Source organism: Neoarius graeffei, chromosome 3 (genome assembly GCF_027579695.1).
Source record: "Neoarius graeffei isolate fNeoGra1 chromosome 3, fNeoGra1.pri, whole genome shotgun sequence".
NCBI lineage: Eukaryota > Metazoa > Chordata > Actinopteri > Siluriformes > Ariidae > Neoarius > Neoarius graeffei.
This window is the reverse complement of record NC_083571.1, coordinates 32,036,378-32,180,556: the sequence shown is the minus strand read 5'-3', so window position 1 is coordinate 32,180,556 and position 144,179 is coordinate 32,036,378. Positions and strand designations below refer to the sequence as shown.

The window sequence follows — 144,179 nt, the reverse complement described above, 5'->3', positions numbered from 1 at the left end:
CGAACCCACCGTAGTCCGAGCCTTTCAAACGACAAGGGGTGGGGGGAACAGAAAGGGGGGGAGAGAGAAAGATGAATAAGGATGATAAAGAAAAATAACAGGAGTGAGTAAAATGAGGAAGAAAGGAGAGGGAGAGTGAAGGCGGCATAGCGACAGAAGAATGAGAAATTGTAAAATAGAAAAGAAGAAGAAGGGTTCGGGGTAAAACGAGGGAGAAAGAAAGAAAATGGAGAACAGCGAACGAGATGGAACGTGTGTGAGAAGTCCAAACGTGGCTATAAAATAAAAATTGCAATTTTTATAAAAAATAAAAATTGCAAAATCAAATCAGCAGATCAAATGAAATCCAAATCAAATGTTACGAGGATTTCCAGGTGTTGATTTGATATGCTCTTCAAGCAGCTCAATGCAATTATATTCACGCTGAACATCGAGCCATTGCCACTGGCTAGTGGATTCGACATACTGAAGTGACACACGAATTTAAGACAGCGACCCAATTAAAAATATTCAAATTCAGAAAAATGTTAAAATTCACAAACATAATGAAGTGTGAAATAAAAAAAAAAGGAACAATGAGACTGTAGGGTTCGCAGGTTCCACTGATTAGCTCATTGTGAAGTCAGGTTACCCTTCAGTAGCTTATTAATTTTGCTAAATTATTTTATTTAGCTTGACAGTAAGCTGAAGAGAGACGAGCACTGGTTTATTAAAATTTCCAAAACAATAATTGTGCCACACTTCAACCTTAAATCGGAAATTACACCAGCTAGCTGCAAAGTTGTTAGCAATTTATCTGTTGGTCATGAATTTAATGTTTAATAATAAATTTACAGTATACTTTTCGCTCTAAATGAGTCTTTGCTTAACAATTTACCAACACATCTGGGGTAAATTTTATTATTCTTGATGATTGTGTTTTTACAGTTTTTCTACCATGAGAAAAAACACTTCACATGTATAAGCTAGCTAGCTAAACTGTTAGCCTCAACTGTAGCAACAGTGAGGGGTTTTCGCTTAGCAATTTACCAACACATCTGAGGTAAATTTTATTATTCCTGATGATTTTGTGGGGTTTTTTTAATTATTTAGCAACATGTTTGAGTTACATTTTATTATTCCTGATGATTTTGTAGGGTTTTTAAAATAATTTAACAAAAACAGAGGTAAATTTTATTATTCCTGATCATTGTGTTTTTGTAATCATTTAACAACACGTATGAGGTCAAATTTATTATTCCTGATGATTGTGGGGGTTTTCTTGTTAATAATTTAACACATCTGAGGTAAAATTTATTATTCCTGAGGATTGTGGGTGGTTTTTTTTTAAATAATTTAAAACGTTTGACATAAATTTTATTATTCCTGATGATCGTGGGGTTTTTTTTTAATAATTTAACACGTCTGAGGTAAATTTTATTATTCCTGATGATTGTGTTTTGTTTTTAATAATTTAACAACACATCTGAGGTAAATTTTATCATACCTGAGGATTGTGGGTTTAATAATTTAACACGTTTGACAAATTTTATTATTCCTGATGATTTTGTGGGTTTTTTTAAATAATTTTTCACATCTGAGGTAAAATTTTATTATTCCTGATGATTTTGTGGGTTTTTTTTTTTTTTTATAATTTAACACATCTGAGGTAAATTTTATCATTCCTGATTATTGTGGGTTTTTTTTTAAACTTAACACGTTTGAGGTAAATTGTATTATTCCTGACGGTTTTGTGGGTTTTTTTAAATAATTAAACATGTCTGAGGTAAATTTTCATCATTCCTGAGGATTGTGGGTTTTTTAATAATTTAACACATTTGACGTAAATTTTATTATTCCTGATGATTTTGTGGGGGGGGTTTTAAATAAATTTCACATCTGAGGTAAAATTGTATTATTCCTGAGGATTGTGGTTTTTTTAATAATTTAACACGTTTGATGTAAATTTTATCATTCCTGATGATTGTGGGGGTTTTTTTTTTAAACTTAACAACACGTTTGAGGTAAATTGTATTATTCCTGACGGTTTTGTGGGTTTTTTTAAATAAATTAAACATGTCTGAGGTAAATTTTATCATTCCTGAGGATTGTGGGTTTTTTAATAATTTAACACATTTGACGTAAATTTTATTATTCCTGATGATTTTGTGGGGGGTTTTTTAAATAAATTTCACATCTGAGGTAAAATTGTATTATTCCTGAGGATTGTGGGTTTAATAATTTAACACGTTTGATGTAAATTTTATTATTCCTGATGATTTTGTGGTGTTTATTTATAATTTAACACCACATCTGAGGTAAATTTTGTACATCAGTGTTTTAACTCCCAACAGGTTTTTGTGGCTACTGCCTCACAGAGGCGAAGCGAGGCAGTAACCACCATGTCACAGTGTTGTAAGAATCTAAGAACAGCGCACGCGCATGTAGGTGTTCCTATTAAAATGACCGGTGAGCATATACAATTCGGTTCACCATTCGAAATAAATGGACTAGACTAAAGAAATCGCTTTCAGACATGTTCATGCTAATTACCAAGGGAAAGTGTGTTCATATTTTAAAATATACTCCAGGTTGTCTCTTTTTCCTCGCCTTCTTCGGCCAGTGGTCCCACGTGTGATGTAGATGCGACGCACTTCCAAGTTGTTACGGGAAGTTGTTGAAAAGAGTATTGAGACCACTGAGCTCTAGCGCCGGGCCTTTTCCGGGAAATAAGAGTTTTGGTCATGGCGACAGTGTGTACACAGTTGTGGTCAGAAGTTTACATACAGTGACATGATTGTTATCTTGGATATGAATGTCATGGCAGTATTTGGACTTTCAGTAATTTCTCTGAACTGTTCTTTTTCTGTGGTAAAATGTACAGCATACATCTTTTTAAAAAAACCACTAGAATTTGGTGCACAAGTTTTAATTTTCTTTGAGTTTTCTGAAATCAACACAGGGTCAAAAATATACATACAGCGTGAAAAAATATAAAATACAGCACACCTAATATTTGGGTAAAATGTCTCTTCGCAAGATTCACCTTGACTACACATTTTGTTTACCATGAACAAGCTACTGGCAGAATTCTGGTTGGATATTTCACGACTCTTCATGGTAGAATTGGTACTGTTCAATTAAAAATTTTTTTTTTAATTTTCTTGGCATAAACTCGCCTTATCAGCACGGTCCATATATTTTCAATAGGGTTGAAGTCAGGACTTGTTTTAAGCTTAATGTTGGCCTGCTTTATCCTCCACAACCAGCTCTGATGCGTGTTTGGGTTCTCTGTCCTGTTGTAACTCCCAAACCGTGTTCAAGTTTCTGATGGTTTATGCTGAAGAATTCTGAGGTAGTCCTCCTTCTTCATTATTCCATCCACTTTGCGCAATGAACCAGTTCCACTGGCTGCAAAACAGCCCCAGAGCATGATGATCCTACCACCACCACCAGCTGGTACAGTGTCCCTCTGTACATGGTGGTCATTGTGGCCAAACAACTCAATCTTTGTCTCATCTGACCATGCAGCTTTCCTCCAGAAGACTTTTTCTTTGTCCGTGTGGTCAGCTTCAAACTTTAAGCTTGAAGGGGTCAATTTTGGAGCAGGGGGTTATTTCTTGGATAGCAGCCTCTTAGTCCATGGTGATCTGAACTGTAGACAGTGATCCATCAGCTTCCAGGGCAGGGCTGTGCCATGGTGGTTCCCAGGTTGTTCCTGACCATCCAAACCAATTTCCTTTCAGCTGAGGGTGACAGATTGGGTTTTCATGAAGCAAAGAGGCTTGGCAAAGTGACGACACCTCACAATAACTTGGATACAATTGTTTGAACTGATCTTGGAATTTGCAGTTGTTTAGAAATGGCTCCAAGAGACATTCCGGAATTGTGTATATCTGCGATCCTCTTTCTCAGATCTGCACCGAGCTCCTTGGACTTTCCCATTTTACTGTGTGTCGGTCAGTCCAATCAATGCTGTAAACAAACCCTTTTTTTGAAGGCACAGAGAAGCTACCAGCTGTAGTCAATCATGATCACTAACAGGAAGTTAAGAGACCTCGGCCTTAGCAAGATAAGAGACATTTTGGAAGTTTTCGTGACTCTGAATTAATAATCTAATTGAGCGTATGTAAATGTTTGACCCTCTATGTATAATTTTGACCCTGTGATGATTTCAGAAAACCCAAAGAAGATTAAAACTTGTGCAGCAAATTCTAGTGGGTTTTTTTTTTAATTAAAGCTGTTTGCTGTACAATCATTCTGCCACAGAAAAAGAACAGTTCAAAGAAATTACTGAAAGCCCAAATATTGCTATGACATTCATGTCACTGTATGTAAACTTCTGACCACAACTGTGTGTCAGCCTCGGTTCGGAGGTTTCAGTTTCAAAAACTGTAAGAGGTAAGAATAGAATAATATAAAGTACAACCCCGATTCCAAAAAAAAGTTGGGACAAAGTACAAATTGTAAATAAAAATGGAATGCAATAATTTACAAATCTCAAAAACTGATATTGTATTCACAATAGAACATAGACAACATATCAAATGTTGAAAGTGAGACATTTTGAAATTTCATGCCAAATATTGGCTCATTTGAAATTTCATGACAGCAACACATCTCAAAAAAGTTGGGACAGGGTCAATAATGCCGCTTTTCCACTACAAACGCGGCTGAGTTGGGCTGAGCCGTGCCGTGCTGAGTTGGGCTGAGTCGAGCTGAGCGGGGCTATTGAAGTTGCATTTCGACTACAACCGCGCTGAACCGTGCTGGCTGGAAGTGGGTGGACACATTGGGTGGAGTTAGCGAAAGTGGGTGGACGTCACGTGATGTCGTTAAGCAGCGCAAACAGTGACATCAGTGATCTTTTCAGCGGTAGTCTCACGACCCGAATAGTAAACAATAAACATGGAGGACATGGTGTTAGTGTTGCTGGTCTTGGTGCTGTGGCTTGTTGTCACCGACAACGCCAACAGATACTGGCAAGAGCGTATAGATGAGGCGAGGCGCATAAGGCTTCAGAAATTCTCGTAATTCGTAATTATTATTCTTCCGGGTTTACGGTGTTTACAGATCCCAGCGTGCTCGCGGGGCGTGTGGGCATGTGAGGACACTCCTCCTCACCAATCAGTGCACAGGGGAGTGTCTGCTCACGCCCCCAGCCTCACTCGGCTCGCTTTGGCTCGCTTCAGCCCCACTCCAAAACCGTGCGAGTTTTAGGGGCTAAGCACGGCTGAAGCGAGCCGAGTCGTGCTGTTCTTTGGTAGTCGAAACGCGAGGCGTGTCGGGCTGAAGTGAGCTGAAGCGAGCTGAAAAAGGGTAGTGGAAAAGGGCCATAAGAGGCTGGAAAAGTTAAAGGTACAAAAAAGGAACAGCTGGAGGACCAAATTGCAACTCATTAGGTCAACTGGCAATAGGTCATTAACATGACTGGGTATAAAAAGAGCATCTTGGAGTGGCAGCGGCTCTCAGAAGTAAAGATGGGAAGAGGATCACCAATCCCCCTAATTCTGCGCCGACAAATAGTGGAGCAATATCAGAAAGGAGTTCGACAGTGTAAAATTGCAAAGAGTTTGAACATATCATCATCTACAGTGCATAATATCAAAAGATTCAGAGAAGGGTGGCACGGTGGTGTAGTGGTTAGCGCTGTCGCCTCACAGTAAGAAGGTCCGGGTTCGAGCCCCGTGGCCGGCGAGGGCCTTTCTGTGCGGAGTTTGCATGTTCTCCCCGTGTTCGCGTGGGTTTCCTCCGGGTGCTCCGGTTTCCCCCACAGTCCAAAGACATGCAGGTTAGGTTAACTGGTGACTCTAAATTGAGCGTAGGTGTGAATGTGAGTGTGAATGGTTGTCTGTGTCTATGCGTCAGCCCTGTGATGACCTGGTGACTTGTCCAGGGTGTACCCCACCTTTCGCCCGTGGTCAGCTGGGATAGGCTCCAGCTTGCCTGCGACCCTGTAGAACAGGATAAAGTGGCTAGAGATAACGAGATGAGATTCAGAGAATCTGGAAGAATCTCTGTGCATAAGCGTCAAGGCTGGAAAACCATACCGGGTGCCCATGATCTTCGGGCCCTTAGACGGCACTGCATCACATACAGGCATGCTTCTGTATTGGAAATCACAAAATGGGCTCAGGAATATTTCCAGAGAACATTATCTGTGAACACAATTCACCGTGCCATCCGCTGTTGCCAGCTAAAACTCTATAGTTCAAAGAAGAAGCCGTATCTAAACATGATCCAGAAGCGCAGACGTCTTCTCTGGGCCAAGGCTCATTTAAAATGGACTGTGGCAAAGTGGAAAACTGTTCTGTGGTCAGACGAATCAAAATTTGAAGTTCTTTATGGAAATCAGGGACGCCGTGTCATTCGGACTAAAGAGGAGAAGGACGACCCGAGTTGTTATCAGCGCTCAGTTCAGAAGCCTGCATCTCTGATGGTATGGGGTTGCATTAGTGCGTGTGGCATGGGCAGCTTACACATCTGGAAAGACACCATCAATGCTGAAAGGTATATCCAGGTTCTAGAGCAACATATGCTCCCATCCAGACGACGCCTCTTTCAGGGAAGACCCTGCATTTTCCAACATGACAATGCCAAACCACATACTGCATCAATTACAGCATCATGGCTGCGTAGAAGAAGGGTCCGGGTACTGAACTGGCCAGCCTGCAGTCCAGATCTTTCACCCATAGAAAACATTTGGCGCATCATAAAACGGAAGATACGACAAAAAAGACCTAAGACAGTTGAGCAACTAGAATCCTACATTAGACAAGAATGGGTTAACATTCCTATCCCTAAACTTGAGCAACTTGTCTCCTCAGTCCCCAGACGTTTACAGACTGTTGTAAAGAGAAAAGGGGATGTCTCACAGTGGTAAACATGGCCTTGTCCCAACTTTGAGATGTGTTGTTGTCATGAAATTTAAAATCACCTAATTTTTCTCTCTAAATGATACATTTTCTCAGTTTAAACATTTGATATGTCATCTATGTTCTATTCTGAATAAAATATGGAATTTTGAAACTTCCACATCATTGCATTCCGTTTTTATTTACAATTTGTACTTTGTCCCAACTTTTTTGGAATTGGGGTTGTACAGACACCTGGTATATTTTACTTCTGTGATTTTTAAATTGCTCATATTTGGATTACGCTTTATGTTTGTGGCTACTGCCTCACTGAGCAAATACATTATATGCTATATTTACTGTATGGACATGGGATCAGAAAACTCATCTCATTATCTCTAGCTGCTTTATCCTGTTCTACAGGGTCGCAGGCAAGCTGGAGCCCATCCCAGCTGACTACGGGCGAAAGGCGGGGTACACCCTGGACAAGTCGCCAGGTCATCACAGGGCTGACACAGAGACTTTTCCACTACCAACGCGGCTGAGTTGAGCTGAGCCGTGCCGTGCTGAGTTGGGCTGAGCGGGGCTGTTGGAGTTGCATTTCGACTACAACCGCGCTGAACCGTGCTGGCTGGAAGTGGGTGGACACATTGGGTGGAGTTAGCGAAAGTGGGTGGACGTCACGTGATGTTGTTAGGCGGCGCAAACAGTGACATCAGTGACCTTTTAAGCGGTAGTCTCACAACCCGGATAGTAAACAATAAACATGGAGGACATGGAGTCGTTAGTGTTGCTGGTCTTGGTGCTGTAGCTTGTTTTCACCGACAACGCCAACAGATACTGGCAAGAGCGTATAGATGAGGCGAGGCGCATAAGGCTTCAGAAATTCTCGTAATTTGTAATTCTTCTTCTTCCGGGTTTACGGTGTTTACAGATCCCAACGTGCTCGCGGGGCGTGTGTGGGCATGTGAGGACACTCCTCCTCACCAATCAGTGCACAGGGGAGTGTCTGCTCACGCCCCTAGCCCCGCTCAGCTCGGTTTGGCTCGCTTCAGCCCTACTCCAAAACCGTGCGAGTTTTGGGTGCTAAGCAGGGCTGAAGCGAGCCGAGTCGTGCTGCTCTGAGGTAGTCGAAACGCGAGCCGTGTCGGGCTGAAGCGAGCTGAAGAAGGGTAGTGGAAAAGGGCCAAAACAACCATTCACACTCACATTCACACCTACGGTCAATTTAGAGTCACTAGTTAACCTAACCTGCATGTCTTTGGACTGTGGGGGAAACCGGAGCACCCGGAGGAAACCCACGCGGACACGGGGAGAACATGCAAACCCCACACAGAAAGGCCCTCGCCGGCCACGGGGCTCGAACCCAGGACCTTCTTGCTGTGAGGCGACAGCGCTAACCACTACACCACTGTGCCGCCCCGGATCAGAAAACTATTTTATTTATAAGTAGTAGCCACATGGACCCATAGGGTACAACAGTATAACTGGTCAAACTCCTGCTCTTCGCTTCAGAGTCTTTACACTACACTTGTGAAACAAAATATGCTCATTAGTACTAAATAATGCTTCTAAGACAATTCATGAACAAGTGCTTTCTTACTATTTTGAAAACAGATCGAGTTCACAGCGCTGCATTTTGAACAAAGCACAGTAAACAAAATTGGTAACCAAAATACTCCAAGCCCTGATGCTGCTCACAGCTTGGTGATGCTTGCAAGAGATGAGGAGAGTAATAATTGATAACATGTATATATGCTATATTTACCGTATGGACATGGGATCAGAAAAAAAATTTATAAGCAGTAGCCACACGTACCCATAGGGCACCTTCCCCCCCCAGTCACTATGGCGTCCTACTGTGAAAATAAAAGACTTGGCTAGCTAAATTGACATCTTTAGTCATTAGCTAGAATCCATACTGACTAGTTGCTTAGCAACAGCAGTCGATCAGTGTGGCGGTCTAACTGTAAATCTGTTACTGTATTGATTATTTTTTTAATCAGGACCACTGACGTACAATCAAGAGGAGGGGGAAAACAAAAAGAGACAAATGATAATGAGAAAAGGGGTGGAAAAGAAGGAAGGTGTGAGGAAAATACAGAAGCAGATTGAGAGAGAGAGATTTACAACCATGTTTTTATTCATCTGTGATTAAAGTCTGGCTTTCTGACATGAGAGTTGCTTTGTTTGTTTGTTTGTTTGTTTCCTCCAGCACACACAGGAAGATTCCCCTCATTGACTCTTTCACGTGCATGTAAATTGGCTCGACACGACACGCAGACAGAAACATTCTCCTTCTGTAATATCTGCCAACATTTTACATGCAGACGTGTCTTCCGGCGCAGTGTTTCAGAGACAGGTGGTTTCGGAAAAACACATGCTCGCATCTTTCAGCTTCTAACTACACGCATGCTGGGGATATTTAATAAACACACACACACTCACCTGGCTGGTCCCTGGTGCGGACCGTAAAGACGTTAAGCTGTATGTCCAGGTCTCCTTCCTCCTTTTCCCGACCCAGAATCATCCAGCTCTCCAATCCATCCGAGTCCGAATCCAAACACGGATCCGCCACGTACGGCGGAATCGATTCCGAGTCTGAACTCTGGTCCGACTCTGAATCCAGGACTACCACATGTTCATTTACGGCTTCGCTTGCACGACGATGCTGCGAACCAGGAGCCACTCCCTTCCCTTTTGACCTTTGACCTTTCCTGGCACACACACTGTCATCCTCCTCAGTGTTATCCGAAACCGTGATGACATCCGGGCCCGAATCGATCTGAATTATTTCATCGGGAGGAGCAGCAGGAGGTTGGACTCTCTTGCCAGGTTGAGGTTCCGGAGATGTCTCTTGACCGGAGCTCTCCTTTTGGTTCTCTGGATGGTTTTCCAGGTCATTGGTGTCGTAATGGAGCTGGGAATAGAGCTGGAACTCGAGATCGCTATCAGGCTCAGAGTCATCATCGTGTTCTTCCTCGGCGTACAGCTCATCTTCATACTCTTCCCATTCCTGGTAGCCTGAGAACATCTCGAACAACAGCTTTAATGGAGGGGGAAGGAAAAAAAAAAAAAAGTCATTAATCGTTAACACTCACCCCCTACCACCACGGTATCGCTGATGCTAAAAACCATTTAATTATTTTGTAACTACATGAAACGCATTTGACGTAAACTTTAAAGTTTAGCACTGATCTACAAAACTGAAATCCTACCAAAAAATGGTAGCCAACTTAATTTTTTTATATATTGATCTTTTTTTCTGAGGGCGGGAACTACAGTCTGATTGGCCACGTTGTTTTTTTTTTTTAAGGGCATGCCAAATTTTGACAGCTGTCAATAAAGAAAAAACAAGCTGCTTTTCAAAATACAACCTTCCTACCTGATCAACCTTCCTACAGACAGATCATATGATTTTCACTTTACTTCATCTCACAGTGTTTTGGCACACAGGGATCCAATTACTCTATCTTGTATAAACTTAGGACAAACAGCAAGGTGAGCACAATAACCAGCCCGTTTCGTATCGAGTTCCTATCTCAGGACAGCCAAAAGGACATGAGCTCAACAGCTCAATGATGGATAGATTATAAACACCAAGGCTGCCATAATGTTCTCATTTTACACCACTGATGATCACCAGTTTATGGAACTCTGTGAAAAGATGTGTGAGGAGAACAGAGGGTTCTCCAGGACTAGAGTTAGGAACATCTGGGTTACAGGATGATCTTCTTTTGGCTGCTCCCGATTTGGGGTCGCCACAGCGGATCTTTCGTCTCCATTGCTCCGTCTTCCGCATCCTTCTCTACCACTTTCATGTCCTCTCTCACCACATCCACGCATCTCCTCTTCGGCCTTCCTCGTTTTCGTGTGCCTGGCAGCTCCATCCTCAACATTCTCCTTCCCACATGCTCTGCATCTCTTCTCAGGATGTGCTCATACCATCTCAGTCTCATCTCTCTTAGCTTAATTCCCAAGCTCTCCACATGTGCTGTCCCTCCGATGTGCTCGTTCCTTATCCTGTCCAACCTCAACTCCGCCACCTCCAACTTTGCCTCCTGTTTCTTCGTTAAGGGTACGGTCTCTAATCCGTACATCACAGCTGGTCTCGCTACTGTCTTATACATCTTACCTTTCACTTTTGCTGGGACTTTCCTATCACAAATGACTCCTTCTCCAACTGCTCCACCCTGCCTGCACTCTCTTTCTCACCTCACTATCGCAGCCCCCATTTTCCTGCACAGTTGACCCCGGGTACTTGAGTTCACCGATTTTCTTTACGTCTACTCCTTGCATCTTCACTCCACTCTCATCCCCATTCTCACTGATGCACATGTATTCTGTTTTGCTCCTGCTCACCTTCATTCCAATGCATACCTCCATCTCTCCAAACCCAGCTCAACCTCTTTTCTACTTTCAGCACGTATCACAATATCACCCACAAACATCATGTTCCATGGTGACTCTTGCCTCGCTTCATCCGTCAAGCTATCCATCACTATGGCAAACAAGAAAGGGCTCGAAGCCGATCCTTGATGGAGTCCCACCTTCACCTTGAACCATTCAGTCGCTCCAACTGCACACCTCACTGCTGTTTCACTGTTCTCATACATGTCTTGCACCACTCTGATATACTTCTCATTCACTCCACACTCTCTCATACAATACCACAAGGATGCATAGTCTAATTCTGTCTTCTTTTTTTAATTCAGTATAATTCAGCTTTAATATCCTCAAATACAAACAGAAAACCTTCATGATAAACACATCTGCTAACTGATTAGCATTAATACAGTCGATAAACTGCACTCTAGATACATTTTAACGCCTATTTAAACATACAGGAGCATATATTTATGAACTTTGATGAATTATGGAGTTAAAAAAAAATCAGAAAATTTATCCTAAAATTCGAGATAACGCTCTAGCTCTACCTATAGCCAGACTAACCGGCTGTATCCTAAATCTCTTATTAGTGCCTACATTGCTGCACTAAAGAGAGTGTGGTGTACATGACGTCACACCCTAAGTAGTGCACGTGTCAAGTGAAAAGGAAGCGATTGAAGACTCCGCCTCCAAACTCGAGCTTGTTTTGATTCCAATGGCAGCCTTTAGTTTAACAACACAAATACGTAACAAACCGTTGTTTTGGATATTATATATTATTTTCGAAACAGCGTCTGTGATTATTAAATTAAAAAAAAAGCGATTAAAAAGCTAATTCCTACATAGCTAATGTAAACACTAGCAAGTTTATCCCGCACGCGCGGCACTCTGAATGATATCCACGTGTGTGACCTGCACGAGGAACCGGATGTCTTTATAAACCGGTTAACACCTTAAATTCAGGATCATTACAGCTTTCCAAACACACACACACACACTGCATCGGTTTCGAGAACTAGACTCTGACCTGCTTGTTTAGTTTTCCAGCTTTGAAACGACACACCGCAGAAGACAGACGAACTTCCGGTCTGTGAGAAAGACGGGGAAATGGTTGGCCAACTGATAACTATCACGGAAATCAGTGGTACAAGCATGACTATCCCGGAGTTTGAGGGGAAACAGACACACGTTCATGAGTTCCTAGCCCAAGAGCATGAGCTCAAAATTGAGTCCAGCCCGGAACAAATTACTAACAAGCTGAATTTTTCAGAATATGTTCAGAATACCCTTAGGAATAACATACTAAAAGTCCCCGGGAATCCACCTTGTGCTCTCTGAGAAATTCAAGATGGCGTCCAAAATGGCTGCCGATTGGAGATTTTTCAATATCTCAGGGATAAAACATAATATAAATGCAATTAAAATGTTAAATTATATGTTCTCTCATACAAGCAATGCAAATTCACCATTGTCACATTGTTAAAATTAAAATTAACCAAGATTACAAGGTCATTAATGTGGAAATTACATGGAATTTAATGGTTGACGTGATTGACAGATTAGCTCAGTAGGTTACCTACATACATGAACATATGGTGCGTTCATGTGCTATGGGAATTATGGTAAATACCAAACACCGACATGGAAAGCACACATGAACGCCCCCTCTTGTGGTATTTTCCACTGGGCAACTCGTAGAAAATTTTGATACACGAGTTGCCGAGAGGGCGGCATGGTGGTGTAGTGGTTAGCGCTGTCGCCTCACAGCAAGAAGGTCCTGGGTTCGAGCCCCGGGGCTGGCGAGGGCCTTTCTGTGTGGAGTTTGCATGTTCTCCCCGTGTCCGCGTGGGTTTCCTCCGGGTGCTCCGGTTTCCCCCACAGTCCAAAGACATGCAGGTTAGGTTAACTGGTGACTCTAAATTGACCGTAGGTGTGAGTGTGAATGGTTGTCTGTGTCTATGTGTCAGCCCTGTGATGACCTGGCGACTTGTCCAGGGTGTACCCCGCCTTTCGCCCATAGTCAGCTGGGATAGGCTCCAGCTTGCCTGCGACCCTGTAGAAGGATAAAGCGGCTAGAGATAATGAGAATGAGAAGTGGTATTTACCAGTGTGTTGTGTTCACATGCTTTTGTTGTTGTTGACAAATTAAAGATGGTGGATTCAGAATCAGGCCAGATTCAGAATCAGGCCTGTTATTTGGCTAAAACAATTATAGATTGCCTTGTTCATCAGCTGCAGCAGGAATATGAGTTATCAAAAGTCAAAAAATGCTGAATATTTCCTGATCATGACAAGTAGAGATTTTCTTAACACATTGAATGCCACGCAGTTTTTGGAAATTTGGCTGTAGCCACAATGAGAGTAGCCAGTATCTAGATCATTGTTGGCGTTCTTTGGACAGCCACAGAATATTTTGTATTAGGCTATAATATACATATTATAATAATATAATATACATAACATGACTCGTTTAAAAGGTGAGAGTCAGCTTTCCGTAGGTGAAAACCACTTCTTTCTTGGTTCATAAGCTAGTCTTGTACCGCTCACCGCCATGTTGAAAAGGTTAAAGTTCATCTCATCTCGGCAACTCGTGTATCAAAATTTTCTACAAGTTGCCCAGTGGAAAATACCACAAGAGGGGGCGTTCATGTGTGCTTTCCATGTCGGCGTTTGGTATTTACCATAATTCCCATAGCACATGAACACACCAGAACTTTAACCTTTTCAACATGGCAGCGAGCGGTACAAGACTAGCTTATGAACCAAGAAAGAAGTGGTTTTCACCTACGGAAAGCTGACTCTCACCTTTTAAACGAGTCATGTTATGGATATTATATTATTATAATATGTATATTATAGCCTAATACAAAATATTCTGTGGCTGTCCAAAGAACGCCAACAATGATCTAGATACTAGCTACACTCATTGTGGCTACAGCCAAATTTCCAAAAACTGCATGGCATTCAATGTGTTAAGAAAATCTCTACTTGTCATGATCAGGAAATATTCAGCATTTTTTTTACTTTTGATAACTCATATTCCTGCTGCAGCTGATGAACAAGGCAATCTATAATTGTTTTAGCCAAATAACAGGCCTGATTCTGAATCTGGTCCACCATCTTTAATTTGTCAACAACAACAAAAGCATGTGAACACAACACACTGGTAAATACCACTTCCCAACTGGAAAATATCATCTTCCCATAGCACATGAACGCAGCAATAATGTAAGACAACAATTATACATCAATTTCCTTAATATTTAGTGCATCTTTAAAGGAACAGTCCACCATACTTCCATAATGAAATATGCTCTTATCTGAATTGAGACTAGCTGCTCCGTACCTCTCCGAGCTTTGCGCGACCTCCCAGTCAGTCAGATGCAGTCAGATGCGCTGTCACTCCTGTTAGCAATGTAGCTAGGCTCAGCATGGCCAATGGTATTTTTTGGGGCTGTAGTTAGATGTGACCAAACTCTTCCGTGTTTTTCCTGTTTACACAGGTTTATATGACCAGTGACATGAAACAAGTTCAGTTACACAAATTGAAACGTAGCGATTTTCTATGCTATGGAAAGTCCGCACTATAATGACAGGCGTACTAACACCTTCTGCGCGCTTCGACAGCGCACTGATACGGAGCTCAGATATCAATGCCCTGTTAGTACGCCTGTCATTATAGTGCGGACTTTCCATAGCATAGAAAATCGCTACGTTTCAATTTGTGTAACTGAACTTTGTTTCATGTCACTGGTCATATAAACCTATGTAAACAGGAAAAACGCGGAAGAGTTTGGTCGCATCTAACTACAGCCCCAAAAAATACCATTGGCCATGCTGAGCCTAGCTACATTGCTAACAGGAGTGACAGCGCGTCTGACTGACTGGGAGGTCGCGCAAAGCTCGGAGAGGTACGGAGCAGCTCGTCTCAATTCAGATAAGAGCATATTTCATTATGGAAGTACGGTGGACTGTTCCTTTAAGCTTTGATAAAATATTAAAGGGAAATTAAATTTGAGAACTCTATCTTCTAAAACTACAATGGCAAGCTGTTTCAGTACACTTCTTCAACATTCCGGCGACTTTCATGACAAAAAGGTCTGCCTCAATAAAAGCTCTTGCTTATAAACAATGAGTAGACTTAAACACTTCTCAGTGCCTCAGTTGTAATGCTTGGACCTTTGTTCTACCATCAATGAAGTAGGGAATTTATTCAAGCTTGTTTAAGGGTGGAAAAAAATTAATCTTTGAGTTTCTAGAGCCAGTCTTTACTACTAGCAATGCCAGTGTGTTCGGACAAAAAATGACTAAACTCAGCATGACCTTTTAAAAATGACTGAACTCAGCATGACCTTTTAACATGCCATTTTTCATTTTACACCACCAATTTACTTTAATTGATATTAATGAAAATAAGTGCTCCAACCCCTAGTAATTGTGTTTGTTGTTTTGTGAACAGAATAGGATGATACGGAGTGAACGAGTAACCAATGGATCCACACTATACACAAATATACTGTTATAATAATGTGTACATTGTTATTATATAATGTTAATACACAATGTAATTAATACACACATGTTGGGATTTACTCTCCTACCCTACAAAACATATATTCTGACCTTTTAATTGCATTAATATTTTGTTTTGGGCCTGAGATATGGGCAGATCTCCATTTGGCGGCCATTTTGGACGCCATCTTGAATTTCTCAGAGAGCACAAGGGGGATTTCAGGGGACTTTTAGAATGTTATTCCTAAAGGTATTCTGAACATATTCTGAAATTTTCAGCTTGTTACTAATTTGTTCCAGGTTTAACCCTATTACTCATGGGCTACCCAAGTACCTTGTTCAATTTAGGACCAAGTACACTTATATAGGAAATTAGACAGATATTATTAGTGTTTTGATTTATTAAAGTATGAATGTACTCATAAACTATTCCAATATGCACTATTACATTTATTTGTGGGCGGCAGGGTGGTGTAGTATGGAATCAATTTTGTGCCAAAATGTTCATACAATACTTTTGAAATATCAAACAAAAACGACAAATCAAAATACAAAAAAAGAAAAAAAAAGTCAATTTTTTTTAGACTGGCAAACAAATTATTCGTGTAATCGTGCAAAATATCAGTCTATTACTCTTCAGAAACCTTTTATTTTTGTTCCGCGTCTTTCTCAGTTTTGCTTGACGTAATTTATTTTGGTTGCGATTCCAGCTTTCTAGTTTGTGCTCCCTGACTTTTTGCTTGCAGTTTTGGCACAAACTTCCCGTGTGGGTGGGCTGTCCAGGAACGCATTCCCATTGGCTAACTTGTGTTTGACTGACAGCTACGCTCAGCCATTCCCTACTCGGATTCTGGCGGACTGTTTGATGAGTGACCGATCCATTGACGGTAAACAAGGACCGAGTGGACTTCATTGGCGACTGTGATATTGAATTAATTCAACAAAGTGTAAATGCAATATCATAGTCGCCACTGAAGTCCACTCGATCCTTGTTTACCATCAATGGATCGGTCACTCGTCAAACAGTCCGCCAGAATCCGAGTAGGAAATGGCCGCAACAGCCTCCGGGGGAATCGCTGAGCGTAGCTGTCAGTCAAACACAAGTTAGCCAATGGGAATGCATTCCTGGACAGCCCACCCACACGTGAAGTTTGCGCCAAAACTGCAAGCAAAAAGTCAGGGAGCGCAAACGAGAAAGCTGGAATCGCAACCAAAATAAATTACGTCAAGCAAAACTGAGAAAGACGCGGAACAAAAATAAAAGTTTTCTGAAGAGTAATAGACTGATATTTTGCACGATTACACGAATAATTTGTTTGCCAGTCTAAAAAAATTGACTTTTTTTTCTTTTTTTGTATTTTGATTTGTCGTTTTTGTTTGATATTTCAAAAGTATTGTATGAACATTTTGGCACAAAATTGATTCCATAGTGTAGTGGTTAGTGCTGTCGCCTCACAGCAAGAAGGTCTGGGTTCGAGCCCCGTGGCCGGCGAGGGCCTTTCTGTGTAGAGTTTGCATGTTCTCCCCGTGTCCGCGTGGGTTTCCTCCGGGTGCTCCGGTTTCCCCCACAGTCCAAAGATATGCAGGTTAGGTTAACTGGTGACTCTAAATTGAGCGTAAGTGTGAATGTGAGTGTGAATGGTTGTCTGTGTCTATGTGTCAGCCCTGCGATGACCTGGCGACTTGTCCAGGGTGTACCCCGCCTTTCGCCCGTAGTCAGCTGGGATAGGCTCCAGCTTGCCTGCGACCCTGTAGAACAGGATAAAGTGGCTAGAGATAATGAGATGAGATGAGATGAATCCTTATACATTGTAGTGATACAATCACAAGTCACCTTGTGGCAGCAGGGGTGTGGTCAAGGTCCGCGAAGGGGGAGGACTCCATGGGGCTGTTCTTTTTCCTGTGCTTCATCCCGGGTTTCGGCACCACTGTAGCAGTTCGTGTGAGTGGAGCACAGAAAGACAGCAGGCCAGAATTAAGTTTCCCAAACTCTTTATTTTAGTCTTTTCAGACGTTGTCAACTCTCTAGTCGTCTGGTTGGGGAGAGAGCTCCCTTCCTCTGCTCTCTCTCTCCTCATATAGGGCGCGGTCACTGGGGAAGACACACAAACCCAGATTAACCAACATCAGGTGCAGTGATTCTGCCACTTACCTTCCCTGACTCTGCCCTCCGGTCACAGACCGACGCTTGACTACGCCCCTGCTGCCACACACCTGAACGGCATTTTAAGAAACACAAGTCCATATACAGGGGTGGCACGGTGGTGTAGTGGTTAGCACTGTCGCCTCACAGCAAGAAGGTCCTGGGTTCGAGCCCCGTGGCCGACAAGGGCCTTTCTGTGTGGAGTTTGCATGTTCTCCACGTATCTGCATGGGTTTCCTCCGGGTGCTCCGGTTTCCCCCACAGTCCAAAGGCATGCAGGTTAGGATAACTGGTGACTCTAAATTGGCCGTAGGTGTGAATGTGAAGATGTGTGAATGTTTGGCTGTGTCTATGTGTCAGCCCTGTGATGATCTGGCGACTTGTCCAGGGTGTACCCCGCCTTTCGCCCATAGTCAGCTGGGATAGGCTCCAGCTTGCCTGCGACCCTGTAGAACAGGATAAAGCGGCTAGAGATAATGGATGGACGGGCCTTTCTGTGCGGAGTTTGCATGTTCTCCCTATGTCCACATGGGTTTCCTCCGGGTGCTCCAGTTTCCCCCACAGTCCAATGACATGCAGGTTAGGCTAATTGGTGGCTCTAAATTGACCGTAAGTGTGAATGTGAGTGTGAATGGTTGTTTGTCTCTACCGTATATGTGTCAGCCCTGTGATGACCTGGCAACTTGTCCAGGGTGTACCCCGCCTCTCTCCCAGAGTCAGCTGGGATAGGCTCCAGCTCACCTATGACCCTGTAGAACAGGATAACCGGCTACAGATAATGGGTAGATGGATGGAAGTCAATATACAGAGGCTGCAAAAGTAGGTATACAGTAATGAAAAACAAAACGTTCACACAAAATGAAATTTGATGTTGAAAAATGAAACCAAGCATCACTATTATAATACCGGTAATACTGGAATAATCCTTACTGTATACCTACTTTTGCAACCCCCTGTACAGGGCAGTATGGTGGTGCAAGAGTTATCAAGAAGGTTCTGGGTTTGAACCTCATGTTCCATTGAGGCCTTTCTGTCTGGAGTTTGCATTTTCTCCTTCCTGTGCATGTGTGGGTTTCCTCCTACTGTCCAAAGACATGCAGATCTGGTATTCTACTCTCAATCCCCATAATTGTGAATGTGAGTGTGAATGTCTCTGTCTGTGTTAGCCCTGCGATAGACTGGCGCCCAAATGGGATTGGCTCCAGGTCACCCATGACCAGCGATGGATAAGTACCGTAGATAACGGATGGATGGATGGATGGATGGACAGCTAAAGAACACGTACTGAATTCAACACAGTATTTAATTTAGTACGTTATTAAAATATGAGAGTGAGTCAACAGAGAAAACAATACAAATGAAGCTTTTCAAAGGATTAAAAAGATGATGTTACATCATATCAAAGGTCAAGGGTGAACATATATGTTATTTTGATTGTATTTGCAATAAACAAACAAACATCAATTTTTTTTCTTAATTTGTCTGCTGGGCGGCACGGTGGTGTAGTGGTTAGCACTGTCGCCTCACAGCAAGAAGGTCCTGGGTTCGAGCCCCGGGGCCGGCGAGGGCCTTTCTGTGTGGAGTTTGCATGTTCTCCCCGTGTCCGCGTGGGTTTCCTCCGGGTGCTCCGGTTTCCCCCACAGTCCAAAGACATGCAGGTTAGGTTAACTGGTGACTCTAAATTGACCGTAGGTGTGAATGTGAGTGTGAATGGTTGTCTGTGTCTATGTGTCAGCCCTGTGATGACCTGGCGACTTGTCCAGGGTGTACCCCGCCTTTCGCCCGTAGTCAGCTGGGATAGGCTCCAGCTTGCCTGCGACCCTGTAGAAGGATAAAGCGGCTAGAGATAATGAGATGAGATGAGATGAATTTGTCTGCTTTAATTAGCTCCAAGACGTGTGACATAGTTTAAAGATAGAGATATTTCTTATATATTATACTTCATGCAGACGTAATGAATCACATCATTATAGGATTGTATGTGTTTTCACCAAATCATTAAATATAAGGAATTACAGTTAATACTGATTTTATGTATCTAGGACAAATCCAATCTGAAATATTTCCCCTCACTTGCTAATTAAGTTTTTCTCACCTGTTCTTTGTAGGATCAGAGGAAGAAAGGCCTAGAAAAACATATTGGCATATATCTATAATATTATATTTTATAAGCAATAAATAGGCTCCCTTAGGAAGATTTATTTCTAAATGGTCTCTTGTGTAGCATACGATACTCTCTTCCAAAATTTTCCATCTGAGAAATACTACGAAAGACGACACAAATTCCACAATGTAAGTCTAAACCTTTAAAATGTGCATTTTGACAGTGCATTTTGTCATTTCCAAAAGGTGTGTTAGTGAAATTAGAAAGCTAAAGGTCCCTTGATCTTGTCTTTTCTTTTGGAGAGAATAAATATTTTTTGACATCTATATCAAAACAGGACTCAAAATGTGCTGTGTGTGTGTGCGAGTGATTTTTTTCTTCTTCTACAATTCTTGTACAATAAGTATATCTGATACCGAACACAAGGCAGGGGATGAAACAGTCATGGTTTGAATGCCATCTGATTCTCCACGCATGAAAAGGCCATCAAAGCGCCACATCGTTTCCATTCCCAAAGGTTACATTTCCTCTGAAAAATAAGGAAGACCAAAGACCCTCTAACTTTCCTCATTTCATCTTTTTTTAATAGCTAGCAGATGGCACATTTAAATCTGTGGTAGAAAAGAAAACACCCACTGATGAATATGGAGAAGATCTTATTCTTATTCTTTTTATACATCCCACTCCATCAGGATGCTTCCTGAGGAGCATTTTTTATTTGGTAAAGGAAGGCAAAATGGCCGCCTTATTGCTTTCCTTGTTGCTGGCTTACGTAAATACGGTGTGCTTACTGATGTAAAAATTTTAAATAGAAATCCAAAGACCACTGACGCACCTTTAAAGCTTCTGTCGAAAACCCATGTATGGAAAAAGATACGAAATGTTGAACATAGTGTGACATTCAGGAATAGTTCAGTCATAATTAATTGCTATTAAAATGGCATGAAAAATGTTCAGGGTATAAAAAAAACCACCTCCTCGAAAACAACTCTTGAAATACAGACTGAAAAAGCAAGCGTGGGGGGAGCCACTCACTGAACAGTTTCAAATGCAATATTTTCTCCATATATTTTACAAATAAAGTTATAATTTATATTTCTGAAACAGTTTAATGAATGGAACAAGAGAAAAAGAGTAATTTTGCGAGTAACCATGGAACAAGTTAGTGTGTTATTAGAGAAGTGTTTTCAGACATTGATCATTGTAACATTAATAGATTTAAACATAAACAGTCTATTGGTTCTGTCTATACGATCTCGACTCGTCCAGACTCCACACTGCATGGCTATTCGTCACCGAAAGCTTCTTTTGCAATGAGAGGTATTGTTAGTGGAGTGTTTGGGTCTGTCATGGGTTGTGGAGGCCCGGTTTGACCCCTGTGTGTCACTACACGTCACATGGGGTTCGGGAACAAAAAGCCTCGTGGTGAAACCTCATGTCTTCTTTTGTTTGGCCTGGTGCTGGGCCAAATGTGTACAAGGCCAAGCCGAGCTCCGGGCTCTTATCCACACACACACTAATGCAGCTTATTGCTTACAAAGGATATACATATATATATATATATATATATATATATATATATATATATATATATATATATATATATATATATATATATACTGTACAGTATATATCAGCAGCAGCTTTGCACACTATTGGCATTATCTTAACCAGTTTTATGAGGTGGTCACCTGGAATGCTTTTCAATTAATAGATATGTCTCGGCAAAAGTTAATTAATGGACGAGTTTCTTGCCTTCTTAATGAGTTTGAGATCAAACAGTAAAGAGTAAACAATAAAAATACAGTAAATAGCCCTATTCCACACCACAACTGTAGTAATCCATATAACATCAAGAACCGCTCAACTAATAAAGAGAAATTACATCCATCATTACTTTAAGACATGAAGTGACTTTTTATTAATAAAAATAATGAAAAAAAACTCTGAATTAGACCATGAGTCAAAACAGCCAATACTACAAAGGATGCCTGATCCTGGACCATTATCATGGGAAAGCTGTAAAACTCTGTAAAAATTTTTTTTTATCAATATACACTCACCGGCCACTTTAATAAGAACTTGTTCTTGATTCTAAGATTCCTGTTCTTGGCTGCAGGAGTGGAACCCAATGTGTTCTTCTGCTGTTGCATACTGAGATGCTTTTCTGCTCACCACGGTTGTAAAGAGTGATTAAATGAGTTACTATATTAAGTAATCTGTCCTGGCAGCTCAAACCAATCTGTCCATTTTCCTCTGACCTCTCTTATCAACAAGGCGTTTGTTTCAACCCACAGAACTCAATGTTTTTTGTTTTTCGCACCATTCTGTGTAAACTCTAGAGACTGTTGTGTGTGAAAACCCCAGGAGATCAGCAGTTTCGGAAATACTCAAACCAGTCCATCTGACTCAAACCAACACCCACACCACAGTGCAAGTCACACTTTGAGATCACAATTTTTCTCATTCTGATGTTTGAACATTGTGAATATTAACTGAAGCTCTTGATTTGTATCTGCATTATTTTATTTTATGCATCATGCTGTTGTCAAGGACTGGCTGATAAGAGAACTGCATCAAACAGCAAGTGGATGTTAGGGTGTAACTTTGTTTGTTTTTAACTATCTACAGACAGTGCATCATTTGCTGATGTGAAAATAAGGAAAACTGACAACCTTTTTTTCCCTACAGTCTTTTTGAAAACATGGAAAAAAAAGGAAGTTAATGTTTAGCCTATTATTAAATTAAAAAGAAAATACTGGCATTATAGTTATAGTGTAGAATTATTATATCAGGAATTATAATTAGCCTGTATTCCTGAATAATAGCACAGTGTTTGTTTAAAGTAGTCTGGGGGAAGAATTTAGTGTAAGAGGAAAGGAAATGCTAAAAACAACAACAAAATTATTTGACCTGAGAAAGAGAAGCATTAATTCTTCCTTTGGTGTAAGGGATAGATAGATAGATAGATAGATAGATAGATAGATAGATAGATAGATAGATAGATAGATAGATAGATAGATAGATAGATAGATAGATAGATAGATAGATAGAGTGGTGCTTGAAGGTTTGTGAACCCTTTAGAATTTTCTATATTTCTGCATAAGTATAACCTAAAACATCATCAGATTTTCACCCAAGTCCTAAAATTTGATAAAGAGAACCCAGTTAAACAAATAAGACAAAAATATTATACTGGGTCATTTATTGATTGAGGAAAATGATACAATATTACATATCTGTGAGTGGCAAAAGTATGTGAACCTCTAGGATCAGCAGTTAATTTGAAGGTGAAATTAGAATCAGGTGTTTTCAATCAATGGAATGACAATCAGGTGTGAGTGGGCACCCTGTTTTATTTAAAGAACAGGGATCTATCAAAGTCTGATCTTCACAACACATGTTTGTGGAAGTGTATCATGGCACGAACAAAGGAGATTTCTGAGGAACTCAGAAAAAGCATTGTTGACGCTCATCAGGCTGGAAAAGGTTACAAAACCATCTCTAAAGAGTTTGGACTCCACCAATCCACAGTCAGACAGATTGTGTACAAATGGAGGAAAGTCAAGACCATTGTTACCCTCCCCAGGAGTGGTCGACCAACGAAGATCACTCCAAGAGCAAGGTGTGTAATAGTCGGCGAGGTCACAAAGGACCCCAGGGTAACTTCTAAGCAACTGAAGGCCTCTCTCACATTGGCTATTGTTAATGTTCATGAGTCCACCATCAGGAAAACACTGAACAACAATGGTGTGCATGGCAGGGTTGCAAGGAGAAAGCCACTGCTCTCCAAAAAGAACATTGCTGCTCGTCTGCAGTTTGCTAAAGATCACGTGGACAAGCCAGAAGACTATTGGAAAAATGTTTTGTGGACGGATGAGACCAAAATAGAACTTTTTGGTTTAAATGAGAAGCATTATGTTTGAAGAAAGGAAAACCCTGCATTCCAGCATAAGAACCTTATCCCATCTGTGAAACATGGTGGTGGTAGTATCATGGTTTGGGCCTGTTTTGCTGCATCTCGGCCAGGACGGCTTGTCATCATTAATGGAATAATGAATTCTGAATTATACCAGTGAATTCTAAAGGAAAATGTCAGGACATCTGTCCATGAACTGAATCTCAAGAGAAGGTGGGTCATGCAGCAAGACAACGACCCTAAGCACACAAGTCGTTCTACCAAAGAATGGTTAAAGAAGAATAAAGTTAATGTTCTGGAATGGCCAAGTCAAAGTCCTGACCTTAATCCAATGGAAATGTTGTGGAAGGACCTGAAGCGAGCAGTTCATGTGAGGAAACCCACCAACATCCCAGAGTTGAAGCTGTTCTGTACGGAGGAATGGGCTAAAATTCCTCCAAGCCGGTGTGCAGGACTGATCAACAGTTACCGGAAACGTTTAGTTGCAGTTATTGCTGCACAAGGGGGTCACACCAGATACTGAAAGCAAAGGTTCACATACTTTTGCCACTCACAGATATGTAATATTGGATCATTTTCCTCAATAAATAAATGACCAAGTATAATATTTTTGTCTCATTTGTTTAACTGGGTTCTCTTTATCTACTTTTAGGACTTGTGTGAAAATCTGATGCTGTTTTAGGTCATATTTATGCAGAAATATAGAAAATTCTAAAGGGTTCACAAACTTTCAAGCACCACTGTAGATCGATCAGTCCTTGAAAGTTTGTGAACCCTTTAGAATTTTCTATATTTCTGCATAAATATGACCGAAAACATCATCAAATTTTCACACAAGTCCTAAAAGTAGATAAAGAGAACCCAGTTAAACAAATGAGATAAAAATATTATACTTGGTCATTTATTTATTAACTGAGGAAAATGATCCAATATTACATATCTGTGAGTGGCAAAAGTATGTGAACCTCTAGGATTAGCAGTTAGTTTGAAGGTGAAATTAGAGTCAGGTGTTTTCAATCAATGGGATGACAATCAGGTGTGAGTGGGCACCCTGTTTTATTTAAAGAACAGGGATCTATCAAAGTCTGATCTTCACAACACATGTTTGTGGAAGTGTATCATGGCACGAACAAAGGAGATTTCTGAGGACCTCAGAAAAAGCGTTGTTGATGCTCATCAGGCTGGAAAAGGTTATAAAACCATCTCTAAAGAGTTTGGACTCCACCAATCCACAGTCAGACAGATTGTGTACAAATGGAGGAAATTCAAGACCATTATTACTCTTCCCAGGAGTGGTCGACCAACAAAGATCACTCCAAGAGCAAGGTGTGTAATGGTTGGCGAGGTCACAAAGGACCCCAGGGTAACTTCTAAGCAACTGAAGGCCTTGCTCACATTGGCTAATCTTAATGTTCATGAGTCCACCATCAGGAGAACACTGAACAACAATGGTGTGCAGGGCAGGGTTGCAAGGAGAAAGCCACTGCTCTCCAAAAAGAACATTGCTGCTCGTCTGCAGTTTGCTAAAGATCATGTGGACAAGCCAGAAGGTTATTGGAAAAATGTTTTGTGGACGGATGAGACCAAAATAGAACTTTTTGGTTTAAATGAGAAGCGTCATGTTTGGAGAAAGGAAAACACTGCATTCCAGCATAAGAACCTTATCCCATCTGTGAAACATGGTGGTGGTAGTATCATGGTTTGGGCCTGTTTTACTGCATCTGGGCCAGGACGGCTTGCCATCATTGACAGAATAATCAGTTCTGAATTATACCAGCAAATTCTAAAGGAAAATGTCAGGAAACGAATCTCAAGAGAAGGCGGGTCAGGCAGCAAGATAACGACCCTAAGCACTCAAGTCGTTCTACCAAAGAATGGTTAAAGAAGAATAAAGTTAATGTTTTGGAATGGCCAAGTCAAAGTCCTGACCTTAATCCAATGGAAATGTTGTGGAAGGACCTGAAGCGAGCAGTTCATGTGAGGAAACCCACCAACATCCCAGAGTTGAAGCTGTTCTGTACGGAGGAACGGGCTAAAATTCCTCCAAGCCGGTGTGCAGGACTGATCAACAGTTACCGCAAACGTTTAGTTGCAGTTATTGCTGCACAAGGGGGTCACACCACATACTGAAAGCAAAGATTCACATACTTTTGCCACTCACAGATATGTAATATTGGATCATTTTCCTCAATAAATAAATGACCAAGTATAATATTTTTGTCTCATTTGTTTAACTGGGTTCTCTTTATCTACTTTTAGGCCTTGTGTGAAAATCTGATGATGTTTTAGGTCATATTTATGGAGAAATATAGAAAATTCTAAAGGATTCACAAACTTTCAAGCACCACTGTAGATAGAAATAAAGACAGGGTTTTTTTTGTCTTCATGTGCCTTTAATTTTAATTTGAAAAAGCACGATATAAAGTACCATCATTTCTGGGGGGGAGAAAATGGCCTCAGTATGCTTCATTGCTTTCTATGTTTTCACAACTCCAGTAGTGTCGAAAATATCAAAACAAACTCTTTATCACTTTTGAAAAAACTTTTTTCTTTTGTTAACTGGCCAACATCCTAATGAAAACCCACCACAGAAGCTTCATTAATGTTGTTGATATTTCCCTACTATTTATTTGTTTACTTATTGTTTTAATTGTCCGCTTTGGTTCCTGCGTCTCGGTCTAACGCGATTATTTCCGGTTCCGCCCGGGCAGCGCACGCCTTGCACAGCCAATCAGCGGCGCTCCCCAAAATAATTACACTATTAATGGAATTAATGAGGAGATGGGAAGCGGGAGCAGGTTTTTTTTTTTTTGGCAAATTATATTGGAATGCCACAAGAAAATAAATAAATTTATCAATAAATAAATAACAAACAGGAGGGGAAAAATGAATCATGAGACTTTAGGCAAAACAGTGGAACTGCTCTGAATTGCTTAGATCATAATTTCTGTTTTGCGTCCCGAGTGTCTCTCTGCATCAGTTCATTTCGATTTTGGAGGAAATGTTTAATTATTTTTACAGTTCTGACGAAAACTTGTTGTAAATAATCCCTACGTAGGTTGCATTAATATTGCATTGACTATAAGCTACACAGTAACCTATATGTACATACACATGGCCTGTTTACACACACACACAGCAAACATGTGACACACTAAAGGGAAGTGGGTTAGTCAGATGTTGGACCACCAGGAGCTACTGGCTGAATAAACACCTTGATGATAAATGTTTAACTGGGCTGAAATCTGGGATCAGACCACATACTTTTGCATTTTCATCTTTATTAATCCATTCAGTGAGCCCTCATGCCCTGTGGATGGGGGCGGGGTCATCCTGGAAGCGACCACGCCCACCACCACCATTATCATCATCATCATAGGATAAAGTTGATCAGTCAGAACAGGGACAAGTGGAAACAAAGCATAACATCAATCAATCAATCGCATAATACAGCTGCTGGGGTTTGTGGACCACTAAGGACAAGTAATATTTCCTATTTTTTAGAAGCAGTTGTATTCTTACCATATGTATACACCCACTGTCCACTTTAATAGGAACTTGTTCTTGATTCTAAGATTCCTGTTCTTGGCTGCAGGACTGGAACCCAATGTGCCCTTCTGCTGTTGCATGCTGAGATGCTTTTCTGCTCACAACGGTTGTAAAGAGTCTCATCTCATTATCTCTAGCCACTTTATCCTGTTCTACAGGGTCGCAGGCAAGCTGGAGCCTATCCCAGCTGACTACGGGCGAAAGCCAGGGTACACCCTGGACAAGTCGCTAGGTCATCACAGGGCTGACTTCCATTCACCATTCACACCTACGGTCAATTTAGAGTCACCAGTTAACCTAACCTGCATGTCTTTGGACTGTGGGGGAAACCGGAGCACCCGGAAGAAAACCACGCGGACACGGGGAGAACATGCAAACTCTGCACAGAAAGGCCCTCGCTGACCATGGGGCTCGAACCCAGACCTTCTTGTTGTGAGGCGACAGCGCTAACCACTACACCACCGTGCCGCCCGGTTGTAAAGAGTGATTATATCTCATCTCATCTCATTATCTCTAGCCGCTTTATCCTTCTACAGGGTCGCAGGCAAGCCGGAGCCTATCCCAGCTGACTACGGGCGAAAGGCGGGGTACACCCTGGACAAGTCGCCAGGTCATCACAGGGCTGACACATAGACACAGACAACCATTCACACTCACACCTACGGTCAATTTAGAGTCACCAGTTAACCTAACCTGCATGTCTTTGGACTGTGGGGGAAACCGGAGCACCCGGAGGAAACCCACACGGACAACATGCAAACTCCACACAGAAAGGCCCTCGCTGACCACGGGGCTCGAACCCAGACCTTCTTGCTGTGAGGCGACAGCGCTAACCACTACACCACCGTGCCGCCCGGTTGTAAAGAGTGATTATATGAATTACTATATCCTTCCTGGCAGTTCGACCCAATCTGGCCATTTTCTTCTGACCTCTCTTATCAACAAGGCATTTGTTTCCACCCACAGGACAGTCACTCACTTGATTTTTTTTGTTTTTCGCACCATTCTGTGTAAACTCGAGAGTGTTTTGTGTGAAAACCCCAGGAGATCAGCAGTTTCTGAAATACTCAAACCAGTCCATCTGGCTCAAACCAACAGCCATGCCACAGTGAAAGAAAGTCACACTTTGAGATCACAGTTTTTCCCATTCTGATGTTTGAACATTGTGAACATGAACTCTTGATTTGTATCTGCATGATTTGATGCATTGTGCTGCTGTGAAGAGATTGGCTGGTTAGAGAACTGCAGAAAACCGCTGCAGTGTTCCTGATAAAGTGGCCGGTGAGTGTATTATTATTATTATTATTATTATTATTAATACATGATAATATCCTAAAACTTATAAATGTACAGAACAGTTTATGGATTTTTAAGATCATTGTGAATCAAGTCATTAAGTGGATTCATGCATGTTGGTTAACTGTCTTATGAGCTTTTGTGTGTTTTTAGGTGAATTCATCAGGGGAGGGAGATGTTCTTGCATACCAACACACACTGCTTCGTGCTGAGACACTGAGGATTAAAGCCAAACCTGAAACCGACTCGAAGGAACCGAGGAACCCAGGAACCGAGGCGCTGGATGAGAGAAACGAAAGCGCAAGTTGAAACCAGTTCCTTGAGCTGAGGTCGACGTGAGTGTAAAAACACGCCATGACCTTTCTGATACTACAAGCCTGAAAACAGAGAGACATGAGAGAACATCAGGTACCTGACCCTGCTTTACTACCACCTGCAGAAACAGGTGGCTCTTCTTCTCATCTTTGCTCTCGAACTAGCAATGTTTAACTCAACACTGTGACAATGCTGAACACCTCTAGCTCTGTATAAAGCTCCACATGGACACCAGTTTTCCTCACAACCCACACCAAACGAGCAACAAATTCAACACTAAAACACTGCTTCAGTGAGGAGTCAACTCAACACTGTATGCTATTGGATGATTCACCAGTTTAACCCAAGAACCTGGTAAAAGTACTGTAAAAAAAAAAAGTTACGCCAACTTAAAAATTCAAGGCAACTTACTGCACAGGATTTTTGAGTTTATGTGACAACTAAGATTTTTAAGTTTTGAAGAAAGTTGCGCCAACTTATACTTTTGGTCTCAGATAACTTAGCCTTCATATTCACACACATTTAATTTTTTCAGTTTTACATGATAAGAATTCAACTTTAAGGCCACTAATCTTTCATCCAAGTGCACCATTGTATGCCATTTGTAGCATTTTAACTGGCGGGTACTGAATTGTTTGCACATTTCGTTTGTCAAATTAGCTTCAGGCTTAAAATAAGTGAATGTGTGACTTAACAAAAAAACACTGCCACTACAGTTTTATAGCAGTTTTTCTACCATCATATTAAAATAACCATGCTATTTGAACTGGATTTTTATTTGTTTTATTGTGGGATAAAAAGAAAATTGAACTCAAATTTTGACGTTTTTACTTGGATGAAAGATTAGTGGCCTTAAAGTTGAATTCTTATCATGTAAAACTGAAAAAAATTAAGTTTGTGTGAATATGAAGGCTAAGTTATTTGAGACCAAAGGTGTAAGTTGGCACAACTTTCTTCAAAACTTAAAAATCTTAGTTGTCACATAAACTTAAAAATCCTGTGCAGTAAGTTGCCTTGAATTTTTAAGTTGGTGTAACTTTTTTTTTTTACAGTGTGTTGTCAGAGCATTTTTTAAGGATTTTCCACTAGGAGACCAACTGGTCTGGGCAATACAATCACAGGCCCCAGAGTCCATGCGGCTGCACCACTGTGGCATATTCTGTGATGCAAATTGCCGCATTACGAATCCTCGTTTCAGCCAGCATAATATCAACATAGTTAATGCAATGCCAAGTTACCATAACTTCATCATAATTATGGTAAAATACTAAAATTACACTATGAGTTTAAGTTATTGTTTTATCCACTTTCATAATATTATGTATTTTAAGAAACAGTGAAAAATAAGAAATGAGAAAATCTTCAATTTTATTGCTCAATGTGAAACATAGTATCAAATAACTGTATATTTAGTCTATAATTTGGAAATTGGAACAGTCTTGACAACCCAACTTCAATATTTCTTAAACATTCCAATCCAAAGAAAACAGTCTTATGAATTTGGACCAGCAATTCAAGCATCTCCCATAATCCCATTTCAGTTTTACCTTTCAGCATCAATCTAACATAACTTGTTTTAAAATTTGGTCTCCCAGTGAAGCTGGTTTGGCATTGACTAGGAGACCAAATCTGGCCAGTAACTCTGTTAAAAAAGTTACACAGTAATGACATCGGATTCTGACATCAGCCATCTCAGTAACCAAATTTTAGTTTTGCTTTTCTTAACCAACATGCTCTTGTGTGTATATCTTATAACATAGATCTTCGTTTTCCTTGTTAAATGTATACTTACATGGTACTTGGTGAATTAATTGCAACTGATTGAACCAAATGATAAGACATAACTTGGTTTAAAATTTGGTCTCCCAGTGAAGCTGGTTTGGCATTGACCAGGAGACCAAATCTGGCCACCAGTAACTATGTTAAAAAATGCTCTGGACCATTGTTCTACACTCAACCCTGAACACTGCAGGTGTTCAGTCAGTGAGTTTGCTCATTCAACACTCCTAATAACCAATAATTCAGCACTGTAAATAACATACATGTCAACCTATACGGAATGTCTGTATTTTATACGGATTTGATTCAATAAACGTAGTATACGGGCGTACAAATAAAGTTATACGGATTCTTTAAAAAACTTCAATATTTATTTAGAGCTATAATCAATTCCCATGATGATAAAAGAGCGCATAACATTTACAAACGTACTGTACACCACAGACAGCCAGTAAAGAGTCTTATGAAATCGCACGTTATCTTGTGGTAGCGAGACTTCGTTCCACTTTTGATCATGCGCACACCGCATTGCAAGAATCCCGCCAACCGGGAAGTCATAGACATATAAACATAGACGCCACCTTCTGCGTAGAATCATACGTCATCCTCGCCGCCATATTGGATGTGCCAAAGTGGAGATTCTTCAACCGTCTCTGGTATAGTGTCTAGACAGTAGCCGAGAATAAAGATGCCTCATTCACGTGCTGTGTTTAACTGTACCAACAGGTTTACTGTCCAAACGAGATCACATAGGATTACCTTTCACAGGTGAGATTGGAAAAATAACAGATTTTCCTGACTTTGTGGCTAATATGAAGTCTCGTGCATAATAGTCGCTCGGTGAAACCTGTCTCCAAACAACGAAGTATTTCCTTCGTAACTACGCTGATAACACTTTAAACATTGGAGCTTTGTATTCATTCTGAAGGTTTATTGTTATTAATATTGAATAAAAAGTAACTGGGATATATCATTGTTAATTATCATTCAAATTTTAGGTAAATTATTTTAATTTGCATCTTATACGGATTTTATAAGGGAAATACGGATTTTGGAGGTTGGTTATACAGGTTTGATTGACCAAAGGTTGACATGTATGAAATAATATTACATCATTGGTACATTACCGATGTTAGACTGTAGCCACAAATACACCAACTGTCATGACATGCTGTCATAATTTGTTGTATATTATTACTGTATGTGTTAATTCAACACTTACACTGTAAAAAAATGTAGCTTGCAAAATTGTTGAGTGAAAAAAGGATTCTAAGTTGAATGAACAAATTTCCCTTCTAATTGTTTAAGTAACTAAAAAAATAGTTGAGATGCCTTTCCTTAGCCACAAGTTCACAGGAATTGGAAAATTAAGTTAAGTGACCTTATACCGGTATATTCAAGTGCTGATTGACGCCCCTTAACCGATGCCACTGCGCATGCGCACTTCACAAGTTCGAAAGTTTCAACGGTCGGGTGGAGTGAGAAGTCTGTGGAAACTGACTTGGAGTGGAGTCTAGACTAAGCTTTCCTCAACAGAGGCCAGGGAATTCCCTCCTTGTATGTCGGTATTTGTTTCTGTTTGTGTAATAATAGGCAAAGTGAAGTAGAACTTAAGTGTTGAGAGGTTTGTGTTAACTAAAAAATGTAATGCACACTAAATCATTGTAAAAAAAAAAAAAATAGTCAAGCCAACTTAAAAATGTAACGCAACCTGCTGCCAAAGGATTTTGAGTAAACTCAATTTAGAACCATGATGTGCCAACTTGTTAATTGGCATTAGACTATTATTTCAATTAAACAATTTGAATGCACTGAACTTCTAAAGTCAGGCTCAGGTGGATAAGGCCCCATACCATAAATCCAGGGACCTGGGTTCGAGTCTGACCCAAGGTCATGTCCCAATCCGTCTCTGTCTCCTGCTCATTTCTTGTCTCTACACTGTCCTATCCAATAAAGGTGGAAAAAGCCCAAAAAAGTATCTTAAAAAAAAAAAGAATAATTTAGGATAACTTAATGTTTTTTGTACCAACTTGCTTTTCCATGTTAATTGGAATGATTATTTCAATTTATTTCAACATCACAATTTGAATGTACTGAACTTGCTAAATAAAGTAAGGTCAACATAAAATACTCATCTGTATCGACTTAAAAGAGCAAGTCAGCACAACTATTTGGCCCGGAGTTGAGTTTACTCAAAATCCTTATTGGCAGCAGGTCGCGTTACATTTTTAAGTTGGCTTGACTAATTTTTTTTTTTTACAGTGTACAAGTTGTTCAGTAGCTCTAAAGGTGTTAATTTACCCCGTGTGTGTGTGTGTGTGTGTGTGTGTGTGTGTGTGTGTGTGTGTGTGTGTGTGTGTGTGTGTGTGTGTGTTAATTCACTGTAATAATACTATAGGTGTTTTATTCAACACTGCAAGCTCACGTGCATTAATTCACATCATTGTGTGTTAATTCAGCCCTAGGATTCATTCCTCTGGACCCTCAGGATCCAAACCCATGTGAGAGTCGGGCACCGGAGGTGTTCAGGTTCCACACCCTGCACAAACCGAGCGCGCGCGCTTGTGTTCCAATAAATAAATAAAGTTAATTAAATGATTGACCTTGGGTCGGTATTATCGCCACTGACCCCCGGGCTACATCATTTTAAATTAATATCATCCTCAACTTCATTATTCTGCCTCTGAGCTCTGGTAAATATAGCAAGCCGTTTTATTATTATTATTATTATTATTATTATTATTATTATTATTATTATTATTAATGAGGAAACGCCGTGTATTGTTTTTGCGCATCGCTTCCGGTTTGCACACAGAACTCAAAGTAGCATTTCTGGTCATAAAGGAAAGAATTAAAACAATCAGGAGGAAATTACACATGAGCCTGTATTTAAATCTCAATAAATAAATAAATAAATAAATAGACAGACAGACATGAGGCTCGTGCAGACTGACCGCTCTGCGACATTTTACGTCATGTCTGAAAACGAGCTCTGTTTCATTACATCACGCGCATAAAAAGCGGTCACAGGTTTAAATTTTCGGCGAGTTAATTATCAAGTGGCTGATTATTGCTGATTTCCAGTTGAAATATAAAACGTACCAGTTTTTATGAGCTTTACAAAAAAATAAATAAATAAAAAAGGCGCATTAATGCAGAGTTACAGATTCCAGCAAGTCTGAGGAAAAGTACAAACGTTTTCGGGATTTTGTGTGAAAGACAGTGTTTTTGGCTGCAAGAAAAATATTGCAGTAAATGTCTAAATCGAGCTGGTGATTTGACTGTTTCAGAGGATAACAAGCACTTTTCTTATATTTAACCTGCTTATGAAATAATGTAGAAATCAGTGGACAAGCTCCATGTTTATATGGGTCCTTTACAGTGTGCAAAATTGGGGGGGGGGGGGGGGGGGGGTCCTGGGTGGGGTGGGGTGACCCTTCCAAAAGCTAAACAAGCCCCCTCAAAAGATGTATTTTAAAAGACCAGGGTGGGTCCCAAAAAGACCCCTCTAAAACCTGTGCATGAGCCATTTCCAAAGGCTCCAGAACTTATTACAAAATTAAAATGCTATAGCACTATTAGTACATGTATTTGTCGAGACAGTAAACACATCAGCGATAAAGAATCAATGATAAATCTTTTATCACAACATGTTTATGTTTTATTAAAGTCATTTATTAAAATTTATGTGCAAATACTTCTAGAAATATCTTCACGTGATATGGCAGTATCAGTTTGAATAAAAGGTTTTCTCTTATTTATACATTACCTTATTATTATGGTATAACATATTATTACGGTATAACAACAACTGATTCCCATAAAGTTTATTATCTAAGTTTTGGGTGACCAGGGCCACTGACACTGACCCGCCCTCTAAACCAAAATCTATTTCGCACACTAGATAGATAGATAGATAGATAGATAGATAGATAGATAGATAGATAGATAGATAGATTCACTACACAGATATTTTGTGCTAATATAATATAATATAATTTATTCATCTCCTCCAAACGTGTTGCTTTCAAAATAACTAAAATTGTGATAAATACTCAAGCAAACTACAAATCCAGGAGAAAATCCAAATCTAAAATCTCTTCATACAGTCTTCAGTAAACTCCTACGGTGTCTATTTGGGAGCTGTGCATTATTACTGGTTTTTTTTTTACAGATGTCTAATACAGTATATGCAAATATATATAGTGTTGTTATCTTTCACTTTGCTCATCTGATCTGATCTCATCATGCCACAAGCATCTTCAACAGGTCTGAAGTCGATGTTGAGGTCAAGGTCTGTGAGGTGAGTTCAGTGCCCTCTGTGCATTAGAAGAAGAAGAAGAAGAAGAAGAAGAAGAAGAAGAAGAAGAAGAAGAAGAAGAAGAAACAAACAAACCATCAATCCAACCATCATGACTGAGAGTGAAAAATCAAATCCAGTGAGGGAGATACAGAGCACGAACTTCATCTCCATGTCTAGTCCAGTACCACAGCATTTTGTATTTGTCATGAACCTGTTAGAGTAAAAAGAGGAGAAAAGAAAAAGTGCGTGGTTGGATTAAATGTCTTGCATGAATGAATGTGAACGCATGAAAGAAGAGTGCGGTATTTTTATCAGCAGGAAATAATAGTGTGAAAGAAAGAAAGAAAGAAAGAAAGAAAGAAAGAAAGAAAGAAAGAAAGAAAGAAAGAAAGAAAGAAAATGTTTTGGATGTTGGATGAAGTTTTTATCCCCTTCAGACAAAATGGTATGGAACTTCAATTGTACAGATGTACACATTATATCCAAAGGGGTTATTCTCCTGCTGATCTGTTCTGAGAGAAAGAGAGAGAGAGAGAGAGAGAGAGAGAGAGAGAGAGAGAGAGAAACTTGTAAAAAAGTTTCCCAAACAAGTGTAACAGATGCGTGAGCGCGTCTCAGAGAGAGAAAGAGAGAGAGAGAGAGAGAGAGAGAACGCACAACATTCGCGCGCACACTGAACACACGACTCTCCCTTTCTTTTTTCTTTTCTCTTCTTTTCTCCCTTTTGCTCTTTTGGCTCTTTTGCCCCCTTAATCGTGTCGCGCTTTCTCCGGAGACTCTTTTCCACCTAAAGCGTTTAGTCTCAGGCCGCTGCACACTCGCCACGGCGCCACAGGGAGCGGAAGAGTCGCTTTACCGCAGACTCCACCGCGCCAAAAGCACTGAAACACAAAGAGAGAGAGAGAGAGAGAGAGAGAGAGAGACGGAAAGGACTTTTTTTTTAATTGTTGTTGCTCAGCTTGGGTCATCTCTGTGTCCCAGTATGGACTTGGATCACAAAGCTCCATCAGGGCGCATCGGTCGGTCGGGTAAGGCCTCTCCCTCTTTCTTCCTCTTCACTCCAACCTGCAGAACTTCAGACGCCTTTCATAACACTTACAGACATTATATTTTACGAAGCACTTTTATATATATATATATATATATATATATATATATATATATATATATATATATATATATATATATATATATGCATCTGCACAATATACTTGCCTTTGGATTGCACAAACCTACAGTGTTTATGTTTTCAGCACTTCTTTTTTTTCCTTTTGCTTTATAAGAATGCACATGAGATGAGATGAGATGAGATGAGATGAGATGAGATGAGATGAGATGAGATGAGATGAGATGAGATGAGATGAGATGGTGTCTAACCTTCATAATTATGCATGGCCACGTTGAATTATGCAATCTAAAAAGAAATGTTGCTTTTATTTTCTTCTGAAACATGTCTGTGTGTGTGTGTGTGTGTGTGTGTGTGTGTGTGTGTGTGTGTGTGTGTGTGTGTGTGTGTGTGTTGGTTGGACTGCATGTGGCCTGCAGTTATCCTGAGGTAGCCTATATTACTTACTTACTTTTATACACACACACACACACACACACTATGCTTGAATTTAGATTGGGACGTTGGATGAATCAGTATATAGTCTACTGTATACTATAACATGCATGGGTAGGCACTGTATTTTTTACGCTCATGCATAAAATGTGTTTTGCAATTATATCTGCTGGAAATAAAGACTGTACATGTATGTATGTATGTGACTTGCGACATTTGGTTCTGACAAACACTGACCTACATCTCAACCCTTTGGAGATTTTTTTCTCAGGGAAAAAAAAATCAATAGTATTGATCTCTTGCTAGAAATCTTCTCCTGAAAGTGTCTCCAAAAAGAAAAATCACGAATAAAGCCACCTTACTGACTTTAATTTTGCAGCTGAGAAATGACTTCTCTGACTTGCGAGTTTGGGTACTTGATTTTTTTTTTTTCCCCTGGGTTTTTAAAACCCAGTTGCATGTTTGTCTGTGCATTTATTAAACAGTACATTGGAATGGGAATGCAAGTGTGCACAGTATGTTTGACACACTTCTTGTGCACTACAGGTACACGGCAGATTGGGCAAAATTGGTGGATTTCTATCAAATTGGAAACCCTTTTGCTGGACAGGTTTGGTGTGTGTGGGGTGGAGCAGTTAATGGTGTCGGAGGTGTTGTAGGTTTGGGACTGCCAATGGATATCGGTTTGACATGAGACTTCCATGGCTGCATAAAGGTACTAAAAAGGGTACTAATGTGTACATTTTGTTATTGTTGTGATGGTACTGTTATCCTTTACATGGAAACTTATATTAAAGATCATGGTACCACTTCTGTGACAAGGACAAGTACTGTTTAGTACCCTTTTTAAGTGTAGGTTAGTCAGTTCAGAGGTTATCCTAACTGGCACAGATAATCACACTGTGAAATGTTAATAGGGTATAAATTTGAAAGTTGAGAGATGAGCTGAGGCAGTGTGTGTGTGTGTGTGTGTGTGTGGTCATGTTTGATACGTCACATCCGGATCGAAAATGCGGAAGTACTATAAATATAGCAACGGTAACTTACTGATATGCCGGTCACATGGAATATATTTACATTAGGCTTTTCTATAAGACTTTACAACACAAACTGATACTGATTCATTCATTCATTCATTCATTGAAAGCACTATACCTGTACTCACTCAGAAACACGTGACCTCTTTAAAGGACCTCTTTACCACTGTATTCTTAAGTGCATCCTGGGACCTCTAACAGAGCCTACAGGACAGATATACTGCATCATCTAGCTACATTACAATCCATCTCCTGACCTGAGAAGAAGTGAGTGCGTGCACATGCAGGAAGATCTCCAGGATTGAATTAACACCTAGTCTGAGTTCACTCAACACTGCAGGTGTTAAACCAGTGGTGGTGTTGATACCATTTAGGACTGTAAGACGTTTGATTTATGCAATATTTCGAGCACTTTGTTGATTGTGCATTATATATATTAAATATTTATTATGGAGTTTATAAATTTGTGATTAAGGTCATGCGGGCGTGTAATGCAACTCGTTTACATGCTCGATTAACCCTTCACTCTAAACAGGCTGGAGTAAAAATATATATTTGAAACAATATAGGTCTGTATTATTATTATTATTATTATTTATATAGATGTTTGTGCATAAAATGATCAATAAAATTAACTTTAAAATGACATGCACAGAAGAGCAACTTCCAAGATACACCATTTGTGTGTGTGTGTGTGTGTGTGTGTGTGTGTGTGTGTGTGTGTGTGTGTGTGTGTGTGTGTGTGTGTGTGTGTAATAAAGTGTAATAAAGTGTACATTTCTCTCAGTGCTTCACTTTATCTTTTGTACCTTTAGTCTAATTATATTATGGATTTATTTCACCTGGAAATGTGGATATAGTTCAGTATTTAGTAAACACTACATGCATCCTTTTAGGTAAAATACATTAAAGACACAAAAGGCCCAAAGCCAAAAAATACTCTTTTTCCTGAGAGTGTAGCTTCTTAAAATGTCTGTCATTTTGGTGAAATCTTCTTTGACAGAGCCTGTGTGTGTGTGTGTGTGTGTGTATATATATATATATATATATATATATATATATATATATATATATATATATATATATATATATATATATATATATATATATATATACACACACACAGCAAAATCCGCATACCCAAATTAACACTGTCAGATTTAATTTCAACACTTTTAAAGTGTCTATATGGGTCCACCCCATGAGTGTTAATTTAACTCTTTTTGCAGTGTTGGTACCTTAACACTAATTTGGTGTCATTTTTCACTCTTTTTGGAGTTAAAAGTTAACACTTATTAACAACATCTGGTGTTAGTTTTTCTCAACACTGATATGCAGTGTTAGACATTAACTCTCTCAGAGGATCATTTGTTGACTATAAAAGTGTTCGCCCCATAACACTTAAAAGGTGTAAATACAGCTCTTCCTGGAAATGATTTTCAAATTAAAGTTTGCTGAAATAAAGGTGGACATATTTTGTGTTTTACAATTAAACATTTATTTTAAACATTTGCACCCCCCAAAAAAATGAAGTCACATTAAAAAATGTAACAATATGGAACAATATACTGTATGTCCTTTCACTCTCATTAGAATATTGCTTCTGAAATGGTTTAAAGTAAGCCAACTGGTCAACAAAAATCAAAGCATGTTCATTACTTTGTTCCTGTATACAGTATGCATGAAAGTGTTCATCAAAATAAAGTGTATCAACAGTAGAGGCTATTATTAAAGCACGCTGTTCATGTAATATTATGTTAGAGATTTTGTTGAATACAGGTAGGTCATTGGATGTTCCAGTGCATACAAACAAATCAATCTGATACTCAGTGCCATCATTTCTGACCCATCTTGCAGTTGAAACATTTGAAAATGGATCTAAATGTAATGTTTGACAGAGCAATTGGCTTCAGCCAATCGATGTGTGTCTATGCAGTGGGCGGGGTGACATGAACACTTCAAGTGGAAAACCCAGGATCGGAGTTGAGAGTTAGAAGTTCAGAGTTAGTATTTATACAATTACACTGACAGGTTTGATTTAGTGACGCTTTGTTTTTACACCCGATTTACTTATCAACTGAAGTCAGAGATAACGGATTTAACTCTATCAGAGTAAAATTAACTCTACTTTTGCTCAAATTTCACTAACACCCAAAATTTAACACTTCTGAATTTTCTGTATATAAGGATGCATGTAGTGTTTACTAAATACTGAACTATATCCACATTTCCAGGTGAAATAAATCCATAATATAATTAGACTAAAGGTAGAAAAGATAAAGTGAAGCACTGAGAGAAATATAAACTTCACTACTTCATTTTTCCCCCTGAGATTTTGCAATTTGTTTTTTTTTCAGTGATAATTCTAATAAAATAATAAAATATTCATTTCTCTGTCAGTTTGACTGACAGAATCAGGATCAAATCTCTATCAGGAAAGAACTCAGTTCAATCCAGATGTTGGTTTAATTCCACTTTTTAAAAAAAAAAAAATCCTAAAAACAAGCTCATTTATATGGTGCCTCCTTGCTACAGTATTTGCTGTACATTAACATATTTACATTTAATTACACCACCATTTACAACAACAACAACAACAACAACCAGTTGTGAAGTGATTGATGTTTTGAATGTGATGTGAATCTGGGCTGTGTTTTGATTTGAATTCAGCGCGAGAGAGAATATTTCAAATGTAAACGGTCACTCTGGTTTACTGTGGGTTTGTTTTTAAAGCCCTGATGCTAATGAGGGGAAATTCGTGTTTTGTCGTGTTTCTCGAATTACACACTTGAGTTGAATTGAGATCTATGTACAAACAATTTATTAAAGCGTTCATCCTTTTAAGGACGAAGAAAAAAATTGGATAGAAAAAGTGAATAAGGTGAAAAAGGATCTTTTCTTTGACATCCGCCATTTTTTTTTTTTTAGGTTTCCTGAAAAATCCTGAGCTGCTGTGTAATTGTATATGTGTATGATTATTGGGGAGGGGACAGTGAGGTCCGGGTCAGAGGGCACATCACCTGGCGGGTGTGAGCGCGCGTGCACTGCAGAGCCTCTAGGCGCGCCCCCTGGCGAGCAACGCGCGCGGCCAAAGCTTCGCGTGAACGGCGCAGAGCGCGCGAGCTGCTGCTGTCCACACAGTCAACAGCAATAATAAATTCATTATAGGACTAATATCAACACATATAAACTATATAAAATATACAAACTATTTAGGTTAAAAACGGTATAAATTGATTTGTGTAAAAGCCTGTAAAATGGTTCAAGTGTGGCGTCGATCATCCTCCCTGTCTGAGCTGCTTTTCTTCTTTGGTTTTCACTTAAACTAGTCATAAAATAAAGATCAAAAAACAAAATAAAAAGGGAACTTTTTAAGAAAGTTAAAAACGAACTACTTATTTATTTATTTTACATTTATGACAATTAAAAAAAAAATACACACTACCGTGCAAAAGTCTAAGACACCCTAATTCCCCCCTCCCCCCCATACAAACTTTGTTATAGATTTCTATTTGATGATTTCTCCATTATCGAGTCGGTACAAAAACATTTTAGAGTCATTTGTTTTCCAGCACAAAATTAAATGCTACAGGAAAAATAAAGCATGTATCTGAGCAGCATATTCCATAAGAGAGCAGTTTTCTGATTAAAAAAAGAAAACGTAATATAAAGGCTGCTGTGACAGTCAAAGTGTCCAGAAGAACTGGTTCTGGTTCTGTAAGATGCTCAGTAAAACCGACAGCTCATTTCCGCATTAAACTGCACTCACTGGACCTCAGACTGCCTGAGGGTCATCCGCACCAAATACTACTGACTTTGTTTCATTTATTATAGCTTACTGCTTACTGTTTATAGTGGGTTTAAAAAAATCATTGAAACATTTCATTTCACTATTTTTAAGCTGTTTTTGGTCTTACAGCATTTCTTCACATGTGCCTAAGACTTTTGCAGAGTGCTGTCTGTTCTATATAAGGCTGCTTCATTTGATTGATTGAATTGTACTATTATTTTTTTTTTTAACCTTCAGTCTTCATGTATTTATTTCTTGGAAAGCATGTCAAAGATAAAAAACAAAACCAAAACATTTTGAATATGTTTTAAAATGGCAACACTTGAACTTTTTAAATTAACCTATACGCCTTTTTTTTTTCTTAAAAAAAAAGATCATATCATGTACAAAAAAAAAAAAAAAATACACGTATAACAAAATATTTTAAATCACGGCATTTAAAATGACCCTATTTGCATTTTTTATTTATTCTTTCCATTAGAGAGGGAAAAAAACCTAGGGTTCTTTAAAACTAATTGTGCACTACTTTGTCGTTCGATTTCAAAAAAAAAAAAATGCATGGAAATATTAATTATAAAAATGAATATAAACATTAAAAATGTTCAATTATATTTCCAGTTATACAAGTCTAATTTGTGCAGCGTACAGCTGTAATATAATATAATATAATATAATATAATATAATATAATATAATATAATATAATATAATATAATATAATATTAAAACACGTTAGACTGATCTGATCGGTTAATAAATAAATAAATAAATAAATAGTACAAATGTTCAACTGTTCAATATAAGGTGTTTATTTAGAAAGAAACCAAAATTAAACATAAAATCAACGCTCTCGCTGAAACATTAGTCTGGGTGACGGAGAAAGCGCGTCACTCTGCACGACGCGCCTTCACTCAGCCAATCAGCGTCCGCTGAGTGTGAGCTCGACTTGTGATTGGCTGATGTGGCCGGTGATTGGCAGCGCGGAGCGGTAGATTCGGAGCTCCTCAGCACCGCCGCTGTCCACACGAGAGCGGGTTCTGGAGCGCACCGCGCGGGAGCTCGCGCCACACACACACACACACACACACACACCGCGAGCTCTTCCAAACCGACGGGTTATAATAATAATAATAATAATAATAATAATAATAATAATTATTATTATTATTATTTTAATAAAATTAGAATTCTTTCACGCGCTGAAAACAAAACTCCAACCTGAGGAGAGCCGTTAATTCTGTTTAAACCGCAGAACTTGATAAAGCGGCTTGTTTGTTTGTTTGTTTGTGCGGGACAGGACACCGGAGCGCGCGCGCGCGGATTCGTGCCATGGCGCGTGACAAACAGCGCGCTTTCCGCTCCGTGTAAGATGCGCAGTTTGGACCCTCACGCGCACACGCTCGCGCTGTCGGAGTTACACAGAGCGGCTCGGTCTGATGGGACGCGGGGAGCTCAGCACAGCACAGACGCAGGACCAGCAGGAGGAACAAATGCACCTTTTCTAAAGGTGTAATTAAAAAAACAAACAAACCCAACACCCCACCGGATATCGCGGGATTTAAACCGTCGTGGAAACAGTTTCCTCAGTTCAGCATCATCATGGGTGCATTTCATTTTTCTTGACCAGTGCATGCTTCCTGTTTTGGATTGTTTCCTCCAGAAGGCTTTATGGCACAACAACTACAGACCTATATGCACCTGAACACAAAGTGTTGTTGATCATAGGCTACATGTGGTTATCTCTATATATCTCTATATATCTATATCTCTCTATATAGGCTTATATACTGTTTATATATATATATTTTTTTTCAACAATTTTTTTTTTTTTTGAAGAGAAAATAATCACTTCTTCTTCTTTCTTCGGGGTGTCACTTAACTCCTTGGCCTCCTTCAAGGTTTTTTTTTTTTTTTTTTAAATTGAAAGTCTTGGAGAACCGACTGAATGGACTGAATCTTTAAAAAAAATACAAAATAAATAAACAAAAAAAAAAGAGAAAGAAAAAAAAATCCGAACATCACGTCGTTCAAGTCGTTTAACCCGCCTGGAAGTGGCCGTGACCTCTGACCTATGGAAATTCACTGCAAGCACGACCCGTTCGCCGCAATGCATAGTAAGTTGAAATAATAATAATAATAATAATAATAATAATAATAATAATAATAATAATCTTTTGTGCGTACTGATTTGCATTGTTTAAATTAAATTAGAAATATAAAAAGCCTCTCCAGGCTTCCTCAGATACTCAAATATACACACAGGCTTGGGTTCTGATCTGTTTGGGATGCGACCTGTTTGCTGCATCAAGTGTGTGAGATTATGTTAAAGCATTTCAAACTCAGGTTCGCACCCTGAGCTGAGAGTCAAAGGTTTCTAGAGTCTGGATTTAACCTGCACTAATAAATAAAAGGAACAAACTGTAGCCTACTTGTTACTGAAGTGGCACCATTTGTCCTTTTAGTAGTCTTTATAGGAAGCTCACATGGTGTAACTTAATTATAAATGAACCAATTATTTTTGAAATAGTGTGTGTATATGCTGTGAAACATGTCCCCTTGATGGTACAAGCGACAAACACCTTTATTTTATTTTTAAGCGTGTGTAAGGATATAGAGTTCGACTCTGCTGTGGCTGTTTTTGCCCAAATAATAAATTTTGTCTTCAGTCCTGATGGAAAAAAGAAACAACACAATGTCCTTAAAATTTGGTGTCATGTTAAGTCATACACTTTCAGAAATAACAGCACTTTTCCTTGCTGCTGGAGTGATACCATCAAGAATGCATGTTTGTTTGTTTGTGCCAATTGGTTTATTGATGGGACAGTTTGGGGTGTATTTATCACAGTGTGAATTGAACTCTTGGGTTTCGGGTTGGTTGAACAGTGAACTTTAACCTCCAAGAACCCATGAACAGTTCCACATTTACACACAATTCTATAAAAGGATTTTTTTTTTAAATTTCATCTTTATATTTTTTTCCATTTGATTCTTTATTTCTCTGTGGCACCCAAAAATACAACCAATCCTGATAATGATCTTTTGGGAAACAAAATGTCGTCTGGTTCTCAAGAAGAGTTACATCATTGTTGTTGTTGTTTATTCTGAATATCAGCTTGCATCATTATTTTGCATTGTTCTTCATGGATAATAAGGCTTGAGATGTGAAAATGTAATCACATAACAGGTTAATTTCTGACACACAGTGATGGAAACTCCTATAATGAGCTCCTTCAGTGTTAAATTAACTCTGCCATGGTTGAATTGTCACCTAGGGTTTTTTTTTTTGGTTTTGTTTTGTTTTTGAGCTACAATATGATGCCAGTTGGATGCAGATAAACACACGAGGTGTTACTTGACCTCCAGTGATCCGAAATTAAACAGTGAATTAAATTTAAAAGAAGAAGAAGAAAGACTATATTTACTGTTTTCTTTCTTGTCAGTGTGACCAAAACAAGCCTCATGGGTTTTTTTCTCTCTCTAGATTTCTATTCTTTGGCTGTGAAATTGTATTTCTTATAGATTTTTTTAAAGATAAGAAAAAAAAAAACACCACCCCACCCGCCCGACTTTTCCTTTTATGTGTACATCATGCAGCAGGTTGTTGGATAAAAAGAGGACTTTGTTCAGTCATTCGTGACCTGGAACACACTTATCTTTTCAATTTCTCCTTTCTTGATCATGATCTGACTTACTGACTAACAATAATGCGACTGTATTATTATATTATTATTATTATTATTATTATTATTATTATTATTATACGTCCCTCTCTCTCTCTCTCTCTCTCTCTCTCTCTCTCTCCTCACACACACACACACACACACACACATATACTCACTCTCTCTCTCACACACACACACACACAGAGCTCGCGGCATGGTGAATGAAGCGCTGCTGCATTTTACGCATTTCAGCGCCGGAACGAATCGCGTTCCTTTCCGACACACCGCGCGAAAGAGATTACACACACACACACACACCGCGCCTTTCCATATTACACCGACAAAAAACCGGCAGCACGTGCGCGGCTGTAGGACACAGTTTATTATTATTATTATTATTATTATTATTATTATTATTATTATTATTATTATTATTATATTAATTGTTGTTGTTGTTGTTGTTATTATGTGCATGGTTTGTTGGGAGAAGGAACGAAAACCTCTTTTTATATTTTATCAGATATGTTTTGCACGTGCAGTAGAGACAGTAATAATTAAAAAAATAATAATTAGTCTGATGATGCACATAGTGATGCAGAAGTTTCTCCTATAAACACTCCGAGTATTATTAATCCTTTCACCTCCCAATCAGCACTTTCAACTCCTTCTGAGACTGATATATTTTTATTTTATTTATTTATTTATTTATTTATTTATTTAAAGCCTGTTTCATAGCCTCCAGTAAAGCCACCTGTTCGGATTAAAATAAATCTTCTGAGGAAATGAAGGTTCTGAGTGATTCCGTGTTTGGGTTTGTGCGCATGCGTTTTGAAGATCTGCTGTTTATTAATGGTTAAAAAAAAAAAAAAATCCAACATGGCGGAAATGACGTACTTTACTTCTGAACTGATTTTAGGTCACGAGCGCGTCGTTAATCCGTGTTTACAGGAAACAACATATTTCAATAATAATAATAATAATAATAATAATGAGACATGAACAATAACAATCCCTTCTCCTCCAGTATCCTATTTGCTAGCATTTATTTATTAAAATTTATTTACTTTTTAATTCCGTCTTTTAAAGCACACAGAGTCGGATCCCGCCTCAGCCTGAAGAACTGAAAGTGCTAACCTGTTAGCATTCACGGTGGCAAACAAGCGACAAACACATACCACCCCAAAAACAGCCGCACATTTACAAGCAGAAATAGTATTTTATTCTACTTTATGACATTAAAACATGTTTTGTCAACACTTTCTGTCAGAATAACGCCAACACGGCTAACATTTCAAACCGGAAGTTAGCATGCGACTCGTCTGGACCACTGAAAAGTAGAATAAAACACGCTCGAGGCTGATGCTGAAATTTCACACGTTATTTAGCATTTTAGCATGGCACAGTTCAAATTTACCACATTAAAAAAATCCCTTCTTTATAGCTAAAGGTCTTGGTAATCCACTGTCATGACAGAGTAGCTGTGTTGCTAATGTTAGCACTGACTGACTGACTGACTGACTAGGGCCTCAGAGTCTGAACTGATGAGATACACCAGTTTTGGACTCTGTCTGTTTGTATATCACTAATCAGAAATCTGTGTAAATACTATCCTTCACGTCATTCATATTCCTTCATCAATCAGTGCTTTTTATTTTCCTGATCAGGGTTGCGGCAAATCTGGAGCTCACTCCAGTACCACTAGGCACAAGCTTGGGAGAATTCACACCTAAGCTTTAGTTTACTTAATCCACATGTTTTTGGACAGTCGGAGGAAACCGGAGAACATGAAGGAAACCCAAACATGAAACTCTGTAAAGATAATAACACAAGCTCAGACTCGAACTTGACCTCAACCAATCATTTTAACAATGGAAAGCAGCTTTCGAGAATAATATAGATTTTAAACATATGAATTCATAAGCGTAGCCCTCATGAGGCGACGGTGGCAAGGAAAAACTCCCTGAAGCAACACGAGGAAGAAACCTCGACTCCAAACAAAACATTTAACAACCCAGCAGTTCTGATCTGTTGCCTTCTGTGAAAGCATGTCGGTGTTGCTACATCACGTCACAGAATCTGGGGATGACCTGGACGAACAGACTGGCCTTATGTTCGAAATAGTACCCTACTCCATACTCCCTACAAAGTGTCACTAGCCTGTGGGATTGTATAAGTGCGCAGGATATTTTCCACACTTTTAGAAATGGCTACAAACTTCCGAAACCTTGTCCAATACACTGAATGCTACTAGAGTTTATAAAAGACTCTGCCGACATACTAATGAGAGAAATTTCACCCCCCCTCTGCCCACCACCACCCAAACACCCCGCGCACGCAAAACCATTCTCTCTCTGTTTGTTGTCCGCATTTTTAAACGAGGTGGCGGTTCACTTGGCAGTTTTCATTTGGGCCTGTTTAAACTGCTTTGGCCAGATAAAGGAACGTAATGGGAGCGCGTCGCTAATCGCGCTTTTATTTTCTGGATGGAGGAGCACGAAGGTCTTCAGGCCGCTTCTCAGGCTTTCAGGGTGGAAGCGGCGCTGAAATCAATCACGGCTTCGATTTATCAGCCAGGCGAGGCTCAGCAGGGAAAATAAAAGCGAACGAAGGATATAGATCACATCACAGAAGTCGGTTTCATTCCATTCTGCACATAGCCTCGATGACCTTAAACAAGCGCATATGCATACACACACACACACACGCATGCACGCACACACGTGCAGACATCATCACTGTGTTTCAGCACTATTTGGTGCAAGAGACGTCCAATTTGCACCCTTACAGTCAGCACTGATACACTTCCAGCTCTAAGCTCGTGCATAGAGCTGTCATGTTTGAAAGCTTGTTCCCTAAATGCTTTTTTAGGTTGCTTATGGGACATATATGTTCAGATTTAGCCTAGCTCGGGGAGTATACCCTGTTTTAGTGCCTGCTTCTAACCAAAAATAAAGTTGTAAGAGTTTTTTGTTAAGCTACAGAAAAGGACCTGATATTGTTACAAGACTATAGAAGGAAGGACTTTGTAGGATTTTCTGTTACAGAAGGTAAGACTAGGTGACAGAAAAAAGCATGCAGGACAAATATATTTTTGTTTTCCAAGGTCATATTATATATATATCACCTTAAAAGACATAATCGAGGTCCTTATGGTCCTTATTTACATTATATAAGTTTTAAAGGTTCAACATACAGTATATTTTACCAGATAACTAAAGTGCAAAAGACAATTAGTATCCTGTTTCCTGAAAATGACGAAACACAATACAGAAACAAATTATGTTTTTTGGAAACAAATTAGTCAGTATGTTTATACCTGTATTAATGCACTCAATTTAATAATTATCATTTCTATACTAACAGCTAATTCACCAGGACTTGTACAGTAGTCGAATAGCAATGATATGGTGATGCTTGGGCGGCACAGTGGTGTAGTGGTTAGCGCTGTCGCCTCACAGCAAGAAGGTCCTGGGTTCGAGCCCTGGGGCCGGCGAGGGCCCTTCTGTGTGGAGTTTGCATGTTCTCCCCGTGTCCGCGTGGGTTTCCTCCGGGTGCTCCGGTTTCCCCCACAGTCCAAAGACATGCAGGTTAGGTTAACTGGTGACTCTAAATTGACCGTAGGTGTGAATGTGAGTGTGAATGGTTGTCTGTGTCTATGTGTCAGCCCTGTGATGACCTGGCGACTTATCCAGGGTGTACCCCGCCTTTCGCCCGTAGTCAGCTGGGATAGGCTCCAGCTTGCCTGCGACCCTGTAGAAGGATAAAGCGGCTAGAGATAATGAGATGAGATGAGATGGTGATGCTTTCTCAAAGAATGAATTCTTGTCGTATTGATTGTTGGTAAAATTCTGTGGTATAAGAAGAATACAGCGCTTTAAGACATGCCGTTTCAGGAAAATAATCCATTTCAGGTCATACCAGTAACTCTTCTTCTGGGCTGCATTACATCACCACATTCCATTAGTGCCAAATATTCTCAATTGCTTTGTATAGCATTTTGTTGATGATAACCATCGCAACGTTCTTTCAGATCTTAGTGATGAAGTAAGTCAGTGAGTGAGTCTGTCAATGAGTCAGAGGGTGATTCATTCACTGAGACAGACAGTAAGTCAGTGAATGAGTCAGACAAGGAGTTATTCATTCACTGGGCCAGTCACTGGGACAGACAATAAGTCAGTCAGTGAGTCACACAGACAGTTATTCATTCACTGTCAGTAAGTTTGCAAGTGAGTGTGTCAGCCAATGAGTCAGTGAACGAGTCAGGTAGTGAGTCAGTCAGTGACTCAATCAGTGAGTCAGATAGAGCCAAGTCAGTGTGTCAGTCAGTGAGTCAGTCAAAGTGACAATCAGTGAGTCAATTAATGAGTCAGTCATTGAGTAATGAGTCAGTAATAAGTCAGTCAGTGAGCAAAATGCCATCAGGTGGTAAAACAAAAATAAAGGTAGGATGAGCTGTGAGATTTGTAAAAGTAGCTTTTGGTACAATATCAGAGAAAATCACTCATGCCTGGTAGAATTTCTTTATGTTTTACGTTCGATCAACTCAAAAAGGAAACATCACATACATCATCAAGGAGTGACAGAGGAACAAGGAGAAAAGGTGCATTCAAAGATAAAGAAAGGAGAGAAAGGTAAAAAGACACGCCGAGAGAGAGACAGAGAGAGAGAGAGAGCTGGATGGATGGATGGATGGATGGTGACACATTACTGTTTGTGAATTGAAGCGTTTTGTACTCGGGGCATTAGGGAAGCGGGGTTTGGTTTTGATGTAACCTGAAGCGGTGTGTTTAAGAACTATCACGCTCGTAGGCTGGATTAGCACACACAGCACACTCCCTGTGTGTGTGTGTGTTTCAGGGAGGAGATTCTGCACTGAAGCAATCAGTATGTTAATATGACAGAGTAACTGGATTAGCATGGCAATATTTACACACACACACACACACACACACACACACACACACACACACACACACACAGAAATAAATGTACCAAGGCACACAATGTTAATATAAAGCCTCCTATTCATGGTATGAGCTCCATACTGCAACTAAACAATCAATCACACAGCGATTTATCAACACTGCTGTTAAACATGGACATTTGTTACAGTTACCACTTTAATGTGTGTGAAAATAATTCTCCAAAGACTTTCTAGTGTAGCAACTGTAGTCATCCCCAAGATGTCACTCTCTCTCTCTTTCTCTCAAACCCCCCCCCCCCAAAAAAAAAAAACCTTGAGACTTCTATTAGATTTAATGAGTTATGTTTGTAAGTTACGTTGGTAATGCTTAGCTCCTGGAAAAGTGAGACTTTCTGTATAGCAGTAGCTTAGTTAACACCTTAACAGCTAGCTACCTGTTTAGCTTGTTTCACAGTGCTAGCTAGCTATCACTTTAAAGTGCATATTCTGGACCAATTTTGGGTTTTTTTAATGAAAGAATGTCCCTTTACACACTCATCCAAAAGGGCAATTTTGCACAAGGCCATCTGTCTACAGCAGAAAAAAAAAAAATAACAAAACGCGTCTGGAAAAATCCCAAGGGAGTCTGGAGCCAGATTCGTGACGTCACCTGCGGAAGCGCCAGCAGGCTGCGCGAGCTTTGCACGGTTTCAGTGCACAGCCTGTGTAGACCAAGCGCTCCCATTTCTCTCTCATTGTCCGGTCTTTTGGGAAACGATGAGTACTAATCCCATCAAGATTGGTGTTGCTACACCCTCCTACGATACATCTGTTAACCATTTTAATAATTACGCAATAACATTGAAGAAATTTGCAGAAAACCACCAGGTCGTTTTCTCATAAACAAACCAGCGCTGACGTAGGATTCAGAAGGAGGCGTCCCGCACGCGACGTCACGAAAATCAATGTTTGCCGGGAAATCCAAATGCCGAGTTTTTTCAGAGGCGGACCAATTCGCCTCAAATGGCTTGATTTCAACTGAATTTTTCTGGTATTGGGCCAAGGTAAAAAAATTGCAGAGAATGCAGAATGTGACAGATATTTGACCAAAGTTTAATATAAAATAGGAGAATTACATTGATCTTGCTCCTGAATTTACCCGTGATATGCACTTTAACCTCTTTAGACCAATAGAAGGGAACTACCAGATTAGCTAGCTAGCTGTTTAGCTATTTATGTTTACCTAATGTTAATGACAACCCCTTCCAATGGTTTTCAGCTGGCTAGATTTATTCACTAGCTAATTATTTATGATTAGCTATTGATGTCCTCCTATGGCAGCTCCTTGTTGCAAAGCTAGCTTATTTAAAGGCAGGCTCATGCTAGCAAAGTAGTTTTAGCATACATCTTCAAAGGTTATGAAGTTTAATCTGGAACAATCTGGGTTGCATAAAAATGTGACACTTGTGTCAGAAATGTAGGAGTTTGCAAACGGTATATATCAGTTTGACATGGCTTCCACACCACCGTCCAACCACAACAACACACATCAGGATTGTAAAAATGCTTATTCGGAAGGTTTAAATATCACCTCAAGTCAAATCTGGGTTCTGTGAGAGAATAATAAGGTCAGCTACAGAAAATACTTAATATAAGTAAGAAGTATTTTCTCTCAAAAGTGGCATATTAATTACTGAAAAACTGTCGATTCACACGTGTTCATGTAGGTTCAGTCTGAGTAGGTCATGTGTAATTTTATGAGTTGTCCACTAGGGGCAGGGTTTATGATTGCGAGACAGCACCAACGACGCCGAAGATACAGACCTCTCAGAGCTGGAAAAGCTTATTTCCAGGATGGCAGCTGAGTATGGCCATGCCCCTTGACCAAAATGCTTTACACCGAGTGGGGATATTGAGGGTGAAGGGACTTGTTCAAGTGCACTATAGTGACTACCTGGGATTTGAACTCACACCCTTAGCATTCACAGCATGCACCGAGAGAGAAAATGATCATCTGCATATATTTTACAGTAAAGACACCAGAACACAACCACAACTTTGCACATCCACAATCGTGAAGGAACAAAGTATCCATGCTCATGTCCTGTTCATGTTAAATTAACGGAATAAACTCTCAATCATGATACTCGCTGGTTTTCTTTCCAGGGCACGGAGGGGTGAACCAGCTTGGGGGGGTGTTTGTGAACGGGCGGCCGCTGCCTGATGTGGTGAGACAAAGAATTGTAGAGTTGGCGCACCAAGGTGTCCGGCCATGCGACATTTCCCGCCAGCTTCGCGTCAGCCATGGCTGCGTCAGCAAGATCCTGGGCAGGTAGGCCTTATTAATGCCTTATTAAAGACTTAATAAGCATTTAATAATATGTAATGTCCATATATAATGTCAGACTGCACTGACTAGGGATTCAAATGAACAAAATATTGTATGGCGATTAATTTACAAGCTGTTACAAGGCCAGGAGTTTAGGAAGATGGAGTTAGCGTGACAGAATAGAACAGATACAAGAATGGAAATGAAGCGGAAAAGCAGATGTTTTGCTGAAAAAGTGGTGGATAGGTCGCTTGTGGCTTGGGTGGCATCCAACTAACATGGTAACAGTTTGTCCAGTTTGTAAAAAGTCAGTGTTATGGATAAAAGGATTCACTTGTAGTTGGAAATTCAAACGCATTAAAGTTTTTGATGAACATCCAGATGAAACAGAAAACCAGTGATGAAAAAAGTCCGACAAATTATTGCAAATTAGCTGCGATTTTTAGCTTCAGGTTCAAGGATTAATTGGCCACCTATAATAAATCCTATTCAACCTAAAATAATTTACTACAGCAACGAAATAAAAGTTCTCCATGCTGTTGGTTTGTTGGGAATCTACCACTAAGTTGGTTGCTAGCAAGTTCGCTAGGTCACAAAAGCTTTCTGACTGACTGTGTACAATGTTTTCGGTTTCTAATCTCTACTAAGATCAGGATGTTGCTCGATCAAATTTCCAGCTTGCTAAAATTATCATTTTCTCTGCTTCGTCGTCAAGGATTAGTGCTTGTTTTATTGGATGACGATGCAAAGTGGCATCTTTAAATTCGGTTTTTGCTTATTGACCATAAGCTAGCCCCAAATTAGACAACAAAATGTTCCATTTTGAAGAACCGGAATAGTAAAGGAACGTTTCTCTGAACACCGTGCACCAGTGTAGCTGAGTCAGCAGTTCCTGCTTTTGTGTGACCGAGTTTGAAATTTAAAAAAAAAAAAACTTCCTTCGTCCCGAATCGGAGCAGGTCAAAGCCTTTTTTTTCTCTTCCTCTCTGTCACCACAAAAAGAAAAGATTCATCACGTTGTACATTTGCATCCGAATGAAACGGGTGGCATACATCTGCCGAGGAGGGTGAAGGACAGAGAGAAAGAGAGAGAGAGAGAGAGAGATATTTAGGAAGAGTGATTTAGAATAAAATGATTTATAAAGAATAGGAAGAAGAAAGCAATAAGGAAAAGACACGAAAGACAGAGAGAGAGAGAGAGCATTTGAATAGATGAAGGTGTGGGATTAGCGCTAGGGCCTTTAGCAATATCAAAAAATGTGTTTGCCATTGTTCTCTCCCTCTCCGACCCCCCCAAAGCCCCCAGTCCAGCTCAGTCATGCGTTACTGTTAGGCCCCGTGTGCGTGTGTTAATTTCCTCCCTGCTCTCTGGCTAACGGGCAGACAACAAGAAAGCCCATGCGTTTAATAGCGCGTGGATGGAGTGTAGTGCCCTAAAATAAATAAGGTGAATGAATATCCATGCCTTCTTGCTAATAGCAGGATTTTGACAACCACCTATGAAGCTTTGCTGTTTTTCTGTGTATACTGCAGGGAGAAAGGCTACAGGGTCTCTTTGTGATGTGTTTAGAGTTATAGTGTGTGTGTGTGTGTGTGTGTGTGTGTGTGTGTGTGTGTGTGTGTGAGGATAGTAATCCCTCTTTGGGGTTACTATGGAAAATAAGTTTATAAAACCAAAGCTATATATTTTAGAACCCCAGCTAATATCTATTTTCCAAATAGAAACAGGCTCATGGACTATTGAATACCCTCAAAGTTAAGTAACTCGGCCAAGAAATACTGTACGTCCAAATAAAGTAACTTACATTTATAGATTATTTTGCGTATTCAGCGTATTAGCAACTGAGCTATCAGAGCAAAAAACAAAGCTAGTATATGTGTGGCAATAAGTTTACCCAGATAAAAACTATCTAACGAGGTTCTCTTCAACCTCTTCAACTACTGTGAATGAGCAAATTGCGAACAAATGCAAGCTTTTTCATAACTAACTATATGAAAGGAGCTAGCAAACTTTTTAGAATAGTCTTTTAAAAAATAATCAGCCAGCTAGCCTTCGTGAAAAATCCCAAACAAAAGCTACTTGTCATTCAAGGTTGTTTTCCTCCAATTACAGCTAGTGTTAAACACTAACAAAAGATATCTTTTTAATTTAAAAAAACCCTAGTTAACATAAGAGAAAAAAAAATTTCCTCAAAAAAATCTATCACCCATTTCAGAATATCCTTAAAATCAGCCAGCTTACTTGTGAGAAATTTCTAAACCAAAGCTAGCAAGCGTGAGTGGTTCTCCATGCAAAAAGCTAAAGTAAAAACATTCCTAACAACCGCTAGCTTTTTCAAAACTAGCTATTTAACCTGAGAAAAATTTCCTAAGCAAAAGCTAGCTTTGTAAATATCTGGCTAGTTAACATGAACGAAATAAAAGCTACCGAATGCTAATGTTAATAATAATTCCCACACGAAAGCTAGCCAACATTCGAGGTTCTTCTCAAGCAAAGCTAATATGAAAGAGAAAATAACGAACAAAAGTTAGCATATACATAACTAACTGGACAACATGAGCTCGTAAACAGTTTAGAATATCCTTAAAATTAGCCAGCTAATGTTAGTGAAAAATGCCAAACAAAATTAGCTTTCATTCAAGAATATCTAACAGAAAAGTTTGAAACAAATGCCAACATTAGTGGTTCTCCCCACAAAACACAAATGTAAAAAAAATGAACATTCTTAAGAAAGCTAGCTTTTTGAGAACTAGCTGGTTAACTAGAAATAAAAGCTAACCAAAGTTTGAGAACATGTTTAAAATTAGCCAGCTAGCACGAGTAAACATTTTCAAATGAAAGCTCTCAGTGTTTGAAAAGGTAGAAAAAGCTAGCAAACATTTGAGAATATGTTTAAAATTAGCCAGCTTTCCTGAGAGGAAATTCCTTTGCAAACATTTACAGGTCCTCACAAACTAAGCTAATGTTAGAAAACATTCCTAGCTTTTTCAAAACGCTAACAGAAAATGGTAAACAAAAGCTAGCTAATGTTTGTGAGTAGCTATATATTTCAAATTAGCCAGCTAAGATTAATGTAAATTAGCAAACCAAACTAGTTAGCTACAAAACAAAGTGTCCATGCTTGAAGTGAATATGAGCGTGTGAGGGAAATTTCTGTGTCTGATTAATTACTAAAACACTGTCTTTTCCGTGATCAAGCAGAAAAACGGTTGAATCACGAAAACAACGCAAGACATAACTGCACCAGTATCATTACCGTCAAATCACTGACAGGTTGCGTTTTGATTGACAGGTACTACGAGACGGGCAGCATCAGGCCTGGCGTGATTGGAGGATCCAAACCAAAGGTTGCTACACCCAAAGTCGTCGACAAAATCGCCGATTACAAACGCCAAAACCCCACCATGTTTGCCTGGGAGATACGAGACCGACTACTGGCCGAGAGAGTGTGCGACAATGATAGCGTTCCCAGCGTCAGCTCAATCAACAGGTAACAACCAACAGTCCACGTGAACTCTATTGACAATTTATATAGTAGATACGTAAAAAAAAAGAGATTCTTTTTCGTAAATGGTAGATATTTTTCCAAACAGGATCGATGTATTACCTATAAACCAGACGATTTATTTATACATAAATTATTACGGTTTTTAAATTTGTTGTATGTTGGTTTATATGGTGTCACGTGTCAAAAACTTAGTTATCCACAAGTACCCCTGGTGCCTTTTGATCTTACGCATGGACCATACACTTACGCATGGACCATACATCATCCAGTTGGAACCTTTGGTGCTTGGCACAACCAAAAAAAAAAAAGTTTGGTTGCTTTGTGCAGTTTGAAAAAAAACAAAAGGAAAAAGGCAGAAACAGAGGGGGATGAGACAGCGAGCCACACATATTCATGAGTCCAGGTTCAACACCATGTGTACGATGACAGAGAAGAAGAGAGAGAAAGCGACAGAGAGAGAGAGAGAGAGAGAGAGAGAGAGAGGGGAAAAAGAAAAAAGGGCTTGTGCTTTGCTTGAGCAATCATGCAGGAAGTGCAAGGCTGTGCTGCCTTGTCAGCCACTTCACACACACACACACACACACACACACACACACACACACACACATGATGTCTGTTTCCTCTTTGTCTACTGTTTACTGCAGGATCATTCGCACTAAAGTCCAGCAGCAGCCTGGCCAATCAGGAAGCGTCTCTGCGCATAATTTAGGTAAGACCCATACACCACTTCAACCACGCTACAATAGTTTTAAGCACCTCTATACCAGTCGCACAAAGTTTCCCCCTCCCCCACCCCTTATAAATAAATAAAGCTTTTTGCTCACACACTTTCACACAGGGGCGGCACGGTGGTGTAGTGGTTAGCGCTGTCGCCTCACAGCAAGAAGGTCCGGGTTCGAGCCCCGTGGCCGGCGAGGGCCTTTCTGTGTGGAGTTTGCATGTTCTCCCTGTGTCTGCGTGGGTTTCCTCCGGGTGCTCCGGTTTCCCCCACAGTCCAAAGACATGCAGGTTAGGTTAACTGGTGACTCTAAATTGACCGTAGGTGTGAATGTGAGTGTGAATGGTTGTCTGTGTCTATGTGTCAGCCCTGTGATGACCTGGCGACTTGTCCAGGGTGTACCCCGCCTTTCGCCCGTAGTCAGCTGGGATAGGCTCCAGCTTGCCTGCGACCCTGTAGAACAGGATAAAGCGGCTAGAGATAATGAGATGAGACTTTCACACAGAAAGATGGATACACATGAGCTAGCCCGCTAAGTCTAGCTAGCTAGCTAAAATACAGCGTAGAAAATCAAACCATCTCATCTGGTCGCTTTTGATATGCGTATTTTTATTACCAGATCTGTGGTTTTTTTTGCTTCAAAAAGGTAGTGTTAGCATGTTACTTGCTATATGGAGATATGCTGGATGACGTACTCTCAGAGAAAAAGAAAAAAGATGTCTTGATCACATCCTGTTCGTAGGAGTTCGCTTCATATTCACAAGTTGATAATTATACAATTAAGTCGACTACAAATAAGTCGACTTAATTGTCGATTTAAAAAAAAATTCTACAAATAAGTCGACTATTATCTTATTTTTACACTCTTATAGTGGTGCTTGAAAGTTTGTGAACCCTTTAGAATTTTCTATATTTCTGCATAAATATGACCTAAAACATCATCAGATTTTCACACAAGTCCGAAAAGTAGATAAAGAGAACCCAGTTAAACAAATGAGACAAAAATATTATACTTGGTCATTTATTTACTGAGGAAAATGATCCAATATTACATATCTGTGAGTAGCAAAAGTATGTGAACCTTTGCTTTCAGTATCTGGTGTGACCCCCTTGTGCAGCAATAACTGCAACTAAACGTTTGCGGTAACTGTTGATCAGTCCTGCACACCGGCTTGGAGGAATTTTAGCCCATTCCTCCAACTATCCATTTTAGCCCATTCCTCCGTTGGTAGAACGACTTGTGTGCTTAGGGTCTTTGTCTTGCTGCATGACCCGCCTTCTCTTGAGATTCAGTTCATGGACAGATGTCCTGACATTTTCCTTTAGAATTCACTGGTATAATTCAGAATTCATTGTTCCATCAATGATGGCAAGCCGTCCTGGCCCAGATGCAGCAAAACAGGCCCAAACCATGATACTACCACCACCATGTTTCACAGATGGGATAAGGTTCTTATGCTGGAATGCAGTGTTTTCCTTTCTCCAAACATAACACTTCTCATTTAAACCGTAAAGTTCTATTTTGGTCTCATCCGTCCACAAAACATTTTTCCAATAGCCTTCTGGCTTGTCCATGTGATCTTTAGCAAACTGCAGACGAGCAGCAATGTTCTTTTTGGAGAGCAGTGGCTTTCTCCTTGCAACCCTGCCATGCACACCATTGTTGTTCAGTGTTCTCCTGATGGTGGAGTCATGAACGTTAACATTAGCCAATGTGAGAGAGGCCTTCAGTTGCTTAGAAGTTACCCTGGGGTCCTTTGTGAACTCACCGACTATTACATGCCTTGCTCTTGGAGTGATCTTTGTTGGTCGACCACTCCTGGGGAGGGTAACAATGGTCTCGAATTTCCTCCATTTGTACACAATCTGTCTGACTGTGGATTGGTGGAGTCCAAACTCTTTAAAGATGGTTTTGTAACCTTTTCCAGCCTGATGAGCATCAACAACGCTTTTTCTGAGGTCCTCAGAAATCTCCTTTGTTCATGCCATGATACACTTCCACAAACATGTGTTGTGAAGATCAGACTTTGATAGATCCCTGTTCTTTAAATAAAACAGGGTGCCCACTCACACCTGATTGTCATCCCATTGATTGAAAACACCTGACTCTAATTTCACCTTCAAATTAACTGCTAATTCTAGAGGTTCACATACTTTTGCCACTCACAGATATGCAATATTGGGTCAGTTTCCTCAATAAATAAATGACCAAGTATAATATTTTTATCTAATTTGTTTAACTGGGTTCTCTTTATCTACTTTTAGGACTTGTGTGAAAATCTGATGATGTTTTAGGTCAGATTTATGCAGAAATATAGAAAATTCTAAAGAGTTCACAAACTTTCAAGCAGCACTGTATGCTCTCTCCTGATTGGCTGATCATCACCATGACTTCTTTTGTGCCTTGTGAACTTTCATTCTTTCTCCTCTGATTGGCTGAGGGTGTTTGTCACCATGTCACCGGACTTCTTTCGTGCCTAAAGTTGGGGTTTGATGTTGGTTACATATCTGCGCTGCTGGAATATGAGTACGAAACTTGCGCCATACATAATCTGTAATCTTTTAAGTGTATTAGAAACCCCAATGGGGGCGGCACGGTGGTGTAGTGGTTAGCGCTGTCGCCTCACAGCAAGAAGGTCCTGGGTTTGAGCCCCGGGGGCCGGCAAGGGCCTTTCTGTGTGGAGTTTGCATGTTCTCCCCGTGTCCGCGTGGGTTTCCTCCGGGTGCTCCGGTTTCCCCCACAGTCCAAAGACATGCAGGTTAGGTTAACTGGTGACTCTAAATTGACCGTAGGTGTGAATGTGAGTGTGAATGGTTGTCTGTGTCTATGTGTCAGCCCTGTGATGACCTGGCGACTTGTCCAGGGTGTACCCCGCCTTTCGCCCGTAGTCAGCTGGGATAGGCTCCAGCTTGCCTGCGACCCTGTAGAAGGATAAAGCGGCTAGAGATAATGAGTAATGAGATGAGAAACCCCAATGCAGGTATCACCAGAGGAAAAACAGATAAATTCCAAAACAACAACAACAACAACAAAAAACCAACTAAGCTTGATATACAGGCTATCAAGGGATCTTGAAGTTTAAGTGATTTTGTATTATCCACTATAGACAGCTAGCTTAAGAAAATTTTGACTGTATCCATAAGAATACAGAACTTTCTGGAATGATGATTGAATTAAAACTAAAAAAAACCCCACAACCAACGTTGCCCAAAAACACTCAACTCTGATCAGCCATGAAAGAATGACTCTATTCATCACACACCGTGGTAGCACGAAGTTCCCGATCTACTAACACCTCTGTCAGTAATCTTCTAATCTCACATCACTGCTTAAAAGAAATTAATTTTTGCTCACGTCCCACCGTCAGATTATGATGATAAATCGTTCTCATACTCAGACGGAAAATTGAAATTAAGGGATTTTAAATACAGAGCGCTTGCGGTTGCGCCTCCATGAAAGAAAATACACAGAAAGAATGAGAAAAGCAGATAATTGAAATGATAAATCAAGACAAAATGCAGGGATCTGCATTCATTATGGTCTTCTCGCGGTTAGCAAATGAGCGTGAAGCACAAGAAGAGGGTCTTTTATCTGTTCACTGAGCAATTTTTTGCTACTCCGCTTGGGAGTCTGGATTAGCGACGTCTCTGCACCTTTAGTGTCCCCTCAGGGACACCATCCTGTCACTCAATTTGAACGTCACCTGACAGGAAATGAGATAAGGCAGGGAGAGCGAGCATGGCAGGCTGACAGGAAGGAGCAAGTTGAAAATAAGGCCGTTTGTGTGTTGCAGTTTTATCCACTGGCAATACACACTGACAGCTTGTTTTTTTTTTCCCGGAAAGGGATTTAGCAAGAAACCCCCCCACCCCCCCCAAAAAAAACACAGGGTCGAGCAGGGCAAGAGCAACAAACATTGAAAAACAACAACTGACAACATGATGGTGGTTCATCGCTAGCTGAAAATGTTTAGCGTCAAAACACTATCGCTACCAAGTGTCAAGCGTTGCACAAAAAAAACAAGCCAGAAAATATTCCATAAAACACATTTAACTCATTTTATGTAGCTTTATATAAAAGGTGTGTGTGCGGCACTTGACCATATTGATCACATTGTGACCTTTCTTGACCTTTCAGTGTCCACCGTGGCAGTGACCCAGGTCTCCGCGGTAACCAGTGATGCCGCAGGCTCCTCTTACTCCATCAGTGGAATTCTGGGAATCAGCTCAGCGGCTGATGCGAGCAAGAGAAAGAGAGATGAAAGTAAGAAGGAGTGTTTGTGTGTTTCTTTTGTCCTCACTATAGCAAGCATTTTTATTATTTACATTCCAGTACATATCAATCCATATTCCATCTCACACACACACACACACACACACACACACACACACACACACACACACACACACACACAATACTGCACAGATGGAAGCAGCCGAACACTGACAGATGTGTCGGGGCAGGGGGATTGGACACCGCTGACACGTCTGAGACAGACATCTCTATCTGGCAGAGACACTGTGTGTGTACGTGTATGAACATGTACATTAAAATGCCATCTATGGGTGGACCCCTGCTGCACAACAAGCAGCACCAGACGCCCCCCCCCCCCCCCCCCCCACACACACACACACAGCAACATAAACACAACAAACTGCAATTGATTGATTTGTATAACTTAAGTTTTCCTTCCTGAATGATATAAAATGACCGAAATTGCCTTTTTTTCATTTCAGAAACTTACATTTCTAGTCCCCACCCCCACATATTAAAAGTGTTATACTGTTATATGATTGTTGTTCTGGTTATTGCTTTGAGGATGTTATGGTTTTCTTTCAATGTCATTCAAATAGCTAGCTTGACTGCAGCACTTAGTCATTTAGAGGAACAAAACCTTAATACCCAGACTGCTAGTTATATTAGTTATTATATATATATATATATATATATATATATATATATATATATATTAGTAAGATACTGTAAATGATACATATTTTTATGTTCCAGGTATAATGAAAAGTGAGTTCAAACTTGTCAGGGATGGGTTGGGAGACAGATGTAAGTGCAGAAGATAGGTTATTAATAAAAGTGAAAACAGATAAGCAATCCAAAATGGCAGGGAAAATCATAAATTGGAAAACAAGCAATAGGTTGAGTGAGGCACAAACAGACTATCATAGACTAGGCAGGAATCAAACACAAGAAACAGGAAATCAGGGATCAGGAAACCAGGAGAACAATCAAGGAACAAGGCTCGGTAAAGTGTCAGCAACGCAACTCAATACTTCACGAAATAAATGTGCTTTCATAGTCTTTATATAGGCATGCTGATTGTGCCTTAATCCCATGCAGGTGTGAGTTGTTTATAGCACATGTGCGAGAGTCCGCTTGGTGTGCACTGTCCAGAGCATGCCCGAGAGTTTGCCTGTTGCACACGCCAAGGTGCGCAGGTGTGACAGAACCCCCCAAAAGAGCTCCATCTGGGAGTTTAAATGTATATTCCCTGGCCCCAAGGATGAGGGCCTGACGCTGGAGGCTGTGCCTTCGGCGCTCTGCTCTGTGCCAATGTGGCATTGGATTCTTGGCTCAGGTGGGAGCTTGGGTTCGGGCTCTGGACAGGACATGGGCTTGGGCTCAGGACTGGACATGGGCATGGGCTCGAGCTCTGGACAGGACTTGGGCTTCGGACTGGACATGGACTCAAGCTCTGGACTGGACATGGGTTCCATGTGAGCCCCACTCTTTTCCTGGTCTGGGCCCAGAGGCGGGACGACAACGTCTTCATAGCCAGGTGGTGGCAGAATAATGACGTCTTCATGGGTGGGTGGCAATGAGACGATGATATCCTCATGGCCAGGCAGCACTGGGACAACAAAACTTTCATGGCTAGGCAGCGGTGGGTCAATGATGCCTTCATGGCCAGGCAGAGGTGGGGCAACGATGCCTTCGTGGCTGGGTGGCGGTGGGACAACGACACCTTCATGGCCGGGCGGCGGTGGGATGACGATGTCTTCATAGATGTCTGAGGCAGATGGCGCCCTGTCAGCTTCTGGTGCCAGTTCTGGAACTGGCTCTGGGTCTGACTCTGGTTTGCCAAGCCAAGCCAAGCCAAGCCAAGCCAAGCCAAGCCAAGCCAAAAAGTCTTTATTTGTCACACATACACTCAAGCACAGACTTAAGCACACAGTGAAATTTAACTTCTGCATTTAACCCATCTGAAGCAGTGACACATACACATACAAGTGAGCAATGAGCACACACATTTGGGCACTAGCTCTGGCTCTGGCATTGGCTCTGGTGCTGGTTCTGGCACTGGCACCAACTCTGGTGCTGGTTCTGACTCTTGCACTGGTGCTTGGACTAGCTCAGACTCTGGCATTGGTTCTGGCACTGGCTCTTGTGCTGGTGCTGGCTCTTACTCTGGTGCTGGCTCTGTTTCTGGTTCTTGCTCTGGCTCTGATGCAGGCTCCAGCTTTGGTTCTTGCTCTGGCTCTGATGCAGGCTCCAGCTTTGGTTCTTGCTCTGGCACTGGCTCTTGCTCTGGTTCTGGCTCTGGCTCAAGTGCTGGCTCTGGGACTGACTCTGCTGCTGGCTGTGGAGTGATGGCTTCCTCTACTGCATCGGCCTCTGGGAGGAGCTCTGGAGCAATGGCCTTCTCTGCTGTCACCGTGTTGACCTCTGTGAAGAGCTCAGGAACAATGGCCTCCTCTGCTGGCATTGCGTCAATCTCTGGGAGGAGCTCTGGAGCAACATCAGCCTCTGGCATGGTAGCCCCCCCCAAAAAAAATTAATGAGGGTCCTTCTTCTCTAATGCCTCATAGATGTACCAGAGCATGACCTGAAAAGCCTGTGAGCTCTGGAGGCACGGGTGTTCTACTTTCATAAGGTACTCAGCCCATCGGCGTGCTCTTCCCATGAGCCAGGAGATCATGCAGCTGACCCAGACAGATTCTGGAGGCTTGGGCATCTCCAGGTCAGCATAGAAAATGCACACTGCAGGCTGAATCCCCTTGGGTGATATTCCTCTCCATCATAGGGTGCCAGGGTGTCCATTCCAGAAAGTGGCCGGAAAAACATGGCTAGTGGCTAAGACACGGAAATCCGGGAATGGTGTGGAGGGGCGTGCTGGTAGACTTCTGCTACATCCATATGTTGGTGAAGTATTCTGTCAGGGATGGGGTGGGAGACAAATGAAAGTGCAGAAGATAGTTTATTAACAATAGTGAAACAGATAAACAATCCAAAATGGCAGGCAAAATCGTAAACAGAAAAGCAGGTAATAGGTCAAGCGAAGCACAAACAGACTATCAAAGACTAGGCAGGAATCAAACACGAGATACAGGAAATCAGGGATCTGGAAACCAGGAGAACAATCAAAGAACAAGGCTCAGTAAAGTGTCAGCAATGCAACTCAATACTTCGCAAAGTAAATGTGCTTTCACAGTCTTTATATAGGTGCACTGATTGCACCTTAATCCTGTGCAGGTGTGAGTCATTTATGGCATGTATGCAAGAGTCCGCTTGGCATGTGCTGTCCAGAGCGCACCCAAGAGTCTGTCTGTTGCACATGCCACGGTGCGCAGGTGTGACAAAACTAAAGCAAATAGCAAAACAAATAAAAGATTTTCTATTTAGCATTGATTGAAAGAACATCCTTGGTTGCAAGGATGCATTTCAGAATTCTTGATTCTGATTGGTCAGATGGTGTTGATTCATTTTCTATAACACCACCACATAGTGAGAGTAGCGCCCTTGTTCAAATACATTGTATATGTATATACACTTACCAGCCACTTTAATAGGAACTTGTTGTTGATTCTAAGATTCCTGTTCTTGGCTGCAGGAGTGGAATCCAATATGGTATTCTGCTGTCCACCCACAGAACTGTCACTCACTCAATGTTTTTTGTTTTTAGCACCATTCTGTGTAAACTCTAGAGACTGTTGTGTGTGAAAACCCCAGGAGGTCATCAGTTTCTGAAATCCTGGAACCAGTCCATCTGGCACCAACACCCATGTCACAGTGAAAGCCACACTTTGAGATCACAATTGTTCCCGTTCTGATGTTTGAAGTGAACATTAACTGAAGCTCTTGATTTGTATCTGCATGATTTTATGCATTGTGATGCTGTCAAGGGACTGGCTGATTAGAGAACGGCATAAAACAGCAGGTGGATGGGTGTTCCTAATAAAGAGTCACTGACTTTAAGTTTTAGGACACGTGAAAGTCGTCAGGAATGAGAACATTACGTTTTTGCAGTTTTTCTCTGTTTTATTTTATTATCCTCAAGAGAAAGTAAGGCAATGCCTGTTTACAGCTACTGATAACAGGAAGTAAGTTGTTTTACAGACGTTCCCCAGTGTAAACTGTAACTATAAACGGATGACATGCACAATGTGATGTTTTTTAATAAACGAAAATGAAAAGAGTCAGCGTATTGCTGTGGTATAAAAGGAAAAAACACTTTGGCACGCACTGTTATAGGAGAGTAATGACATCACTTTGATTATTAAGACTTTTCAATTTGTAGATTTGAAAAGAAAGCGAGTCTGTTTCACAGTCTGCTATCAGTTATCTGCTGCCGACTCTCACTTACTTAAGGTGCGCGCGCACACACACACACACACACACACACACACACACACACACACAGAGGTTGATCTATGCACCAATTAGAGCGATGTGTGCCAGTTTAATTAAAGTAGCAGTGGACCAGTGATGGTGAAAGAGAGAGCGAGAGAGAGAGACATGAATTTGTGTGTTTAATTGACATGGTGGGACTGCAGGTGGTCAGCTCCCTGACAGCGATATACACTTACACACAGAGCCATGTGTGTCTGTGTGTGTGTGTGCACGCTCTGAGAGGGGTTCACGTCTGCTCATTGATTGTCTGTGTGTATGAGTGTGTGAGAAGGTGTATGTTAATATGGTTTGGATGTACAGTATATATAACAAAGTGATATTTTTGAGTCATGTGGGACCTGAGGGATGGTGTGTGTGTGTGTGTGTGTGTGTGTGTGTGTGTGTGCAATGCAAAAAATTGAAAACTGAATTTGAGGAGAAAATTACTTAATACTAGTGAAATTATCTTGCTGGATTGGCAGATATTTTTACTTGATAAGACATCTTGGAATAAGTTGGTTGTAATCTAGAACTAAGTTTAATAATTCCAGAATTGGTGTCTTGTATTCTTCTAATAGGAAATGTTAGATAGTTTAAACTATTTTCAAGATATTTTCACTTGCTAAGATATCATTTTTTGCAGTGTGTGTGTGTGTGTGTGTTCAGTGGTGCAGTACGGTGTGACTCGCAGCTGCACAGAAATGGTAAAGGAACCAGAGAAAGGGAGGGACATGAGAGAGGCTTAGGATTGTGTGTGTGTGTGTGTGTGTGTGTGTGTGTGTGTGTGTTTGGGGAAAACCCCGTGGCGACCCGATGACCTCACTCAGCCGGAAAGGAAATGGGAGGAAAAGAAGAACTTGACTTGTGGGGCCTCCAGAACAGAGGCATTGTGTCTGACCATTCACAGAGAAGAGAAGAGAAGAGAAGAGAAGAGAAGAGAAGAGAAGAGAAGAGAAGAGAAGAGAAGAGAAGAGAAGAGAAGAGAAGAGAAGAGGATATGAAGGACATGGAAGAGATGAGGAAGTGGAGAACATAGAAGAGAGGAGGAAATGGAGAACATGAGAGAGAGAAGATGGAGAACACTGGAAAGAGGAGGAGATGGAGAACACTGGAAAGACGAGGAGATGGAGAACATGGGAGAGAGGAGTTGAAGGACATGGGAGAGAGGAGGAGATGGAGAACACTGGAAAAAGGAGGAGATGGAGAACACTGGAAAGAAGAGATGGAGAACATGGGAGAGAGGAGGAGATGGAGAACATGGGAGAGAGGAGGAAATGGAGAACACTGGAAAGAGGATGAGATGGAGAACATGGGAGAGAGGAGGAGATGGAGAACATGGGAGAAAGGAGGAAATGGAGAAAACTGGAAAGAGGAGGAGATGGAGAACATGAGTGAGAGAGAGGATGGAGAACACAGGAGAGAGGAGGAGATGGAGAACATGGGAGAGAGGAAGCGATGGAGAACCTGGGAGAGAGGAGGAGGTGCTGAAGAGAAGACAGGAGAAGAGTTGGGGAGATGGAGAGAGGGATGAAAGCAAGTGAGCAAAGCAAAGGAGAATGAAAGAACAGGTAAAGGAGAAAAAAGAGCAGGGGAGCGAGAGAGAGGTGTACTAAAGACTGGAGAAGAGGACAGAGAGATTAAAGGAATACAGAAAAGGAGGAAAGAGAGAAGACAACAGAAAAATAGAGGAAAGGAGGACAGAAGAGAAAGACAAGAGAGAGGCAGAGAGAGAGAGAGAGAGAACATGTGAGATAGAAAGTGGAAAAGATGAACGAATGAAGATTAGAGGAGAAATGGGATGGTGGAAGGAAAAAATGTAGGAGAGGAGATCTGTAAAGAAGAGAAGAGGGGAAGAGAGGAGAGGAACGAGGATGGGAGAAGAGAAGAGAGATAAAATGTGAAGAGATATGTAGAGAGAAGATGGCTAATATTTCCAGAGAACAAAATAGCTAGCAAGCACAGCTAGATAACAGACTTAGCTAGTGTGTACTGAAGTAATCCTGGACAACTAACGCACAAGCTAACGCAGCTAGCTAATATTTACAGAGGAAAATAGGTAGCTAGCACTGCTAATAACTGACGTAGGTAAAGTATACACAAGTAACACTAGTCAACACATACAAGAAACTCAACTGGTTAAGATTTCCAGAGAATATTGCCTGTGTGTGTGTGTGTGTGTGTGTGTGTGTGTGTGTGTGTGTGTGTGTGTGTGTGTGTGTGTGAGTGAGAGAGAGAGAGAGAAAGAGTCAAATCTTATTGTCGCTATTGTCTCTACTTTCTGAACTGACGAAGAGCTTCCCTTCAGATCCCACCCTGTGTGAGATAGAGAGAGAGAGAGAGAGAGAGAGAGAGAGAGAGAGCCTGCAGCTGAGGTCTTTGTGGCCGGTTACAGAGGGTGATTTCCTATAGCCATGCCAAAACAAAGAGCCAAAGGAGCAGCGGCGGAGCGTTACACACACCACCACAACTCACTGAATATCTAATATCTCTGAGGAAGTGTTTGTGTGTGTGTGTGTGTGTGTGTGTGTGTGTGTATTAGCAGCAAGTACATATTGCTTCTATGGATGAAAAGAAAAGTTGGATTAAAGCTACGGTCAGATCGAACATGAATAAAATGTAATATATATGAATAAATAAACTCGAATTATTGCTGGGTTATTTTATTAATACTGCTTGTGGCTACAGAGTTAACTAGCTTTTATCCAATAGTTTTTCGCTGCTCCCTCCAAAATAATTGCCACATGACAACTAACAACCTTAAGAAAAAGAAAAGAAAGCACAACTTTATTCATCACACACTTGTGAAATTTCCTCTCTGCATTTAACCCATCTGAAGCAGTGAACACACACATGTGAGCAATGAGTGCACACACATACCCAGAGCAGTGGGCAGCCATGCTAACAGCGCCCGGGGAGCAAGGTGCCACGCTCAAGGGCACCTCAGCCCAAGGCCGTCCCATATTAACCTAACCACATGTCTTTGAACTGTGGGGGAAACCGGAGCACCCGGAGGAAACCCACGCAGAGAACATGCAAACTCCACACAGAAAGGCCCTCGCCGGCCACTGGGTTCGAACCCAGAATCTTCTTGCTGTGAGGCGACCGTGCTAACCACTACACCACCGTGCCGCCCAAACCAGTCAACATCTTTCCGCACTGCTGCAACACACTCTTAGGAAAACGCTATCTACCCTCTTCCGCATACATGAGCTCACTGTCGCCAACGATTGGTTAGTGCCGCAGTGATTGACAGAAGAGCGTGCGTATGCCCCTGCCATTCTGAAAGCATGGTCATTTTTGCTCTCTTGGACTCCTGACCATGGTTGGCTGTGACACTGACAGGATTCGAACATTAAGTCAAACGTTAAAACTTGTAACTTGTCATTTCCCACCTCTCACTCGATTAACAAAAAGGAAACGCCCCCTCACCTCACCTCGTTCATTCTGGAAGGTCACCTCAACCCAGAGTTCAGCAAGTGACATCAAATGGTATCAAAATGGCTGCTCTCAGCAGGAACAGTAAACAAAGCAGCACTTCTTTGCGAGATTTTTGTGAACAAAAGACGAACACGGAAGCATCCGTGTCTTTTTTTTCCCCACTTTGTATCTCAAAAACAGGCTATGTATGGAGAAAGGAAAAAAAATGCAGAGAAAGAGGGAAAACAATAGGAGATAGAATAAGATACAAAAGGAGAGAAAAAGAGAAATGTGAGGAAAGAGGGATGAGGAAGGAAGAGCAAGCAAAACGGGTTAATAAAAAATAAATGAGAAAGCAGGGTTAAAAAAATAAAGAGGAGAAAACCGAAAGGGAAAGAGAGAGAGAGAGAGAAAACGAGGAAGTGGCAGAAAAAAGAGAAAAAAAAGAAATACAAAGTAGGAGAAAGAAAGTGATTGATTAAAGCGACAAAGTTAAACAAAAAGAAAGAGGAGAGAGGAATTGAGAATTGAGCAAATGTGACAAAAAAGATGAGAAAATGAGAGCAAGAAGAATGGAAGAAAACAGAGAAAGAAACGGTTAAATAGAGAAACGAGGGCCACTATATTTAGCGTACACACACACACACACACACACACACACACACACACACACACACACACACAGAGTGGAGTGTATGATCTGTGATGTTTTGACCCTCTTAATCCCGGCGGTCAGTGTGTCTGATAGAATTCAATTGATCAATCGTGTCTGTGCAATGGCACCATTTCAGCTGGCTTATTGCTTTCACTTGAAAGACACACACACACACACACACACACACACACACACACACACACACACACACACACACACACACACAAAGAAAGTTGAAGGTTTCTGAAAGCTTCTTTCTCTTTTGCCATCATGTGTGTGTGTTTTATATGTATGTTATGCTATACTTGTTACACACATTTCATGTGATTACATAATGTGTGCGTGCGTGCATGCGTGTGTGTGTGTGTGTGTGTGTGTGTGAGCATGCGTGTGTGTGTGTGTGTGTGTGAGCATGTGTAGCTGCTGAGTAGATCAGATTAGAATCACTGCATACACATAGTACAGAGGTGATATGTATTTAAAACCAAACTGAGATGAAGTTATTCACTCCACATCTCTCCGTCTGTCTTTCTGTCTCCTTCTCTTCTGTCTCTCTTGAGCTGTGTGTGTGTGTGTGTGTGTGTGTGTGTCACTCTCTCTGGGTGTCGATTGCTCATGCCCTTTAAGGTCTCTAGAAAAAAGGCGTTTTGGAGAAATGAATTGGCTCTGTACGGTGGGGATTTTCTTCTCTATTCTCCTCTCTTTGCCCGTACCTCGTTGCCTGTAATCATTCACAGCCCATGGCTCTCTCACCTCTTATAATTGTCTGCTCAGAAACTCAGCAATAACTTGTGTGTGTGTGTGTGTCCATCAACTAGCATTCCTTTCATCTACAGCTTATCTTACCAGTTCAATGTTCTTTATTAAAAGAAACCAAGGAAACGTTTTTAGGACTTCCATCAAACGCCTAGTTTTACAGAATTCACATTAAAGGATAAATAAAATGTGTTCAGATTACTAGAAGATCCCATGCGAACGCTCACTCTTGTGGTATCGATGGCTTCAAGTTGAGATTTTCCCTCCAATAGCTCTCAATAAGAGTCCTTCAGTTGTGACCCAAACAATGTTCAGGTTTGGTTAATGGTTCATGCTTAGTGTAATTACAGTGTAATTTTATTCAAATGAGATATTTTCCTCGTAATTTATCAACATATCTGAGGTAAATGTTGATATTTCAGACTGATTTGTCTCATTTTCACTGGCCTAATGTCTTTACGTTGTCTGTATGAGCTGATTGTTTCTAGTTTGGAAAATTCATATTAAAGGTGTATTTTCGTAAAAGGATTCCAAGGCCCTCTATTGTATGAGTTTGGGTGCAGTTAGCAGTTGATGCTAAGTCAAATTATAGTAGACTTTTCTTTATATTTTTGAAACATATCTGAGAGAATTATTGATATTGACATCCTAATGGTTTTGTTCTGCTTTCATTCATATTTGTGCCTTTACATTGTACGTTCTGTATATATAAAATATTTAATGGATATATGCTAGCTGACTAAATAATTTACCTCAGTAATTAGCTAGCTTGTGCTTGGTGTCTACATTTCTCAGTTGCCTAGCAACATTTTTCTCACAAATTTAACCAGTTGAAAGGTGAGCGTGCCATATTTTCACTTTACTACATGTCCTTCATCTCATCTCATCTCATCTCATTATCTCTAGCCGCTTTATCCTTCTACAGGGTCGCAGGCAAGCTGGAGCCTATCCCAGCTGACTATGGGTGAAAGGCGGGGTACACCCTGGACAAGTCACCAGGTCATCACAGGGCTGACACATAGACACAGACAACCATTCACACTCACATTCACACCTACGGTCAATTTAGAGTCACCAGTTAACCTAACCTGCATGTCTTTGGACTGTGGGGGAAACCGGAGCACCCGGAGGAAACCCACGCGGACACGGGGAGAACATGCAAACTCTGCACAGAAAGGCCCTCGCCGGCCCCGGGGCTCAAACCCAGGACCTTCTTGCTGTGAGGCGACAGCGCTAACCACTACACCACCGTGCCGCCCCACACGTCCTTCAGAGACACCAATTCATGAGTTCCATTTAAAAACAATAAAATATATACAATTTTCTCCCTTGGCCCATGCAAACGACAAGTAGCTTTTATCACCTATCCTTAGTTCCCCCCCCCAGAGTTTAACACAAACCCATTCTTTATTGACATTGCTATCTATTCTTCTCACTTTACAAAGCATTTTCATTATTCAGGATTCATGTTTCGATTTTTATACCAGCAATCACAGCTGTAATCTTTTATTCCCTTTAGATCTTCAGGATTCTTCGCTGGCAAACGGCCACGCCCACTCAGGGCGGGACTTCCTGCGCAAGCAGATGCGGGGGGAGCTCTTCACCCCACAGCAGCTCGAGGTACTGGACTGCGTGTTCGATCCTGACATTTATCCCACCCCTGATACCAACAAGCCCGCCCAGGTAAGAGCCGAGAAGGTGGGGCTACATCGCCAAGAAAATGTGCACATGATGTTCCTCTTCCCAAAGCTCACTTGCCTGGCTGCCGGCACTGCTTGACCCGTTTCCGACCTCACGGTTGACCCTATGCCCTTGTGGACCCTAACATTGACCCTTGGCCTGTGTGAGCTTATGCTGCTTCTGAAACACTGCCTATATGTTTTGTGTTAAGTTAAATTGGGTTAGGCCGCAGAGGTTTAAGGGTTAAGTAGTGAACACTTGTTTTGGGGTCTTGCACACTTGACATTAGACTTTTACACACAGTGTTACTTTGCAGAGATTCACACAATAGATCATGCACACAAAAAAAAGAAGTTCAACATTTAATCTAAGTAAAAAGTTAAAAATTGGTAATGAAAAATAAACAGTTTCTTTTTTGATAATTGCTAATTTAGGTATAAGAGAGAGGTTACGACAACAAGGAAAAAGTTTGCTACCTAACTCGATAAATAAATCACTAAACAACAAAATAGTTAAAGAAATAAAGCTTACTAACAGAGTAAATTGCACTCATTCTATTTTAGAGTTCCTAATTTTAATTTTATGAAGATGAAACATTTGAATATGCCTGATGTATGTCCACACAAAGCTTTTGTTCAGTGCATTGTTACAGCAGTGATGTAGCATATTGATAGTGTAGTACATATGAAGTTGCTCCTTTGTGAGGTAAATTTCTACATTCTGCATGCGTTAACTGTCCACTTTACGATTGCGTTTGCGCTGCTAGTTGGCTACTGTGCTGTTTTTAAGTTGGCTTGGCTTATATGTGGCAATGAACACACACACACACACACACACACACACACACACACACACACACACACACACACACACACACACACAATTAGCTTGATGTCACAAAGCAAGAGATTTTTTTTTTCTTATGGCTTCTTTGAACACTGTTGGATTTGTTGCTTCTTTGTATGCTCTGAAAATCTGAGAAAAAAATGTGACCAAAACTCAAAGAACACATTTTCATCATTTGTTCAGTCTGATTAGTCCCCTGTGATAGCTAACAACACAGGTTCACAAATCTCATCTCATTATCTGTAGCCGCTTTATCCTTCTACAGGGTCGCAGGCAAGCTGGAGCCTATCCCAGCTGACTACGGGCGAAAGGCGGGGTACACCCTGGACAAGTCGCCAGGTCATCACAGGGCTGACACATAGACACAGACAACCATTCACACTCACATTCACACCTACGGTCAATTTAGAGTCACCAGTTAACCTAACCTGCATGTCTTTGGACTGTGGGGGAAACCGGAGCACCCGGAGGAAACCCACGCGGACACTGGGAGAACATGCAAACTCCACACAGAAGGGCCCTCGCCGGCCACGGGGCTCGAACCCGGACCTTCTTGCTGTGAGGCGACAGCGCTAACCACTACACCACCGTGCCGCCAGGTTCACAAATTTAAAATAAAAAAGTAATGCTTTGTAAATAAATTTTTTGGATATGTTTAAGTGGTCTTCAGAATGACATTGCTTGGTAGCGGATAAACCAGGCTAATTATTTAGCTAGCTAAGTCCTTTCTGCAAACAATGTTAAGGTACTATAATCATAGAAACAAGATAAAGCAGTTAGAAATAGCAGCATTTTCCTCAGATGTGTTTGTAAATAACTAAGTAAACAGTCACAACTAAAATTACATCCCAAAATCACTTGGCATAGATGGCCACTGAGTAGGGTGACCAGACGTCCCCGTTTTCCAGGGACAGTCCTCATTTTTGGTGGCCTGTCCCTGGCTGGAACAGTCCCTGGAAATGTCCCTGTTTTTAACCATGACTGAGAGACTCGGAAAAAAAACCAGACTGGAAAAAAAAAAAAAACAGACCGAAACATCTATCAGATTTCATCAGACGCCTCACGTATTGTTTTGTGAATCACTTTAAGACAGGCTCAGGCTGATAGCAGAGATGTTCTAGAACACCTCTGGCGATAGCCTTTACAATATTTTGATTGGTGGAGGGGGCGGCACGGTGGTGTAGTGGTTAGCGCTGTCGCCTCACAGCAAGAAGGTCCGGGTTCGAGCCCCGTGGCCGGCGAGGGCCCTTCTGTGTGGAGTTTGCATGTTCTCCCCGTGTCCGCATGGGTTTTCTCCGGGTGCTCCGGTTTCCCCCACAGTCCAAAGACATGCAGGTTAGGTTAACTGGTGACTCTAAATTGACCGTAGGTGTGAATGTGAGTGTGAATGGTTGTCTGTGTCTATGTGTCAGCCCTGTGATGACCTGGCTACTTGTCCAGGGTGTACCCCGCCTTTCGCCCGTAGTCAGCTGGGATAGGCTCCAGCTTGCCTGTGACCCTGTAGAAGGATAAAGCGGCTAGAGATAATGAGATGAGATGAGATGATTGGTGGAGCTGAGGAACAACTTTTTAGTGGCGTGTGACTGGCGTGGATTTAAGGGGGGGGTGCACCCAGTGTGCGCCTCCCCATCCAAAAAAAATTTTTTTTAATTGTTTTAGAACATGGCTACTTGGAATTGTGACTTGATTGTATTGCAGATACTGAGATATGCCCGCCGTTTTTTAATTAATAAGGTTTAAAAAAATAATAAAATAAATCGTTATGTGGGATTGAGCTCAAGAGTTTATGGTATAAATTTATATTTAATAGTAGGTCCTAGCTTAGGTTTTTTCACTTGTGACATGAATGCAGTGAAAAGCAAGCTGGGCGAGTCCTGTTGGATTTTAACAGGACGCAGGAACTTTGTGCATCGACATAAAAACATACTGTATTCCTACATGTAATAATAATAATAATAATAATAATAATAATAAACTTTATTTGCCAGGTATGTGAACACACACGAGGAATTTGACTCCGGTTTCACTTAGCTCTCTTAGTACAAACAGATAAAAAGCGTAGAAAAAAAACAAAAAGCTATGTACATGTAGAAGGGTAAATATATGTATAGACAGCATAGTGCAAGGATGAATTAGTAAATATAAATACAAATATACAGTGTGCACAGAATGACGGTATGAGTGTGCAGATATTTCACAGTTGATGTTACTGATATTTGAGTCCGGTTTTAGCTGTTCATCACAGAGACAGTAAAGGGTGTGTGCCATCCTTTTATGTTTATGGTATCATTAACACTCATGTTTACAAGCCAAAATGATAAGATGCTACAGCAGGCTTACTGCGTACACACACCTGTCAACTTTCCGGCTACTGCTTGAATTCATTAATAGGTTGTCCCTGTACTCACTATACCCTGTGTATGTACCTGGTACACGTGCCATTTTGGGGATGAGCCTCGCTCTGATTTTCATGACAACAGCTGGATAGGTCTGTGAGAGATGATTTTTGCAATGGCTCTGAAGACTTTTTATAGGACTTGTTCACATGTAACTCACACAATCATTGTATAGTTCCTTCAGTCTATTAGACTCAGGAGCTCAGATTGCAGTTACTGACTTTGTATTATAGACATGAAACTCTTGCAGTCTTTGTTTATAGTTCTCCCGGTATTAAGCTCTGTCTTAAGTGGTCACTTACATTACCTCAGTTTACCTGGGTATATTCACTGTCTTATATGTACATTGAATGTCCTGAGCAGGAGCTCAGATTGCAGTTGCTGAAATACTATCCATCCATCCATCCATCCATCCATCCATCCATCCATCCATCCATCCATTATCCATAACCGTTTATCCAGAGCCGCGGGCAAGCTGGAGTTGACTATGGGCGAGAGGCGGGGTACACCCTGGACGAGTCGCCAGGTCATCACAGGGCTGACACATAGGTGGGGTTTACATTAGACCGTATCAGCAGATCATCAGATTAACGTTTTTAAAACGATTAGTGTGCACACAGCAACGCCAATACACGATTCGTGTGCACGCAGCAACGCCAATACACGGATACGCTCGGCTCCGCAGGCATCCTGCGCTCCAAATCACTCCGCCCTGAACAGTGAGTGCCCTCTGGAGGGTGCGCACCCCGGCCCTGCGCAGCTCACAGAGCGCGCAAGTGGAGTGCACGAGCAGTAATTTGGGACTGAGCCGCTGTGTGTGTGATCTCAGTGCATGTTGGGCATACGCGTCACTTGCCACTTGCAAGTGGAAGGATGGCAAGCCTAAAGACAATCATAACTACACAATGGGCAGTATTTGCATCGGTATTTGCAATATTTTCATACTTTTATACTCTTTAATGAAAGGTGATACAAGGCGGAAGTCCGTGCCGTTTTTCAGCAGTCGCGTCACATGACCAACGCCAGCGAATCAGGAAGGTGGATGTCACAGTGACGTTGTCCAATGACGACGCCAGCTAGAGCTCAGCACAGCGTATCCGCGTATCCGCGTATTCTCAATGTTTACACAGCACCGGACCAGACACGATCTGGATCGAATACGTGGACCCTGACGGATTCCCGTTTCCCGGGGTTTTAATGTAAACGGACAGTGCATCCGCGAAGAAAACGAGACAGATACGGTCTAATGTAAACTTGGCCATAGACACAGACAACCATTCACACTCACACCTACGGTCAATTTAGAGAGGCCAATTAGCCTAACCTGCATGTCTTTGAACTGTGGGGGAAACCAGAGCACCCGGAAGAAACCCATGCAGACATGGGGAGAACATGCAAATGCCACACAGACAGGCCCCCGTCAACCACTGGGCTCGAACCCAGGACCTTCTTGTTGTGAGGTGACAGTGCTAACCACTACACCACCATGCCACCGTTGTTAAAATAGTAATAATTTATTGATATAAGGTGTTTTGTGGTCAGTGTACTACACTGTAGTGTGTCATGTGGTAATGCATTACATGACAATGCAACTTTCATAAATATTACCATATATCAGTTGTAATTATGTTCTACACGTATACCTGCAACTCTGACAATATCATTTTCAGTGACTAATAAAATGGTTTTGAAAGTTCCTACTTTTAAAATATATTTTTGATATGGTAATTTTCTTTCAGAGATTTTATTTACAACATGTCTCTGACAGCTCTAAATGTATCTCCGGGGGCCTCTCATGGTCCCTGGACCCCCGATCTTACTAGGTTGACCCCCCCCCCCCATTTTCCTGAAACTGTCCCGTGCCAGAATCTTGCCTAAACTAAAGTCAGTCATTCAGCTTTGACAGATCGCTTCATCCGCTCCTGGACAAGTGAACCATAGTCTTTTCTTATAGGCCTAAGTGATATTCTTTGTCTTCTGCTATTTAGCCTTTAAATACGTAAGCTACATTTTGCGATGTTGTATATGACATAACATTGCTTGTCACACTGTATTGAGATGTAGCGGTTGACCTAACAAACCATAGCCTACTGCGGCTAATGCTAGCAGGAGAAAGCTCAGTGCAGCACCAATCAGTCAGCTGAAGTTGTTGCTAGATGTAGCGTTGCTGTAACAGAAATCCAGCTGAGGTAAAATTGTAACAGTTCAATGGCATAAGCTAACTTACACACAAATTGGTGTGTTATCCCACAGAGTAACTGGCTATGTAAAGCTGTAGGCTTATGGTAATGTTACCAAAGTGTCACTAATTTGTATAATTTGTTGTGATGTATTAGCCTAGTAAACTAGACCCAACCGCCTAGCGGCCAAAAATATTTTTGCCTAGCGAATGGGTCTAGCCTCGCGCCATATAAACAAAAACACCCCGGGCATCAAATCGTGCCCGCCAATCACAACGCAAGGTTTTTGTTTGGATTCTTTGGGCGGGCTTTTGCAGGAGTGACGACAAAGATGTGCGACGCTGGAGAAAGCGCAACAGGGAAGATGGCTACGGGCTAGTGAACAGCACGCGTTTGACTCCGCTTTGGAATCAGTTTTAGAAGAATTAGACTTGGAGTTTTCGTTGAAACATGAGCAGGAAGAGGCTCTCCGCTCATTCCTTTTCAAGAAGGACGTTTTCACTGTTTTGCCGACCGGCTATGGCAAAAGTCTGATCTACCAGCTGGCTCCGCTCGTAGCCAAAAGGATGGGCTAGTTTGTGCAGTACGAAGAATTAATAAACAGCTTTGAAACATTACTTTTTGATTGTTTCTTATTTTCCCGTTATTTTAAATTTAAGGGAAATTATTTCACCAAACACCACTAAATAAAAACTCTCAAAAACAGTTTAAGCAAACCCTTGAAAAACACTTGGAAAAAAATGTGTATGTGGTACAGACTCCAAACTTGTGGTCATTATCTCCAAACTTCTTAATATCTAGAACCTGTTTATTAATTAATACGCATTTTGAAAAATTATTTATTTCAAGGCCTCCCCCACTGCTTTCTGTCGCTCTGACTACGTCACAGTCACTGTTGCGCTGATTGGTCAGAGCGTTGGCCTATACGCACAGGGACAGTTTGAAAGACAGCGGTTTGTTCCTCCTACCCGCTTCGGAAATGTCTACGGATCGAGGCCAGACTAAATATTCACATTTAGTCTGGCTTGCCAGGCCAGTGATGTACACCAGACCACACATTTTGATTAAGGCTGCTCGTTTAGGCGAGGTCATCAATTCAGCTATGGCTACAATTTAGGCTATGGGAGATCGGGAATCATTTGTATCCTCAACAATAATAATAACAACAACAACAACAATAATAATAATAATACCTTGAATTTGCTTGGATTGAAGTAAACTGTTTATTTAAATTGGGAGCCTATCCCAGCTGACTACGGGTGAAAGGCGGGGTACACCCTGGACAAGTCGCCAGGTCATCACAGGGCTGACACATAGACACAGACAACCATTCACACTCACATTCACACCTACGGTCAATTTAGAGTCACCAGTTAACCTAACCTGCATGTCTTTGGACTGTGGGGGAAACCGGAGCACCCGGAGGAAACCCACGCGGACACGGGGAGAACATGCAAACTCCGCACAGAAAGGCCCTCGCCGGCTGCTGGGCTCGAACCCAGGACCTTCTTGCTGTGAGGTGACAGCGCTAACCACTACACCACGGTGCTGCCCGAAAACCAGAAATGTCCCCCCTTTTTTTTAGAAAGATGAAAACATTAGATGTTTTAAAGATATTTCCACCGCTGAACCGAAAATGTCCCCGGTTTTCTTCTCAGAAGTCTGGTCACCTTACCACTGAGACACCTGTTTTAAAAAGACTTAGATAATCTACGCAGATAATGATGCAGAAATCATAAATGTAAACAAATATATGCTTTTTAACAGTGGTTATTTTGAAAAACAGTGAAAAATGTAAGGTAGAATGTTAATCGTGTTACATATTAGGGTTAATCCAAACCTGAGGGAAAAAGTTTGTTTCATGTCAGGATTATTGAAATCCTGAGGTAAACTGGTGTTTAAATTGGCAGTTAGATATTGTGATTATTGAAATCATGAGGTAAACTGGTGTTTAAATTGGCAGTTAGATATTGTGATTATTGAAATCCTGAGGTAAACTGGTGTTTATATTGGCAGTTAGATATTGTGATTATTGAAATCATGAGGTAAACTGGTGTTTAAATTGGCAGTTAGATATTGTGATTATTGAAATCCTGAGGTAAACTGGTGTTTATATTGGCAGTTAGATATTGTGATTATTGAAATCATGAGGTAAACTGGTGTTTAAATTGGCAGTTAGATATTGTGATTATTGAAATCATGAGGTAAACTGCTGTTTAAATTGGCAGTTAGATATTGTGATTATTGAAATCATGAGGTAAACTGCTGTTTAAATTGGCAGTTAGATATTGTGATTATTGAAATCCTGAGGTAAACTGGTGTTTAAATTGGCAGTTAGATATTGTGATTATTGAAATCCTGAGGTAAACTGGTGTTTATATTGGCAGTTAGATATTGTGATTATTGAAATCATGAGGTAAACTGCTGTTTAAATTGGCAGTTAGATATTGTGATTATTGAAATCATGAGGTAAACTGCTGTTTAAATTGGCAGTTAGATATTGTGATTATTGAAATCCTGAGGTAAACTGATGTTTAAATTGGCAGTTAGATATTGTGATTATTGAAATCCTGAGGTAAACTGGTGTTTATATTGGCAGTTAGATATTGTGATTATTGAAATCCTGAGGTAAACTGCTGTTTAAATTGGCAGTTAGATATTGTGATTATTGAAATCCTGAGGTAAACTGGTGTTTAAATTGGCAGTTAGATATTGTGATTATTGAAATCATGAGGTAAACTGGTGTTTAAATTGGCAGTTAGATATTGTGATTATTGAAATCATGAGGTAAACTGCTGTTTAAATTGGCAGTTAGATATTGTGATTATTGAAATCCTGAGGTAAACTGGTGTTTAAAATGGCAGTTAGATATTGTGATTATTGAAATCCTGAGGTAAACTGGTGTTTATATTGGCAGTTAGATATTGTGATTATTGAAATCCTGAGGTAAACTGGTGTTTAAATTGGCAGTTAGATATTGTGATTTTTGAAATCCTGAGGTAAACTGCTGTTTAAATTGGCAGTTAGATATTGTGATTATTGAAATCCTAAGGTAAACTGCTGTTTAAATTGGCAGTTAGATATTGTGATTATTGAAATCATGAGGTAAACTGGTGTTTAAATTGAGAGTTAGATATTGTGATTATTGAAATCCTGAGGTAAACTGGTATTTAAATTGGCAGTTAGATATTGTGATTATTGAAATCCTGAGGTAAACTGGTGTTTAAATTGGCAGTTAGATATTGTGATTATTGAAATCATGAGGTAAACTGCTGTTTAAATTGGCAGTTAGATATTGTGATTATTGAAATCCTGAGGTAAACTGGTGTTTAAAATGGCAGTTAGATATTGTGATTATTGAAATCCTGAGGTAAACTGGTGTTTATATTGGCAGTTAGATATTGTGATTATTGAAATCCTGAGGTAAACTGGTGTTTAAATTGGCAGTTAGATATTGTGATTTTTGAAATCCTGAGGTAAACTGCTGTTTAAATTGGCAGTTAGATATTGTGATTATTGAAATCCTAAGGTAAACTGCTGTTTAAATTGGCAGTTAGATATTGTGATTATTGAAATCATGAGGTAAACTGGTGTTTAAATTGAGAGTTAGATATTGTGATTATTGAAATCCTGAGGTAAACTGGTATTTAAATTGGCAGTTAGATATTGTGATTATTGAAATCATGAGGTAAACTGCTGTTTAAATTGGCAGTTAGATATTGTGATTATTGAAATCCTGAGGTAAACTGCTGTTTAAATTGGCAGTTAGATATTGTGATTATTGAAATCCTGAGGTAAACTGCTGTTTAAATTGGCAGTTAGATATTGTGATTATTGAAATCCTGAGGTAAACTGATGTTTAAATTGGCAGTTAGATATTGTGATTATTGAAATCCTGAGGTAAACTGCTGTTTATATTGGCAGTTAGATATTGTGATTATTGAAATCCTGAGGTAAACTGCTGTTTAAATTGGCAGTTAGATATTGTGATTATTGAAATCCTGAGGTAAACTGCTGTTTATATTGGCAGTTAGATATTGTGATTATTGAAATCCTGAGGTAAACTGGTGTTTAAATTGGCAGTTAGATATTGTGATTATTGAAATCCTGAGGTAAACTGGTGTTTAAATTGGCAGTTAGATATTGTGATTATTGAAATCCTGAGGTAAACTGGTGTTTAAATTGGCAGTTAGATATTGTGATTATTGAAATCCTGAGGTAAACTGCTGTTTAAATTGGCAGTTAGATATTGTGATTATTGAAATCATGAGGTAAACTGCTGTTTAAATTGAGAGTTAGATATTGTGATTATTGAAATCCTGAGGTAAACTGGTGTTTAAATTGGCAGTTAGATATTGTGATTATTGAAATCATGAGGTAAACTGGTGTTTAAATTGAGAGTTAGATATTGTGATTATTGAAATCCTGAGGTAAACTGGTGTTTAAATTGGCAGTTAGATATTGTGATTATTGAAATCCTGAGGTAAACTGCTGTTTAAATTGGCAGTTAGATATTGTGATTATTGAAATCATGAGGTAAACTGGTGTTTAAATTGAGAGTTAGATATTGTGATTATTGAAATCCTGAGGTAAACTGCTGTTTAAATTGGCAGTTAGATATTGTGATTATTGAAATCATGAGGTAAACTGCTGTTTAAATTGGCAGTTAGATATTGTGATTATTGAAATCCTGAGGTAAACTGGTGTTTAAATTGGCAGTTAGATATTGTGATTATTGAAAACTTGAGGTAAACTGCTGTGCAAGTAATAGCGTTTACTAGAAGCATTATATATTTGGACTATTAAAAACTATTAGGAGTATTGAAGCAAAATATTGTTAAAGTTAATAGTGTTAATAGGGCAGCATGGTGGTGTAGTGGTTAGCACTGTCATATCACAGCAAGAAGGTTCTGGGTTTGATCCCAGCAGCCGACGAGGGCCTTTCTTTGTGGAGTTTGCATGTTCTCCCCGTGTCTGTGTGGGTTTCCTCCAGGTGCTCCGGTTTTCCCCACAGTCCAAAGACATGCAGTTAGGTTAACATGGGATGGCCATGGCCTGAAGTTGGGTATAGCCACCCACTGCGCTCGGCATGTGTGTGTTCACTGCTTCAGATAGGTTAAATTTCACTGTGTGCTTCAAGTGAGATGGCCTTTTGATTTCATAAAATCGGTGAAATTCAGACCCCGTCCACACGTAGCTGGGTATCTGCTAAATCGAAGATATTTTTCTACGTTTTGGCCTGTCATCCACATGAAAACGCATCAAAAACGAATATTTAAAAAAACTCCGGGCAAAGTGAAGATTTTTGAAAACTCCGTGTATGCCTTTTCGTGTAGACAGAGATAACCGGAGTTTTGCGTTTTAGAACGTCACAATCTGCGCCAAAAAAATGACAACAAATCTGCCCTGACGTCAAACGTGCGACCTTTGTTTACTGCAGAAGCCAGATTAAGCATGGACTTAAGCTAGCCGCACACCACGGTGATCCACGCGGTACCGAACCGACCCATTTCAGAGCCGACTCCCGACAGGGCACGCACATATCCCCCGACTGTTGACGAGTGCAGTCGCGATTGAAGTGACACGTGACAACTTAATAGCTTTGTGATTGGCTATTGGATATAGTTACTGTTAAATCCAACACTTGAAGATGCTACAGGCTGAATTACAAATGACACAACATGGAATATGTAGCGCACTATCTAGGCTGCATGAGCTATTATTTCCAACCTTAAATAGTGCACTTGTATAGGGGAGTTAAAGCGATTTGGAATTCAGCCACACAACTTGAGCAGAGTGGCTTTCCAGCCCACTGTGTCTATGGATAAAGCTTCAGTCTATGGAATTACAGTATATACCTGCATTAGGTGCTACCAACACGTATTTCTCGCGCTAGAAATTGTGTTTAATGATGTCACGTGTTATATGCGAAAGATATGATTGGCTATTGCTAGCGACTCTCGCCGATCAGTCTGGCTCCCGATTAGTTTTTCGAATCGGCTGTGAGATGAGTCGGTACCATCGAAAACTAGTCTTTACGCCTGACTCGCGACTTCAGTTGGCTCGGTACGCTGAAAATCGGCGTAGTGTGCGGCTAGCTAAAGAGTAATGGATCGGAGTAGTGCCTTGAAAGCGTTAATTATTGTGCAGGTGCTATTTACATGTTTAATTTTAGAAGCCCAACTACTGCTCCAAGAGCACAGGCGATGTGATTAGGGGGTAGGATTTGGGGAAATAACCATCTACAGGTTTGGAATGCTTATGAATGTGATTGAAAACGCAGATGTTCGGTTATGTGTGGAAGGGATTTTTTTCGAAGACGAGGTGGTGTGGATAAAACATTTTTATAAACGGAGGGGGGGAAAATGTTCGGTTTTAAAAATACCCGGCTACGTGTGTACATGGCATCAGTTCCCTCTGAAATTTGGTCATTGTGATATATGTTTATTTCTGTAATATCTTAAAAAAAAACCCAGGCCATTCTGTGGCTGGGAAGGTATTTAATCTGAAGGGATTCCCTTGCAAATAATGTGCATGAAATCGCTTGCTTCGCACAGTCAAGCAGACAGAGGAAGTTTGTATGCGCATGCACAGGTTTACCTTCTTCCTCTTTTTTTCTTCTTCTTTTGGGTTTTACGGCAGCTGGCATCCATAGTGTTGCATTACTGCCATCTCCAGGTTTACCTTGACCGTGCACTGCCACTGACAGTTACACTATATTGCCAAAAGTATTTGCTCACCCATCCAAATTATTGGAATCAGGTGTTCCGATCCCTTCCATGGCCACAGGTGTATAAAATCAAGCACCTAGGCATGCAGACTGTTTTTACAGTTTGGAGCTGGCCCCTTCCTCTTCCAACATGACTGTGCACCAGTGCACAAAACAAGGCCCATAAAGACATGGATGACAGAGTCTGGTGTGGATGAACTTGCCTGGCCTGCACAGAGTCCTGACCTCAACCTGATAGAACACCTTTGGGATGAATTAGAGCGGAGACTGAGAGCCAGGCCTTCTTGTCCAACATCAGTGTGTGACCTCACAAATGTGCTTCTGGAAGAATGGTCAAAAATTCCCATAAACACACTCCTAAACCTTGTGGACAGCCTTCCCAGAAGAGTTGAAGCTCTTCTAGCTGCAAAGGGTGGACCGACGTCATATTGAACCCTATGGATTAGGAATGGGATGTCACTTAAGCTCATATGTGAGTCAAGGCAGGTGAGCGAATACTTTTGGCAATATAGTGTATATCGTTCTGTCGCTAATCAAACAGCCGATCACACAGAGGTGCTCACTGACCGCCGATATTTATTAGTTTGGTCCTGCATTTCCTTTCCTTTGCAACATAGCGTCTTTTCTTCTCGTTTTCTGTTATTGTCATCGGTCTTTCACGTTTCATTCGCATACTCACGTCCTCCATTTTTCTCTCTTATTTCAAATTTGTGGGCGGCACGGTGGTGTAGTGGTTAGTGCTGTCGCCTCATAGCAAGAAGGTCCGGGTTCAAGCCCTGTGGCCAGCGAGGGCCTTTCTGTGCGGAGTTTGCATGTTCTCCCCGTGTTCACGTGGGTTTCCTCCGGGTGCTCCGGTTTCCCCCACAGTCCAAAGACATGCAGGTTAGGTTAACTGGTGACTCTAAATTGACTGTAGGTGTGAGTGTGAATGGTTGTTTGTCTCTGTGTCAGCCCTGTGATGACCTGGCGACTTGTCCAGGGTGTACCCCACCTTTCGCCCGTAGTCAGCTGGGATAGGCTCCAGCTTGCCTGCGACCCTGTAGAACAGGATAAAGCCGCTAGAGATAATGAGATGAAATGAGATTTCAAATTTGTATCCCACAATGCCTTGCGCAAATGGGGAAAGCCCACAACGTGATGCCTGATGTAATATCTTGACTTGGATCATGGTGAAGCAGGAAAAAATAGCGGAGAATTTCAGGCCATGTGGCCCTAAATTCATTAATTGTTCAAAAAAAAAAACCCCTAATAAAATTGGAAGTCTGTGATTTGAATTCAGTAGCTTTCAGTCCACTAAACAAAAATAATTGGATGTCAGGGAAAATTCTTTTTATGACCTACATGAAAAATCTGAAAGGCAGTCAGTCTACCTTTAAGTCTGTGTACATGACAAATAAAGGCTGCTTGGCTTGGCTTCTTCTGTTGTCAGAGTTGCAGGTATACAGTATGCATAGAACATAATTACAACTGATATATGGTAATATTTATGAAAGTTGCATTGTCATATAATGCATTACCACATGACACACTACAATACAGTACAGTACTCTGACCACAAAACACCTTATATCAATAAATTACTACTATTTTAGCAACTGCAATCTGAGCTCCTGCTCAGGACATTCAATATATATCTAAGACAGTGAATATACCCAGGGAAACTGAGGGAATGTAAGTGACCACTTAAGACAGAGCTTAATACCGGGAGAACTATAAACAAAGACTGCAAGAGTTTCATGTCTATAATACAAAGTCAGTAACTGCAATCTGAGCTCCTGAGTCTAATAGACTGAAATAACTATACAATAATTGTGTGAGTTACACATGAACAAGTCCTATAATAAGTCTTAGTTCCCAAGACTCAGGGGATTTCAAGCAGATTTTCTTCAGAGCCATTGCAAAAGTCAACATCTCTCACAGACCTATCCAGCCGCCGTCGTAAAAATCAGAGCAAGGCTCATCCCCGAAATGGCACGTGTACCAGGTACATACACAGGGAATAGTGAGTACAGGGACACCCTATTAATGAATATGAGCAGTAGCTGGACAGCCACGTGTTAATCTGTTAACATGTTCCACCATTTTGAAAAATGGTAACATTTCATTTCTCATAAAAACAAAGTGACACTCGAAATCATCTAAAGCAAGCATAATTACTGATCCATTGTTTACGTTCGGATTGGTCATTATACGCATCACACTGATGGTCAGGGATCGTGCCAGTGATCTATAGACTCAACTCAAAGCCCCATAATTCCTCAGTCCATTTCACTGCTGAGCACTAAAGCTGACGGGGTCAAAGGTTACCAACCTACCAACTGGGGCATTAACCTCTGGGTCAGTGCTGGCTCTGCAGGGTATATGTGTGTGTGTGTGTGTGTGTGTGTGTGTGTGTGTGTGTGTGTGTGTGTGTGTGTGTGTGTTGTTTGGGCCATAAAATAGGAACAATCATGCTGAGAGAGAACCAAACAGCCAGAAAGACAGAAACCTTAAGGCTTTCAGGGAGAGGATGTTGGTGTGTGAGTGTGTGTGTGTGTGAGAGAGAGAGAGAGAGACTCTATGCTCAATATGATTGACAGTCAGATCCATCCCCTACCCCGACTCTGGGGAGTGCACAAACACAGTGTGACGGGAGAGGATGTGTGTGTGTGTGTGTGTGTGTGTGTCAGAGCTCAACTTGAACCCTGCTGCTCAGACAGTGTAGATGTCAATAACTTCTCAGTGATGTGGCCATAATCACTGCTGTAATACAAAACAGTTACAAGTGATTATAACTTCCTTTCTTTCTTTCCTTTTTTCCTGTTCTACTTTTTTAAACCTTGTTCATCCTTTTCTCCCTTCCACTTTCTCTTTTCTCCCGTCCTGTTCTTCTTTTTCTTATATCTTTTCCTTTCCTCTCACCTACCGTTTTTTCTATCCCTCCTACTTTTCTTAATTCTTTTCCCTTCTCCACCTTTCATCTTCTCCTCTCCCTCCTTTTCTTTCTCCTCTTATTTCTCTTCTCTTCTCCTCCTCTCCTGTTCTCTCTCTCTCTCTGTTTGGGGTGATGGTGGGAACATTAACTTGGGGTGGATCTATTAATTAGCGGGCGTGGGCTTGGCGGGGGAGCACATAAACCAACGCGTGCTCGTCTGCCTCACTTCCTTTGAAATCACTCCATTGATGCGTCAGTGATAAATCAGTCGTCCAATGAGCCAAGCGTTGAACTAATTATCCAACCAGACAGAGAGAGAGAGAGAGAGAGACAGACAGACAGACAGACAGACAGACAGACTAAGTGATGATGTCGATAAAAGACAAAGACGGACATCAGGAGGGATGGGGAAGTGTGTGTGGTTGTGAGTGAGGTCATCTAGTGAAGTTTGGGTCATCAACACAAACATTGTGTGTGTGTGTGTGTGTGTGTGTGTGTGTGTGTGTCCAGTTGGCCAGCATTCACAGTATGAGCTGCCACGCGCCGCTTGAAAGTTGCACACTGATAAATGGCTTTCCCACAGTCGGTCTCATTTAATGCCGTGTGGCACTAAATACCTTCCCTTTTTTTCCCTACTACACACACACACACACACACACACACACGCACACACACAGGCTCATTCGCTTTCTCTAATGTATTTCATTTTTAGGAATTCTTCCAGGAGACAATGCATGCAGAAAGGATGAAGGAGGAGGGAGAGAGAGAGAGAGAGAGAGAGAGAAGAAGGGCGAAATGTTATTATGTAAATGTGTTACGGGTTTTGGGGTAAAATTATTTTGGTGTTGCGCGATTAGGAGCCTCATCTGTTATTGATGTGCACTGGGAGGAGAGCCATTACAGAGGAGAGAGAGAGAGAGAGAGAGAGAGAGATGTGATGTAAATGGGATGCAAGTGAGGCTAAAAGGAAAACTGTGTGTGAAACATGAAAATCAGGTTCTGCCCTTCTCAGATTGCTTTCCTCTTCTCCGAACATTCTCTTTAACATTTTGCTCTACTTTCTATTTCTGTCTGTTATTTAGCGCTCAAAAAAAAAAAAAAACCTTCAAGAGATTCTTAGTTCAAGCTTTTAAAAGGCTTTGAGTTTGGAAACTTGTCTTACGCTCTGGTACGGGATGTTGAACTTTTAAAAGATCCCCTATCAGGACATTTGAAGACCTTGAATGATTCCAAAAGGTTTGACCTTTTTTCTGCGACTGCACAAACTCAGGTATAAACAAAAAGATATCCATACATTATAGGAAAATAATAAACATGCGATGAAGCAGTTAGCACTGTTAACACACCGAACTGATTATTTTCCTATCACCTCACATCCTGAAGTGTTTTATTCTTCTTATACCACGGCAAAATGCCAACGATTCCATTTCTCTACAAATTAAAGAACATCATTCTCTCAGCAGCCTCTCTTTATTTTCCTCTTTTTGTGAGGTTAATTAGATTAGATTTAAGAACACAGCTTGTCTGGTTCCTGAGAAACATCATAGAGTAAACTTCAGTGTCCTGAGGATGTCTGAAAAGCTACAGCTTTACCGCTGGGTGGTAAAAAGCGCTGACACTGGAGACTCCTTCCATAAATGTTACATAAACATCTTCTTACAGAAAGATTCACCATCGCAATGATATTCTCTCTCCCTCTCTATCCCTTCATTTCTCTTTTCCTGGCTTTTCTCCAACCTCTTATCCCAGCTGTGATGATATGAGTGTGTCTGTGAGTGAGAGAGAGAGAGAGAGATAGAGAGAGAGAGAGAGAGAGAGAGAGAAATGGACGCTGATGGCCGGAGAATTGACAACATTTACAGGTCGAAATGAGAATCATCCATCTTCACTAAGATGCTGTCAGGGTCTCGGCCAAACTTCATCATCCCCAATTACTAACGCCAAGTGCCCATCTACATACTCTCACCACACACACACACACACACACACACACACACACACACACACACACACACACACACATATTAAAGAGTGGGGAGGGGGAAAAACCTGGAGGTTCTGGCAAGAAATTCAGTATGTGAGAAAGAGAGAGACGTGTGTATGAGTGTATGAAAGAAGAAGAAGAAGAAGGAGGAGAGAGAGAGAGAGAGAGAGAGAGAGAGAGAGAGAGAGAGCGTTGACAGAGTAAGTGGTGATTGGTTGGGTCACAGTCCACTGACCTCGCTGTACTGATGAGTAGACGGGTGTGTAAGGGGTCACAGCATCTCTCTCTCGCTCTCTCTCTCTCTCTCTCTCTCACACACACACGATGCAAGTGTTGGTGCTAGCGGCAGGTGTGTATGAGAGGAGAGATGCCGTTTAGCATCATTAGACTTTCTCCTAACACACTAAAGCAGAAGTGACATCCAGTTCCCTCTGAATCTCCACCTGACTGACACGAGCCATTACAGTCAATAGAGATGGACCACCGCAGCTGTGTGTGTGTGTGTGTGTGTGTGTGTGTGTGTGTGTGTGTGTGTGTATCATTATGAGTAATGGGTCACGAAACAGCACAGGCTGGGTCAGTCAGAGGGCACACACACACATAATCATCACTTTTCTGTTGATGTTAAGCCACAACACAATTTTTGCAATATTTATTGAACTTTCTATGATACTCCAGTTTATAAAAGAAAATTCAACCAATCAGGACAAAGAGGCAACTGTCAATCATGTTCCCTGTCCATTCAGAAAGCTCCGCCTCTTTCAGTAGAGTTTCTGTGGTGGAAGAAACTTTAAACACATTCATAAGCATTCACACAAATTCACTATGGTTTAAAGTCTCTCTCTCTCTCTCTCTCTCTCTCTCTCTCTGTCTCTCTCGTGTGTGTATGTGTGTGTGCGTGCATGCACACAGACGGCTGATTACTCGGCGATGGCGTCTCTGGCCGGCGGCCTAGAAGAGATGAAGAGCAGTCTGGCCAATCAGACGGCAGCGGATTTGGGCCCAAGTGTAGCAGGACCTCAGAGTTACCCGCTAGTGTCAGGTGAGCTAGCCTCTCTTATTTCACTTTTTTTTTTTAAGGGTGTAGAACCCAAACCACTGAGCAAAATAACCCAAAATGGGAGCAGAACCCACACTCACTGGATTTTTTTGGACATCTTGCTGGAAATTCGTCCAGCATCAGCACTCAAGTGATCTCAGACCTGTTAAGAGCTGTTCTGTGATTGAGATTCAGATTTCTGAGTCTCTCATGGGACAGAGAGGAAGGATGGAGACCTGTAATTAGACCTCATACACACACACACACACACACACACACACACAGACACACACACACACACCACACTTCTGCTTCTCCTCACACTGAATGAGACAACGCTAATTAAGAGCCCCTTGGACACTGGCCATAACGAGGGAATCATGGATTAGGGAATTTGGCCGTCAACCATCGAGGGAGATCAGAACCTTTGTGTGTGTGTGTGTGTGTGTGTGTGTGTGTGTGTGTGTGTGTGTGTGTGTGTGTGTGTGTGTTTTGCCTCAGTAATATCCCCGATAGGGAAATAACAGGTTTGCATAAATATCAGCATACCTGTACATTTATAAGCAAGGAATAAAACACTCATGCTGTGCCATGCTGTTTTAGGAAAGTAATCAATGATGGGTGGGGTGATTCACCAGACTTCCTTTTACCACCCCAAAGATGATTATTTTCCCATAACAGTACACCCCCAAGCATTTTATTCCTCATATATGACAGCATTTTGCCGTCAATTACAATTTTGTCAAAGATTATTTGAACTTTTTATCCATTTATAGTTACATTTAATGCTGTGGAATGTCCAGTCTCTGTTGAAATTAATAAGGCATCAAAAAAAACTGCAGCTTGTCATGTTACTGAGAAGATAACGATTAGATGACGTATTAGGCTGAGTGCGTTAAGCTGATCTAGTCAGAGACAATTCATCTCAAACACCTTTCCAGCCAATCAGAATCCAATAGTGCTTGCTAAAAAGGCGCTAGCTAATAACTATGAATATTATGTTATACTATAATCATATGGAAAATATTTGGTAGAAATATTTTTTAAAATGCTGAAAATGGTAGAAATTTTTATTTTAATATCCAGTGAGTAACAATGGAGATGGAATCAGTTATAAAAGTACTGATGATTCGATTTATGGCAATATCAGTATTCCACCACATACACACAGAATGGTAGATAACAGAACAAAGACATGGACAATCCGAGAAAAAACAGCAAATCCAACATGGAAGCTTGTCAGATCTGACTCCTTTGGTCCGGGTTGTACTGAAACAATTCGCTTCTTCCTTCCTCCCTCTTCTCGTCGTCCATTCCTACGGCTGACAGTTGCTCTCGGAGGACGCGCCCCTGTCTGACTTCACCCTCCGTCTCTCCCTCTCTCTCCCTCGTTCGCCCTGTCCACTGACCCGAAGTGGATTAGTACCCGGTCCTCGCTAATGTCTGTCTGTCGCAGCACACTTGCTAAAAGTGTCCAACATGGCAGCCCTGGAGACAGGAAGAACAGCAAGATGTGTCTATCCATCCTGCTCACTATTCTACATTTATTGTTCTCCTGGTTTTCTACTGTCCCAGTCATGCGTCCTTTTTTTTTTTAAATGGAATTCTCCACATGCAGTAGGTTTGCATGTTGCTTTCAATTAATTTTGGAAGTGGAACTGGCAATTCTGGGGACAACGAGTTCAGCTTTGGTTGAATTGGTCATTTACGTCTTTAACCAATAGCACAACTGCACTGGGTGCATTGACACCTGAAGAACTTTCTATCAAAAGGCATTAGATCCAAATCTAATATTTCCACTGTGCAGCCAGGAAAATTTATGCAACTATCAATTGACTATAATTTCTATATAAGGAAAAGTTGTGGTACATAGTTAAAAGGCAGGATGTAACTTTTACTTTTGTTATTTACCTCTGCCAACTGTGTTGGAGGAGGTTATGTTTTTGCTTCCATTTGTTTGTTTGTTCCCAATGTAACTCAAAAACTAGTGAATGTATTTTGATTAACTTTAGAGGAAAGGTGAGCCATGGGCCAAGGAACAATTGATTAGATTTTGAGTCAAATCCGGATATGTGACTTGGCTCTTGGTATGCACTCTACCAAATGACCTTCTAGTTTTTTACTGTTTAAGATTGATGAGTTAGCAACTCAAGTAGTGAATAAATAGTGAATACTTTGCTAGGTAGCCAACCTCTTCTGGTACTTCTGGACTCTGATGTATTCACTACTTTGTAATAAGCAGTTCGCCCATTTTTTATTATTATTATTTTTTTACTGACCCAAGAAATCACAGCCCCGCGTACTTGTTTTCTATTGGCTCAGAAGTCCAAGGCTCATAAATTCACAGTTCTAAATTTGGTATGAGGAAAAAGTGAATGTTATCAGAATCAAATGTGTGTCTTTCATGTCCCATGTTTGTTCCTCTTCAACGAATGGACTTTTCTGGCAGGTGAATTTTACTCACATTTCTCTGAAAAAGCAGAAAGGCGTAGTTTTCAGGTGTGTCCTGTGTTGAAAAAAAGAGAGTTTAAAGATTGTAAATGTTTTGGTGAAACCATAAATATTGGTGCCCCTGTAGAGATACCAAGTGTGCCTTTTTCTCTGGGCTCATATTTCTAACATTGGCAAATTCACTAAGCTGAAATATACCTTAATCAATCAATCAATCAATCAATCAATCAATCTATCTATCTATCTATCTATCTATCTATCTATCTATCTATCTATCTATCTATCTATCTATCTATCTATCTATCTATCTATCTATCTACCTACCTACCTACCTACCTACCTACCTACCTACCTACCTACCTACCTACCTACCTACCTGCCAAGGTCCACATTTGGCCAAAAGCTTTATCCTCTCCAGTCTGCAGATCTTTCCGACTTCTTTTTTGTCAAACTTCTCCCCTTTGTGTGGCCAGCTGTATCAGTGTGTGTGTGTGTGTGTGTGTGTGTGTGTGTGCGCGCGTGCACGTGCATGCACGTGTGTGTTGAATGGGATCGATGGCGGGTGTGTGAAGGAGTGTTTATGATGATGAATGGCCTCTAGTCTTCAGCACAGCACTGCACTCAAGCACATGATTCAGTCTGACGGAGCTGTCATGTATCTTAATACAACTACACACACACACACACACACACACACACACAATGAGAGAGAGATAGAGAGAGAGAGAGAAACATTTTAGTTCTATTAAACTGGAATCGACATGAAATATCCTGCTCATACACCATTTACTTCATTTTGTCTAATTATTCTATTGTCACATATTTAATCTCAACTAAATATGCAAAGTTAATGCTCATAATACAAGCAATAAAACAAAACTGCATTAAATGTTTTTGAATTTTGTTATGCCCATATCCATATGGTAGCTGTACCTGAGATATATATTTTACATACATGTATGCATGTAAAAACTCACAAATGTTTCAAATGAGAAAAGGAGAGAGAGAGAGAGAGAGAGAGAGGTCAGCATAAGAAACATGTAAAATGTCTGACTATAGAAAAGCTACAGCAGAGACAGCCAGGCTCTGTCACATATCAGTCAGTGTGTTTACATGCACATAGAGAAAATCAAATTTCTGCCGTAGCTCGACTGAAATCGAAGTTCTAAATGCCATGGAAACACCTTAGCTCGGCTGAAATCGAACCGAACTGGATTTCTCGTAATCGAGCTACGCAACCTAGATTATGCGATTGTAGCCGAGCTACTTAGTGCATGTAAACCCTATCGAGCTACGTAGTCGAGCTACTTACTTCAGCACTGCCCTTTCCGGAAGTGACGAGTGACGAGACCACAAGTGGGAAACACAACAGCCTCGGTCGGCATGACAACAGTAGTAGAAACGTGCACTTCTGGAGCAATGAAGAGATAGAGTTCATGCTCATTCAGCTTAAGGAGTTGAATATATATATATATATATATATATATATATATATATATATATATATATATATATATATATATATATATATTGATGTTGCTGTCCTCGTTGTCGTTCTTCTTGTGAACATGGAACTGATAACTTTGTTTATACTCTTGAATAGCTCTTCTTCATGATGACAACCGGAAGTGTACCAACACGATGGGGCGTGTAGCGCCACCTGTGCCTCGGGTGCACAATGTACCTCACACAATAGCTCGATTTCCTTGTGTGCATGTAGGATTGGATTTCTCTGGCACCCCTGCTGGGACCCTTAGCTCGATTACCGACAGTAGCTCGATTTGGATGTGCATGTAAACGCACTGAGTGTGTGTATGTGTGTTTAATTGCCCCATTATGGATACAGAGACATGACCTTAGGTGCTGCCGAGTGACTATGCTAAAGAAAAGGGAAATGCCTAACCACACAGTGGTCACCTAATCCATGTAAAGTGTCATTATTGTAGCCGACCAGGGACAGTCGTGGCATTCAACACACACAAGTGTATTTCTGAATATTTTGGATGATTCTTATGAATATCTTAACAGCAGCTGTGACTGTAATTTAAATCACAGGTCTTTAATATGCTCGTTGTAATGTTATCATTAAAAACTGTGCTGTTATGTAACAAAGAAAGACATTTCTGGAAGGAGTCTCCAGTGTAACAGTCAGTCAGAACAGATGGCATTGAGCTTGGCTATTTCTCAATAACATGACAAGCTGCGCTTCTTTTTTTTTGTCTTATTCAAGAACAAGAACAAAGAAAGGTAAGGGAATGACTGTTTATACTGTAGCTGTTATTACATAAGGAACTAACTTGTTTTGTGGCTGTTCACCAACATTTCACTGCGAGCTGGCCTACTGGTTAGCGTGTCAGCCTCTCGACCGGGAGGTCATGAGTTCTACTCATGGTCGGGTCATACCAAAGACCAGCATGAAAATGGTACCTACTGCCATATGGCAAGGCACATTGCAATACAGATGGGAGTCAAACACTCATGGTTACCGGAGGACTAGTCCTCCACTGTAACCCTAGCTATATAATAGGTGAGAGGCTGAGGGCTATAGAAACGGAGGTCAGCACCGCCCCTGTGTGCCTCAAAGAGCTGGGTCGTACTGAGACGGGAGACTGCCTGGGAAGACCAGGTCCTAGCACGGGAGGGACTTTGACTCTCCAACATTTCACATAATTATAAACTGATAGAAAGGATCACATTGTTCTTTAATAAATAAAATAAACCACTGTGGTATAAGAGGAATAAAACACTTCAGGAAGTGCTGCTTGGAAAACCTAGTTTGCTCCCTCTGGTAATATGTTAGCAAGAAAAAAAATGCTGTTTTGAATCATAGGGCAAAAGCTGCAGAAACATCAGCTGAATCATCTCATCTCATTCTCATTATCTCTAGCCGCTTTATCCTGTTGTACAGGGTCGCAGGCAAGCTGGAGCCTATCCCAGCTGACTACGGGCGAAAGGCGGGGTACACCCTGGACAAGTCGCCAGGTCATCACAGGGCTGACACATAGACACAGACAACCATTCACACTCACATTCACACCTACGCTCAATTTAGAGTCACCAGTTAACCTAACCTGCATGTCTTTGGACTGTGGGGGAAACCGGAGCACCCGGAGGAAACCCACGCGGACACGGGGAGAACATGCAAACTTCGCACAGAAAGGCCCTCGCCGGCCACGGGGCTCGAACCCGGACCTTCTTACTGTGAGGCGACAGCGCTAACCACTACACCACCATGCCGCCCCCAGCTGAATCATCTCATCACAAGTCATCTCTAAGGAGTGCTCTATTACAGTGCTGACAAATCAAACATTATACTCAGGAATGGCTGAAAGTTCCTAATGATAAAAACAAAGTTGTGCCAACATCATCTTCAGTAGCAGACAAGCTACATGCAATGTCATTAATCCATAGATTTCTTACATGTTTGTAATCTGGGTGTTACCCTCCCTTTACCTTGCCAGCATAAGGTGTAAGTTGGCTGAATGTTAGCCTCAGTCACTCGCTAGCATCCATATTTCCCAGCAGTCTATCAACAGTGTTTAACCACTTGAATGTGTTCCACTTCCCTTTGATGAAAACACTATATTTTGATCCCAGGCAATATTTCCCTTTTGGTTTGCAGAAATTAACTTGAATAATAGCATTTTTAAATGCTAGAGTCTTGAATAAATCTTACGTCCATGATTCCATCGCAATATGACGACTTTTGAGGTTCAGACAGGATTTGTTTTTCTTCCAGGTCGTGATCTAGGCAGCACCACGCTTCCAGGTTACCCGCCTCACGTTCCCCCAGCTGGCCAGGGCAGCTACTCAACCCCATCACTCACAGGAATGGTGCCCGGTGAGTCCCCAACCCCCTTTACCTCACTAATGCACTCAGTATTTTGGGTGAGTTATTCCAAGGCACTGGACCTCTCCCAGTAGAGCCAGTTGTCTGATCTTACTTTAGAATCTCATGATTTTCGAAACTAATGACACCAACTGATCACAATAACCTAAATGGGCCATAATAGCAGACATCTTAAGGAGTCTCATAGCATCAAAATATAACAAGACCCAAATCTTTACCAAAAATTTTGTCTTTATATACCAACACTCTGTACTGTTAGCTCTTTCTTTATCTCTTCTTTTCACCCCTGCTTTATTTCTGCCGACGTCCCTGTGGGAGGTGAGCTTGTCTTTGCCACTTCCTGTCTGCCAGGTTGACAGCACTCCCAGGGGGTTCTGGGACGTTAAGGAGGGAGGGGGGTGGAGGGTGACGGACAGTTTAAAGGGGGGCAGGGGGTGTATTTGAGTTCTGAGCCAGGACGGAAGGGCCATTAGGCCCCAGTCTCACAGCTGTCCCCTCTCAACATCAGTAATTTGTTTTTAATGAGAATCATCGCTGACCCTTGACTAATTCATTCATCCATTCTCCTGCGCGCTCTGTTCTTCTCCTCCAGCTTTGCTTATGGTTCCGCCTGCCGCCGACTTCACAGCCAACACAGATTTACAAACCCGCAGAGATTTGGCCTGACACTCAGACACGGGAAAAGTGTATTATATTTAGAGCAACAGTGTCACCCTGCTGTCTGTCAGTGGCCTGACTCATTAATTACTCAAAAACTGGTCTCATTAAGAAGAAGACACACTTGTAGACATCGAGGAGTGCATTTCAAGCTAATAAAGACAGGAATGGTACAAGACACTAAAATACTAACTGAGATGTTGAGGCAAGGCTTGTTTCTTAAATTTGTGTTCATCAATTAACTAATTTTTGCTAGGAATTTCCCTTATGGCAAAATTACTGCTTGCTCCAAAGTACCATCAGATTATAGAGATAACAAAGAAAAAGTTACAGGATGGATGGGTAAGTCTGGGTGTGAGGCAGTATCATGCTCCCCTACTTGTCAAACCTAAAGCTAAATTTCCCAGGTGGTCACATGTAGAATCAGAGGAAGAGCCATAATGTATGAAGGCTAAACTGGGGGAATACTTAACAAATGACTCAGTGAAGGTCAGCATTCTTAAATACTTAGCGGTATTGTAGAAAGTGCAGCATTCTTAAAGCAACTAACCACTTGACCAATGCTAACACCAAAGATAAAGCCAACCTCATCGTAAATAGAACTACATGAAAGACGTGGCCATAGCGTATGTACTGTATCAGGCCCAGAATGTGGTAATACATAAAAAGTACTCAGTGAAACTCTGCATACTTCAATATTACAACCAAGGCAGTTAAAAAAAACCCCATTGCACTAAACTAAGCTAACGCCAACATAAGTGGAACCTGCAGAACAAAGGTAATCAGGTCAGGACCAAACTGTTTGGAATACCCAACAGTGGACAAAAGAAGCTCGGTGTCCTTCAGAAGTTAACAGTATTGAGGAAAATTCAGCAATCTTGAAGAAACCAACCACAACACTTGACCAATCCTAACAGCAATGCTACAGCTAATCCACATCAAAAGTAGACTGAATAAGGCTCCACATTTTATCAGAGCTAAACTGTAGAGAATAGCTTACCAAAGACTGAATGGGGCAATATCTTTTAAAATATCACCTGTACCACTTAACCAAAGCTACCACCCATGCTAAAGCTAACTCTATAATCAACTCAAAGTGGAACCTGAGGGAAACAGCAACCAAAATGTATCAGGACCACACTTTGGGGATTACTCAACACTGGACAAAAGGAGGACAGCATTTTTTTTTAATTTAAAAAAAGTCAGTATTTTTAAATACGTGACAGTATTGTAGAAAACTCAGCACTCTTGAAGAAAGCAACCAAAGTGCTGACCAATGCTAAACTAAGTGCAGTCAAGTTTAGCATTGACTGGTTTTAAATTGTTTTCTTGTGTCATTAAGGGGTTTGTTTTGGTCCATAAGATAATTATCTGGCTGCACTGGGTGCTTGCTGAATTCAGACCGAGATGGTATCTCTCTTATACACCGATCAGCCATAACATTAAAATCACTGACAAGTGAAGTGAATAACATTAATTATCGCATTACAGTGGCACCTGTCAAGGGGTGGGATACATTAGACACCATTACTGATAGGAGTAAACTGTGAAAAAACCAAAGATTCTTTTAAAATACCTACTGTAGCACTTAATCAAAGCTAATACCAATACTGAAGCCAACGCCCATCAAAACAGTGGAAAGAAAGAAAGTCAATAATGTATCTGGGTTAAACTGGAGGAATACTTATCAAAGGGTCAAATGAGGAAATCAGTGGTAACATGATTAGTTGCTGTCTTTTTCAGTGGACCCAATGGAGAGAGATTTCAGGACGTGATCTTCCTCCAAACTCTGACGTATTTCTTTATTGTTTATGAACATTGCTGCTTATAGCACCTTGAGATATTATTGCAAAAAAGGTTCTAGGTCCTGTCTGCTAGAGGCTCTAAAAGTGTGTTGACAAAGTTTTCTTTGATAGGGACCCCCTTATGTATGGTGTTGCATTTGTCAGTCTGAGTGTCACCTCACCCCAGCCTTCCTTTATGCTCCTTCACTAAACAACCTGACACTCGGAATGACGAGGGGGTAGTAACTGTCATAATGATGCCACATGCCCCCACCACTTCGATTTTTTGTTTGCTATTGACATGGTGTCCTTATGAACGAATGCACCTTTGGTAACCGTTTTATTCTAATCAGAGCCCTGAAGGATCTGGAGCCTATCCAGGGAACACTGGGTACAAGGTGGGAATAGATCCTGGGTCGGGCATTAGTTCATTGCAAGGCTCCATGCACATACTCATTCACACCACTGGGCAATATAATGTAACTAGTTCACCAACCAGCAGTTTTTTGTTTTTTTTTTGAGATTGGAGGAAACCACAAAACCCTGCTCAAATCCACATTTATTTGTGGAAAACATGCAAAATTCCACACGGACAGTAACCCAAGCTCAGGATCAAACCAGGGAGCCTTGAGCTGTGAGATGGCAATACTACCCAGTTTACCACCAATCTGCCCAAAACAAAAGAACAAGAGAAAATGGTTAGCAATAATTAGATAGCATACAGTTAGAAAAGGGAGATGAAAATACATTAGAGACAAAGCTCACAAAAATTACTTTTAACATCTTGTTACCTAGGCTTGTGACATTTCATCCAGCATTTAATGCCATGCACCTTGATTCCCTCAGTCTTAATTAAAATGAGTGTCCTAATTATTTCATTTGTTTAAAAAGCTTACCAAGAACAATGACTTAGCACGAGGATGCAGGGGAAAAAGTCTAACAAAAATGTTAATAAAAATCCTGTAAATATCAGTTTGAGGGAAAAATCGATTACTGCACCTCTCCCTGGATCTCTTTACTCTTCATCCTCTACTTTATTCCTCTGTGTATCGCTTTTACGCCTCTCTTTCTGTCTCTCTCTTGCTCTCTTTCAGCAGGGGGCTGACACGCGGTGGGAAGGGGGGCCATGAAAGCAGCCAGGCAGAACCGACAGAGCCTGAGATGGAGGGAGGAAGCGAGAGAAAGGGAAAGCTTGTGGCAGTCAGTGAAGGGAGAGAGTTCCCTAGAGAGGGAGAATGAGAGAGAGGAAACTAGTGAAGCAACAGAGGAGAAAAACCATCGCAAATTGACACTTGCACTCGTTCGATAGTCGTGGAGTTTTACACACTCCCACTACGTACGTGCACTCTTTCTGAATCTGTCTCTTGTGCCCACTGTAAAGTCCTCATGGTCTTCTTCTGTGTTCCTCATGGCAGGGGGTGAGTTCTCGGGCAGTCCGTACTCCCACCCACAGTACTCCACATACAACGAGTCATGGAGGTTTGCCAACCCGAGCCTGCTGGGTAAACACACCGCATACACACACACTTCCAACCTACACAGCTTTGGCTCTGGATGGTTTGGAGTCCAGCACCTGATGAGTTGAATCAGGTGTGTTTGAACGAGAAAAAATAACCAAACTGTGCTGGACTCTAACCAGACCAAACCACAGTGGGACTCCCCAGGGGTAATCTAAGGGTTCTTTCAAATATGCGTGAAACAGTCTCACACTGCACAGACTGAACCAAGATGTTTCCTTATGGTGAATAAGGAAGAGAAAAAAATCCAAGTTCACTTACATTAGACAGTCGAAGGTTGTTGAATTCTCTTAGGTGACTATGTAATGTGAAGTCAAAAATAAAACCATGGCACACTAACAATAAAGCAATTATTCTTTCAATCGTTCATCTTCAGTAAGCACTTTATCCTGGTCAGGGTTGTGCTGGACCCAGGAGCTTATCCTGGGAACTGTTGGCATAAAGCAGGAATACACCCCGGATGGGACACCATTCCACTGCAGGACACTATATAAATTCACACCTGGGGCAATTTATCTTAGCTAGTCAACCTACCAAGATCTTTTTGGCAAAAAGGAAGAAACTGGAGATGGGAGTATCTGTCCATAGGACCACTTTAAGCCGTACACTCCACAGAGTGGGGCTTTATGGAAGAGTGGCCAGAAAAAAAGCCATTGTTTAAGAAAACATGTCTGGAATTTGCCCAACAGCATGTGGCAGACTCCCCAAACACATGGAAGAAGATTCTCTGGTCAAATGAGACAAAAATTTAACTTTTTGGCCATCATGGGAAACGCCATGTGTGGCACAAACCCAACGCCCTGAGAACACCATTCCTGCAGTGAAGCATGGTGGTGGCATCATCATGCTGTGGGGATGTTTTTCATCTGCAGGGACAGGAAAGCTGGTCAGGACTGAAGGAAAGATGGATGGCACTAAATACAGGGCAATTCTGGAGGAAAACCTGCTTGAGTCAGCCAGAGGTTTGAGACTGGGACGAAGGTTCACGTTCCAGCAGGACAATGACCCTAAACATACTGCTAAAGCTACATTGGAGTGGGTTAAAGGGAAATATTTAAATGTCTTGGAATGGCCTAATCAAGGCCCAGACCTCAATCCAATTGAGAATCTGTGTCATAACTTGAAGATTGCTGAACACCAACGCAACTCATCTAACTTGAAGGAGTTGGAGCAGTTTTGCCTTGAGGAATGGGCAAAGATCCCAGTGGCTAGATGTGCTAAGCTAATAGAGACATGCCCCAAGAGACTTGCAGCTGTAATTGAAGCAAAAGGTGGCTCTACAAAGTGTTGACTTGGGGGTGGTGAATATCTATGCACACTCCAGATTTCTGTTTTTTCATCTTAATTATTGTTTGTGTCACAATAAAACAACAATTTTCACATTTAAAGTGTTGTGTACGTAAATCAAATGGTGCTAACCCCCCCAAAATCCATTTTAATTCCAGCTTGTAATGCGACAAAACAGGACAAACCCCAAGGGGGATGGGTACTTTTGCAAGACACTGTAGTCCTGTCTCTGGTCAGACAATCTAAACAGATGATTACAAACAACGTTGATGGAAGAAGCCATGAAAGCGATTTTCACAGAACTCAACATCTGCCCCTAGACTTCCTTTATGAGTGACTTTTGCTTCTCATCTCATTATCTCTAGCCGCTTTATCCTGTTCTACAGGGTCGCAGGCAAGCTGGAGCCTATCCCAGCTGACTACGGGCGAAAGGCGGGGTACACCCTGGACAAGTCGCCAGGTCATCACAGGGCTGACACATAGACACAGACAACCATTCACACTCACATTCACACCTACGGTCAATTTAGAGTCACCAGTTAACCTAACCTGCATGTCTTTGGACTGTGGGGGAAACCGGAGCACCCGGAGGAAACCCACACGGACACGGGGAGAACATGCAAACTCTGCACAGAAAGGCCCTCGCCGGCCACGGGGCTCGAGCCCGGACCTTCTTGCTGTGAGGCGACAGTGCTAACCACTACACCACCGTGCTGCCCGACTTTTGCTTCAACAATATTTTTTTTTGTCAGTACAGGGAAATATGTTGAAATTCTTGTTCACAGTAATATTATATGATACGTATCTGTCTACAAATGCAGAAGATAGAGATTAAGTTGAAAATAATGAAGTACTCCTTTAATGAGTGCACTTTTAATCATCACTGATTTCTTTAGTGCATCACTGGACATAATGTGTGTCTTCTATTCGCAGTGTTCCAGCAGGAGTATGGCTCTCTTCTAGGCTCAGAAAGAGCAGCTTCTTCAAGCCTTTTTCCCGGCCAGACCACACAACCTGCAGGTACCCTGAACACACACACACACACACACACACACACACACACACACACACACACACACACACACACACCAAATCACAGGAGTGGACAAAAACCCACACATGGCAGCTGAAGTGACACTAAGGAAGTGTGTGTGTGTGTGTGTGTGTGTGTGTGTGTGTGTGTGTGTGTTGAGATATAGTGAGTGTCAGTCTGTTTCAGATACACACATTCATCTATAATTACATAGGTAAATTTGTGTAAAGCACCAGCGCTGACTCCATCCATCCATCCATCCATCCATCCATCCATCCATCCATCCATCCATCCATCCATCCATCTCTCACTCTCTTATCACCTCTCTTTTCTTATCCTCCTCTCATCCCTCCTCTAATTTGTGTCTGATGGAGAAAAACGGACAGTATTTTTGAAGTTAGTGTGACACTAAAGGCTTTTCATCTTTAAGAGGTCTGTCTTTATCTTAGAGGTCTTAATGCCAGCACACACTGATCGAGACGGATGTGTGTCTTCACGTCGGGAAATGGGTTTCTTCCTGCAAAGAATAATGACTTGAAATCTCAGTAAAGACAACATCATGGAGTGAGACTGGTGGAGCATCGTACTCTTCTCCAACATAGCCATTTTTAAATAACCTCCAAATACAATTACACTGATGCGAATCATAATAGCAAAGTATTTGTCTTTGCTCGTTATTACATCGCCAAGTATTATTTATTTCCACCAACATGATTTTAGTGTCTGCGTTTTCACAAGCGCCAAATCACCAAATGATCAGACGTGGGCATAGGCGCCAACTTCATGTCAACATTGGGGGGTCAGAATTACGTTCTTGCACCGTGACGTCATGACGTCGGCAGTGTATGTAGTTGAATATCAAAGACTCAGTTGTAAGTCATTTTCATTCATTACTATTCACCGTTGCAAGTGGGAAACGCCCATTTTAACGATAACTTATTATGATGCATTAAAAAAATCTCGCGACTTTAAACATTGTATGAAACACAATTTATTCAATAAACAAATTTAGTTTAATGCAATTTTCTTTGAGATGAATTCAGCAGACAACTGACAAGAATAGTGCAAAAAAAAAAACGCGCACCATACTCCATAAAAAGGCTTAAGCGCCTTAAACTCATATATCCGCATGTAAGGCTACCTCGTGGCCAACCATTCTTGGGTAGAAAAACGGCTAAGTACATGTTTCTGTTAAGAGTTAATGGATATGACAAAGTTAATTTTAATCTTACTTACAAACTTTAACAACACATCTCTTTCATGGCCACGGAAATTAACAAGTAGGCAGTAAAACGAAATAAGCAATATAAGGTCATGAGAAAATCATATTCACCCTAATAGCCCATCAGCCCTAAAACTTCGCAAAAACATCACTCCTTCTGTCACAAGCGCTGATAAACTCATCCACTTGTCCATTTTGCTTCATTTCTATGTTCACTGTTCAGTGAAAACGGTTGCGGGAGGCCACACAGAACTTTTCGCCTCAGTAGTGCTGCCTTGGTTGCTACGCAACGAACCATTTTATTTATGTTTTTTTTTTGCCTGGGCCACGTAGGCCTAGTGCTATGCAGTGTAAATTTTGTGGAGTGCAACCTGTCAATCACTCACTGCCAACCACTGGAATATTGCAAGCGGAAAAGGGGGCAGGTCATGTCCGATCATAACATTTTAGGTGACGTTTCTATAGATTACTTATTTTGCATTCAAAGCTAGGCTATTATTTGTTTAGTTGGTTTCAATCGTCAGTTAACATGAATTCATCTGTACTGTTTACTACTTTTTCACGTTTCATTATTGGGGTGTTTTTGCCCCCCCAACTTTATCTTTGGGGGGGTCACAAAGGTCCGTGCCCCCCCGCAGATAGCGCCAGTGGACGTGGGAGTATACATTATGTATACTTTCAGTTTGTGGAAATTGCAAGTCGAACATTTCTTTCTTCAGACCACTGACTCGCCAAGATAGCAATACATTTCACTGTCCACGTCTTATTTTAAAGACAACATACTCTAACCCCAGAATCAAATCAAACCAGCACACTTACACAACACTTCAACATGCTTGGAGGAGAACGTTCATCTTCAATTGATTCATCCTCAAAACCAAGCAAAAAGATGGAAGAGCTGCATGCCTAATTTTGCCCATCAAGAACATCTTAGTGTAATGAAATGAAGCCAGTCACAAAATCCTGATATTCATTTTTTTTGTTCTAATTCATTAAGATTTTGAAGTGTATTTGACAGCCATTAAACACCAGCTCCAAAACAAGCACTGATATTGATTGATTTTGTCGGAAATTGGGAAAATCTTTGAAAACGATGGCTTGGTGTGAGTGCAGTGTCCAGCATTCCACATTTATATAACAGTAACTATAGTACATACAGTAAGTGTGAGCTGGTCTAGTGGTGAGCGTGTCCGCCTCTTGACTGGGAGATCGCTACTTCTACTCGCGGTCAAATCATATCAAAGACCATCATAAAAACGGTACCTCCTGCCATCTCGTAAGGCACTATGAGTAGGGAGTCAAATTTTGGTGGCTATCAGAGAACTGCCCCCCTCCCCCAACTGAAACCCTATCTATGTAATAAGTGAAAGGCTGAAGGCTAGAGAAATGAAGATTGGCGTCTTAAGGGCCTGGTTAGTACTGGGGAGACTGCCTGGGAAGACCAGGTCCTGGCATGGGAGGGACTTTGAAAGAGTACATCAAGCGCAAAAGTCAACAAGCGCCAACCTGGAAAAATTGAACCAGTACTCTCAGCGGATGAATGGCGGTGCCATTTTTCTGTTCAGCAGGTTTGTTTTGTAAAATCTTGCTATATTCGTGATTTTCTTTCCATCTGCCATGTCCCATTTTTCACAGATGCTGACAACTCCATTTCAGCAAATCAGCCCTTCGAAACTAGTGATATCATCCATCGTAGCTGCTCTCACATTTTGTTGACCTTTCTCGGTTTGTTCGCTAAATTGCCGTTTAGATATTTCACCAAGTAATCCATTAGAACATGGAAAACTTTGACGATATCGATGAACAAGTGACTAGATCACAGGTTGGGTGTAAAAACAAACCTAATCTAGCCATCTTAAAGGAGATACGCAGAACCTTTATTTTTAAATACATTTCTGAGTGGATAGTATCTCCATCCTTGACTCTTGTATGCTGCATAAATGGGAATAAAAAAATATCGACCGCAAAGTTAAAATCGACCACAAAGTTGGTGTTCGAGCTGCCCCGCTGAGCCAGCCAGCCCTGAGCGCATGACGTCACAGTGGTAACCGGTTTTAAGGCCGAGGCCTTTTACAGCTATAGACCAAAGTCATATAAATAACAATTTTATGGTGAAAGTAAGAAATTCCATTACCGACTTGCTCAACTAAGACTGATTTGACTTCATTGATTGTGGGTTGACTCTCATTAAAGCAGGACAGGTGTTATAACTTATGCAACATACATGTACATGCATGCATTTTCACTGATAAAACATAAAAGGCTAATTAAAGAATCAGATAAACTGAGTGTAGCAACTCGGATGGGTGGGTGGAGCACAGAAGGATGGCAGGCCAGAACTGAGATCACAAACACTTTATTAAAGCTTTTCAGCCTTAGCTATATTTTGGTATACATATGACACACACACACACGTGTTCTGGTCGGGAGAGAGCCCGCTCTGCTCTCGCTCTCTTCCTTAAATAGGGCGCAGCTCCTGGGAAGACACACAAACACAGGTTAATTCACATCAGGTGTAGTGATTCTGCCACTTACCTTTCCCGACTCTGCCCTCCGGTCACAGACCGATGCTTGACCACGCCCCCACTGCCACATACCCCCACCGCCCGACTCAGGCCAGGCAGCCGTCCGGCCCGCAGCCGACTCCCCCCCCGCCTTGATGGGAGAGGAAGTCTGCCACGACCATCTGCACCCCCGGCCTGTGGACCACCTTGAAGTTAAAGGGTTGGAGCGCCAGATACCAACGGGTGATCTGCGCGTTGGCATCCTTCATGTGGTGGAGCCACTGGAGGGGCGCGTGGTTCGAACAGAGGGTGAAAGGGCGTCCCAGCAGGTAGTAACAGAGGGCGAGGACCGCCCACTTGATGGCCAGGCACTCCTTCTCTATGGTGCTGTAGCGCCCCTCACGCACCGACAGCTTCCGACTTGTATACAGCACTGGGCGATCCTCCCCCTCCACCTCCTGGGACAAAACAGCCACCAGCCCTCTGTCCGACACGCCCGTCTGCAATATAAAAGGGAGAGAAAAGTCAGGGGAGTGTAACAGTGGCCCCCCACACAGTGCAGCCTTTACCTTAGAAAAAGCCCGCTGTCTCTGCTCCGTCCACTGGACCGGATCTGGTGCCCCCTTTTTAGTGAGATCAGTCAGCGGGCTGGTGACGTCCGAATAATTAGGTATAAACCTACGATAATAGCCAGCCAGCCCCAGGAACTGTCTCACCCCCTTTTTGGTCTTGGGCCTCGGGCAGGCCGCAATTGCCGCTGTCTTGTTAATTTGGGGACGCACCTGTCCGTTGCCCAAGTGGAAGCCCAGATACTGTACTTCCACTCGCCCAATCGCACACTTCTTCGGGTTGGCTGTGAGGCCCGCCCGCCTCAGCGACCTAAGGACGGCCCTCAGATGTTGGAAGTGCCTCGGCCAGTCATTACTATAGATAATTATATCGTCGAGATAGGCGGCTGCATAGGCGGCGTGGGGGTGAAGGACCCTATCCATCAGCCGCTGAAACGTAGCGGGCACCCCAAATAGCCCAAAAGGAAGTGTGACAAGATGGTGTAAGCCGAACGGTGTGGAAAAGGCCGTTTTTTCTCGGGATAATGGAGTCAAGGGGATCTGCCAATAACCCTTTGTTAAATCCAGTGTCGAGTAAAAGTGAGCCGTGCCTAGCCGATCGAGCAACTCATCAATACGAGGCATTGGGTACGCGTCGAATTTAGACACCGCGTTGACTTTCCTATAGTCAACACAGAACCGGACCGACCCGTCGGCCTTGGGAACCAAGACCACCGGGCTGCGCCAGTCACTGTGGGACTCCTCGACAATGCCCATTTCGAGCATGGTCTCGAGTTCTTACCAAACCACCTTTTTCTTGTGTTCGGGCAGTCTGTAAGGGCGGCTGCGCACTACCACCCCCGGGGGCATCTCAATGTGGTGTTCTATGAGGTGGGTGTGGCCGGGCAGGGGCGAGAACATGTCAGAAAATTCTGTTTGCAACCGGGCGACCTCCGCGAGCTGGGTCGGTGAGAGGTGGGCTCCACAGGGGACCGGAGCGGTGGGTGACGCCAATTTTCCCTTTTGAACCTCCGGCCCCAGCTCCGCCTTCTCAGGAACCACCGACACCAGCGCCACGGGGACCTCCTCGCTCCAACGTTTTAACAGATTGAGGTGGTATATCTGTAACACCCCAGCCCTGTCCGTTCGCCTCACCTCATAGTCGACGTCCCCGACTCGCCATGTGACCTCAAAGGGTCCTTGCCACCTGGCGATTAATTTGGAGCTCGATGTGGGCAACAGTACAAGTACTTTATCTCCCGGTGCGAACTCCCTGAGGCGCGTACCCTTGTTGTACAGGCGGGTTTGTCGTTCTTGGGCCTGCTGCAAATTCTCCTGGGTTAGGTGGGCGAGTGTGTGGAGTTTTGCGTGCAGGTCAATAACATATTGGATTTCATTTTTACTTTGTGAAGGTCCCTCCTCCCAATTTTCCCGCAGCACATCTAGAATGCTGCGCGGCTTATGCCCGTATAACAATTCAAATGGGGAGAACCCCGTGGAGGCTTGTGGGACCTCTCGCACTGAAAACAACAAGGGTTCGAGCCACTTATCCCAATTACGTGCGTCCTCACTTATGAATTTTTTAATTATATTTTTGAGGGTACGATTGAACCGTTCAACTAAACCGTCCGTTTGTGGGTGATAAACGCTGGTGCGGATCGGCTTAATACCCAACAACTTATACAGTTCCTTTAGTGTACGTGACATAAACGCGGTGCCTTGATCAGTCAGAATCTCATTCGGGATTCCAACTCGGGAGATGACGCAGAAGAGCGCCTCCGCAATACTGCGTGCTGAGATATTGCGAAGAGGCACTGCTTCCGGGTATCACGTTGCATAGTCCACTAGAACCAATATAAAGCGGTACCCTCGTGCTGACCGATCTAATGGCCCGACGAGATCCATCCCAATTCTTTCAAACGGGGTCTCGATTAATGGTAGAGGGCGCAAAGGCGCTTTTGGAACAGCCGCTGGATTTACTAACTGGCATTCGCGGCACGCCGTACACCACCTACGGACATCGCCGCAAATCCCCGGCCAATAGAATCGGGCCATTATTCGGGCTAGTGTTTTATCCTGCCCTAAGTGTCCAGCCATGGGATTAAAGTGAGCCGCCTGGAATACCAATTCCCGGTGGCTCTTCGGAATTAAAAGCTGCGTGACTCACTCTTTAGTCTGAGTGTCCTGCGTCACTTGGTATAATCTATCCTTCATAATTGCGAAGTAGGAGAAGGACGGGGCGGCGCTTGGCTGGAGCATTTGACCATTGATTACTCTCACTTGGTCAAACGCATGCCGCAGAGTCTCGTCTCGCGACTGCTCTAATGGGAAATCTGCGAGGGATTCCCCGAGAGAGAGAGGAGGGGCCGGCGGCTCCTCACTCTGATGCGGAGCTGACGTAGACGGCTCTGTGGCAGCTGCTCCCGCCAATGCCACACCGGGACCTCCCCTTATTAAACTGCTGCAGGACCCACTCTTTACTAAATGAGTCATTAAATCCCGAAATCCCAGCCAATCAGTCCCCAAAATTATAGAGTGGGTGAGGCGAGGATTAACCGCCGCCTTTACTATAAATTTCTCCCCTCGAAACAGAATGTGAACTGACACTAAAGGGTAGCTGTGAACATCCCCGTGCACACACAACACCTTCACCAATTGTGCTCCCCCCAATGCCTCGTCTTGCACCAGGCTTTGGTGGATTGAGGTCTGAATACAGCCAGAATCCACCAACGCCTGATACGTATCCCCTTGGATACTCACCGGTATGCGATATGCTCCGGCCCGATCGAGGGCGGCTCCTGGCGCGTCGGGGATCCGAACCACCGCGCCCACCTCCATTACTGAGCACTGTTGTTGGAGGTGGCCCGGCTCCCCGCAGCACCAGCAAACCGGCCCGGGCTCCCTCTCTGCACTGGTGCTCTGGGGCTCACTCACCTGAGGGGGGGGAGAGACAGAGACAGACGGGAGGAATGGGAAGGTCCGCGGGTGCGGCGGGCCGGCTGGGTGGGGCCGGCCCCCGCCTCTGCGGTGGGGGAAAGGGGCAAGGACGAGACACAGGAGGAGAGGGAGAGAGAGAGAGAGAGAGAGGAGAGGGGAGAAGAGGTTGTTTGCTGTCCTGCCATCGGGACAGCCGCCAAATGGTCCTCCGCCAGCTCAATTGCCTGATCCAGCGACGTCGGGCGGTGGCACTGGACCCACTCTGCAGCCCCGGCTGGTAGACGCATGATGAACTGCTCCAGCGCCACCTGGTCGATGATCCCCTCGGCGTCGCGGTTGTCAGCCCTCAACCACTGCCCGCAGGCATCCCGGAGCTGCTGGCCAAACGCGAACGGCCGGCCGACTTCCTCCAAGCGCAACACACGGAAGCGCTGCCGTTGTTGCTCGGGGGTGCGCCCCACACGCTGGAGGATGGCCCGGCGAAGGTCCGTGTAGGCCAACCGGCGGTCGGCGGGGAGCTGTAGCATGGCCAGCTGCACCTCTCCCGTTAGCAGGGGGAGGAGGCGCGCCGCGCGCTGTTCCATTGGCCACCCCGAGGTCTCTGCAACCTGTTCAAAGAGCGTGAGGAAGGCCTCGGGGTCGTCCTGCGGGCCCATCTTCGTCAGGGTGAAGGGGGCCGGTCCCGCGGCGGTGGACCCCGTCGACGTGAGGAGGTGCCGGAATGCCTGTCGCTCCTCCTCCTGAGCCAGCATCAGGGCCTCAAACCACCATTCCTGTTCCCTCCGGAGGGCGACTAGTGCCTGGTGCTGGCTTTGCTGGGCCGTGGCAAGGGCGTGGACCAGCTCAGCGAAAAGGGAGGACTCCGTGGGGCTGTTTTCTCCTGCGCTCCATCCCGGGTTTCGGCACCACTGTAGCAACTCGGATGGGTGGGTGGAGCACAGAAGGACGGCAGGCCAGAACTGAGATCACAAACACTTTATTAAAGCTTTTCAGCCTTAGCTATATTTTGGTATACATATGACACACACACACACGTGTTCTGGTCGGGAGAGAGCCCGCTCTGCTCTCGCTCTCTTCCTTAAATAGGGCGCAGCTCCTGGGAAGACACACAAACACAGGTTAAGTCACATCAGGTGTAGTGATTCTGCCACTTACCTTTCCCGAATCCACCCTCCGGTCACAGACCGACGCTTGACCATGCCCCCACTGCCACACTGAGACAATCACATTCTGAAGCAAATTAAATAATCTCATACCGGTAACTTAAACACACAATACAAGTTACATGTCTCATCTCATCTCATTACCTCTCGCCGCTTTATCCTGTCCTACAGGGTCGCAGGCAAGCTGGAGCCTATCCCAGCTGACTATGGGCGAAAGGCAGGGTACACCCTGGACAAGTCGCCAGGTCATCACAGGGCTGACACATAGACACAGACAACCATTCACACTCACATTCACACCTACGGTCAATTTAGAGTCACCAGTTAACCTAACCTGCATGTCTTTGGACTGTGGGGGAAACCGGAGCACCCGGAGGAAACCCACGCGGACACGGGGAGAACATGAAAACTCCGCACAGAAAGGCCCTTGCCAGCCACGGGGCTCAAACCTGGACCTTCTTGCTGTGAGGCGACAGCGCTAACCACTACACCACCGTGCCACCCACAAGTTACATGTATTAATCTAAATGCAGGTAAACATGTTGTTTTTGTTGTTTTGTATCCAAATGAGAGTCGCATCTTACCCATCTGTGTTCTTGCTTCTTGAAGGCTGATTTTGTGGCCGATTGTTTTGAAACAATTTGACTTTCAGTTGTTCGTTTAGTTCTCCGTTCATTTGCTTCTTCCACATAAGGGCGATATATTGCTGCTGAAGCGAGCATATCCAGTGGAGAAATCAGATGGCTGCTCCACTCATTCTCCATTTTCTCCATACTGAGTACTCCGCCATTACTGCTCAGCTCAGGCAATTACTAAAACCTGGGACGGGACGTCACTGGTTTCAGCAACAACCACGGGGAGGTCACTGCCTGAGTGATAATATGTCACATCTCATCCTCTTCCGTCCCGGGTTTTAGCAACAACCCTCGGCTCACACTCCGGGAGAACTGGTGCAACTGAACTTACTTTCCTTTTCTTGTAGTTTTCTTTTCCTTTAATTGTTGGCACTGCACCCTCTTTCAATACGGGCTTATAGCCAACGCTCCTCAACACATCAGAGGTCTTGTATGAGACTTCAGTAAAATGTGCAGAGCAGAGGAAAGACCACTTCGTAGGCACCCAATGTGCCCATGAACTTCTCGCAAAATGCGTCGAAATCTTTGCAGTTTGAACATTCTTGGGCCATGAATGCAACATAAATCCACTTTCTGTTGTGTTGCTCCACCCGCCAGGAACACATCTACGTGGCATGATGATAAATTAGCTCAAAATGGAGGATCGGAGTTGCAGTCAGCTCTGTATTTTAGTATAGCGGAAATGGCAATGAGACCGATAGACTTCCTGCTGTGACATCACAGAAGCCAAGGTCATTCACTCACACCGCTACATATATGAATCATTTTAATCGTAAAAATTACGATATTAAATTTATTGTTAACGCTTTAAACTATTCCTGTGCCATTCTTGAGGTCTCAAGGCATTTATAAACAAAAAGTGAGGCCATGGCTCTGCGTATTTCCTTTAATAATAATAATAATAATAATAATAATAATAATTTGTCGAGTTGTCGGTTTTTGCCCCTGAACGCTTCACATCGACACTGACATTGAGATGCTTTTTGAATTTGTGAAAAAAACAACAACAAAAAAACTGATACAAATCTAAAATTGTATCCGTAACACTGTAGATGAGTACTATATAGGATTCATTTTTAAGAAAAGCTCACCCCTAACACACAGCCCAGACTCAGAGCCCAGATTAATGCTTATCTGAATAATGGACGTTGTTTTGTTCTGCAGGATCTCCGTATTACTACGGCGCAGCCACACGGGGTTCAGGACCTGCAGCCACGGCCACGGCCAGCGCCTACGATCGCCACTGAGAGGAGAGGAGGAGTGAAAATGAGAAGGAGGAGCGCTACATGGCGTGAAGGAGAGGACAGACGAACAGAGAGAGGGAGAGACTACGTCTTTTTTCACATCAGTGAAGCTTGCGTCCTTTTATTCAGAACTTTTGCTTGACCAAACACACACACAGACGTTAATCACCACTAGTACCGGGATCTCCAAAAATCCCATTACATTAGTAAGCACCTTTTTCTATGGTAGCAATTAATGAAATGATGACGTACACAACATTCCATTGCTGTAATAAAAAGAATTGAAGTTTTTTTTTTAAATTACATATGTCAAAGTCATATTATACTGCGAACTGCACAGAATTGTTGTATGTGATTTATAAAAGGCGGCGCGTCGAAGCACCTCTTCTCTTTCTCTGTGTAGATAAATGCTCTTAACTCGTGTACAAAATGCCCTGTACGTTTGTCAGATTTAAAGCTATTTATGATGGAGACAGAGTAATATATATATTAAAAAAAATGTATGTGTAAAAGTTTACCACGGACACAAGTTCCAATTCTACCAGGAGACGTTTTTTTCTTTTTTTTTTTAATTCTCAGCCTGTTTTTGGTACAATTCCAGTGTTTTGCTCCTATAAGATAAGATTGGAGGACTGCTCACTGGGAAAAGAGAAGCATGGCTATTTTTAATGAAACTGCCTCTGGCAATATAATTGGCTGAATTTAAAGGTTTCGTAGACAGGTAGCATTTTTTTTCCAAACAACGTTACTGTGTTTTTACGGTACTTGGCCGCATACACAGACACACAATTCTGTATTTTTTATTTGAACAAAACATGATGGTCATTTTGAAACCGTTATAAGACTGGCTAATTTCTGAGAAAAAAATTTAAGCCAGCTCATTAAGGAGGGATTTTGTCTAGCCTGAACTTCCTCAACAGGAAATGATGTTATTCACCTTTAGGAAAAACAAACAAACAAACAAACAAACAAACAAACCACAGTCCATGTACATTTTTGGTTCTCCAAGACAGAAGCGATGTAAGGTACTAGATCTAGGTGAATAAGGTGTACGCTGCATCTGCTAGGTCCTTTAACTAATTGAACAAAACGATGTTCCTTTAAGAAGGAACAACTACAACGACAAGCATTTGTACCCTTTCGACATTTTTTCTTTCCTCCACTGGAGAAAGTGCTGTCGGTCTCCTGAACTTCCCCAAAGATCCAATTCAAGACAGTAAACATGAAGACAAATCATTTGGCGATACGTTCTTCCTTCCCTCCCTCCCTCTCTCTCTCTCTCTCTCTCTTTTATTTTCTCCAAGTGCTCGTTCATTCATTCTGCGCCAAGACAATGCATGAAACCGTGGTGAAGGCCTTAGCGAACTCAAACGCAACCTGTACATAGCGCCATCTTGACAAAATCGTCCCTCGTGTGTCCTGTTAAAGATGTACAATACAGCGATCGTTTACTGCCATGCAAGCTTTTTGGATCCCAGTATACATATCTAACTTTAGATTCTAGTGGATGAGGAAAGAAACGTGTCCTTTATTTAGCTATCGTTCGTGGTGTGTGTTCCCACATCTTGATTTTTTTTTCCCTTTTGGATACGCTGTGCATTTCCGAGTAGCTTTTTTACCGAGTGGAGAACATTGTAGATTTAGTAGTCACGAACACCAAAACTTTTGATGTGAAATGTGAGGAAAAAAAAAACTATATCTATGAATATACAATATATATAAAGACGCTGATAGTTTTCACTTTTTTATGTTCTGAACTGTAACGTAGCATTAGAAATACCTTCGTTCGTAGACCTTAAGTTGCGTGTTACGCAACTCTAAAGAAACCCTTGATGCCGTTCGCCACAACGCTCCTGGCGACCTTTGAACCTTTTAGTCTGAGGCATTATGAACCTGAAATACACCAGCTGAAATCGAGGACAGTGCCTTTACTTTTTCTATCGAGTCATCCCGAATGACCACGCGTCACTAAAATACGAACACAAGGTCATAGGACCGCGCCAATCAACAGATCCACCAGTGCCACTGACCAGACGTGTGTTTCAGGCTGAAGAAAACGAATGCAGATCTTTAAATCAGAGAGGCTAATTAATCAATCACCGAACACACGGATTAAACCAAACAAACGAGGCCAAGTCTGTCGCGAGTAGAAATCTGTACCGTATTATAACACTGTGGTGTTTTGACAAAAATGAGTGCAAAATCTAAGTAGCAATTTTGTTCACTTTTATATAAAATGATCCTAACTGCAAACTCTGATTATCCTTGTAATTTAACCATTCATAAATTTCTTGGCGTGAATTCTTACGAATCTTTAATCATTCGACTGTCTTGTCTTGTCTCTCAGAATTCATTTCATTTAAAGTTACTTGGGAATGTCAGCAAGCATCGTTGCTGTGTTTGGAGTTTGCTTGATTTCATACCAATGAAGGTGTGATACTTATAAGCAAAGGTATAAATGTTAACTCCGCCCCTTGCTGCAAATTGAATCATGTAAATTATCTTACGAATTAGCAATCATGAGACTGCGCTGTCAGATGTTTTTTTTTTTAAATTTGCAAGAAATGGTGATGCTGTATTTTGTATTTTTTGTATTGCATTCAGTTTCATAGGGATGACGGTGTAAGAAAATGTAACGACTCTAACCTTAACCTTTGTAAAGTGTAATTCAGATCATTTAATTTGTGGAAATTGTTAAGAAATAGCAACCGCAATACCATGTTTCCTTCATTTTTCATTTCACTTGTAAATCTACTCGCATACGTAAAACCCCTTCACACATACTGACGGATATAATAAAAGGACTCCATTGCCTTGAACACACGGTTCTTGCGTAATAACCGCCCCTGTTTTTTTTTTAATCAAACTGTAAACACATTGCCTTGCCATCGACTTGACCTGAGAGATTCTCCCAAGGCTCCCATTGGCTCATAGGATGATGATTGACAGTTCTGGCACTGAACAGTAACACAAAGTGTTCTTTTACTGGTATGGTTCCTGCCCTTCCCGTCAGCCCCTTCAAACTCGTACTGTACACACATGTAGTTCTTTTGTCCTCTGGTGGGTCGCGAACATGTTGCCCTTCCCCATGGGGACGCGCTAAACCTGCTGTGCCATCAAAACCTGATGTCCACGTTCTTGCTTTTCTCCACTTCTCTTTTACTTGAGCACTAATCTCATCAGTCCTTCCTAACCCACTTCTTTAGGATTAAACCTATTACAACGATTGTATCAATTAGATTTGTGGAAAATCTGTCCATTATTACTGAAGACGGTCATTTCTTTGAGCGTATCGATGGCAAAGGGAATCTCTTTCCTCATTGTACGCGGCTAGTTTTTAATTTAAGACACAAAAGATTTCAGTTTTATACATTACCTACAATCTGTACCTAAAGAGCGCGATGCAGCGGCGCTTTAGTACTTTAGTCTGTTCAGCTCTCTGGTCAGTATGCTCAATCACATCATACCATCGATGTCATCGCACTCGCCGTCTTATAGATCACTAACTAGCCAGGCAGCACAACTGCATCATGTAGCTGCATTGCATTCTGGGGGACATTGAGTCCAATGGTTGCACCACAACTTTTCCACTGGATTTTTTCATTAATCTGACAATGAACGTTGCTTGAAATTGGTGAGTGAGAAAAGAAGCTTTTGCTCTTTGGTTTTTAAGAGCTCACAGCGAAATATCAAATTGAACGCCATTGTAACAATACCAGTATTATACAATATCAGAGTTGTATTTAATGTGTTTCAGGGTGGAGTTTAACCATTTAAACCTTTAACCATCTATAAACGTGCGATTACAGAATATCACTGGATATCAGTGCCTCCTACGGAAATCCCTTGCAAGATTTCTTTTGGATTCATTAACACTTTTAACCCAAGGCTTATATGTTAAAGCACAGAAATGAGTCCAAGCAGGAATCCTGTTTGTTTCGATCTTGATAGGTTCGGTTTCTCTAAGTCTATTCGAACTTGGCTAATCAAAATGTATCGAACTGATTTAAGGTTGGTTACTGTGTGAAAATAACCCAAAACACATGACATTCATGAAGCGCTTCTCCGATTAAATCCCATAATTCAGTGCAGCCATCCTAAAAAAAAGAGGGCTTGGGATTTTTTTAAATAAAAATTTAAAAAATCCTTTTTAAAAATCTTAACAAAATAACCTTGACCTAGTTGACCAATTTCACACCGCCGCTAGTCAATTTATAAGGTTTCCTGATAAAATAACCAGATTAAAATCAACTTGGTACATGACCTTATCGTGGCCTTCTGTGTAACAATCCGAAGTTCCGTCTGTAATTATTTCCTAACAGACCTTTCCCCGTTCCTGTGGGACTGATACAATTTTTTACTGATTTTTTTTTAATAAATAAATTTTTTAAAATCCTAAAAAAAAAACCACAAAAAAAAACAAACAAAACAAGGTTAAATGTCGGGAATTGCGGTGATGCTGTGAGAATGCTCCAGAACATGGCAATCGGCTCAAAACAAAACAAAAAACACTCAGTGTAGAAACATATCTGTAGCATCCACCAAAGCTAGAGATACCCATTTAAAAAAAAGAAAAGAAAAAAAGAAAAAAAAACCCCTGATCATCAAAATATGGAGGAATTTGAAATGATAAATCGCTTCTTTAAGAAATGTGTATGTTTTTTATTGAATTTTCTAGTAGTTACGAACGAATCTCAATGTTTTTTTTCCTCTGCGTGCTGTGTGTTGTCTTAATATTTGAATGTATTTACTGCGGTACAAAATTTGCCAAAGATAACATACCACTTGTTTTCAGTTGTTCGCATTTTTATTTGTTTATGTTTTATACGCTATACATTTTCAAGTCAGACCATGAACTGGAAACAATTGTTACTGATAGTATGCTTTTTTGTTTATTTGTTTATAATTTTGGTATTGCTAATGTTATGATTATTCTAATTATTCAAATATTCAGGGTTATTTTATGTTTGAATTGTCGATTTGAATTATCTGGCATTCGTCCTGACCCCTGAAATCAGTCCAGGGTAAATAGGCTACTAAGTGTACGTGCAGATGAGTGAGCGTTGTTTGTGTATTATTGATTTATGTACCTGTAATGTGAAATGAAGAAGTAATTATTTGTAAATATTTGACATAATTTTATTGGTTCATCAAAATAAAGGTAATTTTTTTAAGTTCACAAGTTCACGCATTTTGCTTGTACAGTTTCTCGGTAGTGATATGGTTTCTGGGTGTATCGCATGGCAGCTAAGGGGACGTCTGATGAACGGATGACTTTTAACTTGAGTATTTTACGGCAATAAAAACAGAACAGGTTGCCTAACAAAATTCTACAATTTGATTAAAGTACAAATGACACAAACTTGCAGAGCAAATGAAATAAAGAACCTAATGCTCATGCACAAGTAAAATAGGACAGAAACAAAAATGCACATAGCAAGCTATCGAAACAAAAAATTCCTTGGGAATGGAAAATAATTAAAATATATTTATTAATAAACACTATTTTTTTAAATAAATTGCACTTTGTTATCAGTTACACCTTGTGTATTGGGTTTGCTGTGTTATAAATATATTATCAATAATACTTCTAATAAAAGCATTTTCAATATTAATTTATAACAATCCTTAAATCTAAATAAAATAAAACAGCCTATTCATACAATATTTAATAGCCTTAGATTAAATTTAAAACTCACTGAACTACACTCTACAACTATTTTCTGTATTCTTCATGCTCACACTATAATGCATTTTAACTACAAGAACCTTAAAGATCATAAAGAAAATAAACGATATCAAAATATGTGCACATTTTTTCATTCACAGATTCTGAAATAATTTACTGCAAAGATTCATACTGGTTGTTGTGTATTTACAGAATTTTTAACTGCTAATTTCAGCTAAATTAGACAGCTAAAAAACCCATACTGATTCACGAAAGTCATGGCAAATGATTCACCAATTCACTAAATTTATATAATATGATCCACTGCTTCAAAAATTTCCTGCCAAATGATTCACTGATTCACACATTTAATGCCAAATGATTCACTAAAATCATCTCAAATGATTCACTGATTCACTAATTTATAGATTCACTGATTCATTAAATTAATGTCAAATGATTCACTAAATTTATATAATATAAATCAGGGGTTCTCAACCTTTTCTGCTTTAAGGCCCATCTAATCATACTTGTAATGAGTCAGGGCTCATTAAAAAAGATCCCTAATTATTTTGGTTCATCTATTCTATTATAATGTAATAATCTATTGTAAAGTGTATTAATGGATACATAATCACTCCCTGTTACAGATGGGAGCCCAGGAATTAAATAAATGCAATAAAAACAATGCTTAGATTGTAGGTATTGTATTTAAAACTGTACGGATGTGCCAGAAGTGAAGCCATGCATGCGGGGCATTCTCAGTCAAAAGGGATTAATGATCCAAAAGTGGAGTCTGGTCCATTAACACAAGAACTTATTGCCGTGTTTGTATTCAGAAAATAAGCAGGTTATTAAAACCAAGAATTACACTCAAAAGAAGTGGATATAGAAACAACTCAATGGATCCTTACACGCTAACAAAGAAGGATTTTTGCTATGAAAGAAAAATTTGCGAGCTAAATTTGATATTAATAGAATAAAGTTTGATCCTATTGTAGCCGGAATTAAATACAAAGACAATAGTTATGCATACTACGTATTAATTAACTTAATGTGAAGATAATTAACAGATAATTAACAGATTTTAAGTTTTTTTTTAAAAAGCTTGTATATATTTTTAGTCTTTTGTATTTGTAATTATTTGTATCTGTACATGCACAACCCCACCAGCTCTGCTGATCAACTTCTCATCTCATCTCATTATCTCTAGCCACTTTATCCTGTTCTACAGGGTCGCAGGCAAGCTGGAGCCTATCCCAGCTGACTACGGGCGAAAGGCGGGGTACACCCTGGACAAGTCGCCAGGTCATCACAGGGCTGACACATACACACAGACAACCATTCACACTCACATTCACACCTACGGTCAATTTAGAGTGCTGATCAACTTATCGTATTTAAATAAAGTCATTCATTTATTCATTATGAGCTAGAAAATTATCCATCCTTTGAGTTCCCCGACATCTCAAACTACCTGGTGCTGTAGACATCGTTTTACATGGACACACAGATGAAAACCTGGAAGAGCATGGAGGAGTACAACTTTTTATATGCGGCTGGGTTAAAGAGCTAGGGATCAGGACATCTCATCTCATCTCATTATCTCTAGCCGCTTTATCCTTCTACAGGGTCGCAGGCAAGCTGGAGCCTATCCCAGCTGACTACGGGCGAAAGGTGGGGTACACCCTGGACAAGTCGCCAGGTCATCACAGGGCTGACACATAGACAGACAACCATTCACATTCACACCTACGGTCAATTTAGAGTCACCAGTTAACCTAACCTGCATGTCTTTGGACTGTGGGGGAAACCGGAGCACCCGGAGGAAACCCACGCGGACACGGGGAGAACATGCAAACTCCACACAGAAAGGCCCTCGCCGGCCCCGGGGCTCGAACCCAGGACCTTCTTGCTGTGAGGCGACAGCGCTAACCACTACACCACCGTGCCGCCCGGATCAGGACATGACAAGATAAATCCTGTATTGTTTTTGCCCACGTAAGGAAGAGTTCCTGGGCTTTTTGTCCATGTCTTTGAGAAGGTTGCTAGAACGCTACAAATTTTAGTATCGGGTAAAAACAAACCCTTGATTCTTAACCCTCCCTGCTCTTCTCTTCCAGCAGGCATCACAGATCCATATAATTTACCCACAAATTAATTAATTTATTTATTTTTCCCACTTGTGCATGCGCTCTCTCTCTCTCTTTCTCTCTGTGCATGCAAGTGTGTGTGTGTGTGTGTGTGTATGCGTGCGTACACACGGGTTAAATGTAGAGCAGGAATGTGACAAAAATAAAGGCTTGTTCTTCTTAATTTACCCACAAATGTATTTATTCCACTTGAAAAGTGTTCGGTAAACCAGCAACCAGATTTGGGACACTACGACATCCTGAACTATTTAGTATTTGGCTTCAAACTTGAAAAAAATTCACAGCCCACTAGATGGTGTTTTGTGGCCCACTAGTGGGCCACAGCCCAGTAGTTGAGATACACTGATATAAATTACTATATAAAATGGTTAAAAAATTTCCCGTCAAATTACTCACTGATTTGCTCATTTAATGTCAAATGAATCACTGATTCACTAAAATCATGTCAAATGATTCACTGATTCATTAATTTGTATATGATTCACTGATTCACTAAACACATGCCAAGTAATACACTGATTCACTCATTTATATATGATTCACTCAACACATGCCAAATAATGCACTGGTTCACAAAATTAATGGCGATGAGACAATCTACAGGAGTGAGGTGAGCTGCTCGGCCATGTGGTGCAAGGACAACAATCTCCGCCTGAACGTGGAGAAGACGAAGGAGATTGTTGTGGACTTCAGGAGAGCGCACACCCAGCACGCTCCACTATCTATCGACGGTGCTGCAGTGGAGAGGGTGAGCAGCACCAAGTTTCTGGGTGTGCACATCTCTGAAGACCTGTCCTGGAGCAACAACACCGCATCACTGGCCAAAAAAGCCCAACAGTGTCTGTACTTCCTCCGCAAACTGAGGAGAGCAAGAGCCCTGGCCCCCATCATGCACACTTTCTACAGAGGCACCATCGAGAACATCCTGACCAGCTGCATCACCGTGTGGTACGGCGCCTGCACCGTGTCCTGCTGCAAGACTCTGCAGCGCATCGTGAGAGCAGCTGAGAGGATCATTGGTGTCTCTCTCCCTTCTCTAATGGATATTTATAACTCCCGCCTCACCCGCAGAGCCATCAGGATTGCAGGTGACCCCACCCACCCATCTCACAGCCTCTTCAGCCTGCTGTCGTCGGGGAGGAGACTGCGGAGTCTCCGGGCCAAAACCAGCAGGCTCAAGAACAGTTTCTTTCACCAGGCGGTCAGGAGGCTCAACTCCCTCCCTGTTCTGCCCCTCCTCCCCCCTCTGCCCCCTGCCACAGATTCTGCTCGCACACCCCCCTGCCCCCCCTTCAGCATCTGACATGTCACCCTCACAGTTACCCCCCCAACACACACACACACACACACACACACACACACATACATACATACTCTCAACGTTCATTAACACACAACTCAGGGACTACACATTTCACTTTACCTCGCTCATTTGCACTATTCCGCACTACCTCACCTTAACAGCCATTAGTTTATTGTTTATACTGCTTATTTCATGTTTACCTGCTATACCTCAAGTGCCCTTGACTGTTTATTTGCACCAATTTACGTGTGTGTGTGTGTGTGTGTGTGTGTGTGTGTGTGTGTTTAGTCTATGTCTAGTTCTCATCAAGAGTGTTTATACTGTTTGTTTTTTCAATAATTCTATTTTTATTTATTGCATTGCCTGTTTGCACCGTGGGTCAGAGAGGACTGAAATTTCATCTGTGCTGTATGTCGAGCATGTATAGCATATTTGACAATAAGGTTGACTTGACTTGACTTGACTTAATATAATATTATTCACTGATTGACTAATTTATATATGATTCACTGATTCACTCAACACATACCAAATAATACACTGACTCACGAAATTAATATATGATTCACTGATTCATTAAATTCAAGTCAAATGATTCACTGAGTCACTAAATTAATGTCAAATGATTTACCAAATCACTAAATTCATGCCAAATGATTCCAAAACTAGACATTTTCATTCTTCTCTTGTACTATTATAATTGAATAATTATTAAAAATAATAATAGTACCAAAGAAATGAATGATTTGTGCGTTAAAGATAATGGAACAGTATCACTGAGAAGAGCAACCATGTGAGCTCATAAAACTGAATACTTAAGTTCCAAGATGTGGTGTATACGTTGCTAATTAAAAATATCATTTCAAAGCCAAAATTCTCCAGTGTTTCTCAAGTCCATGTCTGGTGTGTGTGTGTGTGTGTGTGTGTGTGTGTGTGTGTGCGCGTGTGTGTGTGTGTGACCTAAGGGACATTAAAGTAATCTAGGATGAGTATGGATATGATCGCCCCCCTGTGCTGGGAGAATGGAGCCTGCCCACCCAGCTCTTTTGGCTGGTGGCCCAGTCCACAGGAGGCTGGAACAGGGGGGTGATAATGGGACACAAACAGCAACACACTGACAACACGACACACACACGTGCAAAACAGCTTCGGCCCAGCTGGATACAACACTACAATGTGCTGGGATTTGGGCATTTGCCCGGACTACCATCACACACACACACACACACGGCTTTGGGTCAGTGCCCGATTTCGTAGTGGCACTAGCAAGAGAAATTCCCATGCTTGGGTGCTTGCCCAGTTTGGAGACAGTGGCAAACTGTGATTGCTGTGCACTTTGGGTCTTGGCCAAAACTCATGATGAGAAAGTACTCTACAGGGATTGGACTGGTGTGTGTGTGTGTGTGTGTGTGTGTGTTGTTACTTCTGCTTTCCAGCTAACTATTTCAGGCTCTCATCTCGCACTCTTAACAATTCTTCAGAGTGAAGGTTACCCATAAGGGAACCCCATAAGAACCAAGAACCATCCAAAGAACCCTCCTATACACTCCTAAGAGTGCAGATGATACAAGTTGTGCTGGTGGTCTGAGAACATTTTAATGGAACCTCCTATGTACCGTGCGATTAGATGAGGCAGGACTCAAGTGTGTAAACCAACATGGTATTTATTTATTAGAAACAATCCAAAAATCATTATGGGTTCAGCGCACGGACCGGCAACATTAAACTCGAATAATTCATAATCGTAAAACAGGAAAACAACCAAGGGTCAAAACCAGGAAGTACAATGAGAAACAAATGGGAAATTAAGGCTCTAAATACACAAGAGAGCAGAAATCATCAAAATAACACAGAACACTAGAGGATAAAAACGCAATGACAGGACGGGGTGGAGGCAAGCACAGAAGAGCAACAGAGTGAACATGACTTTAGAGATCAGTGAGCTTACTTTTCTTCTTCCTGTGATCTACAGGAAATTCAGATGATGCAACTTCCAAATGGAGCAGTGGAATAGTCCAAATATTTCATCGGGGTGAATGTGTTCAGGTCACACTGATAATGGACGACACGTGGAAAAGGATGTTTTTTTAAAGAATGAGGTATAAAATGGATTTACACATTAATGTGAAAATAATACGAGTTTTTATGATCATACAGGGTGTCCCCAAAAAATGTACTCACATTTTGACTCCTCATAACTCATTGGATTTTTCATTTCTTTTCAGATCAAATTAACTCTAATAAAGGCAGAAGTATGACTAAGTTTTGAAGAAAGAAAAATTATCATAAAGTGCTACTGGAAGGGGAGGCACGGTGGTGTAGTGGTTAGCAAGAAGATCCTGGGTTCGAGCCCAGTGGCTGATGAGGGCCTTTCTGTGCGGAGTTTGCATGTTCTCCCCGTGTCCGTGTGGGTTTCCTCCGGGTGTTCCGGTTTCCCCCACAGTCCAAAGACATGCAGGTTAGGTTAACTGGTGACTCTAAATTGACCGTAGGTGTGAATGTGAGTGTGAATGGTTGTCTGTGTCTATGTGTCAGCCCTGTGATGACCTGGCGACTTGTCCAGGGTGTACCCCGCCTTTCGCCCGTAGTCAGCTGGGATGGGCTCCAGCTTGCCTGCGACCCTGTAGAACAGGATAAAGCGGCTACAGATAATGGATGGATGGATGCTACTGGAAGCACGAAAACATCATGGAAGTGCAAAGACAATTTAGAAGACATTTTCACAAAGATCCACCAACGCAATGCACCATTGCTCGCCTCCGAGATAAGTTTGAATCAGATGGAACTGTGCATGACGTCCATAAGGAGCGTTCAGGAAGACCACGGTCATCAACCAGCCCCGCAAAGGAAAATCAGTTGCTGGAAACCCTCAACCGATCCCCACAGAAATCTGTATGACAAATGGCTCGTGAGCCAGGAATACCAAAATCAAGCGCCCATCGCATTTTGAAGCGAGTTCATTGGAAATGTTACATTCCAACATTAATCCACGCTCTAAATGAAGACGATCCTGAGTGAGTCCATTTTTTTGGAACACCCTGTATAAGGCGAAGTGTCATTATAGTGGCCTAGAAACCACTGTTGGTTTTAACACTGGATGTTGTGAAGGTCACTGTTGACATTTAACTTCACTGATTGACTTGTTGAACCGCAAAACCCTTCCACGAAATTTCTATATTTGTCGGGCTACAATTGCAAGCAAATTATTTGCTTTGGAAAATCACTAAATGTTTGTATCAGTCCCTCCACTCCACCCCCAGCTCCCATGGCTGCAAATAAAGAACATGTATTAATTGCATTCGAAACTTCTGAGCAACACAGAGAGTTACTCTGTGGACTAAAATGAATCATCCAAGTTCGACAAATTGCCCCCTTCCCTTATTAAACTCGCTCTTCAAGCCTGATTAGATAAATAATTAAGACATTTCCATTTTTCGTGTCTGTTTTATTTGCACTTGCTCGGCGCGAGGAGAAAGGGAGCAGAAGGAATAGCCATTAGAGGGACAGGAAGCTGTGCAAATTAACGTCACTCACTGTGTGTGTGCGCACCAACTGGGTGCTGGGTGTAATAGGGACGTAATTGCAAGAGTCTTATTAAGACAGGGCTGCATGTTCAGGTGAACACACACACACAGTACTGTTCTTATTCTGAGAACCACATGTGGGGTGTAGTGTATATACACCCTCACCATCTGATTAGTAAAAGTCGTCTCTCTCTCTCTCTCTCTCTCTCTCTCTCACACACACACACACACGAGGGTAAAAGGTGAACAGCATCTCCCAGCACTGAAGAACTTCTCGCTGTAATTAAGCAGAAGTTCAAACTGAAATCTTAAACTTTTATATGGCTACATTTGAAGAAGTTTAACTAAAAATAATTCATTCTCATCTCATTATCTCTAGCTGTTTTATCCTGTTCTACAGGGTCGCAGGCAAGCTGGAGCCTATCCCAGCTGACTACGGGCGAAAGGCGGGGTACACCCTGGACAAGTCGCCAGGTCATCACAGGGCTGACACATAGACACAGACAACCATTCACACTCACATTCACACCTACGCTCAATTTAGAGTCACCAGTTAACCTAACCTGCATGTCTTTGGACTGTGGGGGAAACCGGAGCACCCGGAGGAAACCCACGCAGACACGGGGAGAACATGCAAACTCCACACAGAAAGGCCCCTATTGGCTGCTGGGCTCGAACCCGGACCTTCTTGCTGTGAGGCGACAGCGCTAACCACTACACCACCGTGTCACCACTGTACAGACATTATCCAGTCTATAATCCTGCCTTTCCCTCTCCAAATCCTTTGCAATGTATCTTACAATAGAAATGGTTCTGCACATCACAGACACAGTCAGTGCGTTTACATGCACATAGAGAGAATCGAATTTCTGTCGTTGCTTGACTGAAATCGAAGTTCTAAATGCCATGTATACACCTTAATTCGGCTGAAATTGAACCGAACTTGATTTCTCGGAATCGAGCTACACGACCTAGATTATGCGATTTCTGCCGAGCTACTTAGTGCATGTAAACCCTATCGAGCTAGTAGTCGAGCTACTTACTGCCCCTTCCGGAAGTGACGAGTGACGAGACCACAAGCGGGAAACACAACAGCCTCGGTCGGCATGACAACAGTAGTAGCGAGCAGCAGAAGAGGTCAGGAGGAACAATCGAAGAAGAGAAAATGGCGAGCAGAAACGTGCACTTCTGGAGCAATGAGTAGACAGAGTTCATGCTCATTCAGCTTAAGGAGTTGAATATATTAAAATTCATGGACGGGAGAAAAACGCGCAATGGAGAACACGGAACTGATAACTTTGTTTACACTCTTGAATAGCTCTTCTTCATGACGACAACCGGAAGTGTACCAACACGATGGGGCGTGTAGCGCCACCTGTGGCTCGGGTGCACAATGCACCTCACACAATAGCTCAATTTCATTGTGTGCATGTAGGATTGGATTTCTCTGGCACCCCTGCTGGGACCTTCAGCTCGATTACCGACAGCAGCTCGATTTGGACGTGCATGTAAACGTAGTCAATGACTACGTTTACATGCACGTCCAAATCGAGCTGCTGTTGGTAATCGAGCAAAGGGTCCCAGCAGGGGTGCCAGAGAAATCCAATCCTACATGCACAAGTGAAATCGGGCTATTGTGTGAGGTGCATTGTGCACCCGAGCCACACGTGACGCTACACGCCCCATCGTGTTGGTACACTACCGGTTGTCGTCATGAAGAAGAGCTAAAGTGTTGCCAGATACTGCTGATGTTTTCCAGCCCAAAACATGTTCAAATCCGCTAAAATGCACTTAAAACCCCCAATCTGGCAACACTAGCAGTTCCGTGTTCAAGCTGTTAGGCTTGCTCTAACAGACTGTATGGCTACAAACTGTCCGGCGCAGACCACTGTTTTGTAAGACAACTTATTTTGCACAATAATATTTTTCTAAAGTCCATTTTTTGCTTACAAAAAAAATTTTTTTTTGCTTACAATTTAACTTATGTCTTAATAAACACACAAAAAGTTCAATTGTTTTGTTTTTATTGACATTCTTCAGATGTTGGACATATATACACACACACACACACACACACACACACACACACACAAATACAATGACTTGTTTATGTACACAATTCACAGCTATGCAACAGCTGTACAGATGTATTTGGTGATACAGTAAGTGAGCTAAATTTTAACAGTGCAAACAATGCCACAAAAAGAAAAGATTCATGCCGTTGTCATGATTCGTTGTCATGCCGACCGAGGCTGTTGTGTTTCCCGCTTGTGGTCTCGTCACTTGTCACTCCCAGAAGTAGCTCGACAACTAGCTCGATAGGGTATACATGCACAAAGTAGCTCGGCAGAAATCGCATAAACTAGGTCGTGTAGCTTGATTCCGAGAAATCAAGTTCGGTTCAATTTCAGCCGAATTAAGGTGTATACATGGCATTTTGAACTTCGATTTCAGTCGAGCAACGGCAGAAATTCGATTCTCTCTATGTGCATGTAAACGCACTGACTGTCTGCACTTAGCCTTTGTTTACGGAAATCTGTTCAACTGAATTCTGATTATTTGCTCTGGAAAAACAGCTAGAACAAGAGTGGCTTTAAACTAACTCAATTTGTGCAAAACAAACAAACAAACAAACAAACAAAAATGGGGAACGCTGTTATTAAAGGGGAACTGAAGGCAAATTTTTTATTATCAAAATTCTATTTATCTCATTTTATTAAATATCGGAATGCATTTCTGGCAGCTATTTTGTCGCTGCTGTAGCAAGTTATGAGTGTTTGAAATACGCTCTGTAACATATCAGTCCGTATGTCAAAGCAATGGCCGTAAACAGGATTTGCCGAGACCTGTGCGAGACATCGTAGGACAGAAGTAAAACGTACAGTGGAAATCAAAGTGACCGACATCTGCCAATGTTGTCAAAAGCCGCATGCGCCCTCCTTCAAATGCTGACGTAATCAAGCTGGAAGTTTTCCCTGTGTCTGAAATCGCTCCCTACTCACTATACAGGGCACTATATAGTGGAGACGCCATTTTGTAGCGCTGTCCGAAACCTTAGTGAGGATTATATGGGAAATGCGCTCAGTATAATATGGATTTACTACAAAAATACATACATGTGTTTATTATTTTGAAAACCCACCAGCCGCCTGATCTGGCACGTTTTAATTGTGCGACAGTAATGACGTTAATACCAGCGCAACGGACGAGTCCTTATCCTGCCGTCTTTCCAACTCTTCTCTACTCCACGTTGGTTGGAAGTCGTATGGAATAATCTCCATCACTGATGAAGCTGACAAATCTTGAAATTAATCTAAATTGGAACGATATGGCGATCTGGCCGCTGTGTAAACGGTTTTCAAAATGGCAGTGCTGATGCTTCACTGCGTGAACATCGCACAGATAAGCGACGCCTGCCGTGGACCATACGAATTACATTCAACACGGCTAAAAACCGAAAAGGCCGATAAGTGTAATATAATAATACGCCAATACGAGTCGTGATATAAGGTGAATAAAACCGAAAACGTAACTGAATAACATGTTAATTAAGAAATAAAGCAAGTTTAAAAATGACTTCAGTTCCCCTTTGTGTCCTCCATGATCGCTTCTTCAATGGATCGCTTAGCGATTGTTGCAGTTCCTGGTTTTCACCACTAGGTGCAATAATACTGTAACTCGACTGAGCTAAACGGGATCGGCTTATATCTGTCAAATAGCAACATTTTTTAAATCCTTGGTCACTCAAAAGAGATAATTAGTATTTCAGCGGTGTTGGAAGTGTATGGAGTTGTCAGTGAGGACTTTATGAAAATCCCCTATGGATGAGTCGCGACTGCATCTGGGTCTGATGTTCCAGTTAGAAACTAACAAGTCATTCATTGGCTTTGTGTGTGTGTGTGTGTGTTTTAAATATTCTACTCATCACCATTTCACCAAAACATGCACTGAAATGTCATTCTTCATTTCACGCACATGTGCAAAACGGTCAAAACGTGTTTAATGTTTTTTTTTCTCTTTTTTCATCCTTTTTTTTTTTTACTTCTCATCTCATATCCGCCACTCACGAGGGCATGAAGGAGGAAATATGAATGAGAAAGGTGAGCTGACAAGCAAAAGACCCTCTGATCCAGCTGTCTGACCCCCCTCCCTCCTTCACTCTCCCTCGCTCCCTCGTTCCCTATCTTCAGTTCTCCCAGTGGATTTGTCCTTCTGGTCGAGTTCATGATGAATGGACCTGTCGAAAGAAACTCATCCCAGAGACCCAATTAGAGAGAGACAGAAAGACTGAGACGGAGAGGGAGGTGGAATTTGGAGGAGGCTAAGAAGCTAACTATGGGTCCTTACCTGATTTAGCAACGTCCAGCTGTCCATAGGACAAACCTTCGGGTGATCCTCTACATGGTGATCATGCTGTGGTTTGAACAGTGGACTGATGGTGGTCATGTGTTTATATTTATAACATAATGGTCTGTCGAGTGAACATGATGTCACTATATATGGTGTCACTCTATAGGGCACCAAAACACAAATATCTAACCATTATCAGCAATATGGCAGCGTCCCAAACCACTACATAGGCCACATAAACACTGTAACAAACATCACACCACTGGTTGGACGCGTCCTAAACCACACCAGACTCACTGTATAAGCAACGCCATTAGTGCCTCGTCATCATCAATTATGGACGCGTCCCCAACCACATACCTTATCTGGTATATAAGACACATTAAAACCACCCTTTATCAGAGTAATATGGACGTGTCCCAAACCACACACGATATTCAAACTATATCATAAAAACAGGGCGGCATGGTGGTGTAGTGGTTAGCGCTGTCGCCTCACAGCAAGAAGGTCCGGGTTCGAGCCCCGTGGCCGGCGAGGGCCTTTCTGTGTGGAGTTTGCATGTTCTCCCCGTGTCCGCGTGGGTTTCCTCCGGGTGCTCCGGTTTCCCCCACAGTCCAAAGGCATGCAGGTTAGGTTAACTGGTGACTCTAAATTGACCGTAGGTGTGAATGTGAGTGTGAATGGTTGTCTGTGTCTATGTGTCAGCCCTGTGATGACCTGGCAACTTGTCCAGGGTGTACCCCGCCTTTCGCCCGTAGTCAGCTGGGATAGGCTCCAGCTTGCCTGCAACCCTGTAGAACAGGATAAAGCGGCTAGAGATAATGAGATGAGATCATAAAAACACTTCACCGTGACCGTCCGCTATGAACATGTCCCAAATCACACACTATATAGGCCATGTAAAGTGTAGCATTACTAAACTATCACTTTACACGATCACAAGAAAGTGGATGTGTCCCAAACAGCATCACATCACAATGTCTCACCATTCCATATCAAGTCTACCGCGGACGTGTCCCAAACCACACCACTTTCACCTATGTGTGGATTGGAATATGGTGTCTGAGTTACTGATGGAGTGAATAAGGCTCCATCGTGCTCTTGTGTGAAATAGAACAGGCCCCGTCGAGTTCGTCAGCGCTTCTCAGAAGTCCGTGTTGACTCGGTGTACGAAAAGGGAATGAAGTTTGTGTGCAGTTCTCTTCATTATCAATGTAGATGTGGCAGAGTCGGGAGTGTGTGTGTGTGTCAGTGTCAGTGTATCATAAAGATTTATTGCATGGAGCCTGCTCATTATCATGAAGACTGGACTGACTCACTCATGCAGAGAATTAAAATCCCTAATTGTGCCGTCACCCTCTCGCCTGTTCCCTCTCTCTGTCTCTCTATCTCTGACTCGCTTCATACCGCGCTTCTCTTTCCATCTCAATGTTTCTGCCTTCTTTTCTCCTTTTACCTCAGCGAGCTGACATCATGGTGACCTGTGAGTGAAAAATCAGAGTCTGGTGTTACAACCAGATTAAGATGTCGTGCTAACATTTAACACAGCTATTTGCTCATGCCAGCGTCTATCTAGCAAACGAAATAGCACTAGCAAGCGACAAAAAGAACTAAATAAAAAAAAAAACAATGCCGGACAAGCCATGCCCACTAGCAGTTGTTAAACAGACAGGTGTCGGGTGATATTTCAATTGAGATTTTCTCAGTTCTCTGCAAAACTGGTGCGACATAGACAAGCGACAAATCCAAATCGATCGCTTGAATGATTCCTCAGACTAGTCCTGTGGTCCGACGTTTCATCAGTTCCTCGTTTAAAACTTCAGTTCCTACCTCATTTCCAACCTCTGGTTAAAAACTGAAGAAGCATGGAGCAAAGTTCAGTGTTGCTTGAAGTGAGCTACGAAGATAGCAAGTAAGCACGTAATGTATAAATGAAACAACCAATTTTCATCCTATTTGGTTTATTTATTTTGTTTAGTATAGAAGTTGTTTATAGGGTACGTAGCTACTACCAGAACTAAAAAAACCCAATGCTGGACAAGCCATACCCTCAAGCAGTTGTTAAAGGGGAACTGAAGTCATTTTTAAACTTGCTTTATTTCTTAATTAACGTGTTATTCAATTACGTTTTCGGTTTTATTAACCTTATATCGTGACTCGTATTGGCGTATTATTATATTACACTTATCGGCCTTTTCGGTTTTTAGCCGTGTTGAATGCAATTCGTATGGTCCACGGCAGGCGTTGCTTATCCGCGCGATGTTTACGCAGTGAAGTGTCAGCGCCGCCATTTTGAAAACCGTTTACACAGCGGCCAGATCGCCATATCGTTCCAATTTAGATTAATTTCAAGATTTGCCAGCTTCATCAGTGATGGAGATTATTCCATACGACTTCCAACCAACGTGGAGTCGAGAAGAGTTGGAAAGACGGCAGGATAAGGACGAGTCCGTCACGCTGGTATTTACGCCATTACTGTCGCACAATTAAAATGTGCCAGATCAGGCGGCTGGTGGGTTTTCAAAATAATAAACACATGCATGTATTTTTGTGATAAATCCATATTATACTGAGCGCATTTCCCATATAATCCTCACTAAGGTTTCGGACAGCGCTACAAAATGGCGTCTCCACTATATAGTGCCCTAAGTAGTGAGTAGGGAGTGATTTCGGACACAGGGAAAACTTCCAGCTTGATTACGTCAGCATTTGAAAGACGGCACGCGCGTCTTTTGACAATGTTGGCAGATGTCGGTCACTTTGATTTCCGCTGTACGTTTTACTTCTGTCCTACGATGTCTCGCACAGGTCTCAGCGAATCTCGTTTACGGCCGTCGCTTTGACATATGGACTGATATGTTACAGAGCGTATTTCAAACACTCATAACTTGCTATAGCAGCGACAAAATAGCTATCAGAAATGCATTCCGATATTTAATAAAATGAGATAAATAGAATTTTGATAATAAAAAATTTGCCTTCAGTTCTCCTTTAAACACCCACTACAGACAAACTACAGTGACAAGTATCGCTTGCTAGGGTTAACGTTTTTTTTCCATCCTGAAAATTTCTCCTAACTGGCATGAGTTCTTCAAGATGGCCACCGAGATATCGTTAAGGCATTTGCGTAAATGTGACTTTCTGCCAAACTATTCGTTTAAAGATGTTAAAATTATCTTCCTCTTTTGCTGTGGAGCTGAGGATGAAACCTGCACACCAAACCAAATCTTCTCTCTCTCTCTCGCTCTCTCTGCTTCTCTCTTAGACTTGTCAGGAACATTACAGCTTAAACCGACAGGGTTAAGGACCTAAGCTCCTTCTCTCTGAGCTCTCTTTGTGTGTGTGTGGTGCAGAGAATGACAGACCACTGATAAACACACACACACACACACACACACACACACACACACACAGAGTGAGAAATCCCACTTGTAAACAGGGAACAAACACACCAATATGACAAAAGCTCGGCGGAAATTGAGCGGCGTCTGGGAAAACGGCTTCAATTCACCGTTGAACAGAATGCTCCTCTGGCCTATCTCCAAGATTGGTCCAATTTCAGTGTGTGTGTGTGTGTGTGTGTGTTAAAGAAGATACAGAGAGGGTTCCTCTGAACGATGCGCCAATTCAACGTATTTAATATTATCCAGAATGCACTGTATTAACTGGATCAGTTTATACACAATCTGTGTAATCCATACATGTGTGTATATTAATATAGTGTCCACTGTGGGTGTGTCCCAATCCACACGGCTTATTCACTATATAGTCCACACAGACACCATTACAGGGCGGCACGGTGGTGTAGTGGTTAGCGCTGTCGCCTCACAGCAAGAAGGTCCGGGTTCGAGCCCCGTGGCCGGCGAGGGCCTTTCTGTGTGGAGTTTGCATGTTCTCCCCGTGTCCGCGTGGGTTTCCTCCGGGTGCTCCGGTTTCCCCCACAGTCCAAAGGCATGCAGGTTAGGTTAACTGGTGACTCTAAATTGACCGTAGGTGTGAATGTGAGTGTGAATGGTTGTCTGTGTCTATGTGTCAGCCCTGTGATGACCTGGCGACTTGTCCAGGGTGTACCCCGCCTTTCACCCATAGTCAGCTGGGTATGGGCTCCAGCTTGCCTGCGACCCTGTAGAAGGATGGAGCGGCTAGGGATGATGAGATGAGATGAGACACCATTACAAATATCCCAGTATTATCAAAGTAATGTGTCCTAAACTATTCACAGTCTAAACTACAGAAACTTGCTCTCAAAGTTCTGACCACTATCAGCCCATTGTGGGCGTGTCCCAAACCACAAACCTTATTGGCTGTAAAGATCATATATAAGACACCAACACAAATCAGTCCGGTTTGGACACACCCCAAACCACAAAACTGGTTCACTCTTATGGCTACAAAAAAAAAAAAAAAAAACATCAGAAATGTCACATTGTTATCAGAACCACAAACATTATTCACTGTACAGGCTACATAAACATTCATGGACATGTCCCAAACCACAAACCAGATTGACTACATAAGTCACACCATCCCATTATCAGAGGAAGCACGTACACACCATCACAGTATTGTGGACATCTACCAGTCTGTATGTCATTTTCACAATATAGACCACATAAACATCCATTATCAGTTTACTTTGGTCATGTCCCAAACCGTAAATCAATATTCACAAATCACTACTTCTAATATCTGACCACTACCAGTCATTGTGGACGTATCCCAACTGACACACCCTATATAGTCTACATAACTTCACAAAAGTCTCGCCTTGTATTGTGAGTGTGGATGTGTCCCAAACTATAAGCCACGTTCACGCTACTGTATACGCCATATAAACGTCGAATATTATTTTACTTTGGATATCTCTCAAACCACAAAGCAGATTCACTATTTAGACTTCATAAATGCCTAAGACACAAATGTCTGGCTGTGAATGTGTCCCAACCCACACTATCCCTATTCACTTTATAGGCCACATTAACACCATCACAAATGTCACATCATCGGGCATGCAATGTGGTCATGTTCCAAACCATAATTTCTTAAAATCTATAATTTATTTACTAAATAGGTTACATCTCAGTCGGCGGCACGGTGGTGTAGTGGTTAGCGCTGTTGCCTCACAGCAAGAAGGTCCTGGGTTCGAGCCCCGGGGCCGGCGAGGGCCTTTCTGTGCGGAGTTTGCATGTTCTCCCTGTGTCCGTGTGGGTTTCCTCCGGGTGCTCCGGTTTCCCCCACAGTCCAAAGACATGCAGGTTAGGTTAACTGGTGACTCTAAATTGACCGTAGGTGTGAATGTGAGTGTGAATGGTTGTCTGTGTCTATGTGTCAGCCCTGTGATGACCTGGCGACTTGTCCAGGGTGTACCCCGCCTTTCGCCCGTAGTCAGCTGGGATAGGCTCCAGCTTGCCTGCAACCCTGTAGAAGGATAAAGCGGCTACAGATAATGAGATGAGATGAGGTTACATCTCAGTGTCACTTGTCTGTTGAGGATGTGTCCCAAACCACACACCATATACACTGTACAGTGTCTTGCAAAAGTATTCATCCCCCTTGGGGTTTGTCCTGTTTTGTTGCATTACAAGATGGAATTAAAATGGATTATTGGAGGGTTAGCACCATTTGATTTACACAACATGCCTACCACTTTAAAGGTGAAAATATATTTTTTTCATTGTGACACAAACAATAATTAAGATGAAAAAACAGAAATCTGGAGTGTGCATAGATATTCCCCACCAGTCTCTTGGGGTATGTCTCTATTAGCAGCACATTTAGCCACTGGGATTGTTGCCCGTTCCTCAAGGCAAAACTGCTCCAACTCCTTCAAGTTAGATGGGTTGCGTTGGTGTTCAGCAATCTTCAAGTTATGCCACAGATTCTCAACTGGATTGAGGTCTGGGCTTTGACTAGGCCATTCCAAGACATTTAAATGTTTCCCTTTAAACCACTCCAGTGTAGCTTTAGCAGTATGCTAAGATCAGTTTTAGTCCCATTTGACCAGAGAATCTTCTTCCATGTGTTTGGGGAGTCTGCCACATGCTGTTGGGCAAACTCCAAACGTGTTTTCTTAAGCAATGACTTTTTCTGGCCACTCTTCCATAAAGCCCCGCTCTGTGGAGTGTACAGCTTAAAGTGGTCCTGTAGACAGATACTCCCATCTCCACTGTGGATCTTTGCAGCTCCTTCAGTCTTCTCTTTGGTGTCGTTGTTGCATCTCTGATCAATGCCCTCCTTGCCTGGTCTGTGAGTTTTGGTGGGCGGCCTTCTCTTGTCAGGTTTGTAGTGGTGCCATATTCTTTCCATTTTGCTATAATGGATTTAATGGTGCTCTGTGGGATATTCAAAGTTTGGGATATTTTTTATAACCCGACCCTGATCTATACTTCTCCACAACTTTGTCTCTGACCTGTTTGGAGGCTCCTTGGTGTTCATGTTGCTTGCTTCATGGTGTTGCAGAGTCAGGGTCCTTCCAGAACAGGTTGATTTATACAGACATCATGTGACAGATCATGTGACACTTTGATTGCACACGGGTGGATCTTAATCAACTAATTATGTGACTTATGAAGTCAATTGGTTGGACCAGCTCTTATTTAGGGGTTTCATACGAAAGGGGGTGAATACTTATGCACACTCCAGATTTTTTTTTTCATTTTAATTATTGTTTGTGTCACAATAAAACAACAATGTGCACCTTTAAAGTGGTCGGCATGTTGTGTAAATCAAATGGTGCTAACCCTCCAAAAATCCATTTTAATTCCAGCTTGTAATGCGACAAAACAGGACAAACACCAAGGGGGATGAATACTTTTGTAAGATACTGTATATGATGAGAGAGAGAGATACATAAACAAAGTCAACACTATCAGTTGACTAGGAACATGTCCCAAATCACAAACCAGACTGACTACTGGATAAAAGTCACATAAACACCTTCCTCTTATCAGAATATCATGGATGTGTCCCAAATTATAACTTCCATTGTCACTTTTCCAATGTGAAACCATAATTTCCGAAACCACACTCTCTATTCAGTATAAGCCACATAAATATCAACACAAACTCCACAACACTACCAGTCCACTGCGGACGCATCCTGAACCACACACCATATCCACTAAATTTAAATTCTAATCAAATCAGGTGTTATTTTAATCCAAATAATTTGGCCTGACACTCTGAACTGCTGAACTCCTTGTTAAACACTTGCAAACAGTACATCTGATCCTCCTCTCTCTTTTTTTAAAGGTCACTCTGTGTCAGAGTAAAGCTCTTCATTTGCTCCTCAGCCACTGGAACCGAACGAACACACAACACGGCCGCACGCTAACGAAACGAAACAGAGCACCAAGTAATTTATCCTGTCATTGACAGCAACGGCTTCCCTCAAGCCTACATCCCCATTAACCGCGTGCGTGTGTGAGGTTACACACATCAGGAATTTTTCACTCAATCTCTTAATGAACCTCGACTCTGTTAAAACATGGCAGATTGTGACACTGAAGCAATGAAGAAGTAGTGCAAAAACAAAGCAAAACATTGGACATTGGACATTTCTGTCGCTTCTCATGGCCTTCACATGTCATAACTACAGTGGTGCTTGAAAATTTGTGAACCCTTTAGAAATTTCTATATATTTCTTCATAAATATGACCTAAAACATCATCAGATTTTCACACAAGTCCTAAAAGTAGATAAAGAAAACCCAGTTAAACAAATGAGACAAAAATATTATACTTGGTCATTTATTTATTGAGGAAAATGATCCAATATTACATATCTGTGAGTGGCAAAAGTATGTGAACCTTTGCTTTCAGTATCTGCTGTGACCCCCTTGTGCAGCAATAACTGCAACTGAACGTTTCCGGTAACTGTTGATCAGTCCTGCACACCGGCTTGGAGGAATTCCAGCCCATTCCTCCATACAGAACAGCTTCAACTCTGGGATGTTGGTGGGTTTCCTCACATGAACTGCTCGCTTCAGGTCCTTCCACAACATTTCAATTGGATTAAGGTCAGGACTTTGACTTGGCCATTCCAAAACATTAACTTTATTCTTCTTTAACCATTCTTTGGTATAACGACTTGTGTGCTTTGGGTCGTTGTCTTGCTGCATGACCCACCTTCTCTTGAGATTCAGTTCATGGACAGATGTCCTGACATTTTCCTTTAGAATTCGCTGGTATAATTCAGAATTCATTGTTCCATCAATGATGGCAAGCCGTCCTGGCCCAGATGCAGCAAAACAGGCCCAAACCATGATACTACCACCACCATGTTTCACAGATGGGATAAGGTTCTTATGCTGGAATGCAGTGTTTTCCTTTCTCCAAACATAACGCTTCTCATTTAAACCAAAAAGTTCTATTTTGATCTCATCCATCCACAAAATATTTTTCCAATAGCCTTCTGGCTTGTCCACGTGATCTTTAGCAAACTGCAGATGAGCAGCAATGTTCTTTTTGGAGAGCAGTGGCTTTCTCCTTGCAACCCTGCCATGCACACCATTGTTGTTCAGTGTTCTCCTGATGATGGACTCATGAACATTAACATTAGCTAATGTGAGAGAGGCCTTCAGTTGCTTAGAAGTTACCCCGGGGTCCTTTGTGACTTTGCCGACTATTACACGCCTTGCTCTTGGAGTGATCTTTGTTGGTCGACCACTCCTGGGGAGGGTAACAATGGTCTTGATTTTCCTCCATTTGTACACAATCTGTCTGACTGTGGATTGGTGGAGTCCAAACTCTTTAGAGATGGTTTTGTAACCTTTTCCAGCCTGATGAGCATCAACAACGCTTTTTCTGAGGTCCTCAGAAATCTCCTTTGTTCGTGCCATGATACACTTCCACAAACATGTGTTGTGAAGATCAGACTTTGATAGATCCCTGTTCTTTAAATAAAACAGGGTGCCCACTCACACCCGATTGTCATCCCACTGATTGAAAACACCTGACTCTAATTTCGCCTTCAAATTAACTGCTAATCCTAGATGTTCACATACTTTTGCCACTCACAGATATGTAATGTTGGCTCATTTTCCTCAATAAATAAATAAATGACCAAGTATGATATTTTTGTCTAACTGTAACCCTAGCTACAGTATGTGATAGGTGAGAGGCTGAGGGCTACGGAAATGGAAATCAGCGCCGCCACATGGCATGGGAAGGACTTTTATGCAGAATTATAGAAAATTCTAAAGGGTTCACAAACTTTCAAGCACCACTGTACAGGATGTCCTTTTAGGGTTGTATTCAGAGTAAGGTTATGTGAGGAAGTAATACTGAAATTTCATCCAACGTTATTTAGACTTGAGAGTTAAACACACAGGGCAGACTTTGTGTAAAAAAAGAGGTGTGTCTCAATTATTCACGATTCTGATTTTGAACTTAAACACATTTATTTCGTGTAATGTTGTGTTAAGTCTGTCAGTTTGACATAACCAGGATATGCCACATTGAAATTTATGTTTGGGCTTTAATTTAAGCTATCATTTATTCCAAGGATCAAACTATCGATAAAATTTGAAGTAAAGTGAGCTGTAAGTGTAAAAAATGAGTGCTTGGTCAGCTTATCCTTCCAATAATCACATGAAGCACAGTCTCTTTACAGGACAGTGTATATAATTAGTAAAAGATATGAGCATTATTTTTAAAAATGAATTAAAAACATGATGGGAGGCACGGTGGTGTAGTGGTTAGCGCTGTCGCCTTGCAGCAAGAAGGTCCTGGGTTCGAGCCCCGTGGCCGGCGAGGGCCTTTCTGTGTGGAGTTTGCATGTTCTCCCCGTGTCCGCGTGGGTTTCCTCCGGGTGCTCCGGTTTTCCCCACAGTCCAAAGACATGCAGGTTAGGTTAACTGGTGACTCTAAATTGACCGTAGGTGTGAATGTGAGTGTGAATGGTTGTCTGTGTCTATGTGTCAGCCCTGTGATGACCTGGCGACTTGTCCAGGGTGTACCCCGCCTTTCACCCGTAGTCAGCTGGGATAGGCTCCAGCTTGACTGCGACCCTGTAGAACAGGATAAAGCGGCGAGAGATAATGAGATGAGATAAAAACATGATAAAGTAGCCTACATTCTGTACGTTACATGTTCATGACCTCAATTTAGTATCTCATGGCTTAATTAATAAGTTACGCGAACGATATAAAAAAAATTAAATGCAAAATCATACATTGTGCTGCATCAAGTGCTATTCTATACTGTAAGTGGCTGAATAATGAATGTGGAAGCCATATTGTTTGTGTGACTAAAGTGATCGTTATAGTTAGGACTATTCATGCAGCAAGGTTTGGGAAAAGTACCGGACTCTTACTCCTATTAGACATTTATTTAAATTCTAACCATTGTCACATTTGGGAGGCAGGGCTTCGTGTGCAATAAGGAAAAAAATCCGGTCCTCCAATATGGCTGCTCACATAGTCTTACAATGTTCAGTTGTGTGGTAACGTTTTGTTTGTGTTCACAGTAAAGATTCTGGGTGAGATTACCTCCAAAACTATGACTCCAAACACACCCTTGCCAGTTGAGGTTTTGGGATAAGCAGAATTTTTGAATTTGTTGCTTTTTACGGATATAAAGTCCACATTCTGTATTCGGCCATGGGCCAAGCACCCGGCGATGATCACTGTTAGACCAGGGAAACAATGGGCTATTTACAGAAATATGAACAACGAGACGTACAGTTACATTTGTTTTAATGTGCACAGTAACGACAAGTCTAAATGAGGATAAAAGAGGTGAGAATTATTTAAACGACAGGGTGAGGGGGATGGAGACAGAAAGGAGGAAAGGTAAAAAGGACAGACGAGAAATATGACAGCTAGCGTCTGTTCCCACAGCTGGCCCCGGACCCTCCCTCCTTTTTAAGAGCTCAGCGGGAGTCATTATCAGTAGGGGGGCGAGTTCACCCCCTATATTACCACTTCGGCCCCCCCATTAACCGCCCACCCCCCCATGACACACATACTTCTACCTCATCCTGCGCTAAGTGTGTCAGTCCCACTATCTGTCATTATAATAGCTGTTGTTATGCTGATATGCACAGTAGGAGCGACACACAGGCGGATCACACTTCTATCACCGTGTGTGTGTGTGTGTTGTGTAATTAGACGATGCTTCTGGAATTCCAGCTGATGAGTCGGATACGGGCGGCACGGTGGTGTAGTGGTTAGCGCTGTCACCTCACAGCAAGAAGGTTCTGGGTTCGAGCCCCGTGGCTGGCGAGGGCCTTTCTGTGCGGAGTTTGCATGTTCTCCCCGTGTCCGCGTGGGTTTCCTCCGGGTGCTTCGGTTTCCCCCACAGTCCAAAGACATGCAGGTTAGGTTAACTGGTGACTCTAAATTGACCGTAGGTGTGAATGTGAGTGTGAATGGTTGTCTGTGTCTATGTGTCAGCCCTGTGATGACCTGGCGACTTGTCCAGGGTGTACCCCGCCTTTCGCCCGTAGTCAGCTGGGATAGGCTCCAGCTTGCCTGCGACCCTGTAGAACAGGATAAAGCAGCTAGAGATAATGAGATGAGATGAGATGAGATGAGATGAGTGGGATACGTGGTGCTCTTGATTACAAGCAATGTGCTGATGAATTCTCGAATCTGACTGGTCGTAAGGCGTCGATTCATTTTCTGTAACTGCAGCTCTAAATGTGATTCCACGTGTAATTCAAATCACAAGTTTCTACAGTAACTCATTGACATGGACTTGCCTGGCGGACGCTCCGCACAAACTAACCAATAACAAGAACAAACAGTTTATGTTAAGTATAACTTCAGAGCATTTTCTTAATAATTTAACAGCACATCTGAGAAAAATGTCAACATTCCTGACAATTCTGTTTTGTTTTCCTCTCACTACTCCTTTAAATTACCTGACCAAACAAACATCTAAATTCCTACCCTCAGTTCATAGCTAGCTGCGTAGCATCCAACTTTGAGTGTAAATAATCAAATTTTTTGAATTGCTGAATCATTTCTTAGTAATTTACCACCATTTCTACCGCGAGTTGGCCTAGTGGTTAGCGTGTCCGCATCTTGATCGGGAGATCGCGAGTTCTACTCACGGTCGGATCATACCAAAGACCATCATAAAAATGGTACCTACTGCCGTCTGGCAAGGCACTCTGCAATACAGATGCGAGTGGGGAGTCAAACTCTCGCGGTTACCAGAGGACTCGCCCCCTACTGTAACCCTAGCTAGGTAATAGGCGAGAGGCCGAAGGTTTCGGAAATGGGGATCGGCGCCACCCTATGCGCCGCATGGCCTGGGAAGGACTACCACCATTTCTCAGGAAACTATTGACATTCAATACAGTTTTAACATTTTCACACTCTTTATACCATCAAATATGTGTAAGACTGAACAGCAACACGCTAGCTATCTAAATGATTAGCCTCGGTTATTCTCATCTCATCTCATTATCTGTAGCTGCTTTATCCTGTTCTACAGGGTCGCAGGCAAGCTGGAGCCTATCCCAGCTGACTACGGGCGAAAGGCGGGGTACACCCTGGACAAGTCGCCAGGTCATCACAGGGCTGACACATAGACACAGACAACCATTCACACTCACATTCACACCTACGGTCAATTTAGAGTCACCAGTTAACCTAACCTGCATGTCTTTGGACTGTGGGGGAAACCGGAGCACCCGGAGGAAACCCACGCGGACACGGGGAGAACATGCAAACTCCGCACAGAAAGGCCCTCGCCGGCCACGGGGCTCGAACCCGGACCTTCTTGCTGTGAGGCGACAGCGCTAACCACTACACCACCGTGCCGCCCTAGCCTCGGTTATTAGCTAGCTTAAATGCTCAGTATCAACATGCTGATGAGTATAAAGTATGTTGAATTCTCATCACTTTTTAGTAATTTACCTCCATATCTGAGGAAAATGTTGACATTCTTGGCAATTTTGTCTTGTTTTCACTCTTTCTGCCTTCACATTATGTGTATAAAAGACCAAAGAGCAAGATGACACCTAGCTAAATCATGGCCCCAGTTAATAGCTAGCTTTCAGGATCAGTCCATGTTCTGGTGAGTGAAATTAGTCTAATTTTCAACTTACTGAATCTTTTCATAGTAATTTGACTCTATAGCTGAGGAAAAAATTTTTTTCTTTATTTTGGCTTGTTTTCACACTCGCGATGTATACAAAAAGCTAGAATGTTACTGTTTAGCAGAGGTGGACAAAGTACCCAACTTCATTACTTAAGTCAAAGTACAGATCCCACCGGTCAAATGTTACTCCGATACACGTGTAAGTTGTCCAGTCACATTTTTACTTAAGTTAAAATACTTAAGTATTAAAAGTACATTTTCTGTCAGTGTATCGTTGTATTATTGCCACAACGCTTACTAAACCTAATGCCGTTACCAAATGTGAATTCACAAAATGAACGCATGCTGTGCCATCATGGTGGTTTAACGTTAAGCTAGCTAGTCAGTGAAGCTCCACCTGACATGCTAGCAAACACTTTTCGAACTCGAAATCATACTGAATAGCTAATGCTACTAGAAAAGAAAGATTTCTACATTGTTTATTTGGCAAGATTATGCTAAAACATTTCTGAAAGGACTTCAGATAAGTGAACATTATTCAAGTTAGCGTAACTCTGTTTTTACATGCTAACTAACAGCGTCCAAGTTAACTAGCAAACAAAGCAAAAAACTTAAAACGAAACAAATCTTTAATCCTTTCAGAAAACTGAAACGTGGGTTCATGGGTCATGAGTGAGTGCATTCGCCAGAAGACCCGCCTCCTTCCATTCTGCCATCAATTGATCGTGTTAAATAATGCTGCAGAGAAATCATTGATCTTGATTTTATACAGTCTATGGACGTAAAATGACCCTAGTGATTACTGATCGGCTGTCTCAGTGTCACCTGCGAAAAAACCATCACGTTTTAGAAAGAAAATACAAAAACATCCACTTTCAAAGCTGCTTCATAGTAATGAGGACCTTGATAGAAATGTAGAGGAGTAAAAGGTACAGTGGGGCAAAAAAGTATTTAGTCAGTCACCAATTGTGCAAGTTCTCCCACTTAAAAAGATGAGAGGCTTGTAATTTTCATCATAGGTATACCTCAACTATGAGAGACAAAATGAGAAAAAAAATCCAGAAAATCACATTGTCTGATTTTTAAAGAATTTATTTGCAAATTATGGTGGAAAATAAGTATTTGGTCAATAACAAAAGTTCATCTCAATCCTTTGTTATATACCCTTTGTTGGCAATGACAGAGGTCAAACGTTTTCTGCAAGTCTTCACAAGGTTTTCACACACTGCTGCTGGTATTTTGGCCCATTCCTCCATGCAGATCTCCTCTAGAGCAGTGATGTTTTGGGGCTGTCGCTGGGCAACACGGACTTTCAACTCCCTCCAAAGAGTTTCTATGGGGTTGAGATCTGGAGACTGGCCAGGCCACTCCAGGACCTTGAAATGCTTCTTACGAAGCCACTCCTTCGTTGTCCGGGCGGTGTG

The 144,179-nt window shown here is 41.7% G+C and overlaps 2 protein-coding genes across 5 annotated transcripts in view; one reads left to right on the top strand and one right to left on the bottom strand.

Moving 5' to 3' along the window:
• Positions 1 to 12,325, bottom strand: part of zcchc7 (zinc finger, CCHC domain containing 7) — a 93,797-nt gene extending 81,472 nt beyond the window's left edge. Inside the window, exons 1-2 of one of the 2 annotated variants that reach the window (XM_060916678.1) lie at positions 12,250 to 12,325; positions 9,282 to 9,879 (exon numbers count right to left, since the gene is read on the bottom strand). In XM_060916678.1, the coding sequence (XP_060772661.1) occupies positions 9,282 to 9,867 (586 nt within the window). In that variant the 5' untranslated portion in view covers positions 9,868 to 9,879; positions 12,250 to 12,325. Of the gene's footprint in view, positions 1 to 9,281; positions 9,880 to 11,195; positions 11,520 to 12,249 lie in introns of those variants that run through there. The other variant, XM_060916677.1, reaches the window with a different exon arrangement.
• A 23,783-nt stretch (positions 12,326 to 36,108) lies between these two features.
• Positions 36,109 to 114,964, top strand: pax5 (paired box 5). 3 transcript variants are annotated; one of them, XM_060916682.1, is made up of 11 exons: positions 36,109 to 36,170; positions 52,261 to 52,426; positions 55,717 to 55,914; positions 56,577 to 56,641; positions 60,789 to 60,914; positions 71,624 to 71,724; positions 89,747 to 89,876; positions 96,064 to 96,165; positions 100,031 to 100,117; positions 102,353 to 102,439; positions 112,626 to 114,964. In XM_060916682.1, the coding sequence occupies exons 1-11, from the start codon at positions 36,125 to 36,127 to the stop codon at positions 112,706 to 112,708; spliced, it is 1,191 nt and encodes a 396-aa protein (XP_060772665.1). In that variant the 5' UTR covers positions 36,109 to 36,124; the 3' UTR covers positions 112,709 to 114,964. The 3 variants fall into 3 exon arrangements, with proteins under 3 accessions (XP_060772665.1, XP_060772662.1, XP_060772663.1); XM_060916679.1 differs by having other exon boundaries at positions 71,624 to 71,787; XM_060916680.1 differs by lacking the exon at positions 36,109 to 36,170 and adding an exon at positions 43,483 to 43,643 and having other exon boundaries at positions 71,624 to 71,787.
• Positions 114,965 to 144,179: the final 29,215 nt, after the last annotated feature.

Excerpts from the sequence above, each read along its gene's own strand:
- pax5 (XM_060916679.1), top strand. The coding sequence starts at position 36,125 with ATGGACTTGGATCACAAAGCTCCATCAGGGCGCATCGGTCGGTCGG. Across the intron at positions 36,171-52,260 it reads AGGGCGCATCGGTCGGTCGG|GGCACGGAGGGGTGAACCAG; the intron begins GTAAGGCCTCTC and ends TTTTCTTTCCAG. Across the intron at positions 56,642-60,788 it reads CGTCTCTGCGCATAATTTAG|TGTCCACCGTGGCAGTGACC; the intron begins GTAAGACCCATA and ends TTGACCTTTCAG.